The sequence below is a fragment of the Osmerus mordax genome, chromosome 1 (assembly GCF_038355195.1).
Source record: "Osmerus mordax isolate fOsmMor3 chromosome 1, fOsmMor3.pri, whole genome shotgun sequence".
Lineage (NCBI taxonomy): Eukaryota > Metazoa > Chordata > Actinopteri > Osmeriformes > Osmeridae > Osmerus > Osmerus mordax.
In genome coordinates, this window is record NC_090050.1 from 20,277,276 (window position 1) to 20,398,156 (window position 120,881).

At 45.2% G+C, this 120,881-nt stretch overlaps 2 protein-coding genes across 5 annotated transcripts in view; both read left to right on the top strand.

Moving 5' to 3' along the window:
* The window catches only part of magi1b (membrane associated guanylate kinase, WW and PDZ domain containing 1b), a 101,079-nt gene extending 99,476 nt beyond the window's left edge, over window positions 1-1,603 (top strand). For all 4 annotated transcript variants that reach the window (XM_067234923.1, XM_067234939.1, XM_067234933.1 and 1 more), the window contains one exon: window positions 1-1,603. This exon is cut by the window's left edge and continues 287 nt beyond it. In XM_067234923.1, coding sequence (XP_067091024.1) covers window positions 1-894 — 894 coding nt within the window. In that variant the 3' untranslated portion in view covers window positions 895-1,603.
* Window positions 1,604-30,986: 29,383 nt separating this feature from the next.
* On the top strand, window positions 30,987-67,810 carry adamts9 (ADAM metallopeptidase with thrombospondin type 1 motif, 9). The gene is made up of 40 exons (XM_067233856.1): window positions 30,987-31,083; window positions 31,413-31,807; window positions 32,874-33,036; window positions 34,958-35,298; window positions 35,867-35,947; window positions 36,050-36,174; window positions 36,280-36,320; window positions 36,584-36,689; window positions 37,857-38,003; window positions 38,314-38,455; window positions 38,835-38,939; window positions 40,128-40,273; window positions 40,677-40,858; window positions 41,042-41,178; window positions 41,573-41,690; window positions 41,828-41,923; window positions 42,777-42,943; window positions 43,033-43,162; window positions 43,841-43,967; window positions 44,074-44,284; window positions 44,417-44,581; window positions 44,879-45,040; window positions 46,091-46,210; window positions 48,046-48,153; window positions 48,242-48,409; window positions 49,604-49,876; window positions 50,643-50,804; window positions 51,153-51,329; window positions 56,996-57,166; window positions 58,667-58,840; window positions 61,622-61,792; window positions 61,936-62,130; window positions 62,349-62,475; window positions 62,572-62,666; window positions 63,036-63,130; window positions 63,247-63,380; window positions 63,877-63,968; window positions 65,135-65,239; window positions 65,873-65,978; window positions 66,477-67,810. Exons 1-39 carry the CDS (start codon window positions 30,987-30,989, stop codon window positions 65,960-65,962), a joined length of 5,841 nt encoding a protein of 1,946 aa, XP_067089957.1. The 3' UTR covers window positions 65,963-65,978; window positions 66,477-67,810.
* The last annotated feature ends 53,071 nt before the right edge of the window (window positions 67,811-120,881 follow it).

Below are 120,881 nucleotides of genomic sequence, written 5' to 3' on the forward strand. Positions count from 1 at the left end.
GGGAAGACGTCGAGCGGAGGCCAGCACCGCCGACACCGCTCCCCGGAGAAGGGCCGCAGTCGGGGGCGCAGCCGGGCCCGCAGCGCCGAGAACACCCTGGACAGCCGCCACGGGCAGGGGCACGGGTACGAGCGCTCCCCCGCCAGACGCCATCGTTCCCCCGGCAGACACCATCGCTCCCCTCAACGCCATCGCTCCCCTCAACGCCATCGCTCCCCTCAACGCCATCACTCTCCCCAGCGTCACCGCTCCCCCTACAGGTCTCCTCACCGTACCCGACACCAATCCCCTGCCCGGCCTCGCGCCCGCTCCTCAGACCCGTACCGCCAGCCCTCCCCGGAGCAGGGCCAGTGGAAGCCCAGCAGTGATGTGGCAGGAGCCCGGCCGCCAGGCCCCAAGCCCAGCTTCCTGTTAGAGGAGGAGAGCATTCTGCGGGAGTCCCCAGCCCTCGCCCGCCTCAACAGGGAGGTCCCACGGCTGGCTGAGCCTGGGGACAGCCGGCTTCTCAGGACCTCGTCCTTGGAGCGCTCCTACAGAGAAGACACCCTGCTGAGAGACCTGGCCCGCTCCACGAGAGATCCCTACGGAGAAAGATACCTGCCCCGGGTACACACTCCCGACTCGGACTCTGCCTACAAGCGGTACAGCTCGCTGCTGAGGGGAAGCTCGCCCACCAGGGACTCTCCCCCCGAGTCACGCTACCGAGGGCGGAGCCTGGGCAGGGACATCTCGCCAGTCGCAAGCTTGAGACGTGGCGGGGAGGAGGAGGGAGCGTCGAGGCTGAGGGAGTACTACAACACTCTGAGATCCAGTGGCGGGCGTTCGTCCAGGCCCACCCTCCCTGAGCCCCAGAGGAAGACCTACAAGGAGAGCCCCAAAGATCTGAGCATCTGATTGGACCTCCCCCAAAGATCTGAGCATCTGATTGGACCTCTGAGTCCCATACGTAATGCATCTTGGCTCATTCCATTCAGCTGGAAACACACACGGACCTTGGATTAACCTAACTTATTGATTATGACATACCTATGTTCCTTACCAGACAGCGAATATAAAACTACTTTTAACAGCTGAAGTAGGATCTATTTTTTTTCTGCTGGTTTTTATTGTTTTCGGGTTCTTTTTTGTTCCTGGGTAAAGCATTCTACACGTATCCGACTTTTACAGAAAATGTAAAACCATAAAAAAACTGATGTGCCTAACAGTTCTATTGAAGAGCGTTTTTAAGTTAAATTTTTGTTTGATAGAGGCGTTTCTCTGACACCTGATGACATGTATGTACTTTTCCACACAGAGCCCATGGAAGCACCTCAGTCACCTTGTCCTGTGACCGGTGCCAACACAGATGCTGTGCATGTCTTTACAGTTTCAATGTCTTCTATTATTTTGGGTTCTCTCTCTCTTTTTTCCTCTCTCCCCCAGTGCCACAGTTTTTTAGACATTTGACCAGACTATAGCACAAGCCTGCATTTGTTTGTATATTTTTTGACAGTTTGCAGTATGTGTACATTCAGAGGTGATCATTTTAAATAAATGAAGGGAAATTAAAAAGTTAAACTATGATGATGACAATGTTACAATAAAAAATAATATATTAAACAGATGAATTGTGAGTTTCTTGTTTATGATAAGCCATTCATGTAATTATCTTCAGGCTTTAGTCAAATAAAAAATGCTCCTTGGACCCCCCCTCATACTGTAATAAACTCATAATTATCCTATCCTATACAAAAATATACGCAGCACATTCGCCAGGAATCCTTTTTGACACAGACAATTTAGAATATTCATTATGGCCATGGGTGATCAGGAATGTCTCTATTCTCAGTCATGTCGACATCGCCAACTCCCTATCTCATCCATAACCACAACAAACAAACAAAAATAATTAATCTAAACTTGTTTTGTTTTTGTTTTTTTACTTTTATTGTTTGTTATTTCTTTTGGAAGATATTTGTTCAACTTTTCAAAGAAAAGAAAATGTAAAACCTTTTTTTTTCAAACCTTTTTTTGTCCCCCAAAAAATCTAAACCTTTTTTTCACACACTGTGAAAGGAGGAGAGAGAGATCATGCCACTAAATACAAATTAAAACTAAAGTAACGAGCCTGGCTTTAACATTTAACAAGTAGAAAGTACAGATATTTGTACTTTGATCAGGAATGTCTATATTCTCAGTCATGTCGACATCGCCAACTCCCTGTCTCATCCATAAAGCACTTCTTTAAAAAGTTTTATTCAAACATCACACAAAAATCATTTATTTTGTTTGTTTTACTTTTATCAAAAACTTTTTTAGAAAATGTTTTTTCAACCTTTTGAAACTAGCCTGACTTGAACATTTAACCCTTGTGTTATCTTCGGGTCATTGTGACCCACCGTCGTATTGCGACAACTTTCCCGCATACAAAATCAAAGTGAAGCATTTTCTTTTAACCGTTGGGCTGTCTCAGACCCCCCACATTGCAAAGGTTAAAAGAAAATTATATTTATTTGTTTTTGTATTGGGTAAAATTGGGTAAACACAACGATGGTTTTTATGAACTTATGGGTCATGTGACCCGAAGGCAGCCCAAGGGTTAAGAAGTAGAACGTACAGATATTTGTGTAAAAAATTTAAGGAATGAAAGTAAATCTGAAAAATCTACTTAAGTTCAGTAACAAAGTATTTGTACTTCATTACTTCCCATCTCTGGTCAGGTGACAGAGGAGAGGGCTAGCTGGAGTTCCTAGGTGACAGACAGGGATTCAGTCACACACAATTTTGAGGTCCAATCGTGTGATCACACTATAGACCAGGAGGTGGAACTCAAATGCTTATGAACTCAATTGGATAATCCGTGCCCTAGATGCAACCTGTATTATTCTTAATCCTGTGGGATGAACCAATGGGTCAAATAGTTTGCAGTCATATTTTTTTTAATAAATTGTAGGTCATATAGTCCACAGCGGGCGGTGGTCTGCTCCAATAAGAAGCACTACAGCAATGCAACAGTGTGGAGATAACTGACTAACTCTTCCTCTCCATCTCCCTCTCTTTTTCTCCCGGTCTCTCTACCTCCCTGTCAACAGTATCTCTCTATTAAACGTAGAATTCGAGACAGTTTTATTGCTTGCATGACCCAGTCATGATGAACAACCAATCACTGGTAAAAATATATCACCTCATCACCTAGACTGGTTCAGGTAATAAAATCATTAATAAGGACGTCACAGCTGCTTGGCGACAGACCCCCAATCAGGCATGCTTCGGCTCGGGGGCTTTCTGACCTTGAAGCCCCCTTTCTCTTGTTGTCATGGTAACACTGGAACGGGTTACATCCTGTCGACTGTAACCTGACGGGAACTGAGATGACAGCCATGTTCTTCCAGGCAGACTGCATGCTTGCCAGGAGGGCAGGGAAGTAATTTTTTTTTTTTATATATAATAGTTATTTTGGGCAAAATGTGTGTCAGCTTGCATTTCCAGTGGAGCACACACAATCAGATTATTTTCAGACACAAACAAAAAATATATAACCACTGAAATTGATATTCATGTTAAGTATTATTTCAGGTGATGATGAATGTTGAGAAGCTGCCTGGAGATTGGGATGCCAGGGCAGAACCCTCTGCCCTGCTGGCTGAGGGTGCCATGCTGGCACAGGCCAGCCAGCAGGGCAGAACCCTCTGCCCTGCTGGCTGAGGGTGCCATGCTGGCACAGGCCAGCCAGCAGGGCAGAACCCTCTGCCCTGCTGGCTGAGGGTGCCATGCTGGCACAGGCCAGCCAGCCCTCCAGGGAGGAGATACCAGGGATGGCAACAGTGTGTGAGTTTATAACCCCTGAAAGTACCTCTCTGTTAAGAGATGCTGTGTGCTCTGCTTATGAGTGCAGCTCCCTGGTTAGAGTTTTAAAAAGGGAACTCTGGTAATTAGCAGACATTCTTGGTCAGCGGAAAATAAGGGGTGTAATCAATAATACAGTCAGCACGACCAAATACTCATCAGGGTACATAGGTGTCACCTGTCTCGTTCTGTTAGTCGAAACATCTAATCTGGATCTAGATGTTATGCTATGATTTAATCCATACTAAAAACAAACTGTTCAGTAAGAATATGCCCTTGATAGATGTCCTCACCCTTCTGCCTTCATTTCACCAGAAATATTTTTTGGTTTGACGTCAAGTATAATATTGATACACGGCCTTGCTTCCAAAGGCAGAATGTTAAGTGTTAGTTTGGAACTGCACAAAGCAGAAATTGCTTTGTTTTGATTTGATGATGACAAGTTTACAGGAAAGGAAAAGCCTTCTTATGCAGTAGCCTTTTTTGCTTCAGAAATAGCTGCTGTTTTCTCTGCCATTGTCGTCTTGGGATTCCAACATCAATTAGGAATCACAGAGGGGGCTCTCTGCGTTTGGTTTAATGACAGTGCTGGGTACACTGTGGGTCCAGTTAGACCAGAGAACCAAGTATAAATTTTCTTTAGCACAACAGTGAGAAGGTACTCATCATATTATACTGTGGCAGAGAAAATTCAATTCTCAGTGGTCTGCTGCTAAAGAGTTAGAATTGAGTAGAGTTGGAAATTAAGTGCTGCAATTGATTGGATTAATACATTATATAAAATTACTGGAAGATTGACGTGTTACATTTTATCCATACTGTCTGCACAAAGTCCTCATGTGGGCACCGTGGATGCCACAGTGCCACCTTGTGGCCAGCGAAAGACAGAACAGATTCACTCTAGAGACGGCATCAATTGTTTGCCTTGAAGATTGCAAAACTGTTCTCAGTTTATGGCAGATATATGGCTTCCATCTAAGCTATATCTCCCAGCAGAAGCGAGGGGTTTGAATGATGCTTGAACAGCATCACATCTTCGTTCTCCCCCCTGTCTGTTAGAATGTGGATGGTTGCCTTGGCGTTGCCTGTTTTGACCCAAGGCCATTCCCGGGGAGTGACCCATCAGTCTATGTCACTGAGTGTCTGTGTAGAAGACACGGATCAATATCAGCTACAGGAGCTGTGTTCCTGTGAAGCCAAGGTCTAGTGCTTAGCTGCTCCTCGTTCTGGTTATTAATCCAGTCCTTCAAGACTGGAGAAAGCGCTGGGACGTGGATCAGATATGGGGGGATAGCGCCCTCTACTGTTGATGTCAGGTCGGGTTACAATCATTCAGCCGTCAAATTTGGCTGTCAGTGTGACTCACATAGTACTAGCAAACAGTGTGGCATAGATGAATTACAAGTGATTAAGGATTAAGAGCACAACATCCTTCCCATAATAGAAATATCCAGGGTTCAGTCTCTCTGGGTCCAAGGCTTACCCAGGGTTCAGTCCTTGTGCTGGTAGGAGTAGTCACATGCTACTGAAGTGTCTCTCCTTTACAGCCACTCATCCTCCAGCTCACTGCTCAGACTGTGGGTTCACTGACACCACTCTCTATCATTTAACATTGTTAAAATAACAAAAGATCTTTAGTGTTTTTCTCCCATTACCTCAGAGTGTTATCAGTGACAATGGTCTCAACCCACACTCTCAGAAGTGAACTTCAAACACCCATTTTCTCATTATGAAATATCTCTCACTGTGTTGGTGTTTGGGGAGGCCTAGTGGACTGATAAATGATTTGCAGACTGATGCATGTGTGTTGGGAGAAGAGGAGATGAGTAGAGACAAGGGGAAAGACTGTGGGAGAGGTTAGTGTTCACCACAGAAACAATATCGTTTTCTGTGTCTGTCCAGTTACATTTACTTTTTACATTTATGCATTTATCAGACACTTTTATCCAAAGTGACTTCCAAGAGAGAGCTTTACAAAAGTGCATAGGTCACTGATCATAACAACGAGGTAGCCCCAAACTTTTCAGGCAGCCAAAACATGAAGCATACATTATGAAAAATATAAAAACCAAATAACCCGGTCCAGTTCAATGAAGATTCTCCCACACCATCAAGGACCCTAGATCTGGGGAGGAACTGCACCTCTGCACTTAGCAGCACTCACACTACCAACATATATCAGCTCCAGAGAGGACCTATCCATCAACAGAGCCAGGGATATAGATAAACTGGTGGTAGACCCAATGAATCATAGAAAAGTGTGCTCTGGTAATGTGCTGAGCCAGCAGGCTGTGTATACAGTAAGCAGTGCACTTCTTGCCTCCTTATGCCTCACTGGATCAGCTCTGGTCCTTGTCTAGTTAACCAAGCTCAAGTATGTAGAGGCTGCTGGCCTTTGATTTGATATGTAGCGTTGTCAAAATGCAGTTAAAACTCCATTGTCTTAATGTACTTGTTAGTTCTCAGTTAATGACTGTGATGCCAACTCGATATTTTACTGCAAGCAGCTTTTGATTGCGTTGTTCTTGTCTAAATAGTCTAAAGGCCATGCACATAAAAGGGAGTGTTATACATTTACACACACACAAACACAGACATGGTGCCGAGTAGGCATGCTAATAAGCCTGTTGCTTGCCAAGGAAAACACACAACTTCGATATCCATCTGCTGTTTGACCTGACCGGCCGCCCTTAGCAGAAAGCAAAATAGAAATAACGAAGGATACATTTGTAATAAACATTCCGGCACAATGGCTTTTTGTACAGCGTGGTATTGTCAGCAGCTCAGATGTGGGGTGATGTCCTCTGCTGCTTTGTGTTCCCTGGAGGCTCGGCCCTGCACCAGCACCAAACAATCCTGAGACTTTCCCCCTGCTTTATATCTTAGGGCTTCTTTTTGTTGTTTCTGAACAAAGGCCCTTTGGCCTTCGGGACAAAGACAGGCACGCTTAGGGCTGACCATAGCAGCCGTAAACCTCCATCTGCCAAGCGACTGTGGAGGAGAAGCTGCTCCAGAGGAGGTGCTTCACTTTGGACTGGGCTGGCCGTGGGGCCGGCTCTAGTGGTGGAGACTCCATGTCGACTCCCGTGGCTAGTCTGCTATGACTCAGGGCCTTTCTCAGGACAACTGGCTGATGTGTGCTAACAGAGGCTAGAACAGGAGGATGTGTGTTGAAAACAAGGAGTCACATTGTACACAACGTCCCCTACCCTGTCTGTCCCTCCTGTCCACAGACCACATCTCCACTACAGGAACAAGTCCTATAGAACTCTTTCGCAACCCAGAATGCTTGATGTCTGACCTGACAACCGATCATGTATTTTATTAGGGGTTACAACGACATTCATATATCAAAACTCCTTTGTTATTCCGTTCCTTGGAAATAAAAAGTAGAAGAAAAGCGTTGTGAATCAAAACCTGTCAGCCCCTAACTGGCATGGTGAGTTCCAGATGAAGCCCTCTCAGAGAGCCTGCCAGGGGTCTCATCATGGTTGGACGTTATTACGAACTTTGTTTATGGCCTCAGATGGTGCTCTTATCTCCTCCTGTGAATCCAGACAGATGCTGGCACGGCTAAGGAGCGTACCGTACCGCAAGGAAACGCTGAGTGGGGGAAGTGAGAAACAAGGGCAAGTGGGGTAAACCAACACATTTTCAGAGGCATGGGAGAGAAGGGCCTGAGGATGGGAGGGGTGCAGATATGGACAATGCCCAGGTTAAGGGTTAGTCGTGAACACTATGACTGAATTAGAAATGCTCTCGTCCACCACAATAAAGAAACAGTGTGACAGGAGGGTGGGTCAGAGGCTCAGGATGTGAAGAGACGGGGATGGGAACATGCTAAAGAGGAGCTTCAGGAAACGATGGTGGTATGTCTTCATCTTTCCCGGATTGAAAAATGGAGGGAAGAACATGGAACTTCCTGTTACATTGTGTCTGTATCTGATGATGCCTCGAAGCACGGCTCAGCTTCTCCTCTTTGGCTCGCAGCTCCTCTCACAGAGCGTCCTGGCCAGGAGAAGGTGGTTGTGCTTTGTCACACCTTAGTATTCCCACCACCCCGATGATGCGTGTCCCTTCCTGGAATTCTTCGAGCTTCCGATCCTCGTGCTCCAGTCTCGTACGTAAACCCACGCATGAGTCCTGGAACACCTCACAGATTAATACAATGAAGGTGGAGTGAAGGCTGATTGGGGAGGGCCCCATCCTCTGGGCTCAGTCTGGGAGGCCACACAATGGAGCTAAGGCTGGGCCCACAGGCCTGGGCCATGGCGTCACACCTCACACCTTACACCAGGAAGTGTTGTGCAACGACCGATACATGGACTTCCTCCAGACTCCTTGTCAGGACGGGAAAAGACGATCTTCCTGGGAGTACGTAAGGGTGTTTTAACTGAAAGGGGCATTGAAGTACGCCGTTCCCTTCACTCACTGCTTTGAAATGGAATCGTTCCAACTGGGACAGGGGGAGTCTGTGTAGGCCAGTGGGTGGGGCATGGAGCGCTGGGTTGGCCGGGATGGAGTAACACAGGAAGTGACGGTCTCTAGGCTGTCTGTCGCAGCGTGTAGTGAGACCAGGTCACACAGCAGGGCCGTGGACGCAGAGAGACCAGCTCTGTGGGAAAAGCTCCATAAGCATGAAGTCTGTGTAGAGGCCAGTGAGGAGACCTCCAGGGAGCTAGTCCTTGCCTGCTTGGGAGAGAAAATAGAAACACACAGAATTGTTCTTTCTCTGTTCTCTCTCTCTCTTTTGCGCTCTCTCTCTCTCTTACTTTTTCTTTCTGCCCTCTCTCTTTCTCGACCTCTCTCTCCTTATTTCTCTGTCTTACTTTCTCCCTCTTTCCTTTTTCTCAATCTGTCTCTCTATATCTATCTTTCATTCTTTCAATTTCCCTCTCTCTCTCTCTCTGGCTCCCTCTCTCTTTCGCTCCCTTTCTCTCTCTCTTACAGGCATCATTAGTTTTCTCATGCCAAAGACATTACCCTTTATCACAAAATATAATATTTACAGTAGCTGGCTGAACATTTCAGCTGACCTTTATTTGTGTGGCTGTGTTTGTGTCGAGTGCAGGCGTGCGTCTGTGCACACAGGGCAGTAAGGCTGTGCTGGAACTCGACAGATTCATGGGGACTTAATCGTCCTGGTCTCTGTGCGCATGCCTGACTCAGTCCTGCCTTTCCCGCTCGTATACGATCTCTCTGACGTAGCAGAGCTGGGAAAGCTCTCTGAGCACAAGTGTCCTGACGTAGTCTATACTGTCTCTGGGAACACTCCCATAGAAACACACAGCCTCTCTGCCCTTCTACTCGCAATATCACCATTGCAATGATGTCACCGTTTTTGTTGTTGTATTGCTTGTGCTGTTATTGTTGGAGCTACTGATATGTTATGTCCTGTTCAGCTCTGAATACCAAACACAAGATATTACCAGTAAACTGTGTAAATTAATATTCTAATCATTATTATTATATAACAGCCTCTTCCCAAATGTTGAAATGGTAGATTTGAGGTATGTACCAAAGGTGTAAGATTCTGACCTCCTCTTAAACAGCCTACACCAGAGTTGTGAGTGGCTGATAAGACAGTTGTAAAAGTCATGACCTTACTATAACCATTGACCTGCCTTCTGAACTATCCCCTCCACAGATCTCTCCAAGTCCCTGACCCTGCCCTGGACGTGAAGGGCTGGAACTTCCATCTGAGTCACCCCCTCAACCTCATCATTGACTCTGCCTGGTGAGGCCTGGTGAGGTCTGCCTGACTGACGGAGGCCAACAGGGGTTATCTGACCCTTGTTATCAGTGCATACATGCTGAGACTCCCAGTCTGCAGATTCCATCACGCTACCAGCGCACAGCAGCAGACTGACACAGCAGAGCGCTTCACAGCTAGTCCCGTCGACCTCTGACCTGCCATGGTCCCTCGTGACTTCCAGACACAGGCTATTCTCCGTTATGATGAAAGATGTGTGCCCGGGAACCCTTAGATGTCGGAGCTGTTGGCGTGTGTTAAGTGGGTCAGCTGATAAACCAACAGCACTGAGGTAGGAGGCAGGGGCTTAACTGAACAGGGCTCAGGGATGTTTGCCTCTGTCAAGGCACGTCCTGGTCCAGCTTTGTAATTTCCAGGAAGAGTCTTTGAAGTATGACAACCAGACACCAGGAGACACCTTCCAGCTCTTCTACGTACCTTGCGCTCATCTTGTACCTCTCCATTTCTCGTTGTTTACGCCCAACGGCGCCCACCCATCATGCACTTTGCTTTGGCTTGTAGCGCTGAGTGAGGTTCCATCCTCCCCCTGAACAAGGAGGAGAGCAGGAGGTGGAGAGACAGAATCATCCCCGTCCATCGTTTTTATCTGGCTGTCAAGCCATTTATTAGAGAGGAGAGTGTTGTGATGAAGGCACATTCTCAGAATGCTTACACTATCAGTTGTTTCCAGCGGTGCTGAGGGTGCAAGCCACGGGGGGTGGGGGTGGGGGGGGAGTGTGTGTCTGTGTGTGTGTGTGTCTGTGTGTGTGCGCGCAGGGGGTACCAGGGGCTGGAGTGAGTGGAGACAGACACCGCAGTATGAGCCAGACAAACATGGGAAGAATGGTTGTGATCAGAGTCAAACTTTAAATTTAAACCCTCTCATACACACACACAAACGCCAACAAACACTATCCCCTCTCTCTCTCTCTCTCTCTCTCTCTCTCTCTCTCTCTCTCTCTCTCTCTCTCTCTCTCTCTCTCTCTCTCTCTCTCTCTCTCTCTCTCTCTCTCTATCTCTCTCTCTCTCTGCCTCTCTGTCTCTCTCTCTCTCTCTGTCTTCCTCTCTCTCTCTGTCTCTCTCTCTCTCTCTCTCTGTCTTCCTCTCTCTCACTGTCAAGTCATCCCCTGATCATTCTTCGTCTTGAGTGTCCCCTTTATGTCTTTTCTAACTCTCATCCCAAACTTGTGTAAAGGAGCCAATGTGACCAGGACAGAGCAGGTGAGACCAGTGTATCTGTAGATGGCACGTATTGACGCTGCATTCATCTCAGGTATTACCCTCTCTCAATATATACAGTTAGGTCCATAAGTATTTGGACATTGACACAATTTTAATCATTTTGGCTCTGTATACCACCACAATGGATTCGAAATGAAACAATCAAGATGTGCTTTAAGTGCAGACTTTCAGCTTTAATTTCAGGGTATTTACATCCAAATCAGGTGAACGGTGTAGGAATTACAATACATTTTATATGTGCCCCCCCCCCTTTTTAAGGGACCAAAAGTAATTGGACAATTGGCTGCTCAGCTGTTCCATGGCCAGGTGTATATTATTCCCTCATAAAGGGAGATTGTTATTTCATTGACAAGGAGCAGATAAAAGGTCTAGAGTTCATTTCAAGTATGGTGTTTGGAATCTGTTGCTGTCAACTCTCAATATGAAGTCCAAAGAGCTGTCACCATCAGTGAAGCAAGCCATCGTTAGGCTGAAAAATCAAAACAAACCTATCAGAGAGATAGCAAAAACATTAGGTGTGGCCAAATCAACTGTTTGGTACATTCTTAAAAAGAAAGAACGCACTGGTGAGCTCAGCAACACCAAAAGACCCGGAAGACAACGGAAAACAACTGTGGTGGATGACAGAAGAATTCTTTCCCTGGTGAAGAAAAACCCCTTGACAACAGTTGGCCAGATCAAGAACACTCTCCAGGAGGTAGGCGTATCTGTGTCAAAGTCAACAATTAAGAGAAGACTTCACCAGAGTAAATACAGAGGGTTCACCACAAGATGTAAACCATTGGTGAGTCTCAAAAACAGGAAGACCAGATTAGAGTTTGCCAAAAAACATCTAAAAGAGCCTGTACAGTTCTGGAACAACATCCTATGGACAGATGAGACCAAGATCAACTTGTACCAGAATGATGGGAAGAGAAGAGTATGGAGAAGGGAAGGAACTGCTCATGATCTAAAGCATACCACCTCATCAGTGAAGCATGGTGGAGGTAGTGTTATGGCGTGGGCATGTATGGCTGCCAATGGAACTGGTTCCCTTGTATTTATCGATGATGCGACTGCTGACAAAAGCAGTAGGATGAATTCTGAAGTGTTTCGGGCAATATTATCTGCTCAGATTCAGCCAAATGCTTCAGAACTCATAGGACGGCGCTTCACAGTGCAGATGGACCATGACCCGAAGCATACTGCGAAAGCAACCAAAGAGTTTTTTAAGGCAAAGAAGTGGAATGTTCTGCAATGGCCAAGTCAATCACCTGACCTAAATCCAATTGAGCATGCATTTCACTTGCTGAAGGGAAAATGCCCCAAGAACAAGCAGGAACTGAAGACAGTTGCAGTAGAGGCCTGGCAGAGCATCACCAGGGACGAAACCCAGCGTCTGGTGATGTCTATGGGTTCCAGACTTCAGGCTGTCATTGACTGCAAAGGATTTGCAACCAAGTATTAAAAGTGACAATTAGATTTATGATTATGTTAGTTTGTCCAATTATTTTTGGTCCCTTAAAAAGGGGGGGGCCACATATAAAATGTGTTGTAATTCCTACACCGTTCACCTGATTTGGATGTAAATACCCTGAAATTAAAGCTGAAAGTCTGCACTTAAAGCACATCTTCATTGTTTCATTTCAAATCCATTGTGGTGGTATACAGAGCCAAAATGATGAAAATCGTGTCAATGTCCAAATACTTATGGACCTAACTATCTCCTCTGCTCTCCCTCTCTCTCTCTCTCTCTCTCTCTCCCTATCTCGCTCTCTCTCACTGTCTGTCTCTCTCTCTCGGTGGCCCACTGGAGCTGATGTGTGGTAGCAGGTAGCAGCCCAGGCTGTAAAGCCCAGATTGTGTATTCGAGCCTGAGGCCTGGGCTCTGGGCTATCATCAGGCCCTCTGGCATCTGGCTCTCTTATCAGCCACATATCTCCGTCCATTAGCAGTTCTTTCATCTGCTCCTCTGTTCCCCAGCTCCACCACCAGCTTCTCTTTTTCCACCCCAAGGTATGAAGCCATCAGGGGGAAGATCTTTCAGCAAGGCCGGCCTTTGGGGTTGGGGGGGGGGGGGGGATGTTGGTGGAGGTCTGAGGATAGAAGTCATGGAGCCTTAAGAAGTTCAGGTCCATTAAGTCTAGGTGCTGGGACTGTAAGGAGCAGCACCTAGCAGCCTGCACACATCCAGTCACTTTGCAAGCAGTTCCCAGGGTGTTTGTGTAAGTCAGTACTGCTGCAGCTGGAATACAGCTACACTTCACCCACGTGTTGAGGGACCAGGGCCAGCTCTGGGGGTTCAAGGACCTGAGAGCCCAGCTGCACCTGAGAGGGGGGCCTGTAACCTAGCTTGCTCTGTCAACCCCTGCTAATTCCAGCAGTCCCAGGGAAACCCCTAAAGAATACCTCTGAATATTGGACAATACAGTTCCGGAATGCGAAATAATAACAATATGCGGTGGGAACGCAGGGTTGTGTGTGTGTATGTGTGCATGTGGGGGGTCAGAGCTTTTGTCTGTGTTTCCTGCCTATGTTGACAGCAAGTGTTGAGTTTTCTGTTCAGGTTGTGTAATTGAATAGTTTAAATTCAGGAATGGCCTCCTTGTTGTATCTAAGTGTGTGTGAGTGAGGGAGTGAGAGAAGGAGGGAAGGTTTGTAAATATTGTGAAGGAGAGGAGGAATCGTCTGCTGTCCCACTTGTGTGATGAGCCATTATGCGGCTACCCCTGTTGAAAACTGAAGGAATGCCTGACAACTGACTCCAACCACACTGCTCTCCTCGACAGGCTCTATCACCACCTGTCATCCCTGATTCCATAATCACTACTGCCAATTGCTTACCTAGCCACCACTGAACATGAGCACTGTATACACACTGTTACCTGAACAACCACTCTACAGGCCTAAGCATATCATCACCACTCATTCACAGCTGCAGAGAAGCAGGGAAATGACTGTTTGCTGGGATGTGTACTTCTTACTTGCACTAACAATCTCACGCTGAGCGGCAGGGGACTTTCCTCTCATCCTCCTCCTTCCCCTCTTCCTCCTCCCCCTTTTCCTCTTTTCCGTCGATCACCTCCCAACCCAGACTTTACTGTTCACAGACTCAGCAGAATTGCTGTTAGTTTGTTTGCGTGTGTGGCTTTTGTTCTTTGTGTGTATGTGTGTGTAACAGAGACTGTGTTTGTGTCTATGACTGAGTTTGTGGCTTACCTCCCTGCTGGGTTTCCAGAGCTTTGATGCTGAGTCTGGGGAACTGAGATGATCTCTGGTCAGCGTCTCCTTTTGCTGTCTCTAATCCTGGCCACGAGAAGCAGCTGTGCTCTGAGCTCGGACTCCTGTGATGGAAGGGCAAATAAAGATGCTCTGCTTTGCCCTTCCTCCCTCTCTCTCTCCCTCCCACCCACCCTCTCTCTCTCTTTCTCCCTCTTTCAATGTCTCTCCCTTGCCTCTATCATACTCCCTTTCTTTCTCCCTTCCTAAATCTTATCAGTCCAACTGATCCTCAGGGGACTTGTTACTCTCCCCCTCTTACAATTCTTGTTGTCCTAACGGAGAATCTACCCTTCACAGAGATGTTGACTGTTTTGCTCATCCTGCATCCACAGTACTGTATGCTACCTTTCAGTAAGGAGTATAATTTTTGCTGTGTCCCAGTGTTAGTGCTGCCGGGTGCTGAACTGCAGAGAGAGGTCGTTGAGAGTGTGTAATTACTGTAATGCTTAATGTGCCCCGGTCACCATGGTCACACCCCTTATGTAAGCTACCTAACAACAGCGCTCTTTGATGAACATGTACCTAGAAAACAAGGCCAGGATTGATGTCCGTGACTGCTCAACGGTGCCTATTGGGCCTCCCTGGAAGCCTGGAGTTAATGTGATTTTAAACGCTTGACGCCTAACTATGAAGGTTGGAGACAATCAGAATCAGAATCAGAAAGGGATTTATTCGCCATGAAAGTTTGCACAGACAAGGAATTTGCTTTGGCAGGAAGGTGCATACAATAAACATATACCTAAAATTTAAATATAAATATGTGGACTAACTATACTAAGGGTACATAAACTAGCAATACTAAGTGGGATTAGAATAGAATTAAATATACAATAAAATATAAGTGGCCGTAAATTACAATATAAAAATACAAAAATACAAATATTACAAGGAGAGATAGAGAGCGAGATAGAGAGCGAGAGACCCAGAGAAAAACAGATAGACAGAGTGTGTGCGTGTCTGTATGTGTACGTTTACAGTATGAGTCAGGGGTAATCTGAGAAGAGTGTTGTGAAGTACATTTACAAGAGCTGGCCTTAGCTTAAAGCAATGCTTTGTTTTAGCCCTGGGTAAAGATATCAGCAACAACAAAAGTCTACTGGCGGTTTATAGTCCACCTCAACACTAAGTAAATGAACAGGCTGGGGGAAGTATCTGTCCTTGAACTGTTTCTCCAGGCTTTGCCAATCACATCCACCCTCCATGAGTGAAAGCCAGGTTATGCTGACCAAAATACTTAACACAATGCACAACCGGGCCAGGAAGGAAGAATTACTAACACATTCTCTGGACCTAGCACCAGTGCAAGGCCTGATATCATTACTTGTTCAGACATCCGTTTATTCAATTATAGCTCCTTAATTCATCATTACATTTCAGACAGTCAGTGTTTTTCTGCCCTTCCTTCCTCAGCACTGTCTGTGTGTGTTTGTTCATATGATCTACCAAGAGATAGGGAGTGGATGAGCAGGATCCCCTTAAAAACATGAAAATATCACTGGAAACGTGACGAGAATTGTGAAACATTGTACATCGTCATGCTTGGAATGGTGTTTGACTCAGTAGAGGGTTGCCTTGCGGAGTGTGGCAGACAGATAATGGTTAAGGTTTGAGTTATAGTTAGCTGTGACCCTTATCACACCTCACCATATACATGTTGAAGGATGAAGGTTAGGATATTCTTTACCCTAACCCTCACCCTGTTTGTAGGGTTGGATCAGGGCTAGGGTTAGAGCTCCAGACTGCTGGGACCTTGATCGTTGGTCTGACCCTGTTACCAGACCTCCCCTGACCTGTCTTGCAGGCGCTTAAGGAGCTTAGTCATAGCCCAGCCCCAATCCCAACCCTCACCCTATATTACTGTCTATTTCTTCCTCTTTCCCCCTCTCCCTCTCTGTGAGTCTCCTGTCCCTGATTCTATCGTTTCCTGCTTATCTCTTGTTCTTTCTGTGTCTCTCTCTTTCTTTTAGGGATTTGAGGTTAAACTGTGGGTTTAGGTCACATATTTTCCTCTGAGATTCTGTGGAGGCCAAATTTGTATTCACATAATCTTTTGTGGTGGCCTCCTTTCCTCAGTCAACACATTAAGTGTTGGCTTGTTGAAGATGCTTTGATGGTAGGGACGTGGATACCCAAAGTAATTTGGGGTGGTGAAGACTTCATGGAAGCTTGTAGAATATCTTGTTCATCAAATAAAGTTCACGGAGGCTCCTTTGTTAGCTCACAGTCTGAGGCCACAAGGTGGTCTGTGGGGCCCTGCCCACAGAGATGGCATGATGTCCAACAAACACCAAGCCATCTTTGTCTCGTCTAGTAAAAAAACTCTTTGTTACCTTTTTCAACCCCATACCGTGGACTTTTGTCACAACCTTGAGCCAGTTGTGACACACCGAGGTAGAGGACATGAGGAGAAGACATTCTGAAGTGAGGGTTGTCATACAGGTGGTCTGATGGATGCAGAGGGGGGGTCACTGACCTTAAACAACACAGACACATCACAGACAGAGATATTACTCTGTATATCAAATAGAATTTTTTTATTTAGTCTATTCATCTGCCTCCCAAGGACATCTCATACCACACTCTGACTGCACCGGAGGAAACTGCTCCAGGATGTTTGCAGCTCTAATCCAGAGTTGAAGAAGAGCCAGAGGCCAGTACAAACATTGTGTATTTTCATATTGTTTGTGTAACATATTTCCCTCAATGTAAGCCCCCACGCAGACCCCCTCATCAGAGAGTCAACAAGCAGTGCATGTTTCCTCTTTGGGTCCCTACTCACCACTCCCCCTATATGACATCCCTGTGTGATGATAGCAACACAAACATCAGTGATCACATAAACATCCACCATCATGCATGTCCCTCCTAGGCTGTGGTAAAAGGCAGAATTGTGACGTCCGTGGCACAGGGAGGTAAGGAAGTTGCAAGGCCCCTGGGATCTCATATTATTTAGATTTGGGGCATCTCTGGTCTGCTGTCCTAGGGCTATCAGCAGTTCTCTGGCTTTAAAAACTTGGTTCCCCCCTCACAAAACTGGAGACAGAAACAGTGTGCGTTTGTGTGTGTGTGTGTTTGAGAGTGTGCATGTAAAAAAAAGAAGAGGATTTTACTATGCTTTTCCATGATTTTTCTTTTGAAAAGTGTGAATTCCGAGTAATTGACTTGGGTTGCATAATTTTGTGTACGTCAAGTCCAATTCCTAGAAGTGAAAAGCATTTGCTGGGGTCGGGTAGCCTATATACAGTGAGGGCATGTTGAAGGAGGTCTATGGTACTGGCAGTATGTTAATGTTTGAGCAAGCACAGCTGGTCTGAATGAGGCCTAATTGATTGTTAGTTATGTTGAAACCCTGAGTCGTGCCACTAAGGTATCACATAGGTTGACAGAGGAATTCAGACGAGTAGTAAGGTCAATGATGTCATAAGACTCTTGACCCACAGCAGTTGTTGTTTTGAGTAACCTTCTAAAAAACCTTGTCTGGAATGTCCATACATAGTCTGCCTGATTTTAGAATCTGATGGAAACGTGTGTGTCTATAAAGAACAGGATCCATCCTTTGGGGTGTGTTGTCATAACACACTGCATTAACATGACACCATATAGCTGGGGTCTTCTCGCCCATGACTTCATCTCTGACCATTCAGGGGGTCAGATGGCTGAGCGGTTAGCTAGTCGGGCTATTAATCAGAAGGTTGCCAGTTCAAATGGCGTTGTGTCCTTGGGCAAGGCACTTCAAGTTCACTTGCCTCTGGGGGAATGTCCCTGTACTTACTGTAAGTCGCTCTGGATAAGAGCGTCTGCTAAATGACTAAATGTAAATCCCACACGGCTCCCAGAAACACCAGACTAGAACATTCATTCTACCCAGCATGTCCTGCCACTCCCTATATATCTACCTCTGACTACAGATATCATGTTTAGGATTATTACACTGGTGAAGGAAGACACTCATTTCAACCTGCTTTTATCTGTCCTGAAACATAGACATTTATTTCAGTTTAAGATCCTTGGTGTACGTGTTCACCCATGGTGATGTCACAGGATGATTGTTCTGCTCAGTATTATGGACAGCTGATCCACACAAATCAGAGGGCACTATGTTGGCCCCAGGAACACCTATTTTAGTCATTTATGTTTGACCATGGTGGATGTCTGTGCTTCCTCCACTCAATCTGCACTGTGAAGTACCTACAGTAGTGAGATTATTCTGTGGTCTGTTTTGCCCTCTAAACTGCCTTCAATCACTCTGCACATCACTAGCACTTGTCTTGTGTTGTAGCTGATTGGTGTCTCCTCATCTTCTGCTTGATGCTGTAGCATCCCTGTCACAATGTATTTATACACACACTAGTGTACACTACCCACAGTAGACTACATTTAACATGTTTGTATTTCACGTTGGCCATTGCTTCACTTCAAAGTCATTGTCGTGGACTTGCAATTTGCGTATACCTCTTCCTCTCCTCAGAGACAGCGCCAGTATCCAAAACAGCTTCCCAAGAAAACAACTGTAATCATAAACAAAGGAGGTGCTGCTTCCTTGTGGTTGTGCACATCTGGACTTCCCTCAGATTAAACATCCCCTATGTGACCCGGGCTGGAAACCATTTGTTCACCGGCAGTGCTGTCACTCCTGCCAAAAAACTGAGAGGGGGGCAAAAGGGGACGGGATGGGGGTGGGGGTGGAGGTGGGGGGCCGACTCCCATGAAAGGATGCCTGGTATGGAGTTCATTTGGCTAACAGTCCTGGTTGCAGAGTAGTATGATATTTGGCAGTGTTTTTAGATGTAATCTCCCATTAGATTTTCATTCACTGAGCAGGATGGGAGGGTGCCAGTCCCCTTCTCCCCTGAGGTACCACATCCCACCCATATCAGGGTCAAGCTGGCTCTCCCATAAACACTGATTAAATGCCCTGGAAATGGCTCCCTGGCAGGACTTTACAGTGATATAAACGAGGGCACAGTTTCATGAGAAGGAGTTACATAGAGACCGAAATCATGAAGAAAAATAAAAAAGTGAAGTAAGTTGCCATTGGAACTTCTCTGTACAGTTCTGCCACAAACCGACCCACAGAAAACACACTTTTTACCTCCTAATCCTAACTTTCTGAACCTAAAATAGTTGTAATGCAATGTTCTGAAATTCGGTGATTAGATATACGATAAAATGGTCTACTCTACAACATTCTTGAAATGTGTACAGTAAATCCTTTGGAGACGGATGCCACAGGCTCTGTGGAGAAGGAGAACAGCCTGTGGAGCATGTGCTGATTTGATTTCATCAGTTGTATTACAACCAGAGAGAGAAGCTAATGTTACACAAAGCCTCCCTGGGGCCTCACTGATCACATAACAGTAAACAACATTAGCATTAACTTCATTGCATGGATCTAGGTTACAGCATGTATTCAGCATTGTTACTTCTGCTGTAGCATGTTGAAAAGGACTAGATGTAACACTTACACACCTAAAAATCACTTCAGGTTGAGAGGAGAAGCACAACTGATCAACCAAACCCAAACAACACCATCTCCTGCTGAAGATTCTTTGTGAGTGGTGTTGATTGGATGCATGAAGCCAGGTGTTGGTGGATCTCCTGGTTTGTCGCTGAACTTGAGTGGGTCAGTTGATCTTGGAGGATGCCCTGTATGTGGATGTGGAAACAACAGTAGGACCTGGGTCTTCTGTGGTAGGCAATTCTCATCAACACGAGGCCACCTCACCTAGAAACATGAAAAACAAGGAAATTTACCCCAGAGATGGTGAGCACATTTCTACAAGAGAGCATGTAGCCCACTCATGGTTCTGTAGTAGTGGCCAGCTCTTCACAGCCCCCTAGCCCTCCTGGGGAAGGAGCTCTTCAGAGATAAGCCAAGTTCACTAACAGGACAACCGACAAACCACCATTCGTAGAAGTGGAACCCTTTTGAAGGTTGATACGGGATAGCCAAGATGTCTCCTCCAATGCAAAGTACTCCACAACTCCCCGAGTATCACAGAAATGTCTAAGAATCTTTTGATTTTCTCTGGGCCACTGAGAAAAAAGCCAGTCAACATGTTTATGCTCCTGCCAGTTAAATTAGATATAATCATATGCTAGTTCATCAAACTGATTTCAACAACAGCTGAAGGATTTGGGGAGAACAGTGGAATTAAAATGTCATTGGATGGTATTCCTCTCTTTTGTGAGCTTGAATTTGTTTCCCTGCGGTTGAAACAATTTTTCATTTGAGCCCTAAGAATAACAAAATGACAGGGTGTGTAATTTTGGAACACAAACCAGATCCCAGTTCTGTGCTGCAGAGGTTTTTGATGGGAAAATAGTGGTTTTCAGTTCAAAGGGCAACTGAAAAATCATGATTGTTTTCAAAATACATAAACAATGGGGATAGGGCTGCCGCCATTGGAATATTTGAACACCAATCCTGAATGCTAGTCATCCTCACCAAACCCTACAATGCAATGGAGCCAGCTCATGTTGGAACTCGCATCACCATGGACAGTATAAATATGTAGCCTTCTAGAAACTGCATTATTTTCCTGGTTATCAGTAACACATAGCCTTTGAAAGTAGAACGTTAATGCACATGTTGGAGTCTGACACAAATGAGAACTGAAAACATAATATATGAGTCACCAGTGCCTACTAGAGTTACAAATAATATCCAGGGCAGATATAGTAACGCACAGTATTATTTTAATGTTCCTTACATCTTGCAATAAAGTCCTATGATGTCTCTAATACTATAGTGTTGAAACATATTTTTGAGGAATATGTTTTTTGTACATTTGCCAAGACCTTTAAATACATTCCATCCTTAAGTGTGGGAATCGTGTTTAGCATAAATGAAAATCCCTTTAGACCAGGGCCTTTCTCTGATGCTCTGCCAAGTAGTCTTTCTGTATGCTAAGGACAGGTCTTTGGAAGGTTATGGACATTCATTAAATATAATGGGAGCTTGAGTCATAACAAACACAGAAATCACTTGGTTGTTAAAAATGCTCTATTCACAGAACTCAGCATGTACCTGTGGAACTGTGTCAGGCAGATGGAATGAATTCAACTGTGGAACCTGCACACACAGTCCAATTTTCTGTGTACTATGCACAAACATCAATAGAAGAATTGAGCTCTGACAAATGGCCTGACAGGGACAGTGTGGGTGTGTGTGCTGCTGATCATGTCTCTCTCTCTGCTCCAGGTAGAGCTCTCTCTCTCTGCTCCAGGTAGAGCTCTCTCTCTCCCTGCTCCAGGTAGAGCTCTCTCTCCCTGCTCCAGGTAGAGCTCTCTCTCCCTGCTCCAGGTAGAGCTCTCTCTCCCTGCTCCAGGTAGAGCTCTCTCTCCCTGCTCCAGGTAGATCTCTCTCACCCTGCTCCAGGTAGAGCTCTCTCCCTGCTCCAGGTAGAGCTCTCTCTCCCTGCTCCAGGTAGAGCTCATCAGGAGGGCTCCGTGTGTGAATCCAACCGTGCTTCCAAAACACCTGGAGAGGGACAGTGTGACTCCTTTCAGTTGGGGTGAACAGATGTCAGGCTGTCATTTCCCAGATATTTCCAATTTTTAAGAGTCCCTTAACAATAGAGATCCTATGTTTTATGAAACCATTCAAATCGGGCATGTGTTTTTCTTCTATGACCCTTAAACTCTCCAGTCCAGTAATTTCATCTATTGCTGTGCACGGACTACAATAGCTTTGTGAGAAGGTTAAATGGATTTGACTGGCTTTATGCTGTTGCATCAAACTTAAAGCACCAGTTGCAATCTTTCTCCCCCTCCCTCCCTTTCTCCCTCCTTCTCCTCTCCCTTTCCATCTCTGCAGGCATGACCCTCCCTGACTGTGTGTTCTATCAGAGGGCTAGATAAGGAACACCCTGGTTGTCTATTGTACTGAGTTTGCTACTCCCAACTTGGGACCTTCTGAACGCTCAGCAGCGGTACGTAAGAAGATATAATTTTTCCTCTCTGTCCTTTATCAGCTGCTGTGACTTCCGTTGAGGTCACTTGGCTTGGCTGTCCCCAACCCTTCCTCATCCAGATCATCAGGTCATTAAGTTGGAAGAATGAAAGGATGGTTGAGGAGAAGAGCGAGGGCTGATGAGCAGTTTGAAAAAAGGGTTTGCCTTGTTCCTCTTTGATTCAAAACACACAAATTATCTTGTTTCTGGTCATGAAGATGTATTATGTCACTTCATTTGTTGCGGTGGGACTCTAAAAGATGACATGCTTGAAAATATAATACGAATCCTTTGATTTCAGAAGAGCACAATACGAACAGTCTCAGGAAACCACAGGCCCAAAAGGGAAACCTCAGAGTTTGTTGTAAACTTCAAAGTAGGCTGTGGTCAGTGCACCCTTTTTCACCAGACTAAAAAAGAAAGAGAGAGAGAAAAGGGCAGTGAGACTAAGAGTAAATTCTGAGTTATTTTTCACCGTCTGACTGTGGAAACTAATCTCTGTTGTTCATTTTTCTGGGCAATGCATTGTAGCTCTCCAGCTGTGTGGAAGCCTGACACGTCACTTGTCTCTGATTAAAGACTGGCCTATGACTGACCAGCATTGATTGTGGTATTTCTCCCTGGTCTAATCTTCGATAATCACCCATCTGATATTTTCTAAGTAGAGGTATATAGCATGTAAAGGATACTGCAGAATGTCTTATACTCTTTAACAGCCTGGGATCATTTACCTCCCGCCCAGGCAATAACTGTCAACGCTGCCTCCCACCAGTCCTACTACACTAGAATCACCTGCGCTTTCTAATGCCATGTGTTGTTATTGTATCAGATTTGACATTCCTGTAATATTAAAACATTCTTGCCAAACTGCTCCCTGTTCACCACAGGTCTGAGTGTATGGGATTAACTGTGAGGTGTCACAAAATAATAACGAATTAGATACCTTTGACTCCCCTGCATTTTAGAAAGTCTTGTAAGTATTGTATTTGGTTTAGTTCGCAGAGAAATTGAGACCTTGCACAATCAACGGAAAATCTTAAAAAGTAATCTGACAATGGATTTGTTGGGATTAACAAGCATTGTAGGTGTCAAAAAAGATATGTCACCGTTTTAAACAACTCAACATGTGTGATCCTTGGTGTTGTGTGTGAGTGTGAAAGGACAAGTTGTACCATTCTACTGAGCCTGGCTTTAATCAAACTCTGGACAGAACAGTAGGTACAACCCTATCTCTCAGCTCAAACCACCAAAACAAGTCATTCTCACCCATGTTGATACGCACGGCTCATACTGTCGAGTGTGACAGAACTGTGAAGGCCTGGTCCTAGGAGAAGGACATCTGCACCAAGGTGAACTTCTGGCCTCATCAGAGTGTCTTCTCCTTGTCTGAGGTGTTGTATGGTGACCTCACTCATGGGACCTGACTGTAAGGAGTCAGGTGGCTGAGCGGTTAAGGAATCGGGCTAGTAATCAGAAGGTTGCTGGTTCGATCCCCGGCTGATGTTGTGTCCTTGGGCAAGGCACTTCACCCTACTTGCCTCGGGGAGAATGTCCCTGTACTTACTGTAAGTCGCTCTGGATAAGAGCGTCTGCTAAATGGCTAAATGTAATGTAAATGTAACTGTCTTTGGAGAGGAACTCTGATGCGAGCGACTGCTTGTGGTGGGAGACATGACAGCCGCAGTCAGGCAGCTCTGCCTCCACCCCCTGGGCTCGTGGGATAATGTAATAAGCCGGCGTGAAGTTCCAATGGTATCAATTACTGAACCTGGACTTCCCCCAAGGCCCTGGTCACAGAAGGACTCAGCTGACAGTCCAGAGGCCGGCCGGACCTCTCAGTCGAGTCCTGTTACCCTGGTGAAACATTCACATGCCCACTCAGTGAACCTGGTATGACCCCAGTCCAGCACAGCGCTCACTCTGATGCAGTGTTGGAGGGTTGTCAGACATGGCTATCGATGAGTCTGTACTGCATCTTGTTGGTGAAACTGATTGTTAAAGTCACACTATTCTCAATGTTTTGTTATAGTTGGAAATATATTTTTCTTTTTGAGAGAAAACTTTGGTAAAAGATTGGGTTGGTGCTGAGATGCTCTGACTGGAAGCTGGGTGTCTTCTGGATATACAATCTACAGGAATCCGAGCCATTGGACATGGGGGGGATATTTCCTTTCATTCATTCCTAAACAGAAATGTCCACAGAAGAGCTGCGGTCAGAATTACTATGCCCCTGGGAACATGGTAGATAGAGGAGTTTGAGAAGGGAGAGAAATACAGAGGGAGAGAGAGTGGGAGGAAGACCCGCACGGACATTCTTCCTCCTCACACCTGTGTTTTCATCATAAATCCACTTGAGTCAAAACCTCTGCGAACGCACAGTGCTCCAACTGGCCCACTGCCTCCTTTTCGAGCATACCCATTGCACTGACCTGCAGCAGTCTTCCTTTTTCAACAAATCTTTACAGCTGAATAACTTCAGAAACACTACGGCCTTGAAAGGGAGATGTGTTACATGCTTTGTTATTGAGGGCAATGCTGTGATAATGATTTGGTTTCTCAAGGCCCTTTACAACTGAGTCTCAATTGTCTATTGGGGAGAAACACAAGCAAAGTATTGTACTTCAGAAATTCACATAGTCACATTACAGTAGCAAATTACACCAATATCACCTTTTCCCTATCATGTAGGGCTCACATGTAGTGTTATAGTATGTCACCAACTAAATCAACCTTACTGTTAAGTATTAAATATGTCAAATCAAAGCTGATGCTTAAACAATGCTGAATTTTGCATATGAGACGGTGTACCCTCTTACCATTCTCAGCCAAATCATGTAGGAAGTTCATTGTTGTTCATCTCCATCGTTTTGAAACACACTGTAAACACTGAAATATGGTGGAACCAAACAACATTCTTGAATATTTTTGTACAATCTTTCCCTGACAATGATTGCTTGTGACTACCCATCAGGACTACAGAGGGGCTCCATGTCTGGCCTGGTAATCAAGGTTGAGATTGGAGATCATCTCCTTGAATCCCTACTTTCTAACTCCTTCTTTGTCACTCTGCTGTCAGTCCCAGGCGTCACACCCACAGCAGTCCCTGGTGCTACTCACCCTGCTGGGCTGAGACTGGGATCACATGATCAATTCATCAAATATGATTTTGGGAAAAGAGAGACTTTTGTGAGTGGTAATTCACCAGATCCAAATGAGCAGGCTGAGGCTGAGACAGGGAATCCCTGCCCAGTCTGCATGGCAACATCCCCGGCCAGACACCCAGATGACACTGCTGAACTGTTTGAAGTCAACTATATGGTATTGTTTTGGTATTACCTTACTAAGCATATAGTAAATCATTACTAACATGACTGTGCTTTACAAAAACTTGTAGAGAATCCTTAGCTCACAAGTTTGGTTCCTTGTCAGTGACCCTATACGTCGCAGGAAGATCACACCAAGTCGTGTTCTTAGTCTACACGACTTCCTTTTACAGTAAGTGAACCCTCTTGGTTCAACAGAGAGGGTCACTCCTGGAGTGGGTACATTTCTGTGGAGCTTTTCCTCCTCCCATCCAACGGGGGGTCCTTTGCTCACCGCTGTGAGCCTGTCATCTGCAGTGAGCCTGGCGGGTCCTCCGGGCCCCAGTCAGCCCCTCACGCAGTGGGCCTACCAGCAGGACTTGGAGCAGTCTATTTTCCACTTCCTGACAGCCACAGAATAGAGTCCTTGACCCAGAACACTAAACTATATCTAACATGACAGAGACGGTTCAGGCAGCTGGATGAAGGGAAACTAGTTTAGCGGGGTTTGTGGGGTTGAAGAGGATCCTGTGCTTCACTAACCTCCAACTTGCTCCATGCAATGCTGAGTGAATACCATACATGAACATCTCTGCAGATTGGAGAAAGGGTTTATACATACTTTTGCAGTGTTTTGAAGCGAAGGTTAATGAAAGAGGTGATATTGTTACTCTGGTATGATGTACTTACTGTAGGCGACTTAGCATGAGTCATCGCAGTGGTTGGATCATTAATTTAAGACAAACGATTGTATGGTGTATGTGGATGAATCTGGACAACTAAAAACATCACCATTTGGCATTAAATCAAAGGATCCAAAAAGTAAATCAAATTTTTTTTTTCTCATGACATCCAACCAGGTCAAACTGAGGAATTGCAAATAAAGACTGTTTTAGTGAAAAGGGAGAGAGGGAGAACCTAACCCTTCCCTACCCCTTCTCTTCTTCTCTCCCTCGCTATTTCCAGCTGCCTCATGTCTGTATGGGAGCTCCAGGCGTACAGGGTGTTGGGACATCTTTTCAATTTCTCTCACAGCTGAGAGCGATTAGGTCATGGTGTTGTCCTTTTGTGAAGCACTCGACCACAAGTGAGAGAGGGGTACAGGCCAGGGCCGGGTGACTGCTAAGCAATGACATACAGACTCCTACAACTGATATTACTACTTTCCCATTAAATAACCTGTCACTTCTGCTGCATGTCAAGCCGTGAACTTGCGTGATTGTTTCTCAACTGTTGAGTGAGCTAACAGATCCCCACAAACCTCCACCTCCATCACCTCCATCACCCCCAGGTCCCCTGTAACCCCCATCACCCCCAGGTCCCCTGTAACCCCATCACCCCCAGGTCCCCTGTAACCCCATCACCCCCAGGTCCCCTGTAACCCCCATCACCCCCAGGTCCCCTGTAACCCCCATCACCCCCAGGTCCCCTGTAACCCCATCACCCCCAGGTCCCCTGTAACCCCCATCACCCCCAGGTCCCCTGTAACCCCCATCACCCCCAGGTCCCCTGTAACCACCATCACCCCCAGGTCCCCTGTAACCACCATCACCCCCAGGTCCCCTGTAACCCCATCACCCCCAGGTCCCCTGTAACCCCATCACCCCCAGGTCCCCTGTAACCCCATCACCCCCAGGTCCCCTCTAACCCCGTCACCCCCAGGTCCCCTGTAACCCCATCACCCCCAGATCCCCTGTTACCCATCGTGTCCATGACATGTAAGGATATTACGAACTAATGACTAGCCCCAACAAAACCTTCAAATGGGGAGCAAGACCCATGTCTTCTTTTAACATGCTGAAGACATAAACAGAGGATTTTGTAAGAGAAGGAGTCTCTTGGTGTGTGGCACATGTAATATATAGGTCAGCACAACATCTTCGACAACTTCCTCCTCTTCAACCCGGCTCTGAAACCCTGGTTTGTCTGTTCTTTGACATGTTACTATTGTTGCCATTCCATAGAGAATGGAATCTGGGAAGCGCTCAGCTTTGGGAGCGGACCCCCTGACAGCTGCACTACTACTTGGGTAGTTTCCAGACTCCTATCTCACGGCCTGCGAAAGCTCACCAAAGGCCTAATTACTCTTCAGAAGTACAGCCTTGTTTTTGGTCTGCAGTCCTCAACATAAACTTGCCTGGGACCATCCTAAAAGCCCATTAACAGACCCCTCTCTCTCCTAAAGCCCTCAGCACTCACAGTATGCGTCACCACTTGAAGAGGGAAGGCATGAGGCTAAGCATGCTATGTTTGTGTGTGGCAGTATTTGTGCATGCACGGGTGTGTGTATGTATGTGAAGATGCCTTTTGCGTGTAAGTGAGGATGTGTAACTATGCCTGCAGGTCAAAAGGAGTGTCTCGAGATGTTAACACAATTATTGGCGGAAGTGCAAATGGTCCTGTCCTGCAGGAAGTAGCACATGGAAGAAGGTTCTCAGGGCTGCAGTTATCCTCACTGTCATCTAACATATCATATCATCTGCTCATCCCCAAACGCATCTGCTCAACCCCAAACCTCATTCCTTTCTATCTTACAATTGCTCTTTCCACTGGACAAACATACTGTTTACACACGTACATGCCCTCTTAAAATACATAATCATTCCCTAGGGTCAAGTCGACTCCTCCTAGCTGTGCACAGTGAAAAGTGTGTTATGAACTGAACAAGACACTAATAAAAAAAACTTCTGTTCTTTGCAAGGTCTTTTCACAAGCAGCATTGTGGGGAAGTTCCTTCTCATTAGCCCACTGCTGGAGATAGGCCAGGCACTGTACCAGATGGTTAATATCATAGACCACAGGAGTCCGTGGATTTACTGGATCACTGTCGAGTATGGTTCACTTGAATGCTTCACTTATTTTCAGGACAAATTAAAGGTGGACGACCAACGTACCACTGCATGGTATTTCCGAGATGCATATGTTATTGAAGTCCACTTTGTTCAGCAGAACCATGAGCCAGATATTATAAGGATGTCTCTGCACAGAAAATGACATAGCCTCTCTGCTTGGTTTCCAACTCTGAATTCATTTACTACCTCACCCTTGCCAAGGAAGTCAGTCAGGGCGGGGGTAGAGGAGGGATCTTAAAAGCATGGCAATTACATTTCTCCTTTGAAATCCTAAGCCACAATTCAGACTCCATTCAAGCTTTCTGCTCCTTATCATACATCATCAGAACTGGAGAGGAAGTCAAGTTTGTCAAGACTGCTGCTGTGTGTACGTCTGCTACAGCTGCCTGCAGGGGCATCCTGGGTTCGCTGACCTCACTGACCATCCATGGAGAATACATTAGAGAAGGCGACTGTTGTTGAGAATATACACAGGGATCCGTGGCCATCCATTGAGAAAAAACATGATATTGAATGCATCCTCCAGTCAGATAAATGGGTTTAACAGGAGCTTTGAGTTAGAGGATTTAAAAATGTTTTGAGGCAGTGTGGTGTTGCCTATATGCTCTCCAAATTCAAAGCAAAAAAAATGACCCATGGCAATGTTTTTCCTGGCTGGTTATACTTGCCTGTGACCCCTGTGTTGTAAAAAGGTTTATGGAGAGTTCTGGGAAACAGACTAATTGTTAATGAGGGGTTGCATTTCAAGGGGTTCCTAGACTTGTGAGCCACAACTGTACTGGACAACTACTCAAGGAACTTAAACTGTCTGTCATCGTGGAGGGAGGATTCCAAAACAGCAAGAGGAGCTCTGGAGGATCCCAACAACTACATAAAGGCAATGTCCTTACAATTGCTGTAGATTAATGAAAACTACCAGCAAAACAACTCAACAGTTTAAGAAAGAACTAATATACATGTGTGTATTTTATGACATCATGAAATAAATCAATAAAACCCTTTAAATACCATTAGGCTTTTAGCCTGTATGCAAGACTTAAGGCCTTTGCTTGCATACTGTAGTGTAGTTACTCGTTGGCCTGTTTTCCATCGAAAGGACCCCCTATAGCTATATATCTCGCCTCCAATACCACAGGCATTTCCTATGAGGATATTGTTTTAGCTGTGCACCTGCACACTATGATAGGAGTTGCAATGTGTGATAGGACCAGGCTGGTCGTACCAAGCAAATTAGCTAGTATAATGTGCCATCTGACAACGTTTATCACCACTTCAGATCTAAAGGGCGGAGAAGATCCACTTGGATGGGTAGGTCATGTGGATCTCTGTTTTCGTGTTGATGACATCATACGAGACCCGCTCCACGCTGTGGAAGCGGCAGAGACGTCTGTGAGGCCGGCTCAGTCAAGTTTTCTTCATATCAGTCTTGGCTGGACAGAGACACATTGTCTTTTACAAAAGGTTTCCTTCACAATCACAGAACAGAGTGCCTTGCCTTTTTGCAAAGGTGTTTGTGAAAGTATGTGTTTGGTTCTGTTTGTGTGCATGTTATAAAAGAGAGAGAGTAAGAGAGAATCATAGAGATCTCACCCTTTGATCTTCAACTTAACAGCTGTGTGCTTTGAAAAGGATTCCATGTGGTATTGTTGTAATGTAGATGTATCCTAATAAAACCACACCAAACAATGCAGTTACAAGGGCCTAAGCTCTACTCGACACCTTGGATCAGTGCATCCTTAGCCATTATAGCACACCTAGCCCTTTAAGCACTCTTGAATGATGAGTTCACCTTCTCCCTTGATAATGCACTGTATTTGTAAATCTATAGCAATACGTTTCCACACTCACGTGAAACGATATGAAAACCAACGAATAGGCTACTAAACTTATGTGATCCATAATGCAATGGTGGACTGTGCTTAGTTTGACTGTGTCTGTTAAAAAATAAATAAATGAAATAACATGTACGTGTCAAGTGTCTGAGACAGTTTGTGCTGTGCTTGAGACCAAAGAGTCTCGAGGTGCCCCAAAGTGCAAAACGTGTGCTTTGCTGGAGTGAACCTAGTGTAGACCTAGCTCTAACCACGTGAATTGAATTCCTAAACCCAACTATCGCAGACTTTGAATGCCTAAACTTCACCGGCATCATCATCAAATCAAAACCGGCATTCATTTAGGCCTATACGCGCGTGCAGCAATTATAGTTGTTTGAAAGATGTAAAACTATAAAGAGAACGTTCTAAAGAGGAGAAATATGCAGTCCTACGCTAGCGAATTATAGGTGTATATTTGCTCATCTTCTTCGGTCACAGTACACTAACGTTCATTCACAATGAATTTCCACTTCAGGACAAAATAGTTTCACTACACTGCAGCTGTAATTGCTCAGCACCACTATTTTCCTCTCCGGTCCTGTCACTGTAACGGGAGTGGCTGTTTTGAGAGGCGTAACTTGCTCTAATGTAGCCTACCTTTGGGTAAACCCGCCCCTTAAAATGCTCTGTAGAGCTGCCCCGGCCCGAACAGTGAAGCCCACCACAGTTGAGTGTCTGTATAACCGACCCCTCTCTGCAGTATGCAGGTTCGCCAGGGAATACGCGTAACGCTCACAACTCAGCACACCTTACCGGCAAGAAACCATCCACTCAAGAGTCGAGGATAATACAATTGGATGTGGCAAACACACACACGCGTGCCTGAGTTGGAATACGGCGGTGAGCCGGAGTGACCGGAGCACAGCCAGTGCAGGAGGAATACTGAATTCGGGGGTTCCGCTCTCCCCATAACGTGTACAACCATGCATGTGCTGTTTTGGGGACTAGGGTTGCTTTTATTCCCTGATTTAATGAACGTAGTGGCATTCACGGGAAAAACTTTATTGAATTCAAGAAAAGGTAAAGTATGACGATTCCTCAGTTTCCACTTTTCTCCCTTGTGGACCGCTGTTTGGTTACCGGGATACTCGGAATGAATGACTTTTTTTCAGAATCAGCAAAGCACATGACTCGCAATGCTTTTATAGAAGTCTGAAGTTATTGAATGACCAAATTTTAACCAAGATCTACAGTTCACACACCCACACACATTATCTAACGCCTTTAGGCTACTACATGATTATCACATCTAGTCTAATTTCACAATATGTGATTATGATTTATAATTTTCATCGGGTTTTCCCCACACGGCTACTTATTAATCATGCTCACTGATTTTGCCTCTCCAGCAACAGTGCCAGAACAGCTTGGCACTTATGAAATTGTTACGCCGACTAGAGTGAATGAAGCCGGTGACCAGTTCCCCACAAGCCTACACTTCAGAAGGAGAAAACGTAGTGTCGATGTGAGCCTTGACAACGCTTCAGACCAGTGGGCCTCGACAAGAGTCCACTACAGAATATCTGCTTTCGGCCAGAGTTTCCACCTCAACCTTACACTAGAATCTGGATTTATTGCGCCACTGTACACGGTGACAGTACTAGGAGTACGTAATGGAGGTAATCTAACGGATTTTTCAGCCGAGGAGGAGGAAGAAGATACTGAATATCAGCACTGCTTCTATAAAGGCCATGTGAATGCCAAAACGGACCATACGGCGGTCATCAGTCTATGCTCTGGATTGGTAAGTTTTTACGCACATTTGAATATTTACTAAAATGGTGATTTATGTCTGGGTATTTTAGTTCTAACTTTGAAGCCAATGTCAACATTTAATGAAATGATAGCAAGGACATAACGTTTATACAGATTAGATACAATAACAATTGGAGTATCAGGATATTTGCGCACAGTTTATCTAAACGGAAGGTGGAGTTGTTTGTGAATGTAACTTGTAAAAGACTACCCTGCCAGGCCCAAGTGCTCTTCTACTGACATAGTAACCTCTTAAATTACGTAACTAAGAAATAATTGTTCAAACTACGGTACTGCAAGTCGAATCCATACACTCGAAGCCAATTCCTCTGCTACACATGTGCATGCATGCTCGCACTCATTTATCTCCGACAATCGGTGACGTCCTACGCACATCAGTGCAGTTGGAGCGTGAGCTGGAGTCCCTGTGGAGCTGCTGACGTAATCATCATTTGGTTCCGAGCGTAAAAACGTCAGACAGTGAATTTGAAAGAAGCACAACCATCTCAGCTTACTAATACATAACACCAGCAAAGGTCCTGTTGTTCTTCACATTTGGTCTATTTCAAATAACTACACTGGAGATATTATTAGGCATTAAATGCATTAAATGTAAATTACACCAAATACTTTTATCACTTTAGGATTTTCCCAGTTCATCAAGGCCACCATTGAATCCAAACTAGTGGCACTGGCTGTGCTGCATGAAATGTAAAAAAGTCTTCCATGAAGTCTGCCAAGAAAGAAACAAAATCACATTGTTTGCTGATAGGCATCGAAAGCTGTGTTATCCGACTTTTTCCTCCTTCACTGCATGCACACACATGTATTTCACCACATAATCGTCCATTAAATAACCACGTGTGAAAATATAACCATTGGGGGTCTAGAACAGGCCCATTTGCACTTATCTATCTAGCCCTGCTAAGTCACGCTCCAATGTTACTGTACGCTCCAATGTTACTGTACGCTCCAATGTTACTGTACGCTCCAATGTCAACAGTTACAGTTTTACAAACTAATCTACAAATTCTTTTTTTTTCTGTTCTCCATAGCTTGGCACTTTCAGGTCACCACATGGGGAGTTTTTTGTGGAGCCCCTTCACAGCTACAAAGGAGAGCACTATGAAGAAGAACACACCAAACCTCATATCGTGTACAGAAAGGATGCCCCAAAGAAAGAGGCTGGCAAGGAGGGACCCGCTTGTGACACTTCAGGTACTGGTTGTTTGGGTACTGTGATAGTTTAGTTTAGTGTATATTCAGTTGGATAAGACACTGTAGAACCAAAACAATCAAGAACACCTCCCCAACACACACACACACACCCATACTGCAGAGTCAGGTTAATTAAGTAATCCAGTCAGCTAGCTGCTGAGTGTGTCTGCTCTACTAAACCCTCACCCAGTGTCCTCCTTATGGCGCTCGACCACACTGAGCGGGGAGGATGGGAGTCCCATAGCTGCTGCTACGTGTGTAAACAAACTGGTGTGTGCCTGTGTGTGTGTGTCTGTGTGTGAGTGTGTGCCTGTGTGTGTGTTCGTGTGTTCCAGTCTCTGATAACCCTCCCCCTCGTTATTTGGCCTTTAACGGGCACCCATAGATGTATGCTAGGACAACTGTTCTTTGTGTGTGATCCTTGTATTCCAAGATATGCATACAATAGGAAGCGAGGCAGTAACAGGCAGTTAGGGTGCTATTACGAAGGTTGTAATGCTGCTATAATGCTACAGTATACACATTCTACAATCATCAAGATCATATACATTTGATATGAGAGAAACCCTATATTGCTGACTTGAGATTTGATCCAAAAGATCACTTCCTCATGTAGCCTAGTCAAACACTGCATCTCAACACAACTCAATGTGTTACTGCCTAGATTCCGCTGCCCTGTATGTAAAATGCAGCAGATACGTCACATTTCCTTGAGAAGAGTAATGCATTTATTTCAGTTTGCTATTTCCACAGTATCTACTATACCCTTTTAGCTCCTGGACAGGAAAACCCCTTTGGTCTGTAATTCTGTCTGGTATCTGCAAATCTTCGTTTACTGCTACAAGTTCCTGTTGACTCTCGTACTTCCTTTGGTCCTTTGATAAGAAAGCATGATAGGTCCACCATCATGAAGACCAGGCGTAAATTGTACAGCAAGAAATAATATTGCAGACTGGAAACATCAGTGTGCATGACTATGAAAATAAATTTGAATTGTTGTCATGTATGCACCACATGTTTCTGCATATACTTTGCCGTCTTTGAGATGGATCTTTGTAGTTTGTGAGTGTGTATAAATATACATTTAGATGTGTGGGTGTCCTCCTCTGATTCTCTCAACAGAATGTGAGTATGACTCATAACTGTGAACAAATACAGTTGGGTTGAATATGAAACAGCTTTTGCAGTTTTTACAGAAGACCTTTGTAGTTTAAGAAGTTTTGAAGTGGTTGGTTTCAGTCTGTTTACCATCATAAATCATGGATAGGAATAAGTCAGGGCTGGTGTCTGGGTCATGTTCTGTACTGCCTGAGTGGTGTTGCATTGCAGCAGGTATAGATGAAGTGGTATACAGTATAAGCAACCAAGGCGTGGTACTCCATTTGTTTTGCCTTTGGTATGGTCGTCATCAAGATTGAAATCAGACTAAGTGCACTTCCCTGCTCCCCTCAAACTGGACTGTCCAGTCATTGACTTATTTTCCTGAGACATGGGCTTTAGTCATGCCTGAGTGCCAAGTTTACCTAACATGAACCACCCATTCTTTCTTCTCCTCCTTTGCACCCCACTCCCTCGAAGCAAGACCCCAAGATCTCAGGCAGTTGTGTGCGTGTGAGAATGAGAGACTAAAAACATTTTTCACTCTTCCCACTCTAATAAACAAAGGGTGACCAGCATTACATTTGTGACGTAAGCATTCACCAGAATTCAGCTGAATACATTATCCAATATAAGGATAATGCTTAACTTTAAAGATCAAAGCAACCTTCTTGTACATGAGTTATGAAATAGTAGGTATGACATAGTAGTTATGACATGCTATTCTTACTTAGTAATCAGTGGCTTGAATCTAAAGAGAGAAACCTATAACTTTGTGTGTTGAGTACAAATTATTGACTTGAAATATGTGTCTCTTTCCCAGGCCATGAACACAGGGATATGGGGAAGAAGATTCTAACGAGGCCGGGGTCAAGGTCAGGGCCAGTAGTGTCGGACCCTATGTTTGGCAGCATGCTGAATGACCTGGACACTCTGAGTGCAGGCCTTCCTGTGGAAGCCATGCCAGGACCAGACAGCAGCGTGAGCAGCCTGACCAGCCCGTCAACTAATGACAGCAGCAACGGTGACTCAGGACCTCACAGGAGATCAAAGCGCTTTCTCTCCTATCCACGCTTTGTAGAAGTCATGGTGGTGGCAGACAACAAGATGGTGGAACACCACGGCAACAACCTCCAGCACTACATTCTCACGTTAATGTCTATCGTAAGTCCTGCTCAGTTGACTCCTTAGCTACTCAGCCTCCCTCTTTCATGGGAGTGTGTGTGTGTGTGAGGTGTGTGTGTGAGGTGGATGTGTGGCGCTGTACCTTCATGGTCATCAGAGGAGGGCCGGAAGAGGGGAAAGGGCAGTTCAGGGCAGGAGTAAACAAGAATTTCAAACGGTCAGGGGGACAGGGGGAGCATGAAGCGGATCTGTCTGACAACTTTGATGAATGGGAAAAAATAAGCTCAGGTATGTTGCATAGATGGCATACTCCTGGCCACTTCAAACAAGAGCCTTCCTTAGACCTCTGAAGCAGAGCGCCCAGGGGGGAGCTTAGCTGACCTATATTATGATCCTGGCAAAGACTACATTCTCCACAGGCTCTCTCACAGGACATTATCAGCTTCTCTATCCAATCAGCCCTTTAAAGAGACTGTTCTCTTTAAAGCTGAAAGCTGACTGCTTAATTGCACTCCAGGCTTGTTTTCAGACTTTTGGAACTTTGAAAGATATTTACGTACCAAGGTTCTACTTTTCATGAATGCCTTTATTTATTTTCATCTTTCAGGTGTCCTCCATCTACAAGGATCCCAGCATTGGAAATCTGATCAATATTGTGATTGTGAATTTGGTCATAATAAACAATGATGTAAGTTTACAACCATCCAATCTTAAATAATCCTTCTGGGAGTGAAAACAGAGACATTCTTTCATGTGTACTAGTAGTCACCCATCTCCTGTTTCCCTCTAGGATGGCCCCACCATCTCCTTCAACGCACAGACCACTCTGAAGAACTTCTGTATCTGGCAACAAGACCGTAATAGTCCTGAGGAGAATCACCACTCCCACCATGACACGGCCATTCTCATAACCAGGTAACCATCACCAAACATTGGTACTGTAGATGTACTTGACGTTACTGGAGTTGCACTGGGTGTCTCACTGGTGCTGGAAACCGCTCATCTGTCTCTTCCTCACAGACAGGACATCTGCCGGGCACGGGACAAGTGTGATACGCTAGGTGAGAGCATTTCTACAGCACTGGTAGACTGCATTAGGGTTAGCATACACCATGTGCTGTATGCTAATGACTGCCAGGTAGCAAGTTAGTCATTGTTACGACTGCAACTACTGAGTAAAATGATGAGTTGTGGGATTATAACGTGATGCTTTGAGCACTTTGAGATTTGTTTCAAATGTAAAGTGCCAAATAAAATCTATTTTAATTATTATCATGATGCTAATTGTTATGATGATGATGATAATGTTGGTGCTGGTTTTCAGGGCTTGCTGAACTGGGGACAGTGTGTGATCCATACAGAAGCTGCAGTATCAGTGAGGATAATGGGCTCAGCACAGCGTTCACCATAGCCCATGAACTCGGCCATGTGTGAGTACTTCATGCTTCTCTACTGCTTTCACGCCTTCCACACGTCACCTTCCCTTACGCTGGGGAAATACACACGTTTAGGTCTCTGTCGCAGTCGGGTACAAAAGCTCCTGACCTAGCCGCCCGGCTCCACCCCCAGGGCTTGGTCAGCTGGGTCAGGGGTGTCTGTGCTGAGCTGGGGCAGTAGCCTGCACACCCAGTCACCCTCCAGGACTAGTGTGGCTGATGACCATGCCTCTGTTGTAAGTCGTTTGTTCAAAGTCCTGAAGCAGCATGCACCAGCCTGGCCCCATAGCTTGGCCTGAGCTTGGCAGCAACGCAGGAGACTGTTACAGACTTTACCAACTCCTGTGTCTTAAACAAATGCTTTTTTTTTTTACCACACACAAAAGGTGGGATTGTTGAATTCCATTCTTATCCGTGACAAGTGGTGACAACACTGCTGGAAGTCTACTTAATGGAGCTCAGTGCAATACTGTACCTGCCATAAGGCCTGCATGGTTATGGAGAATACAGTACAGAATGCTCTCTGTCCTCGACAGCCTCAAGCACCTGTCTGCACTGCAGAGGCCTTATTAACCTAGCCCTCTGGCCCTACTGAATACATACACCACCATTACAGTAGCTTCCAGAGCAGGGTGTGAATTATACAATGACAATCGGGGGACTGAAGTGAACTGAAGTATTTACAATCCCTTCAGCAGCGATTCCCAATTTAATACAGGTTGGCCGGACAAACCAATGAAAACTAAAGTATTTGAAATTATTAAGTACCAAAATAGTTATATATACTGTTGGTAAATGATAATGAAAATTTGTACTCATTTTAAAATGACATTTTGCCTTTTATTCATCATCACCGAAACGCCAAAAGTTACATGCGCTTGGCACATTGACGATAGACCAACTGTGGCGCTAATGGACATTTTGTCCACCAAACACTGACAACCAATCAGAATCCATCCGAAAAGCGCCCGCGCATTTGAAATAGAAGACAATATTGCGAGAAGTTAACCATCGAGGTTGGTGTGGACGCAAATATACTTATCGTTATAGTTCTCGTTCTCGGCGTGAACGGGCCTTTAAGACAGTGACACTGTGTTTCAACTGTAAATGAGATCTGTTTTCAACTCTAAATGTCCGGTGTGTGGCTTTGCTCCCTGGCAGTTTCAACATGCCCCACGACGACAGTAACAAGTGTAAAGAGGATGGCGGTAAAAACCAGCAGCACGTGATGGCGCCCACTCTCAACTACTACACCAACCCCTGGATGTGGTCCAAGTGCAGCAGAAAATACATCACAGAGTTCCTCGAGTATGTGACAGCCAATGTTTTATCTTTTCAATAAGCACACGATTAGGAAATGTTTGGATAGTTAGCGCCACACTCGCAAAAATGCCTTCAAATGAGTCATTGTTGATATAGGGTTAAGGAAAGGGGTAGCCTAACCCTAATAACAAATAATAACAAAGCCTACTTCTCCATCAAGCACAATCTTGTCTCTACAGTAGTTTTCTGATTGTACAGAATTCTACCTCTCCATCTGTACTGAGTGTGTTTTCTGTCTGTTTGTGTCTCTTTTTCTGTTTTTTCTTTAAGTCATTTTATTTTTATTTCTTAATAGCACAGGATATGGCGAGTGCTTACTCAACGAACCCCTTTCTAGGCCCTACAGTCTGCCTCTGCAGCTCCCTGGACGGATATACAATGTCAATAAACAATGTGAATTGATATTTGGGCCTGGGACGCAGGTGTGCCCATATATGGTAAGGGAACACGTCGTGCAGATTCACACGTTGGTCTGTCAAAGAGGAAGGGAAGCCTCTTAGTCTGTCACTGTGCTGCTGAAGGAGAGGCCTCCTGTGTACAGCGTTATTTCATTGCATTGTGCATTTACAGCTTTATAGCTGTATCACAAACAGTTTGTAGATGTTGTAGAGTGTTTAAAGGGCACCGGGGTGCAGGTATTCTATTGCGCTGTGGATTGTTTGATATTTGTCAGTGCTTGTCTTCCACGGTTGTGTTTAAAGGGCACATGCCTTGTCAATGATGAGTGTTTAGTACAATGAGCCTGTGACGAAAGGGCTCAGCGTTGGAGAGCGAGTGTTAACTTTCTCTCTGTTTCTCTTTCTCTGTGTCCCCCAGACCCAGTGTCGTAGGCTGTGGTGCACCAGTCCGGAGGGAGCCCAGAGGGGCTGCAAGACCCAGCACATGCCCTGGGCTGATGGAACCGAATGTGATCCTGGAAAGGCAAGTAGCTAAAGAGTTTACATGAGGACCTACACACACACACACACTTTATAACAGTGTATTTGTTGTGTTTACATCTGGTGAGCTTTTACAACATGCTCCAAGGTTTCAAGCTTGCTTTAATGAATACATTGTTTAAAGATTTGTAACCATCACTTTCTTTCATGGTGTTTCAGAAGCAAAGATTGTTGAAGTGTGTTTCATCAAAATCAGAGAAGAAAACAAAACAAATGCTTGCCAACACTCTATTTCAATAAACTCCATAAACGTACTAATTGATCGTCGGTCACACACGTTGCCATTGGTTCCAGCAGTCCTACTTTTAGTTGAAACTAGGGTTTTGGACCTGAAGGAGCATGAATTTGTTTTCTGCAGAGCCAGTATTATTATGAGTAAGTAATAGGCTTAGAGCAGGCCTGTGAATGGAGGCTTGTGGAGATTTCCCTCTCTGTGACTGGTTTAGTGTAGCTTTTAATTAGGGCCCTCTCCCTAACCCTCTGCTTCCTGCCACGGCTGAGGGACATGAAAGAGCTGTGGGCCAGTCTAGCGGCAGAGGTCCCCAGACACACATGTTCCCATCCTCCTCTGTTTATACTCCGCAGTCCTGCTCTCCATCCTCCCATCCCACTGCCTCGCCCCTCCATCTCCCCTCACCCAATGAAGTGCTATATACCTATGTGTTGGGTTGGAAAGAGAATTAGAATCTGATATGATGCCTCGAACCATAAATTGTGTGTGAACTTCTTCTCCAGCTGTACTGACAGGCCAATGAAATGGCTTTTTTGGTTTCTTGTTTTCCATTTGCTGTATAATTTCTACCAGATTAGAAGCATTGAATCAAGATGTGGAGGGTTTGCAGATTGATGTGTTGCCAGTAAGCAGCTATGGTTCCTGACATTTACCCTTTTTCTCTGTCTCTCTGTCTCTCTGTCTCTCTCTCTCTCTCTCTCTCTCTCTCTCTCTCTCTCTCTCTCTCTCTCTCTCTCTGTCCCCCAAATCTCTCTCTATCTATCTTTGTCTTTCCCATCTTGTCCCTCCTTTCTTTCTTCATTCATCTCTCCATCTCTCTCCATCCTCTCCATCTATCCCTCCATCTATCCCTCCATCTATCCCTCCATCTCTCTCTTTCTCTCTCTCTCTCTCTCTCTCTCTCTCTCTCTCTCTCTCTCTCTCTCTCTCTCTCCACAGCACTGTAAGCACGGCCTGTGCATCCCCAAGGAGCACGATGCCACGCCCGTTGAGGGAGCGTGGGGCGTGTGGAGCCCGTTTGGCACCTGCTCGCGGACGTGTGGCGGGGGCATCAAGATCGCCGTGCGAGAGTGCAACCGACCCGTGTAAGCAGCGTTGCTCTCCCAAGCTCTCTAGCTTTGTAGTCGTGCACCTTCACTGGAGTGTGTCTCCTTCCCAACATCCCTGGTCAATGTTCCGTAAGATCAAGCGTCCTTGAGAGAATTCTTTCCATAGCTCACCTTCAAGCACACCAGACTTCTTTTCTTCTTTTTTTTTACCGCAGATCTAAAGGGCCCGTTTCTTGGTCAACGATAAATCTTGTTTAACTTGAAAGGCCACTTTCATCATCTGTTAATGGGATGAATGAGCATAGACTGATCAACAAGTCTGAGAGATGACGAAGTGGATGGAAGAAAAGACCAGTTTATAGATGTATAAACAGATACAGAAGATAGGATGTCAGCTGAAGGGAGGCTTGTTAAAGGATGTCCTCTGTGTGTCTGCCAGGCCCAGGAACGGGGGCAAGTACTGCGTGGGGCGCAGGATGAAGTTCCGCTCGTGTAACTCGGAGCCGTGCTCCAAGCAGAAGAAGGACTTCAGGGAGGAGCAGTGCGGGGACTTTGACGGCAGGCCCTTCAACATCAACGGCCTGTCGGACAACGTGCGCTGGGTTCCCAAGTACAGCGGAAGTAAGGACGGCTTCACTTCCTGTGATACATTAAGATTTGGGAATGTGACACAGATATCGCAGCAGTTTAGAGGTTGGCCTTTGTGCCTAGCCTTTACCCTCTCCTTAACTTGTCTGCTGTGTGTGTGCTGTATGTATGTGTGTGTGTGTGTGCCTCTGGTGCTGTGTGTGTGTGTGTATCCAGTCCTCATGAAGGACCGCTGTAAGCTGTTCTGCAGGGTGGCAGGCAGCACGGCCTACTATCAGCTCAGGGACCGGGTCATCGACGGCACACCATGTGGACCTGACACCAACGACATCTGCGTCCAGGGCCTGTGCAGGGTGAGTCCTCAGCTCCCCTCCAGCAACTTGGAACCGCTTTAACAAATCCAATGTGTTTCAGTGATACGGACATAAATGCTTCACTGGGTAATGAGATCCCTTATGCAACTATATATTGGCTCATTAGGGTTTAATCCTTTCTTGCTAGAACGGTCTTTCACAAGAAGCGTCAAGGACCACCATCTTAACGTCACTGTAGCAGTTAAGCTAAAATCCCAGCTGGATTGATGTTTTTTTTTTTATATATATACGGCTGCCATGCTAAAAAATGTTTCAAAGGTAGTGAAGTGCACATTTTCAGGTCATTCTTCCGACATATTGATCTTTCCATGTTCTATCCCCCTCTTTCCCCCCCCTTCCTTCTCTACCTCTCCTCCCCCACCCTACTGCACAGCAAGCGGGATGTGACCATGTGTTGAACTCTAAGGCGCGGAGAGATAAGTGTGGTGTGTGTGGAGGGGACAACTCGTCCTGTAAAACTATGGCAGGCACTTTCAACATAGTACGCTATGGTGAGCCCAAATCTCAACACACTACACCTGACTGTCCTGTAGGGCTAGCAACAGTGCCTGGCTGGCCTGAGGAAGTCTGTGATGTCTGATCTGAAATGACTCTGGAGTTATTGTTGTGTCTCCTCTGTGTGACGCAGGATACAATGAAGTTGTGCGTATCCCTAGCGGGGCCACAAATATAGACGTACGTCAACACAGCTACTCAGGGAAACCAGAAGATGATAACTACCTCGGTAAGATCCAAACACAAGACAGACTGCAGTTTGATGAGTCATTGTCTTCATCATACAATGAAAACATAAGGTAAAGTTAGACAGAGTTACAGATCGAGTATTGGTTAAGTTGGTGCTCGTGCCTCCTGTCTGTGGACATGTCTTTAGTGTGTTGGTAAAGCTGGTGTAGTTGCGGACTGGATCCTAAGCAGGATCTCAAGCAGCCCTCAGGATAGCATTCCATTGAAGTCACTTCTGTGTGTGTGTGTGTGAGGTTGTTTAGATGGGCAGGTGTGTCTGTGTGTGGGTGTGCATTAACTTGGGCGTGTGAGTTTGTGCATGTGTGTGTTTGTGGACGCATTCAGCTGGGCCCCAAGGAAAAAAAGAGAGACAGGGGGATTGTGGGAAGGGGGCATATCTCTGCATTACTGTGATGTGTGAAATGACGAGGAAAGTAACTCAGGAAATTAGATCCATAATCGCATTAGTATGAATGTGTGCAGCAGACTGACTGGTGAACAGGAGGCCCAAGACTCCTCCGGGAAAGTAGGATTATTTTACCCCAATTAGATTTATCTACTCTCAACGCCAGGCCTTACTTTAAATACAAACATCAGCTGTTAGGCCGCTAAGCAGGCAGCCAGTTTGTTTACATCTGGCTGAACTGTCTTTTAGCAACCAGCACATGCTCTTGAACACAACTTGGGTGTGAAAAGGGTGAAAAAGCAAAGATTTTGTGAAAAGCTTTGTCCATCCTAAAATATGTAGTTTGTTCAAGGCTAGCTGACCTAGACCTCAAAATTCACTCACTCACAAAAACACCTTTCAAAACACCTTGTGACTGACCTTCTGTGACTGATCTCTCCTCTTCCAGCTGTTTCTAACAGTCATGGGGAGTTCCTACTCAATGGAGAGTTTGTGGTCAGCATGTTCAAAAGGGAAATCAAAGTGGGCAACGCCGTCATCGAATACAGCGGATCTGACCACGTCATTGAGAGAATCAACTGCACTGACCGCATCGAGGAGGAGATGGTTGTCTTGGTAATGACTCCTGTCATCCTGGAGAGGCCGTGACTTCCTTCAGTCTGAGCTGGTAGTGACTCACCTTCTCTCTGCTGTGATGTGTGCAGGTGCTATCTGTAGGCAACCTGTACAACCCAGATGTCAGGTACTCCTACAACATCCCCATTGAGGACAAGCCCCAGCAGTTCTTCTGGGACGCCTATGGACCCTGGCAGGACTGCAGCCGCCTGTGCCAAGGTAAGGCGAGGTGTTGGCCTGGGGAGGGGAGGGGGGGAGAGGGGGGGGATTGTGACAACAGAGGACATGGGTCATTTTAACAAGAACTCGTTTGAATCATCCATCACTCAGCTCTCATTGCATTGTGTCTCCAAACCATATAGGGGCTGTGGATTATTTTTGCGTTGTAGTTGAAACACTTATTTAGTTTGTCAGCGACAACAGGAGCCTTTGAAAGGGTTTATGTAGGTCACGGTGTATTACAGCCTGACCACCACTAGATACGTCTGAGACGTGTCTGGTCATCGGGAGGAGAATGTCTAAGATGAGGTGTTTTCTAACACACCTGACTCACTTCTGAGATACACAAAGCTCCCTTAATGCCTGGTTGTTAAACATTTGAACACAGTGCAGATACAGATGTACCGGTTTCATAGCAAACTGAAATCCCCTTTTCTCAGAGCGTGTTCTCTGAGATGAGATCTTGTTGGTTGGTCGTGATTTGTAGCAGGTGTGTCCAATTCCCAGCTGGAAAGGCACACTCCTGCTAGACCTAATCTGACTTTACATTTGGGGGAGTGTGATTTAGTGTGTGTGTGTGTATGTACAGGGCTCTTATCAGATATGAAGTCAATCCCTTCTGCCTGTAGTGTGGTGGTACTGGACTGTGTTTCAGCCATGTGTGTTATGTTTCCACAGGGGAGCGTAAGAGGAAGATCCTGTGCAGCAGAGAGTCTGACAGGGTGGTGGTCTCCGACCAGCGTTGCCATGGGACAGCCAGACCTGCCATGGTCACAGAGCCTTGCAACACAGAGTGTGAACTCAGGTAACAGCATCGCTTCTGGTTCACTCCAGGAATTGCACCATTGTTGTGCAGCGATTCCTTTTCCCCAAATCTTCCTTCTCACCTTTAACTGTTGTGCTCGGTCCAGGTGGCATGTAGCCCGCAAGAGCGAGTGCACAGCACAGTGTGGGCTGGGCTACCGAACACTAGAGATCTTCTGTGCCAAACTCAGCCGCACAGAGAGCAAGACCCAGAAGGTGGACGACCGTTACTGCAGCAACCTACGCAAACCCGACGACAAAGAGAGTTGTGTTGGAGACTGTAACCCTGGGGGCTGGGACTACTCCTCCTGGTCAGAGGTGAGACTTCTTAATCCTTGGATTTCAGAATTTCAGAAGTGGAAACATAAAAGAAGAAAGGGATAGAGTGTTTCTGTGTGTGTGTGTGTGTGTGTGTGTGTGTGTGTGTGTGTGTGTGTGTGTGTGTTCCAGTGCTCCAAGACCTGTGGGGGGGGTACTCGTCGCCGAGGGGCTGTGTGTGGCAAGTCCTCCGATGGGGCAAGTGAGGACAGCAAGTGTAGCCAGAGGGAAAAACTGACCAGCCAGCCCTGCAACGAGTTCGTCTGCCCACAGTGGAAGACTGGAGACTGGTCCGAGGTCAGTCTCTGTTATCCCTTATTCCCCTACAGCCCATTATAATAATTGTCTCTATGTCATGAAAGTGGTTAATTAGATTTGTACAGTATGTTCTGTGTGGACATATGTAACGCCCAACTATACAGCATTAATGTGAGGGAGATATTTTTGCACAGTTTATTCAACAGGAAACATTGCTACTGTAAATATGTCTGAGCTGCTGTAAACTGGGTTGAATTGGACATCTTGTTGATCATAGACAGCATGGCCCATTTATTAGTAGTATAATAAACAATGAGCTTCCTTCTGTGTGGACAGTGCCTGGTGACTTGTGGGAAGGGCTACAAGCACCGGCAGACATGGTGCCAGTTTGGAGAAGACCGTCTAGATGACCGCTTTTGTGACTCGTCCAAGCCAGAGTCGGTCCAGATGTGCCAGCAGCAGGAGTGTGCCTCCTGGCAGGTCGGATCCTGGGGACAGGTGAGGCCCTGGGGTGGGGTGCTGGTGGTGGTGGAGCCTGTGGGGCCCATAGAGGGACAGGGCAGGACCCTGAGGGACAGCGGTGGTGTGTTGCCCGAAGGATCCATAGAGAGACAGGCAGGCACCCTGGAAGACAGGAGGGGTGGGGGTCATATCCTGGAGGAACCACAGGACTAGCTTTAGAAAACAAGATACAACTGCCTCTAAAGTATCTCAAGTATGAGTGCTAAGTGTTAGGGTTAGGCTAGGGGTATGCTATTATTTAGCATACTATCGATCATGAATATGATGATATTTCTCTGTGTCTCTACGGGAGACAGAGAAACACTTGTCTAGATGGATTGGAGGCTATGCAGAGGTTAACATTATAAATGTTGTTACTTCTCACATGAACTCTCCAGATGCAGAGTGCAGACAGGACAGAGATATAGCGCTTATCCACTCTGGTGTTCAACCAGAGCATTCTCTGCCAAAAGAAGCATATCCAATCTATAGACAGTGTGTATCCTAACTCGCATGTGTGTTCACCCTCTCTAATCCTCCACTTTATAACTATGAGGCGAATTGCAGTCTGAAGGCCCAAACCTAAAAAGGCAACTCTGCAACATTTCCTAAGTCAAAATGATATCTTATAACCCAGCATGTGTGTTAATAGTCCTAGGTGTGTGATGGAGATTTTTGGTGCCTGTATACCATGGGTTATGCCAGCAAGCTAAATGTATATTTGAAGCTGTGAATTGAAGCATGTGGGAATTGTAGTTGAAGTTGCTGCCACAAAAGTCTGACCTTGTTTCATTGGAGTCAGTGAGGTAGAAGAGAGTGGTGTACCCACTGACTTGGCTACAGTGGGAAGTACATGAGTTACTCATGCATTATGATCCAGAAGACTGTTATCTGCTGCCACTGCAGCTCCACACCAGACACACACCATTTTTCTTTCACTGAGTTACTCATTTTTCACCAGATTTGCAACGTTGGCTTAAATGAACCTTTCTCTCCCCCCCCCCCCCCCCCTCTCTCTCTCTCTCTCTCTCTCTCATATGAACATAGTGCACTACCTCATGTGGACCAGGTTACCAGATGCGCGCTGTGAAATGTGTGGTTGGGGCATACGGGTCTGTCATGGACGACACTGAATGTAATGCAGCTACACGTCCCACTGACGCTCAGGTAAGACCAAGATCCATTTCCTGCCCTGTTCGGCTCTCTACTGATTACTGCTTCTGCGTCTGTCTCCCTCTGTGTTGCTCTCTTTCTCTAAATCTCTCTCTGTCTCTCTCTTCATCTCTCTAGCTTTCCTTTCTCTCATCTCTTTTTAACTCCCTCTTGAATTCTGCCTTTCTCTCCATGTCTCTCTCTCATTTCTTCTCTCATTTCTTCTCTGTCTTGAGGGTCTCCCTCTCCAGTTTTGGAGCCATTTCTACAGTCAATGCCACACTGTTAGACAGGAAGGAAGCCTCCCCTCACCAGTTCATTGCCACCTGGGCTCAATAAGGCCTTGTTGTCTGCTCTGCAGTGCTCCGGCCCTGGAGGGGACTGGAGGGGGGTTACACTTGAGCATTCTACCCCAAGACAGACACACATAGCTGGGATTGTCTCCCTCAGGCAGTCGCCCTTTCATGGAGCACAGGAGGAGTGTGGAAACAGGACAATTTCTATGGCAGGCAACTCCAGGGATCGGGGGTCTGGGTGGAGGGATTTAAGGTGGGAAGAGTGCAAGACTATAAGCAAGAAAAAACATTGAAATATGTCCTCACCTTATTTGTCTGAGCCACAACCAGTCTGCCAGTGGCAGTGCCTGTCTGCCAAGAGTCTACTGTGGGACTGTGGTCTCCACTCACACCCTTACCTTACATGAACTTCACTGAAAGTGATGTATGCTAACATCTGCTCTCTACAAGTGTCACAGACTTTAAATAACCCAACTAATCTTGACACAAACAACTCTTATTCGAAGAAATGGAGTCGTTAATCAACCTTTCATGTGCATAGCTCTCACCCTGATGGTGCGTGGGCATGACAGAGCATGGTCTCAAGAAGGAGCTCTTCATTGGCCAGAGAAGGAGGTGGGGTTTAGATCTGTTGAGGCTGCGGGGCACCAAACCAAAGCTGGGACTGTGGTTGCAGAAAGACCCCCTCCCTGTGGTGCTAGCCTTGACTCCAGAGCTAGCCGTCAGGCCCACTGACCCTGAACTAGTCCCCTCACCTCACTGTGATTCCAACCAGCCATGCGTGAAGTGGGCTACCATACCGCCCAGCCCACCACTGCTCTGAGGGAGGAGGGGGGGAGGAGGAGGGGGGGAGGAGGAGGGGCACGTGAGAAAGAATAGAGCTTATGTTATGAGAGCAGGAGGGCCTACCTGAATTAACCCCAGTTATAGTTTGCTTTACGTGATTTAACACAAAGTTAGACATAGTTAAAATAGCATGCAATCATGCACACGTTTCAAAACCTGAACACACACACTCTTTCTTTCTATCTCTCTTTCTCTCTTTTATATATATATACACACACAGTATTTATCTCTTGGCTGCCACCACAGGCCATTTTTCCACCCCATTCTTCTCGTTCTTTCCACCACCAACATGTTTTTATGATGTTCTGCTTTGCTGTGTGTGTGAGGCGCTGCAGCGTGGTGCTGTGTTCTTTCTGCCAGGGTCCTGTTTGTCTCCACCACAGGGATGAGTGTGGAATGTGGAGCAGTCAAGGCCTTACTAGATATGATTTAGATCCCCACCCCTGAGCCAGGGGTCAGGGGTCAGACAGGGCACAGGAAAAGAGGAAAGAGTGGAAGGTGAGGGAGGGGCTTAGCCACTGGCCAGTGTTGTTATTGGAGACTTGGACACCACACCACTGTGACCTGTTCTGAATAGGATTCTCTCAGGTAGCTTTGATGTTCTGCCTTTAGGATCCAAGTTTGTGTGCTCAATGGAGGGTAGGAACACACTTGGTCTGGTTCGAGTGGTGTGGTTAATGTATATGGTGCTGTCTCTCCCTACTCTAGGACTGTGAGCTGGTCCAGTGTCCCAGCAACCACCCTGTTCCCCCAGGGACCAAGGTGCCCTCTCACCCTGGACACAAAACCCAGTGGAGGTTTGGATCCTGGACACAGGTTGGTCTCCATCAAAACCTGGACTGAAACGTGCACATGTTTTTGTGTTGGGTTTTTCCTTTGCTGACCACCTCAGCCTCCTCCACAGTGCAGTGCCACCTGTGGTAAAGGAACCCGGATGCGCTACGTGAGTTGTCGTGACAACCAAGGCGGGGTGGCGGAGGAGGCAGCGTGTTCCCACCTGGTCAAGCCCGCCGCCAGAGAGGTGTGCTCTGTGGTGGCCTGCGGACAGTGGAAGGTTCTAGAGTGGACTTCGGTAAGACAGACAGCACCCTTTCTCTTTGTTACGCAGTATGGACACATGTTTTGCGGACACCAGATTGTCCCCCCCAGCCCTGCATGCCGTTACAGGCATTGACAGCCTTTTAGATTAATGTCTATTTCTCAAGGCAGTTGTCCAGACAGTTCTGATGCCCTGTTTCTTCCTGTGTGTTTATTTAGCTCTCCTTTGTGTGTTTCAGAGAGTTTTGACGTGTGCGGGTTTGACGATGTGTGCATGTGTGTGGTTGGAAGGTTGGCAGGGGGTGGAATGAGACAGTGGAGGGGTGTGGGAAGGGGGGCAGGGAGGCAGTGGGGGAAGGGGGGGGGGAGTTGAGGGGCAACAGTTTTGTTTACAGATGGTTCTCATCAAACAGAGTGCTGGTGATACAACACTGCCAGACTGCAGCTCTGGACTCCATAAACACACACACACACACACACACACACACGCACTGCTTATTATTCCTGCCAGAGAGACTCAGTGACTTCTAACACAGGAAACAGGAAGTAGTTCATCCCGAGGCCAGAACTACAGAGACACATCTGAACACACAGTATCCCTCTGATGCTCGATTTGGAATGGAACCGGATACCAACACTGATGGGGAAGAGGATAGCTAAGTTATCACATGCAGCGCTACTGGTTCACTGGGTTCAGGGAAATACCAGCCTGACAGTATCCCTACCCATGTTCAGATCCCAAGCATTTCTTGGTCCTAGATAGTGTATTTTCTAGCACGGCTGTACATTATCATTTGACATCTGTTGCATAATGTTGTTTGATATGCATTATTGCAAGATATGACTCTCGTAGGGCGACCTAATTGGAACAGCATGACTGTTTGGCAGGAGCTCTTACCTAATTCATTGTTCCTTGAGTAAGATCTATTTGGTTCAAAATCATTTAAAGGGACAAAACCATGCCATGGAGATATTGAGAGGAGCTTTCAGCTGTGTTTGGCTTTCCAGAGATGATGTGAAAATGAAAACCTTGTTGATGACATTGGAGAAGACCTTCCTTGATCAGAGACCTGTTTTGTTCTGTTTAGGGACTAAAGCAAGGAACTGGGAAGTGCAAAGAGTATGTTACCTTGAACAGGCTTGGAATTCAAATGCTCACACTAACCTAAACTGGAGTAGCTTGAACATTCATTGTGTTGATTGTGTGTGTGTCTTTGTTTGGTTACAGTGTTCCGTGTCCTGTGGCCAGGGAAAGACCACACGTCAGGTGGTGTGTGTGAACTTCAGCGATCAGATTGTGGATGTGAATGAGTGCGACTCCGATGACCGTCCAGCCACAGAACAGGAGTGTGCCATGTCCCAGTGCCCTTCCCGCTCCAGTGACTCCCGACCTTTCCCCTCACCCAGTGGAGGCAGCAGGAACAACCTGCCTGTGGCCAGTGACGGGCGCAGCGGGCCCAGAGCCCAAGCCCACCAGTGGAGGACAGGACCCTGGGGAGCGGTGAGTTGTGCTCTTCCTCAGATAATAGGGCTTCTGTAATGTTTGTGTATTAAGCTGCTAAACAGTATTTGGTTTGTTGTGATGTCCTCTGAGAGACCTGGAGCTCTCTCTCAGTACTGATATGTTCCTTATACTGTGATTGTGGGTGTGGATAGCACCTCTGATAATCACAACCTCTCAAGGATACAGTAATAGTTTCTGTTGTCTTTGCCACATAATATTGCTTGCATAGATCCAAAACTGGGTAAGTACAATAACACTAAAATAACCACTATCTATGCTCTAAAATAACTTACTGTACGGTAAACTATTTAAGTTGTCATGGAAATAGCAAGTAGTATTTCTGGGCTCTCTTTCTTTCCCTTTCCTGAGGATGTGTTTTAATATAACACAGAGAGATATGTCAAGGAATCTACTCCGTTGAAGAGCTGCCAAAATGTTGTGCTGTGGGCCAGTACTCGAGTGCCTTTGTGCTCTTTCCTGTGTGTCTCTTTGTCTGATACGACAGCAAAAAAGATCGACTTTCTTGCGGATCAAATTGTTTGTGGAGACGCCTTTCTAAGCAAAGATATGTTTTAAGGGCCAAATGATATGTACATTATTGCTATGTTATATCGTGTCCTATTCATGAGGTGGGGGTGTACGTCAATATTGAAGTTCAATCGAGAAATGCAAGCATGTCCTGTTGACACAGTGGGAACCACTCGCACGCACGTGTTGATGTATTCACCCGTCTGACACGAATGTGTGTTCTCGTCATCATCAGTGCTCGAGCACGTGTGCCGGCGGGTTCCAGAGACGTGTGGTCGTGTGCCAAGACGAGAACGGCTACTCGGCCAACAACTGCGAGGAGCGCTCCAAGCCCATCGAGCAGCGCTCCTGCGAGTCTGGGCCTTGTCCGCAGTGGGTCTACGGACACTGGGGAGAGGTGAGAGAACGCTGCCTGCAGCCTCAGAACACCTCCACGTCTGAGCTGAGCTACTCCCACACATCCGTACTCATTTCAGAAATACTTAAGTGCCAAGACACTTGAGTGTCAGGTGGCTGAGCGGTTAGGGAATCAGGCTAGTAATCAGAAGGTTGCCGGTTCGATTCCCGGCCGTGCAGAATGACAGTGTACTTGGGCAAGGCGCTTCACCTTACTTGCCTCGGGGGAATGTCCCTGTACTCCATGTAAGTCGCTCTGGATAAGAGCGTCTGCTAAAATGACTAAGTGTAAGACACACCTGTTAAGTATTTACCCTGTGTGCACACGCCCCTCTCCCTCTGTCTGCAGTGCACTAAGCCGTGTGGCGGAGGGATCAAGACGCGGCTGGTGGTGTGTCAGCGGCCCAACGGTGAACGCTTTAACGATCTGAGCTGTGAGATTCTTGACAAGCCCCCGGACCGCGAGCAGTGCAATACTCAGTCGTGCCCGTCCAGCCCTCACTGGAGCACAGACCCATGGAGCTCGGTACGCTAGTAAATATATGCCGCTCCCTCTCTCTCTCCCTCATTCTCTCGCTCTCTCTCCCCTCTCTCTTTCCCTTCCTTTTTAGCCTTCTCATTTCACCACACATGGATTCTTACCACTTAACCGTTAAAACAAAACCACACAAACTGTTTTAACTTAAAGTGCAGGATGACTGTGATTATTGGAAAATCACTCCAAATATCCACCTTCACTTCTAACACCCTTTTGTCCCCTGTGACTGGTCATCTTTCTCAAGACAGTTTGGAAATGTATTTCTGTTGCATTTAGTGCAAAAATTCATTCCCACAGGCAAAATGCAAAAAGAATACAACGTGATGAAATGCTACTCAAAGCTGTGACCTATAAAAACCTGTTATCTGTTGGTCATCCTGGTTACAGTTTTCTGAAGTAGTTTATGTGAATCCAATTTAGTTTGTAAAATATTGTTTTTAAAGATAATTTATTACTTAAAAGATTTTCTTGTATATAGCATAAACCTTCAAAGTGAGTTATTTGTGTCTTAGCTCTTTGTATATGCAAATCAATCATTCAGTTTATCATTGTTCATTTGCAAATATTTGCTGGATGTATATCAGGAATTTAAGATGTCTTGCTTTTTTATTATCCAAAGAGAGAATCCAAACTCAAATGTCGGTGCTGTTTGTATTGTTTTGATTTTCCATAGTTTCAAATGGAAGAAACGGAAAATGCTAAGCAACTGTATTCCAGGCTATATACTGTAGAGAAAGAACATATATTATTCTAGTACCCACTTTTTACTGTCTAATATATCTATAAGAATTCTACTTGTCTTACGGCACATTTTTACAGACATAACTAATAGTATGACTACACTTTGTTTTGCGGTTCTTTATTTACAAAGTTTAATTGAGAATTTTAGCAGCAAACAATTGTATTGCCAGAGAATATCCAGTGAATGAACACTGAAAGGACTGTAAAACAAGGTATACTCTATTTTGTTTCAGTAATTGTTGGATATTTAGCAGTGAGGTGATTCGACCAGTTTTTAGTGTCTGATGCAGATGTTGCATAACTGATATATGAAAGGTGCAGAACCAGTTGGCCGTAAACTCACGTCTCTAATGGTTCTTGATATCAGTATATTTATATGTTTGTTTTGTAAATACTTTCTCTTAGTGTGACCCATTACCGGAGCTCATATGAAAATATGCTATGCTGAACATACAGTACCTCACTTTGAACAAAACACAACAAAACCAGCCATTCATTTATAGTTCAGTACACTACATTGGTGCTTTGACAAAACAAGGGAGACATGAGTTATATCTTTCAAATATTCTCTTTGGTATTCAAGCTTGAGGTCTAGTGTGACTGTTCATTGCGACACCTTGGGTTTTCTATAATTTTGTGTTTTGTTTATTTCCATGAAGAGCTGTTGATTGATCAAAAATGCTGGGCCCAACCATTTTGTTACATACATGTATGATAGAGAATTTGTACAACCTGAACTTAAAGCTGTTTGTATATGGTGTGTTTATATCACCTAGCATGATATATGTTGCTCAATTAGAATGGCCCTGTCATATTATTTAAAACTTGCAGCACCTGCCACAGTATTGCAGGGAAAAATATGTCTCTGGAGCTCATTGTTGAGCCAGTCACATGATTCTACCTCAGACTCTTAAGATCGCTCTGTCCTTTGAAAGGTTTTCTGATGACTAAGATTAACCATATTGTATTGTCTGGCTATCCAATGCTGTTGATGGACCTAAGCACAGATCCACGATCTGTGTCGTGTTCTACCTCATAATGGTTACGATCCAGATTGAGGTAGTGAAAGCTGATCTAGAATCTGTGATTAGGGGCAAGCTTTGCTAAAAGTCCACCCATTCTCTACATAATTAATGTCAATACTAATGTTATAGATGTTATAACAGTGTATAGCTTCTACACTACTTGAAACTCCACAGTGAACATGGAAATGCTAATGCATGTGGAACTGTCACATTAGCTGTAGAACTCGTCCAATTTAGCACCATCTGCAAAATCCATTTAGCTAAGGATAGTATAAAGATCTATTTTACTTCATGTTTTAGTTGTGGTGCACATGCAGTAGCAGTAGGAGTAATACTATTAAACTGTTTAGTGATTACAAGAGGCTCTTGAAATAAAATACATTAAATGTCTCTCATTCCAAATGGCAGTATTAGTCTGTGTTTCAAGGGCATATGTGTATATTTATGTAAGTAACTGTATTTATTTCATCTATATCATGTCAATATTTAATTTTATATGGATTTTCTGAACTTGTGCTTACTTTTAGAAAGGTTACGATTAAATTGAAATAGTGGTACTATTCAAACTGTTTCATTCATTCTGGGTATGTAAGGTTGTAGGTTACAAACTAGTGAAGTGGATGGATTCACATGCACCACTGCTAATGGATGATAATGTTGCGATAAGATCCCACTGAATGCCACTACAGTTAGCAACTAATTTACTGAACACCAACAAATGAGACAAAACATCATTCAGCATGCACTCTTGAACATGTCTGTTCAGAAGGCCAAAGTTGTTCAAAGTCACGCTTTGCTGAGTTTGCTGAGACTAAAATAGTTTATTGAAATTGCATAATTACCATGAGGAACCACTAACATTGACGAGAACACATTCATCACTACTAGGATTATATGTGCAACCTTGTCGTGCTGTAAAATAGCACATCAACATCTACACACGTCAATTACAAAAGGATCTAGATTACTAGCTTTGGTTGCATAATAATTACAGTACAAACAAGGAAGTGGAAGTATCCTGTATCATTTTGTGAATGTCACCTATTGATTAGTTTCTCAGCAAATTATATCTGCAGACAAGCATACTTCTGGAACTAGTTTATAACGCGGTTTTCTAACTGGTGCTTCTGAAAGGGCGTTTTCACTGAATGAAAATTTCACAAATCGCTGAGCAATATCTTTGTTTTCTCATGAGGTCAGGGCCCCCAATGACCTCTTTGAGCAATTATGCTCTTTCAGTGTCTGCCCCAGAGTTCAAAGCTCTCTGCATCAAGGTAAATCTTTATTCTCTGTGACACCGCCAACGTGGACCTCCCATTTAATTTAATGTGCTCATTCACTGCTAATGCCTGGTATGTTTTTTTTGTGCGTTTGGCGACGCGTGCTCTCAAACAACGTAGTCTCCCTATCTGGCCTTTTCCTGTAGCCTAATGTGGGTTCATGACATTGTTCTGATGGCAGGGGCCGGTGACAGTGACTCAGTGACTCAGTGAATGAAGGCCCGTCAGAAGGACAATGCAGGGGTGCATGGAGGGTCAGGGGTCACGTTTGATCTGAAAGGGGACCCTTCCCTGTGCATCTCATCAATATGGATGGACTTCTGGGAAATCGTAGGGATCCCAGGGGGGGGGGGGGGGGGGGGTGCAGGGAAAGACCTGCTGTCTATGGGGGTGAGGAAGGTCCCACCTCTTCCATTCCATTGAATTCCAGGAAAGTTGGCTTTGGAATGCGGTGTTTGGCATAATGCTGACAAAGGCGTTTGTTTAATTTGACTCTGTAAATAAAGGCATCTGATTTGAAGGATTCATGTTGTGTCTGAAGAAGTGATGGTATATCCTGTTTTGAATAGACACCTACATGTCTGCTCTTATGTTTAGAATATGGCTTTAGAATATGGCTTTCAATATTGTATGTATAATCGACAGTTTGAGGTGGATAAAGGGTATGTTACCCAATAAAATGTTTTATTTGATTCAACTTGTGGAACATATTATTGGATCCAAATGTATGCCATTTCCTCTTCTTACTTGGTGAATTAGTGAATATTTGGCTTATGGTTAAAATTTTACTGTGAAGGTGGGTGATCTTGCTGGCAGATCCCTACAGCCATGCCAGTCCCCTTGAGAAGTAAGGTCAGGTTAATGTGCTGTGGATACTGTAGGAATTCATGGACGGAGAGTTAAAGTGTGGTTTACTCTGACCCAGTTGTGATTGTCCTAAATGTAATTGCGGGTTATTTGAGTTGAGAAAATGTCTGGAAAACTAATTTAAAGAGTGAATAAAACTTTAAGGACTGGTCTGACATTTGCAAAGCACAACCTGGCAGCCTGCCTATTGTTGTAAAAAGTATACTTTTAATGATTTAAACCTTTTATTATAACCATTTCTTCTCAATATCCATCAGTGTCCATAGTCCTACTCTGTGTGTGTTCTGTTCACTCTGAGACTCTAACTCTCCTCTAGCATTGTATCTTGTCTAGATTGGTGTGGTATCGTATGGGAAATGGTTATGTATTGTATGTGCAATACAAATGTATCAGGAGGAATAAATCTATTGAAGCTCCAGTTATATCCAAGAAACTAGCATTACTGACACCAGTCTCTAGCGCCACCGTGGAAAACTGTTATTGTACCGCAGTGGATTGTGGGTAGAAATCATGCAACTAGGTCTACTACACTGGACTGACTGCTCATGGGCCACATTTTGTGACTAACCCCTGCTACCACAGACCTCTGTCCTCATGGTTATCTAGTCTATTGACATACAGTAGAACCAAACATAAATGATTATTTCATAACCAAATTTCTTTGGTAAATAGTTATCAAGTAATTGCACACTCCTGGCAAGTTTTGTGGTATTTCCTTTATTTTGATGGTTCAAACCAACACTTTTTGAAGCAGTTTTTAATGTTTATTTCCCCTGCTGACAGTGTAAGCTACAGCCTGGGGTGAAGGCAGCGTAATATACTCTGTGTGGCTATTCTCCAAAGAATATGACTTATCATTGTACAGTGTTATATTCATCAATTAAATGTATTTGTTTCACTTTTATTTTGCGTGGTTTAATTCACAAGAGACACCAACATACTGTTGAACGTATGCAAGTCACGTTCCTTCACAGCATTGTCAATCCATCCCTCTGTACCCTTATGGGAGGACCGTGACCCACTCTTTAGTAAATACAGAAGTCTTCCACTTTAGAAGCCTTACCTCTCCAGTCTAAATGAGGTGAGAGGTCATGGAGTGTTCCTGTCCAGCGTGGTCCCTCACTGGGCAGTGCAGCGCGCCATGCTGGGCTACGTACTCATTCAACCCTGGGCTGTCGTATCTCATCCATCCCCACACGCAGTGCCCCATTGACTACCCAGCCTGAACTGAGCAACCTCTATCTACCCCACCCCTGCTGAACTCACACTCCTGTGTGTGCCGCCGTGGGTGTGCTAGTGAGGGGTGCTGGGCTGTCACACTGAGTTACTGGAGACCTGCGCCTGCTCACTGAACCCGGAGGTGAAACAGACTGCCGCCGGTTAGCACAGAGAACAGTGCAGATTTCAGTTACGGTAGCCCTGGGATTTATTTATTTTACCTATTTCCTTTCCTTGGCTAAAATTTGGGGTGTGTCCAAAGTTTCATGTCCGTACAGTTTGTCGGTGTTATCAGGCTTGTGTAATGGGTGGAATGCTCATTTTTGTGTTGCATGTTTACTAATGTCTCTGACCTCTACAATGTACTATCATGTACGCTAAAACTGCATTGACTCTCAGTATTCCACTCCCTGTCCTCTCAAAACTGGTTTCTACCAGTTTTACTTTCTACCACCTTGAAACACACTGTACTGTACTGGTTACCCCTTCTCACCTCCTGTGTGTGCCCCTTCTCACCTTGCAGTGCTCTGCCTCCTGTGGTAAAGGCTTCAAGGAGCGTAAGGTGAGCTGTGTGACCCGGTCAGGCCGACTCGTCCCGGACGAGAACTGCCTGCACCTGCCCTCCAAGCCCAAGAAGCAGAGGAACTGCAGAGGAAGCCGCTGCTCCAAGTGGAAGCCGGGCAGCTGGGGAGAGGTACTCGCCTCTCAACCTGCAATAAAACATTCTCATTCCACCGCCGCTCTCACACTGACAGTCATGCACACATTTTTGCTCTAACCGTTGTTAATGCTTACCAGCTTGCTGATTTGTGTGTCTTTAGCACAGTTCAGCGGAGCAGCATTTCAGTGTCTGAGCAGCCTTTATACCATGCATGACCGCCGGCTGAGAGGAGTGTTCTGTTGCACATGGCGTTGTGGTCTGGGTGGTTGTAGCTCTTCCCTCGGGGTGGTTTGAGAGAGAGGAGCCCATACTGGGGCTACTTAAGTATCTGGGACAAGGGGAGGGGTCAGGGATGACTGTCTGTCTTTGATCTGAGGTTAACTGTTGCCAAATCTAAGCTTTCCTCCCTCTTCCCCTTCACTCCTTTCTCCCCTGCCCCCCTTTCTTCCCTCTCTCTCTCTTCTCCCTCTTTCACTCACTTGTCTCATTCCACGTGTCACTTCCCCTGATTTTCATGTCCTGCCCTCCTTGCCCTCCCCAACGGGAACCATGTGCCATGTCTGCACCCCTCAGAGATGATCTGACTGACTCACACCAGAAACACATCCCAACATGTCCACCTAGACTGTCTCTTTCATCCTCTCCATTATTCTCTCTACTACTTCTGACATTTGTCTCTCTCTTTCCGTTTCTCTCTCATTTCACTGTGGGGCTCAGAGGAGATGGACATCCGTTTAGAGGTTCTTTTATCAGAAAGCAGATGTTTTGTACACTGCATACATTCCACCACCAGAAGAGTACCAATGCCTTGCCATGTGACATAAATTATATTAAGAGAACTTGTATTGTGTGGAGAGGAGATTGCAGATGTACAGTCAGTACTTATTCACACATGGATTTAATTCACTAGTTTCTTACTTGTGGTAGGCATCTGAACACACACACACAAGTCGAACCAATACTAAACTTTTAGGTTTAAAACATTAAGAAAGGATTGCCTTGTATTTGTGATGAGCTGTTCCGACTAGTGCCACCAGTACTAGTACTCAACTTTTACAACGTTCTTCTTCCTCACCAGTTTGCTGCTGCTGTAGAAAATATTTATTAGCCAACTTAATCAGGTGGTGCATAAAGTTTCTTTAGACATTTAGCTCCTCTACGACACAGGTTAATCCTTAGACTGTTACACTCTTAATTAATATTTATTATATCACAGACAATCGCTAATTATTTTATTACAACTGTTAAACCGTTACTTAGATTAGTTGGAGACCTGACCTTTCGTCAAGTTAATAGTATAAGCCAACACATTATAAGACAAATAAAGCAGGGTTCCACAGGTTATTCAACTGTAAATCTTTGTCTGACTACAAATTGCGTAACACATTGTACGCTATCTATTGTACACGACGTTTTCTCAAGTGGTTATTGATGGGAATATGCTCATTACAATAAATTACATGATTTAAAGTAATTTATCAGAACTTTAGATTGTTAATTAAAAGTCATACCGTATATCCTTCGTTATCACAGTGTTCAGTATCATGCGGGAATGGAATACAGCAGCGTGAGGTCTTCTGTACGGTTGGAGATCGACGCAGAGCTGAGGACACTGACTGCCCCCAATCCCGACCGGCCTCCAGCCAGAAGTGTATTTCCTCCGACTGTCCGACTCTGAATCGGTGGAGAGAAGGAGAGTGGCAATCGGTGAGCGCAATTTAGAGTTTCTTTGGTTGGAGATATTTGTATTCGCTAAAGTGATGCTCTGTTAGGTTTTTGCTCTCCCGTGTGACTGAGGTGTGAGAGACCCGCTAACACAGAACAGACCTCGCGCTGCACTCAGACATTTGCTGTCAGCAGGCCAGGGGGAGTTTGAGAGCGCGCATATGCGCGTGTACTGTATACAGTCAAATGAATGGAGAGTCCTAGCATACAGCGTGTGCTGTATGCTAGGACTTGACCCCTGTTTTCACCAGGGGTCAAGGTTAGTTCACTATAGAATACGTTAAATTTTTCCGTGGAATGCTGAAGTCGTCCAGTTATTATTGCCGAAATAGTATGATGAACATAGTTTATATTTTTTCAGTTATTACGTTCGGTTTGACTCTGCATAATCAATTTTTTCCAGAATTTCTGAAAACTTTATGATGCATTGCATGTAGGTCAACGAAAACAGAAATCCTACCAATAGAACTAAGTCTAGAAGACCACACATTTACCGCCTAGGCACCCTCTTGCGCCAACAAGAACTGGAGGCAATTATGTCAATTCTCCTCGTGCTGTTGAAAGAGGTTTGGCGGGTCAACCATCTTTATAATCAGATCCAGAACTGTAACAAACCTCCCTTCTCCAGTTACCTGTTACCACCAGGGATTCCCTATTTTAATCGTCTAGTGAAAGAAGACCTTTAGCTCCAACTGGCAAAAACATAAAAGCTGTCCTAGCAATTTAAATAAAACAAAAAATGATATAGCCTACATCATGCTTAAGTAACTGTGAAGTCATGGGAGTTCCTTTCGTGGCAGGGACAATACGGTGTGTATTATTTTGTTGGTTGTTACCTTCTCTGTTTATCAGAGATGGCAACAGTACGCACATCCTTCACTCAAGTAGAAGTACTGATATCATGTTTTAAAAGACTCAAGTTTAAGTAAAGAAGTGTGGGCTCTGACATATAGGCTACTTTAAGTAAAAAGTTACCATTACTGTTGGATAACCTGTTTAGTGTCACGCTGGCAACTGGACCTCACCTCATATTCATACAATTTCGAACATCTCCCTCATTATGGCAATGGGTGGGACTTATACCTCACGATTCGATTCGATTTTTGATTTTTGTTCCTATTTTTTCCCCCACCCTTAGTGATCAGGAATGTATCTATTCTCAGTAATGTCCTCATCGCCAACTCCCTGTCTCATCCATAACGTAGGCTACAGTGTTTTTTTTGTTGTTTTTTTTACAGTTTTTTTTTCTTTTTACATTTTCACACAGTGAAAAGAGAGCAGAGAGAGATCTATATAGATTCAAACTTAAGTAACGAGCCCGGGTTGAACATTTAAGAAGTAGAAAGTACAGATATTTGTACTTTGATCTGGAATGTCTCTATTCTCAGTCCCCAAAAAATCAACCTTTAGAAACTTTTTGCTCCAAACTTTTTTATTTTTTTATTTCTTTTATCGAATTTATTCACTTACAATAGTGATACATGTAATACGATACAAAAATGTTTCAAGAAATCTTGTGAATTTTTTTTGGTACTTCTTTTCGTAATAATGTTTTCAACCTTATGAAACTTTTTGTATATATTTCTGAAGAAAAAAAATGAAATATTTTATTCAAACTAAAGTAATGAGCCTGGCTGGAACATTTAAGAAGTGAAAAGTACAGATATTTTTGTAAAAAATTAAGGAATGAAAGTAGAAAGTTGTCAGAAAAATAAATAATGAATTTAAGTACTGATTCCAGAAAATTCGACTTGATTACAGTAACAAAATAGTATTTGTACTTCATTACTTCCCATCACTGCTGTTTAAAGTATAAAATATAGCACCTCCTCATTGGTCTGGCTTACCTGAATGAGTGGGCCGTCAGTGTACCACAGAGTCTTGGCAGTATTTTAACAAATAAGACCCCAGTCAGTACTGTGGTCAACCGTGTACACAGGCTACTCCAGACTGAGGCCCAGGGTCTGACAGTACTGGGAATAAAGAGACAGTTGTCTGCTGTACTTTGGGACTTTAGCTGTTAGTAATAGCAATAATAACAGTTTCCTCTCAGACACATATCTTCAAGAAATGGTTGTTTTGCATAAAGACTGAAGATTCCTTCAGATGAAATACCTGCCCTGTGTAGGCAACATTCCAACTACAGTAGGACAGCTCAGCTTGCAATAACAATTCTAGGTATTTCAGCTGTTTGACAACGTAGAAGAGAGATGAAGAACAGATGGAGTATATTTGTAATAGCTAAAGTGTTTCTGACGCAAGGCAAGGCCTTCTCTAAGCCTTTCCCATAAAATCCTGACCTCAGTGCAGCTCTCCAGCACTGATCCGAACGTCAGAACACTTGAATAAGCACAGGGATCTGAATTTACAGTATGTGTTGAAGGAGACGAAAACACAACTTTGACATTTTTATAGATCACATGTGCTCACCAGGACTGTCAATAGTTTCATGTAAACAGCTTCAGCTAACAGGTTGGAAGAGGGTTTACTAACTATGTTTGGTGGAACTCTTTGGTATGCACAATGTCTTCCAACCTCCTATCTCATGAATTGACAATCTTTTTCCAATGTTTTGGTGGATCTCATTGATGGATGTGAAGATGGGATATCTTTTCTTAATGAGAGAAAGTGTTGTGTTACAGTTGAGGCATGGTCATGCTAACATTTGGAACCATGCTTTGAAAAGACTACCTCCTTCCCATGTGTCGGTTAAGTGGCTGTTTTGATCTAACCTTCTTGCTTCTCTATCTTCTGCTTCTCCAGTGTAGTAAGTCTTGTGGGTCTGGCCACAGGCGTCGAGTAGTGCTGTGTGTGGACCAGAACCAGGAGGAGGTCCATGAGATGTTTTGTGTTGACCAGAGGAAACCAGCAAACTCTGAAAGTTGCAACACTCACGTGTGCGAGTTCATCTGGATCACAGGAGAATGGACTGAGGTAATTGGGTTTTGATTCAAAGCTCCCACCTGTGTTTTTATCTTGAACATGACAGTAAAATGTGTAATTGTTTTTTAACAGCCAGGAGAATTTCAAAAGTATGCTTCAACCGTATCCTAATGTCTCTCTCTGTCCTGTCGTAGTGTTCCACCAGTTGTGGGCCAGGCTACCACAGACGCTTGGTCTCCTGCAGTGAGGTGCATGGTGGGAATGATAACTATGAGTATGGCCATCAGTCTTCGTCCAACTGCCCTGGAACCCCCCCTGAGAGCTACATGCCATGTAGTCTGGGCCCGTGCCCCCCAACTCCAGAGTGGAGAGCAGGAATTTGGGGGTCTGTAAGTAGCTTCTGCTTAAAAATTCCTGAAAAGTTTGATCATGTTGCACGGTTATTGTTATTCATTATACTCTGTGTAAACAACACAAAACATTAAAAAAAATCAGCATAAAGTCTAAATTCTCAATTCATTCTTGGGCAATACTTCCTGCAGAAACATTCCTGCTCCAGTACTTTTAGGAAACGCTTACTTGAGCTCTTCTGCTCTGTGTGCCCCAGTGTTCAGTAAGCTGTGGAGAAGGAGTTATGGAGCGGACTGTGCAGTGTACGTCTGAGGGCCGTGGCGGTCAGACGTGTCTGTCCAACACCAAACCAGAGTCTAGAAAAGTCTGCAGCAACCCTGCCTGTGAGTCAACACATCAGCCGTGTGTTTTCCGTTCTTCACAAAATTCTTTCTTTTTTTGTCTTCCTCTGTTCAGCACAATGGTTTTGTCTTTTGCAGGCCATTTGCCCACTAGCTGTAGAGACATCCAGGTCATAAGTGGCTCCCAGGCAGATGGTGAACAGTTCCTCAACATCCAAGGAAAAGCACTCAAAGTAAGATACTTGATCACTTGATTTTTGTATAGAACATTTTATAGAGGGGTCAGTCACTGATTTTACAAGTGGAAAGAGTCATGAAATGGATTAGTGCAAGTTGACATCCGAGCAGTAACACTCCATAATCCAGAGTGCAGTGCTTTGAATGGACTCACAGACAGATGCACCTCACAGACAGATGCACCTCATTACTGGGCGACACACGCTAAGGGGAAGTTATTTAGACTGTCTGCCTGTCCACTAGAAAGCTTAAACCTTGGTCAGCATAAGGGATAGCATGTGTCTTATTATTTCCATGATTTAAATTTCCTCTGGTTGGCTTCTCTCAGTTTCCTTCTCTTTCTTGTCCCTTCTCCCCCTCCTCAGGTCTACTGTGCAGGAATGCAGACAGACATGCCACAGGAGTACATTACCTTGACAACTGGCGAGGGAGAGAATTTTTCTGAGGTCTTTGGCTTCAGGTAAGTCAACTAATTAGATATTGGGATGACCAGATCCATCATAGGATTATGACCACTGTGTCGTGGGTGTGTGTGTGTGGGGGTACTTAAGGTATGTGTGTGTGTGTGTGTTTTAGACTGATTGACCCCACACAGTGCCCAGCGAATGGCACCAGGAGAGAGGACTGCCAGTGTAGGAGAGACTACACAGCCGCTGGTCTTTCCACCTTCACCAAAGTTCGCCTGGACATCAGCAAGATGCTGATCATTAGTAAGTGGACCGCAGAAAACATCTAAATACCAGTTAAAATACTTTAGGAGGAAGCACACTCACAAGGACTACACTTACACACACAGAGACTGCCAATGTGTTAATTACAGCAACGCTAATAGCAACATTTAAAATAGCTGAGTGTTTAGCCTGCTGATTTAGCCAAGTATGCTCTAAAATGAGAGCTTCCATAGCCATTTCATTAAGTCCAAGCTCAGTGAGGTTAATGGGCTCAAGATGTCTTTTAGGGTCATGTAGGAACACACAATTAAAAGGACTAAAGGGATTGGTTGAAATTGCACTAAGTAGATAGAATTAAACTAATATTGCCTTACAGTGACTCTTAAAGCATGGCTTGATTTAGCCCATGTGAAAGTGTGTTCATTACAGGGGATGGAAGCTTTTATTTATGTCTTTTATGTGAGCTGTAATGGCACTTCAGGCCGGTCATATTTACAAATATACTCTGCTGTTGTTTTGCTTTCCTGTCATGCAGCCACAGACTGGCAGTTTGCGTCCACACGCGAGGGCCACCGAGTCCCCTTCGCAACTGCAGGTGACTGCTACAGCGCAGCTCGTTGTCCACAGGTGGGAACTACAGTATGTGTGTGTGGGGAATGTGTGTGTGAGCGTTAGTGTATGGGTGTTGTGTCCGTAGGGATGGTTCACAGTCGATACACCAAGCCTTAGTTATAGTCTGTCTGAACACACTGCTCAGCCCTGGCTGCACATCCTGTTAGTCTGAGGGGAGAGGAGCAGGACACTGGCAGTGCACAGCAAACTGACAAATACTCCCCCACAAACACACACACACACCTCCCCTCCACCCTGTACAGCTGGGAACCATACTGTCAGTGCCATGTGCTGTCTCTCTCCACTCTCTCACTGACTCACATTATGTGTTTTAGACCACATCAGCCCCAGTGTCTCTCCACAGTGTTTTAATGCTGGGTCACAGCTGCTCTTTGCCTGTCTGGTACAAGGCTGTGTGTGTGCGTGTGTGTGTGTGTGTGTGTTTGTGTGTGTGTGTGTGTGTGTGTGCATATACAGTATGAGAATGAGTTGTAATCTGAAAAGAGTGACCTGCCGTTAGTTCACAAAAGATGACCCTGTTTTCTTACAAGGCTTTTATAGCAACCCTGGCGTGTTTGTGTGTGTGTGTGTGTGGGGGGGGGGGCATCTGTTTATGTGCATATTTCAGTATGTGAGTGCCACCCTTTCCCACAGTTTCCCCCACCTTCCCAATCTGCAGCACATATGACCTGAGTCTCTTACATGTTGACTTGCAGACTGCAGCCAACCACAAGGGAAAGCCAGTAAAAGTATATGAGAAGAAAGGTGTCTTTCTCAACGAAAACCTTTCACCCACTTTCTTCCCCCCTTTCCTTCCCCAGAGTCATTGGTTTCCATGAAAACTCCTAGCAATTAAAACAAGCACATATCAACACATCCAAAGTGTACATTCTGTTTACCTGATAAATGTATAGGTTCCACATAGTGGAAGTGTTTTCACCACATATCTCAGGTTTCACAAGAGATGTGTCTCTGCTTACTTAATTATTTACCACAAATAGTTTAGTTCTTTGACAAGCATGGACTATATGTAATTCATTCAAATGCACTGTACTGCCCTGGGGTACCCAAGCCCAATATTCATCAGTTGCTCACTAGTGCCCCCACCTGTAGGCCTGGTGAAAGTTCAAGTACATAACTCTTAAAAATAGATTTTTCTGCTGTTATCTCTTTCCATACAGGGTCGTTTTAGCATCAACCTCTCAGGGACAGGTTTCCAGGTGGCAGAAGACACCAAGTGGATCTCTCAAGGAACCTATGCAGTGGCAGACATACACAGGTCACAGGTATATGCCGATTTGCACATGATTAACACACCCAAACAGCCCTTCTTTATCCTTAACTTTCCAACTGTTTATTTATCTTTATGTTACCTTTTTTTTTTAACCTTTTTTTTTTCTTTCCTCAACCTATCCATTCTTTTGCATCTCTCCCTCTCCCTCCATTCCTCCTGGTCTCAGAGTGCTGTCTGGGCAAAGGCCCAAGTGCGCTACTTATCCCCGAATCCTCTGGCTCCCAGTGAGAGAGAAACCTTATTGGGCAGCTGCCCTTGGAGTGGGTCCTCTTGGTTTTGTAATGGAGATCAGGCCAGGGACACTTTTGGCAGGAGCAGAAAGGGTGGAAGGAGATGCAGGAGAGTGTTCACAGCCTGATGTCCACAATGAGAGAGCGCTCCCTGGGCAAAATTAGTTAACTAAACTTTGATTTCATTCTTTAGGTGGTTTGCAATGATTACATTGTCCAAAGACAGTGTGACTGCTACAGCATAGCAAATCTATGCCTCCATTCGCTGAGATTTCAGTTATAAATGCGTCTTTTTTTCTTCTGGTACCTCCAGGCATGGCAGGATACCAGCGCTCTAGTACAGTATCCAGGACAGTTAGCTGACTCGAAGGTTGTGTTTCCTCTGATGTCCACAGGATGGCAGCAGACTGACAGGAATGTGTGGGGGCTACTGTGGTAAATGTACTCCATCCACCGGCTCTGGCCTGTTTATTACAGTCAGATAAAGCAGTCATCAACCAGGTGTGTATAGGGTGTGTGTATATATGTTATATACCATGCACAACTGTATTGTTGCTTTATTATATCATCTGTATTACAAAAGTAGCCAACAATTTACGTTAAGGTTACATTAACTAGCATGTAACTACATAGCAATACCTATATTAAAAACACTGTAGGTAGATAGGAAAGGCTGATGTAGTATGGGGGAGTGGCTTAAGGGGAAAGTGGATATTGTGAAGGGGCAGTTCAAAGTTGTGCTACCGAAACAATCAATGTTAACATCCAGTTACTTCTGGAAAGCACAACCTCCCCCATACCAAGTTTCATCTGTAATAACTTGTACCGCTAACACAGTAATGAACTGTAATTACATTTCAGTTAAAAAGTAACAACATTGTTGTTACTATTGGCATTGCTATGTAGTCTCATGGTAGTATGTAATCTTAATGTAAAGTGTTGTCCTATTGTAAGCACCTAAATCCTTCTTACCTTCTTATCATCTCCTCTCACCTGCAGTTGTGTTCAGGTGCTTCAGAAGTCAAGACGTCCAGTGTCTCAGTGGTGCTACAACAAACAAGAACTCCGTCCTTCAATTGACCTTGATTCCCTCCAGTGTGTACATATGTAATTGTAAAAGGTGTAAGTAGTGTACATAGCATGGTAAATCAATTATTTATTGTACTCAACATTTATTTTTGTATTGTCAGATAATTTATGGTGTTTTCCAGGCCAACACACAGCATGTGTATGTAGCTATCGCTGTTTATATCTTTTTGCTATGCATTTTTGGACATAAACCCTTAACCACACTGCGCTTACTTAGTTTTTAAAAATCTGATTCTATATAACGTACTCTCCTCCAGTGATATATCTCGAATGAATTGAGAGCTATCTGATCCTTTTAAGCTGTAAGTACCAAGCTTGTTCCTCTTTGGCTAGCCCAGCAGTGTTTCTACTCAGGTTTAGAAGGTATTTAATGAATCCTACCCAGGTCTTCCTCAGAGCCAGTGTGCTGTTGGTTTTATGTAAGCAGCCAGGGGTCTGAACCTGTGACGTCTGGAGGAAGTGAGGTCAGATGTACTTTGACATATGGTTCCGTATTACGTTTTTAGAATGCAGGAGTCAAGGATGCATGGTGAAAAGTAACTATGAAATGCAGGTATAGTTTTGAGAACTGAAATACTGTTGGAGTAAGTGAGAGTAAGTGCACAAAGAGAAGAAAGTTGTATTTTTTTTGGTAGGGATGTCAATTTGAAGAGTAGAACAGAATGTGTCAGGAGGGTGAGATTCACCGCTTTTGGGACTTGGAGGCAGGCTAATGGCGCAGAGGCCGAGTTTGTCTGTATTCCGGGATAAGAAGTGGAATGCTTCAAAACATCAGAGAGACTCACTTTACACTTGTTCTTAGTTTCCCTGGTAGTGTAAAATTACAGATAGTAGCAATATTCTAGAGAGCTGCCATATTTCCATGGCTAGACAAAAATGAAAGCATGCAAAGTTCATTGACTAACTCCAGAGACAATTCTTAAACATCCAAAATGTTTAGGTGTCAAGAGTGCTTTTAATACCTCACCATTCTAAGGTTTTCACTTTTTCCCCTTTTCTATTATGCGTTGATGAATTATGTCAAATGTATCGTACAGTTGTCAACATTATCAGGGTACTTTTTTGTCTATGTACTTTTCATCTACTATGCAATTATATTATATTATTTTTATGAGATGAGTGATTATGAACTGATTTATAAAGAAATGCCATCCAAAAAACTAAGGTTTCTAGATTTCTCACCCACACAAAAGATACTTGACCCATAATTATCGTTTGTGGCTGTTTTTAGTGAGCTAGTATTACGTACACTGTATACAGTGAGGATGTATACCTTTTGTTTGTGGGGTTAATGATTGGTGGGAGTTCAAAGCCATATTCATCAGTACTTCCTGTAAGTGGTACTAAGCTTTTCTCTCAGTAGGATATAATGACCATGTACCTCTTCCACTGTCATTTTTCCTTTATAACTCTGACAAAGGGAATTAAACTATTTTAGACTTTATTTTAATTGTGCATAGTTATATTCAAATTAAAGTGGTTTAATGTTCACTATCGGAATAATTATGGTCTCTTCTGATTGTGAATGTTGTATTTCTCAGGTGCTAAAAATGAAGGGATTAGTAGGTCATAAAAATATTTATTTTCCAAATTTGCTGTTTATTTATCAGGTAAAAATATAACAAAAAAATCACTATTATCAAGATTTAATCAACATAAATAATAAATCATCATAAGAGATTATTTGTTTAAATGCAGGTATTTATTATACGTTATATGTACATACCTTTTAACTTGAATTATTCAGATTATATGCAATCATGACCAAAATTGTATCTCCCAAGTATATTTCACCGGGTAAACATTTATTTTTTATTTATGTCATGCCTGCATAAAATGTTGAAAAATGCCATTTGAATTGTATGATTTATGTATGAGATCATTTAAGGGATGTATCAGAGAGAAACCACACAACCCGTCCATGCCTATGCTCTCTGTATGCTAATAAATCATTTTCATTCCCAAGACTGGCATTGATGTACTGCCTCACTATAATGTATATTATTACAGCTATGAATAGACAATAGCAATTATATGTCCGTGTCATAAAGCTCCCCGCTTTCATAACTGTCTCCTAATCATCTTTTACACACTTTCCCCAACCATAAAAGACAGCTTTGTAACCTGCAGATGCTGTTGCTGTGGTTTAACTGCTTGTGTTTGTCTTGGCGGTCCTTCCTGATCCTCCTGTGCGTAAACACACTGAAACACCCTTTGTGGGCTCAAATTATTTGTGGATATGTAGATTATTTTGACCAAGAGATCCTGAATCTTACCTGAACTTAGTCTCAGGTGTTGTGTGTCACACAGCATATTACTAGACTACGAAAGAGAATTGATAATACATAGCTTATTCTTTGACTGTGGGGAACAATGAATATGGATTTGCTAAGCATAGCAACTCACTCCACTGTATGTAAATCTTGTAATCTACATTTCATCCTGTTTCTAAATCTTAGGTGTTATGCAGTGGAGGAAACTGGCAGATGCTTTTCGTTAGAACTGTCAAGTGGCTGTCAACAGTTCTAAGGGGATTCTTGGAATGCCAGGGTGTTATTTACAGAATCATAAAATGTAAGAATGAGAGAGGGAGTGGGAGAGAGAGAACTTTCAACAACAAGCAAGGGTTTATTAAACTCGAAGAGCCTTCAGTACTGCTTCATAAAAGCGAGATCGGTTGAGAGGAATGGATGGAAGCACTTTACCTAGCAGACGTGTTCCTAGAAATGAAATGCTGACAGGGAAATGGGTTTATTTTAGGGGTGGGAATCTTTTGGTACCTCGCGATTCGATTCTAATCGATTCTTAGGGTCACGATTCGATAAAAAATAGATTCCCGATTTTTTCGATTTCAAATTTTTTTATTATAAAAAGAAAAACGAAAAAAAGAATTTTTACATTTGTGAATTGATGTGAATCGCTACAAGACTGAATCGCAATTCAAATGTGAATCTATTTTTCCCCAACCCTAATTTATTTTACTCTCTCTAAAAAAATGTTGCATTCCTCTCCAGACAATTCATGATAAACCGTGAGCTGAGCAATAACGGGCTATTTAATATCTAGGTGAGGATTTTTGCATGTTTAAAACCGCAGGTGTGTGGCAGACTATAGTACGTAGCTCATCTGTCAGATAAGATCAAAACAGCCTACAGTCACCATACGTATGGAAATCCCTTGACCACAGATTAGATTACATATCCCACTGATCTTGTGTGTTCCAGTTTAGGAGATGGCAGATATGGGCTCTGGAATAAGTCATGGCTATTGATTCAGAACAGATATGATTATAGAGGAGGGGTATTTTTTTCTGGTGCTGTAAAATAGTCTTTATTGCTTCTTCAATGTGGTCTTCTGTGTTTGTGTAAGGTGTGTGTGTGTGTGCACGTTGTGTGTACGCGTTACTTATTGTTTACTATCTCCATGGATCCCCTTACAGGGGCGTGCTCTGGTTGAAGGAGACCTAAAGCAAACACCTAGTCCTAGTCAAGCCCTGGACGTGCTGTCAAGAGAAGAAACAAACGACTTACATTTCTACATGTAAAAGGTAGGCTGAGTTCAGTATATTCTTTCACTGGTCATCTATGCTTTACTATCTTCTCTGTTTGCACTTGTGTTTAGCACATGTATGTTTTGGAGTGGGCGCAGTAGAATCTTATGAACTATTCATAGTGTCACAGCTCTTCCCGCACATACAGTCTCCTCTGGCACTACTCAATCTGGGCCAGACTGCTGAGTGAGTGGCTTCCTGTACTGCTGTAGCTTGTTATGGAACCTGTCCAGGTAAAGTGATTAGCCCACGGTTGGTGCAGTTGAGAGGGTCCTAGTCTCCACCATGGACTCCAGTCCTCTGGTTGCCCTCCGCACTCACTGCCTACACAGTTTATAACCCACCTGAGGCTAATTCCAAGCATCTAAACGGTACCAGTTACAACCTGAGAGAAATCCCCCTGCCTCGGTTGGCACTAAAAGCACCTCAGTATGCAGTGTACAAGCTACAAAGCTTTGCCGTTGCCCCCCTCCCCTCCTTGGCAGGGCTAGGAGAGAAACCGCTGAATAATACATTACAGAAAAGTGTGTTTCCTTCAGTTAACATAGCGAGCTGTGGAGACTGCCTCTTCACAGTAATCAGGGCATGGTTAATGCCGGGAGTGGTTGGTGTCTTCTCACACTGTGAGGGTGAGGTGGACGTAACAGTGTGACATATATTTAGTGTTGAGTAATGTGCACTAAGCACTGTAGGAGGGTCATCATGAGATCTCTGGCTGTACAGGACTTATAAGGTGTAGTAATGTTTGGCCTCATATTTGTCACACTTGTAGTTTTAGAGTCTGACTCTTTCGACTAAAGTTCCAGTCTCTCTGTTTCACAAGTATTATCCCAACATCCCCGAAATTGTCAGGGCATTACGGTGAACACGGTAGTTGGTTCTCACACACGGTTTCAGACCTTCCCACACAGATTAGAGCAGTGACCTCAGTCCTTCCAGCACCTGAGGCTGGACCGTGTCCATTCCCATCACTTCCAACCTTCAAATCTATCTCTACATTTAAAAAAAACACTGTGTGGTAAAAAGTGTAACATTGGCTATGTGAGCACAATGAGCTGTATTTACACAAATAAAAGTATATCCTATTTGATTAAATTAGTGCATGTCTAATATAAAGATGTTTTCCTTTTGACGCTACTTCTACCCACGTGGATGTCCCCTCATTAATATGACATACTGTAAGTTTTAGATTTATTCCTGATCAGATCCAGGAGCCAGATAGATCCCACAGCCCGTAATATTCCTAGGGGACTTTCATGATAGCTTTGAACGTAGAGTTGATGATTAGCTTCTTGCTGTCTGTAGTTGTAGTATACCCACACAAACAATATAAACCTTTCGATGTGTATGTGTCTGTGTGCATGTGCGAGCTTCAGTGTGTGTGTGTCTGTGAGGGAGATAACAAAGGTTGGGTCAAATGTCCCATCTTTATATAAATGCACTGTAACTTCAGTCTTTTTCATTATTTATCTTTATCTTTCTTCTTAATCTTTCATTGTTTCTCTTTCTCACTTCCACCGTTTCTACCTCCAGCTGTCTATCCAGTCCGTCTTCTTCTCTCTGTGAGTATCATACCATGGCAGGGAGGTTTTGCACACTCCTATTAGGAAGTGTCTGAAGGTCACAGTTCCACCCAGGACAAAACAAAGATAACCCGACCGTTAGGCAGGTCTTGCTGTTTTTGTTCTCCCGCTCATAAAGCAACAATTCACTCTGTGACTGAAACAGTGACACATTTGTAAAAGTGGAATTCTTTAAACAGATGATAAAAATGACATTTTATATAGAATCAGAAAGTGACTGAATTCATCCAAGACTGAAGAAAACCAAAAGTGAGTTCAATGAATAGCCTTTGAAAAAGAGTACACAATACCATGTAGAGTGAAAAGAAGTCATTCTTAACATGGCTCAGTGAAGAGTAGTTCTCCTTAGAGAGGAAAGGCCTTGGGACTCAAAGCACTCTTCAGAGCATTGAGTCTGGCCTGGTACCAGTGCAAAGCCTTTTCTCTGATGATAAATGGTGAGCACTTGTGGAGAGCCAACTGTGCATTAACTCGCAGGATATTGAAATCCCTCAGCAGGAGACAGAAGTTAGACTCTTTAATGTATAAAAGGGGGTAGAATTAATCATCTGTCTCCGAATCTGATTTAACATTTAGAGTTGCCTGCATGAGAGGAACAATAAAGTGAAGTCAGTGTACACAGTTTGTGTTTTAGAATGGGGGTGTTAGGCTCTGGTAAGCCTATAGGTTACTATAGTTACTGCCTGGTGTGTTGTATGCTGAATTGGTGTGAGAACATGTACACAGCAGGAATATATTAGGAAATTGACTTTTTCCTTATTTTTAGGAATTTAATGTTTTTTGTAGGAATCTAATGTGAGGGTAACATTTATTAAAATATAAAAAAAACGCCCCCAATTCTTAGCTAAACTCTTGCTTTCCCCCCTTGAGTTTGATTGACAGTGGTTTCACAAAATAAGCCAAGGATAAAAGTTCACCCTGCCAAAGGCCGGAACAGGATTGCAGGGACATAGTTGGCTGGGAACTAGCGGGTGCTCCAAAATTTGAAATTGACATTTCATTAGCACTGAGCCATCTGTGTTGGTAACTAACTTTCAGAGGGCCTACACCATGTTTATAGGGAACAAAACGAGATTTTGTTTTACTGAAAATATCTTACCTACCTTTAAATTCTATGGTCTCTTGTCAAACCACTTGTTTCATACTCAAATAGGCCTATGATAATATTGTGTAATATGATATTATAGTTAAAAGTGGTATTGATCTATTGGATCAACGTGAGAAGTGTGATACTGCCAATATTATGTGTAGCTGTAATACCGTCTGAATTGCGATAGGGTGCAGCTGGCTTGTGAAGCACGTTCCTTCATTCATTAGTGAGGCGCTGTAATGGGATAGGACCACGAGCGCTCTCTTTGCTTGAGGAAAGTCGAGCGCTGCTGTTAGGATCTCTTTACCAATGTACGCGGACAGAACCCTCTTCAAGTGACCTTCGTGCGTTTGTTCTCTGTTGTTGCATTACTGTACTGGAACTCGTCTGACATGTTCACTCGTAGTACCAAGAGAAGAGAATCCAGCAGATCGGTGAGTGGTGCAAGTTTTTTTTTTTTTTATACTTTGTTGGTCTTTAACAATTGCATTGGTTTTTTCTCTCGAATTAATTTGCACTAGAGGTTTTGTTTTAGACCTTGTTTTTAGTCGGTGTCTGCATTGCACCGCTGCTTCGGGCACTAAGCTACAGTCTTGTTACATCTTCTCGGTTAATACAGGGCATGTACCGGTATAATTTAAAAGCTCGTTGAACAACATAGCGCTGGCAGTGTGATATAGAGAGGATTCCATTTGCCACTTAATGTTTATGTCCAATGTTTTGCTGAAGGCAACGCTTATGCTCAATTTAATATTTAACAACTCATTGAAATAGCAACTACTGCCACATATTGACCGTTGACATTAGCCTACTGTTATATTCTGCCTATGATCATGATTAATCTATTATTAATCTGTTATGCTTTTTATTCTAAAACCCAGACTACCTTTGATGTATTCATTTGTTAGTAGTAAAGTGCCATTTTTTTTTTTGACAATTTCTTGTCAAACAGTGTGCAAAACTATCATAATATATGTCTCCTTCACCAGCTGAACCACCTGGATGAGCCAGAGAGAGGCCAGGCCTGTAACACCTGTGGAGACCAGTGTCCCGGCTTCACGCTGCACACATGGAGGTACCCCATAGTCTTCCCCACTTCCTGTCCCCATCACACTCACCTTGGGCATCAAGACTTCCTGGTTCCGCTGGTCCAAAATGTTTGATATCAACATCAAGGTTTAGATGTTGGCTTGATGGTTTGTTGCTTTGTAGTATTATCGAAATCCTCTAGAACACTTGGGGGCATAGCTAAGGCCCACTGTGTGTGTAAGGTACCTAAACCCTCAAACGGCAGGGAGGAGTGCACCTGTGAGTCTGCCTGAAGCCATCGTATGGCTCTGTCAGAAAGCAGTTGAATAGGCTCAGCCATGCGGCCTGAAGTTTGGGAATGCCTTGTCCAGGTTCTGCGTGTCCTAAGATAACAGTTTACATTGTGAGAGCCATTTATGCGTCAGGAAAGATTTAAGCAGTCACTCCACACTCTCTCACTTTCAGTTTGTCTTGAATAAATAGACAAATTATAGAGTCTGTACTGTGATATATAGTGCACAGGAGTGCTGTTGTACTGCTCTGTGCTTGTCTTTCTCTCAGGTTATATATTAAATTGAGCATATGGTTTCTATTTATGTTACAAAAGGTTAGGCTCTAGTGTGTGAGAACACTCTCCTGCAAGATATACAGTACTTCATCCTCCGTAACATATCAGAAATCTACCACTCGTTATGAGTCCGGATCCTCAGCATATTGTCTTTGCACTCATTTTGTGATTCTGGTCTATTTCAATAAATATAGCTCTGAAATTTGTGATTTTTAATGTTCTTTAACTTATTATTATTTAAAAATGTTATGTTTTTGGAATCACTCACTTTTTGTGAGGAAAACACTGGAGCTCTCTGCTGAATGTCAACAATTTGAGCAGACCCAATAAAGGCCAAGCGAGTTTGTCTGTAGAGACATCTACAATAAAAGGGGGCAGGGCCTGAAAGCCAGGGATCTCCAGGCTTCTACCACTGTTAACTATTACGGGGCAACAGCCAACTTAGGAATGTGCCTTTAATTGCTCGTCTTTGCAGTGCAACAATAAAAAGTCAACCTTTTGCCGACCAACTAACTGAAGGGCTTTTTTACAGACTTGGATACCACTGCTCTGTGTGGAGAGCCAGGGGCACTTTATGGCTGCAAATATCTCTAAACGTCATTGTTCATGAAGAGAGCACTTTTAAACTCCCCAAACTCCCTCTTTTTACGAATGTCTCTCAGCCAGAAAAGCATGTTTTCATGCCGATTGATGCAGATAGGGTTGTTAGGTTGTTTTATTTGGAATGTAAACTTTAGCTGACCCTTCTTTTGGAGATTAAAGAGATATAGAGGGCATTATTGGATATCAACTGCACCATTTATCGTTAGAAAATGGCAGTTACTAAAAGTCAACACTGTGTGTTGGTCTGTGTCTGAGTGTGTGTGGGCTAGTTGTTTGAAATATCTATGTTCATGTTTAGCTTGTTTGTTGTCACAAGGAAACCAATTCTGGTCTAAATTATTTTCTCTGTATCAGGTGAAAATCTATTAAATCAGTTCCAGTTTTAAGCTGAAGTCAGCTAAAGTCAGACATGTAGTTCATTCAAGCTGTACAGCCCTTTACCGACATGCACTGTTTCAGCCTGGAGTGATGCCAACAAGAGTACTGGGGTGAACTCTCACAAAATAAATAAATTACAGCCAAAGGCACTGGCCTAAGCACAGAGACCCATATCCCCTACCATTCCCTACACTTTTAACATCTGTATGTCTTGGAATTCACTGAAATATTCATGTTTGTTTCTAAATATTCACGATGCAGGAGATACAGTACAAGGAATTGGCGAGGGGGGCAGCTTTTTCTTCTTGTCCTCTTCTGCCACGCTTCTATAGAAAGAGGCTTCCGCCACGCCGGTGTCCTGGGGCTTCATGGCTGTTGTTACACAGGGGCTTCACTGTGTGTGCTGGCTGCTCTCCTCCAGGTCCAACAGAGGCCTCAGTCAAGTACCACTCAGCTGTATCCATCAGGCCATAAGCTTATTTACATTTAGTCATTTAACAGACGCTCTTATCCAGAGTGATTTACAGCTTATATTCCACATACTGTACAGCACTGTGGCAGAATGTGCTCCTTTGCATCAAATTAGAATGATACATGTATATATATTTATATATATATATTCTGCATATATATTTGGATGGAGTTTTACTCTTATATGGAGCGGATATTAAAATAGTCGGACAATGTTAGTTTATAATGAACTGACTGGGGAAAGTCCTTAAGCGTCCAGTCCTTGGAAGGTATAGCTAACGTGTCTCCAGACAGTCGTGTGTGTCAGAGAGCCTGAGTAACTGGAAACGTGAGTTGGCTGCTTTTGGGCAGGTTAGGGATAGAGGAAGACAACAGGAGTGGATTTAGCTTTCACAACGCACTCACTTGAATTATTAATGCTTGCCGTTGGCTTGATTGATTTTCTTTGTGCTAATGAGACTCATTACCGAGCTTATTAACATGAGCTGTGTGTAAGAGCACGATATCTGATCAGCCTGATCGTGTGACCCACTTACTATATCCAGCTACCTTTACCAACTCACCTTCCAACAAATGCCGCCAAGAGATGGTTTGCATGCAGCTGTCAATGCTAATTACGGTTAAATGGTCCTACTTGTTAATGTGGGGGCAAGTTGCAGATGAATTTGACTGTGTTGAGGTTTTATTCTTGAAGGTATTCTAATTTGCACTTGCTTAATTTCTTCCTGGGTGAGGAAGGTTATTGGTGCTATTCGTGGTGCAGCCTGGGTCTGTACAAAGCCTGCTGTTGTATTCACCAGGATTTAAGCTGAAACCCAAGTTGGGTAAAAGCCATAGAGAGAGGGAAGAGGATAGGAGGGGAACAGGGCAGAAGAGGAGGGGGTTGCAGAGGGAGGGTGTGTGTTGGTTCGAGTTGAGTTTTAACCTGCTCTTATGAAGCAACCCTCTGACGTCTGTCCTCACAGTAACCTGATCTGATCTGCATAACACAGACGGGCCCTGCTATTCAGCATGTTAACAAGCCGCCCAGTCAAATAAAACTGTCAGGGTGGCTAGGCATATGAATGGCCCTCCAGAAAGCCTCCTTCTGAGCTGAGCTCTGAAGAGGCCTCTGCGCTCTGTGATTGAGGGGCTGGGGGAGAGGGAGACAGAGAGCCTGGTAGCCATGACACACAATAGGCCCAGTAGATTTACTACTGTGCCTCCTGTCTGTGTTGGTGTGGAGATCTGTATTGGCATGGAGATGCCAACCTTGAGTGCAAGCTGTGGAGAGCTTTACTGGTAATGGGACTACATCACTATCTCCTCCACTCTCCTCCCAGTGCCCCCTTTGAAGTGAAAAGCAGCAACATCTGTGCCACATGGCAACACTTATTTGGGTTGTGAGGCAAATTAGATGTTGTTGGGCATTTTTATCGCATAAATGGAATGTTGTCTCTGTTGTGTGAAGGGGATGCAATCTTTAGAAGCAGTGTTTTGGCAGGATCTAGGAATTTTTTGATAAATGCCCGATGAACAGTTATAACACAAACCCAGTGAACTATCCCACCTTGATATAAATCATAGTTTGACCTTTGAGATCATCTGACATGTTTTGGGAGCATGCCCTCTTTCATTTTCATCATCTGGCCCTCTCTCCCTCCCTCTCTTTCTCATTTTTACCCTCTCTCTGTCCCCCCATCTTCCCCCTCTCTTTTTCTCCAGAGTCTTCTGTGGACAGAAGGGTGAATTTCTCATTGGCAGTGTATATATTTTTGTAATCATAGATTAGGGATGGTGATCAGGGAAGCATTTACGGGGGGCTTGTGTATGCAGCCTGCGGGGACCCCGGGGGTCCAGGGGACTCCTGGTGAATTCCAATGTGGTGAAACATTAAAAGTCAGAGGGAGCATGTCAGCTGACTCTCTCTGACCTCCATGATGCACAGAGGTCATGATGGAATGACAATGGTTGAATGGAAACGGCCTCTTTGCTTGCTCCTTTGTTGTTCAGCTGCTTGCAATTCATACGGCATTGTGGTAAGAAGGCAGTCTTTTGAGAAATCCACTCTGTCTTGATTCATATTGTGTCCCTTAAAACATGTCGACTTTAGTTTTCATTGAAAAATATAATGTAAACAGCCGATATAGCAGCCTTTCTTAGATAACTTTAGTTCATTGTTATTTATTTTACAACGCTTCTGAGATGCCCTGCTCCAGTCTGATCCTGATAACAGTGTATCATGCTGAGTTGTTTTATGAGCTGTGTGTTTGTACACTGTATCAGGAAAGGAAATGAGCTCTAACACCTGGATCCCACCCAGCTTGTCATTACCCTGATATGAAACCTCTGTAGCAGATGCTTAACAGTGCTCGAGGAGATGAAATATCTGTGTGTGTGTATGGGATTGTATGTGCATGCGTGCATGTACACCTGTACGTGTGTGGTCTTTCAAGCTAATGATTAAATGAGTAGCGGATGTGAGCAGGGAAGATGTCTACAAGGTGCTAACGGCTTACCGTCATTGCCAAGTTACATGAAGGTGGTCTAGTTTGGCGTCCATGTTAAAAGGAGTGAAACCGTTAAGGCCACTATATCATAGTCCTGACAGTGTAACAGTACAGGTCCTCACTATTCTCATTAGGATAAGACTGTATATCTGACTGTCTGCTTAACTTAGTGGGTGTTCTGTGGGTAAGGTGTTGGCTGCCAAAAAGCCACATGATAAGGAGGTGAGGAGGGAAATATGGAAGAGACTCCCCAGTGATCAGCTGCCAGGTCGCATGTTCTCTTCACTGTCCAGAGGGCGATGATGTTGACTGCACCCTCAGTATGACCGTGACTCGAGATGTGAGAAAATGTTGTCCATGCTGGTTTCATATGGTGCTCTGCAGGTGGAAAATGTACTCTTTGTATTTGTCCTTAAGATCCAAAGCCTTTTTTCTCAGCTCCCTGTAGGAATGGTGAAACACACCAGAATGACCACAAGGAGGCAAACACACCTCATACACAAACACCTCAGTTAGAACACTTAGTACAGTTCTGGCTTTTATGAAGCTCCAAATGAAAACGCATAGGAATTAACGAGAGAGGGTACTATTTCTGGGGAAATTGTGAGGTGTGCTTGCGTCCGTTGCAGCAGGGCATTTATATTTATTACTGTATCACCTCCATACCTATTGTTAAAACTAATATCAAACATCCAAACATTTGAAGAAAGACAAATTTTCATGGGTGGTAGACTACATTTAAAGGAACTGTTGCGACCAAATCCATTGATTCACAATGCGATTGATCATTAGAAAGGGTGGGGGATGGTATTTCAACCAACTTGAAAGATGCTTTCACGGTTTACCACCTCCCAGAAAAATAAAGCTTCCACAATACAATAGCCGAGATTGGACTATTTATAATTTTTAGTCCGTAGATGTACAGTGAATAAAACGTATTCTAAATTACCTGTCTGGTTAGTTGTAGTAGATAGCCCGCCTACTTGATTTATCAAACGCTGATGAAGTATTAGCGAACTGTTTAGTAGCTAGTAGCTTACGTGTGGCTACTAGCTGGTAGCTACATCCGGTGCTTTGAAGAACTGCATGTAAGCTATTAAAGAGCACATCAAAGAATGCGTAATGTACCATTTTGCTCACCTGAAGAAGCCGGCTGTGCTGTATATTGCTCCTAGCTTCAGACCTGACCCCGGACCGGTAAGTAACGTGTATAACTGAGCTAACAAGACTAGCTCTACTGCTGTGTGGGATTGCTAGAGCTAACCAGTAACAAGGGCGAACATACAGGGTATTGATATCACAGCCTGGAAACATACTGTAGCTAGCTACATCAGATGTTATCACCCTGGCCTGTGCCTGTGGCGTGTCTGCTGCTGTCTTTTTGTAGTTTTAGCTAGCTAGCTATCTCCCAGAAGTTAGTGAAGAGCTACTTAACTGATGTTCTATTGTAGATAAATGCACGCAGGTTTGTGACGTCTGACGTTAGTGACGTTTGTGACTGTGTCTAGCTAGTTAGCTACAGTTAGCTTCACTTTTTGGCAAAAAAACTTAAATTAAGCATAAACCGATAACCTTCCAGCCTATACAAGCAACGCAATCGTTATCAAGACATCGTTTTGACACCAAGAATGTCTATATAGGATAGTGCAAAACATTGAGGGAGTAGTTAGGGTGGGAAAATAAATAATACATATATGAGAGAGAATATAGATTGTAGGCCTACCTTGCCAAAGTCAAACACTCTACTCTGATGTGAAGCCTCTGTGTAAGACAGCTGATACTGGAACTGCATGGTCATCCTGAGCCAGTCAGACTGCTGTTATCTGGCTCCGGGGTTTGAGCCAGGCTTGAGACTGGCTTAACGCTGATTCACATCTATACTCCTAGACTGTTATCAAGGTCATCATGAACAGGTGCATAAGCAGTGCAGCCATCGGACAGGAGCAGATAGGCATCAGAAAAGACCTCTGTGTCTCCGAGGCTGCCTGAGAGGCTGACTGAGATGCAGGCTGAGCCTGAGTATGATACTGGACCATGAGAGGGATTGTCTCTAGAATGAAACACATGGCCAATCACTCGACTGTTTACCATCAATATCCTGTTATATCTCCACATAATTAGAGACATTAATTAAATTGTGGGAGGTTTCAACTGCAGGAAATTAATTTAAGATTAAATGTCTGTTTCCCTGTGTGCCACTTTTCACGGTTGGGTGCTGGCCTGGTTTAGCCGGTCAAACCGTGGCTTCTGGTGGGAGTGAGAGAAGCTTTTACCATAGGAATGAAGTTCAACCAGAGTTGACGGAAAGAAGGGAGAGAGAGGGAGGTGGAGAAACAGGGATGGATGTAGGGCAAGTGAATCCCATGGCTAAAGAGGTACATGTTCATGTATTTTCCTTCCGAATGAGAGGAGACAGAAATCCCTTGTGTGATGATTTTATGGTTTTGACGGTTTCATTGTAAAGCACATTATTGATTTGAAAAGACAGAAATCCACAGAGCTCTCTCCTCCTTGGTACCACATATAAACTGTGATTGAAATCCAGAAAAATTCTGACCAACTGGTAAATGAACCATATGACTGGCCAACTTTTGTGGTTCAATAAACTACCCAAAAACGTTTCGATTTTCATCATGTTTTCTGCAATGCTCTTCCATTGAAGTAAATGGAGATCTGTACTCCTATCTTCCACTAGGTTAGTTCTAGCAGGGCTAATTCATCCTGAGTCTCCCCAGTGCTGACTCCTGGCCTAATGGTGGCTTAGCAGCAGCGTCTGCCTTTGAACTGTCAACAGGAACAAAGGGGGGAGTCTCGTAGCCCTGAGCTTCACAGTGACTTAACATTCACCGCCTCCTACATCCTACCATTCCCACCCACCCACACGCGTTAATTCGGCACGCACATTTAATTCACGTCACTTTGCATGTTCCCTCTTTTATACTCCCAACATGCAGGTTGACGCTTGGAATGTTGAGTTATGACAGTAGCTAGGCAGATATTATAGCCTAGGCTTTATTCAACTCAGCCCCACACTTCATTTCCATCCTTCCTTTCCCTATACACAAAGGAACACAAGATTCAAACATCTAACCACCGCCTTCATCCATCCATCCATCCTCTCCTCCCTCTCTCCCTCATCCATAGCCAGCTTTCTTTACTCATCAATCAATCCACCCCTCCTTTGCCCACTCAGCCTCTTACCTCCACTCTCATTTATCCAACCCATCCTCCCCTCAACCCGTCCTCCCTTCATCCCCTCACCAATCCCTCCATCTCGATATCCTTCCTTCCTGCCCTCCCCTCTGGTTCAGGGTGCTCAGACAGGCAGGGTATTGCAGTGGGAGGTGAGCTGGAGCTGTACAGCGTTTCAAAGACCCCTTTGATACTGCCCTCCTCCTTCTCCCTCTCTCTTTCCCCTCCCTGGCCACCTGTTCCAATCTGCAAAAGGTAACAAGCCATGTTAACAGTGAATGCATCAGAGCACTGAATAAATGCAGTCTGGTGGATTGGAAGATGCTTTGAGTAGTGTAAGTGTTTTGAAATGTGTTGAAGAATGTATCCCTATTGGTAGGGAGGAAAGAGTACTTTTAAATTTCAGGATTAAATCACACCTCACGTGACAAAACTGTAGGTCGATGGTATTGTAAGTTTTTAGGGAAAGATTTAGCGATGTGCTCCATAGTTACCAGCAGAGGTCAGTATTATGACAGACTGGTTGTTAAAATTTACCACTATATTCATTGCCACCCTTACGGTCAACAAAATGTTATTTTCCAGTGGTAGTATATGTATATTCATTGCCATTTTGACTCTTTTTGTAGTTTCTAGATACATGTATAAAACCAAAACTACAGTAAATCGGCCAATTTAGGCAGTGAGAAGAGAGATGAGAGAGACACAAGCTTGTCAGGTATGTTTTCCCTTTTAACTGTGATATCACCATTACCTGGCAAGACAAATATATTGATGTCTGTTTACGTCAAAAGACCTTTAGAAACTCCCTCTGGAACCAGGGGCCATTAGTTAAACCACTAAAGACCATCTTGATGACACTGCAGTGTTAATGTACCCGATTAGTTATTGATTTAATTTTCTGATTACTGGTTTTAAGTGGCATGTTAAGCTGAGAGAATTGACTTGCCTCTCAAAAGATGATTGAACGGACACATCTTTTATTGAATCAAGCCTGTGCTACAGCGAGACTTGTTCTTCTAGAATCTACATTTTGAAAGTTGCCATTGATTAAATAGCAACTATTGGGTTTGAATGCCTACTCCATTGTGATGTGATTGTGTCTGTCTATGTGCGGTGGTTGATTACTGATGTAGCAGGGGTGCACTCTCTCTTCTCTGCAACGCAGGCTCTGTGTTTAACCGTCATCTGAGGAGTGGGCGACATGTTATTTTAGTCTAGCTCACATCCACTCCTTAGATGAGTCAAAGCACACAGGCTGCGTTAGCCGTGATGCTGTTACACGTCTACGCTTTCAGTTGCACAGAGACAACCTATTTTTGCCTTGTCATCCTTCAACCTTTCAAGTTCATCTTGCTTTGTGTTCTAAAGCTGTTGTCTCATGATGACCTAGTTGTGTGGGTGTGTGTGCGTGCAGCCAGAAGCTGCCCAAGAGTACTGTACTGTATTTCATGGATGAAAGAATGTGTTGGCTGCCCTTTAGGGCTCGGCTGCCTATCAATCCATCTGAATGCAGAGGGCAGGAAGTGGGCTCCAATAGGAGCACTGAGGCACTGCCCACTTCCTGCGATCAAAGATGGAACACAGCATGGCACCTAGAAACCATAATATCTCCACAATCAGGCCAGCGCACAATATTATTTTACAGTACCTGCAATGTTTAGTGCAATTATTTTGGGTTTTATGGGATGTGTGTGTGTACTGTGTGTGTGTACTGGGTGTGTGTACTGTGTGTGTGTGTTTGTGTTAGTAAGTCATAAAAGGAAAGAGAAAAAGGAAGAGAGTTAGCAAAAGTTTCAGGAGTTTTTACGAAGTAAACCCCAGCTGTGGTTCTTTTAAAGGCTCCCCAATATCAGGCTTAATCCATCACACATATTAAACATTCCAATCTTTAGAGAAACTTGTTCACAAGATAACTTCTGCAGCATTTAAATAAGATTATTTAAATGCTCAACAATGTGCTCAACACCCCCCCACCTCTCTCTCTTTCTCTATCCTTTATTGTGTGTTCTGTGTCTATCCTACGTTTTCTGTATCTCTCTCTCTCTCAAACAACACATACACACAAACTCGTCTTTGCAAGTCTATTTGTGTAATTTGACAGGTTGCCAAGGCGATGGCTCTGACCAGTCTGCTGGTGCCTTGACAACAGGCCAGGCTAACAGAACTATTATCAGGGTGACAATGGTCAGAGAGCAAACAGGAAGGATGGATTGAACTCTACCAGATTGAGGTGATTTAAGGCACACAGGCTGAGATGGAGGGAAAGAATAGCAGTAATGTTGTTCATTGACTTGGCTCCAGGCTCCAGAGGCTTGTTTTGGCCCCAAAGTTAGTAAGAAAATGTTCAATGTTGTTGTGCCAATTCTTGTACAACAAGTTGTGAACAGTGCCGGCTGACTACTAGGTCATAGTTTTGCAGGTCCCATCAGCGGCAGCACCAGTACATGCTTCAATACTGACATGGTTATCTGTACAGTTATCTGTACAGTTATCTGTACACGGTAGTTGGTTGACATATTACAAGTCTTGGCCTTTTCTGGCTTTGTTTGAAAAGACATTGATATTTGTGTTTGAGGTCATAAGCGCATTGCAATTTTTCCTTTCAATTGGTTGACGTCAGTGCGCCCTTGTAAACATGAAAGATATGTTGAACTCTGAGAATCAAAACCAGACCCTGTGTTATCAGTGTATGATACCCTGGTATTTATGTAAATGCACATCCTGCATTTGGTCTGTGGTTTCCATTTCCCTAGACTGCATGAACTTCCATTTTCAAAAGGTTTGGGAGCTTGTGTCTCGTGAAATAAGAGAACTTTGTAACTCATGAGTAGGCCTGCTTTCATTTTAAGGCCATCAAAATATTTATTTTTCAACCTGATACCCTTGTAATTTGAGTATTGAAAGTACTGATATCACTTATTTTCAAAGATGATTGAATGATGATGAAGTATTTAAATTAGCTTTGACTATTTTAGACAACCAACACTAAGTCTCCATCTGCCTAATGCATCATAGGTTTGCACTGTCAGGTTAGTAGTGACAGGAGAAATATGGTTAGTGTGAATGTTGTCAAAAACAAAGCTGGTGACTGGGATCTCACTTGTTAATGACACAAAAATACATTTCAATCAGGAGAGACCTGGTATGAGTAAAGTGATGTTTATTACAGAATGATAATTGTACTACAATGTTTGGAGCTTAGACCCCATGGGGAATAATAGATCAGAGGGTGCCTGAAAAACACTGTTAGAACAGTGTCATCCTTCTCAAATTTGCACTTTTGTGATGTGATGTCTTCAATGTGACGTAACACTTTCCACGCATTTGGCAGTTTCATAGAAAACCAACAATCTGACAACTGTCAGTTTGGCTCCGTGTCGCTAACATCTCTGTAGAGACTTGCACTGTGGGGATTTTGCTGGCTTGGCCATGTTGATGTACAGACATAATGAGGGGGATAACATTATTTAAGTGACAGCTTGTGTATAAAACCTATACTAGGAAACAGAACAGCACTGATCCATGGAATCAGAAGGCTGTTGTGTTCGTGTCAGAGGTCAGCTTTTAACTGACAAATCCCCTTTTTTCTCCTAGTAATCCTTTGCTCAGGGGTTTCCCCACGTCGATTTCCACAAAAGCCATCTTAGACCAAGCTGAACCCTGATCTCTCTATTAGGCCATATTCCCTTTATGATCCAGATCATTATTCCTGCCTGTTGGAACTGGCCTTGCTTGCTTATGCTGCAGGTCACCAGTCAGTGGTACAGTTTCCTGGACATTCCTTCATAGTGAGGCTAGCCTGGCCTCAGTTAAACCCTTCTGTTAAAATAAGACAGACTACCATAACCTAGGAAACTAAGCACACACACACATAGGAGCACACATCTCCACAGGCTAAAGTGCTTATTCAACGCCAACATCAAAGTCTCAAATATTTATCAGTCGAGTTTGGGGTCTAATTTGTTTCTCCTTTGATTTTAATGAGAGCCGGCCTGATCTTGGCGTACTTGTTTATTTATTTCTAGGCTCTTCCTTGTCATCAAGCTCCTTCAATGTCTTTGACGACTAAACCAAATGGAAATATAATGAATTCTGCGTTTAAGTTTTGGTGGGGGAATGTAAACTAGTTTGATAAAGAGAGTGATGCGTACGGCACTGGACTTTAAGGATAGTTGGATGATCTACAGTATGGATAATCCTGCATCCTGTCCTGTTGGGGAACATGGCTCATTAACAGTGCCTTAGCCTTGGCAGGCCCCGGCAGGGAGTTTATGGTGCATTTCACTGCACAGCTGCTTTGGATCTGCTGCCATGTTTGTTTGCTTGTCCCCTAATGTGTTTTCCTAGCGAGGGAGTTTTCATCTTCTCCCCCAGTCAGCTGAGGGGGGTCCAGATGCTGGTCCCTCATACGGACCAGTACCCCCCACCCCCCCTCCTCCTCCACCACCACCAGTATGATCCAGGTCAGGTTTTGTCTCTTGACTGCAGGGACATTATGGACAGCTAATATCATTCATATCATATAGTATTTGCATTGTTGTTAAAATTGTCCTTAGGAGATTTAAGTGACCATGGTCAGTTTGCAAAGACAGGGTCATGTCCTTGACTTGATCTAATGAAAGTGACGCAGTATGGTGTGATGTGAATGTAAGGGCAATTTCTGGTTTGTTGGAAAGGCGGTGAGTGCGTTGTATATGATCATGTGTTCAATGTATTTAATGTTCTATGCTAGGCACAAAGTGAGATCAAATGTCAGCTCTTTGTCCCCTTCACAGGTGTGGTTCAGTGATGTGTGAGGGAGCAGGTGCTAGATGCCTAATCCCCCTCATCCTGTAAAAGAGGAAACACGCGTGTTTGTGTGTGTTTATGAAAGGTATAGCATGCACACGTGCCGACTCGTGCCATCCAGTGTACGAGTCAAGTTTGATAGCTTGACACTCGATCCAAAGTGACTCTCTCTCAGGTGGCGTCTGGTGATATCCTCTCCTATGGTCCTGTCCTCTGGTCCTGTCCATTGTAGTATGATGGATGGCTGAAGGAGCCCCAGACTGCAGCCCAGGGGGAGGACGTGTCTCTGTTGTGTGTAAGCTGCTCTGTGTCTTGACAAGCACACTGACCCTCCCAGTCTCTCCATCCTGACCTCTTATTATCAAATCTGACAGAAATCCATCTCAATCAGCTGATGGCCGAGACTGATCCACACAAACACATGCACAGAGTCAACATCCTTCAACCCATGCCCTCTCTCTCTCTCTCTCTCTCTCTCTCTCTCTCTCTCTCTCTCTCTCTCTCTCTCTCTCTCTCTCTCTCTCTCTCTCTCTCTCTCTCTCTCTCTCTGTCTCTGTCTCTCTCTCTCTGTCTCTCTCTCATGCTCTCGCCCTCTCATGCTCTCGCTCTATCTCATGCTCTCTCTCTCTCTCTCTCTCTCTGTCTCTCTCTCTGTCTCTCTCTGTCTCTCTCTCTCTCTCTCTCTCTCATGCTCTCGCTCTCTCATGCTCTCGCTCTATCTCATGCTCTCTCTCTCTCTCTGTCGCTCTGTCTCTCTCTGTCTCTGTCTCTCTCTCTCTCTCTCTCTCTCTCTCTGTCTCTCTCTCTCTCTCTCTCTCATGCTCTCGCTCTCTCTCATGCTCTCGCTCTATCTCATGCTCTCTTTCTTTCTCTCCCCCTCTCTCTCTCTCTCTCTCTCTCTCTCTTTCTCTCATGCTCTCTCTCTCTCTCTCTTTCATGCTCTCTCTCTCTCTCTCTCTCTCTCTCTCTCATGCTGTCTCTCTCTCATGCTCTCTCTCTCTCTCATGCTCTCTCTCTCTCTGTCTCTGTCTCTAGGTAGTAGTCGTGCATGCTCTGAATAGAAGCCGCTGCAGCAGACTGAAGGAAGCTTCTTGCTGAGTACAACCTCTACCTTCTGCCCTGTTTGAATTGTAAATGCTCAAACTCAGGCAAGCTGCTCACCTTTACAATGAATTATGAATTATTATTGAGTACAAGGGGAATGTTTGATGTGAGGAAAGGCAAGCAGACAGGAATGACAAACTCAGGTGTTGTTGTCATTGTGTCTACTGAGACAATATCTTAAGGATCAATGTTAGTCAATCAAAATGGATTTGTGTGTCAAACTCACTGGATTAGCTGCAGGGGAAAGCCGTGCATATATTAGCCCAGAGGCAATGGCCTGTGTCGGGTGATTAATGACGTGAGACAATTGAGTGGAGAGTGATCAGGCCTTGTGGCCAAGCACAATAAAGACCTCCTCCACTGCCAAACAGACCACAGCAGACCGCAGGACAGGCAAGCTCATCATGGACACACACACACACTCTGTCATCTGATCTGGGCCTGTTTAGCCAGTAGGTTACCTGGGAGGAAATGGAAGGTTCCAAAAAAAAAAAACTACAGACATGCACCCACATTCAGAAATACTCATTCTGATTCTCATACTCATAAATAATGCATCATAATAGTAATATGCATGGGTTTCTCAGGGGTACCGATTGGCAGGAAAGTGAGAATAAATGGTTTAAAGCTGTTACTGATTAACAGCATGGTCGTGTGAGTGTGTGCTTGGCTAAGACCTTATGGGGCTTAGGAGCCTCGTCTGTCTGAAAAAGGGTTATGAGCTGGCTAACAAACTACCAAGTATGCTTTTATTCCATTCTACTTATTTAAAAGAAATCTAGTTTTTTAATTATGACAAACCCATATAAGGGTTTACACACAGTCATACTACATTGTATAGATTTATCCTGATAGTATTCATCTCCCGACCAAATAAAATATCTTGCCGTGGTGGTATCAATATTCCATCATCTTACGGTTCATTTATCTCTGCCTGTTTGCTCTGAATTCAGTGGAAGTGTTTGATAGCTGAGTGCTCAGCTCCCTGGCAGGGCTGGCTCTCTGGAGTTCCTTCTCTGGCCAGCCCCGGATCCACTGCATGAGACACGATCTGTGTCAGGGTGAAATTAGCCGGCTATTTTCAGATACCCCAGTGTTTTCCCCCTTTCTCGTCTGAAATGTGTTTTTCTTCTCTTATTTCCCCTTCCACCCTCCCAGAAGTGTTAATACTCTCCAGTTGAGCGAGGGCCAAATACTGTATTTGTAATCTCCATCAAAAGCTGCAAATAGAATTATTTTCTGAAATCGCTGTGTGTGATTAACAAGGATTTGGTTTCAAAATGAGAGGTTTTACAGTTGTAGAGATCAGGATTGGCAGTCAGCAATGGTTTCATATTATATGTAACAGCATTATTTTTGCTGGTAATTTGTTAGCAAACCAAGTCATGGGTATTGGAGGAAAAAGTTCTGATAATTAGGGATCTTATGACATAAGAATCCATGATGAGGGTGTTAAATAAAGGAGTGTTCAGACAGCAGGTCTCCTGGTGTCTGTCGCTCTTCAGATGGTGCCACATCCAGAAACACACACACCCAACACACACACACTCTCTTGTAGTTCAATAATGCATGAGTGATTTTCTGATTGTTTGGCTGGAGTAGGGTTGTGTTAACTAAAACTGGGTTGTGACAGAGTTTTCTCTAATCCTTTGTCTGCCATCTGTTGTTTGACCTACTCCTGATCAACAGAAAGTAGACGAACCAGCAATGAGTGTGTGTGTGTGTGTGTGTGTGTGTTTGATTGTTTGATTGTCAGTCACTGGACTCAGACTAAGGGTGAGGTGTCATTAGTAAGCCCCTGTGCAGGTCTTGTTTTGGGTTAATAGGGTCAAGCGCTAGTCAAAGGTCCACATGTGGAACCTATTTTGGGGGAGAGGTTGTGGTGGCGTGGGGGGGTGGGGGGTTGGCTGTCCACTCCGCAGATTGGGCATCCGTCATGATCAGGTTTCACTCACATACAGGGCTGGGGCTGGGTCAGTTCCATTTCAATTCAGGAAGTTAATTGAAATTCAATACATGCATTGAAATTCCATGTTGGACAATGATCATTATCAAGTCATTCTTTGTATTGCGTTTGGTGCACTGAATGTTATTATAGTCAACTTAAATCCAATTCAGGATATATTGAGCATGAGATCTCAATAGTTCCTCATTCATAGTCCTCACAACATCCTTCAATTTGACCTAGTTGCAAGACTATTTCAGTTTCAACCACATCTTCTGTACAATCTGATATTCTATATACTTTGCTGTCCCTGACAAGTCTAGACAGCCACTAATCAATCAAAGAAGCCAGCCAATAGGCTACTGGAAGATACCATCCCTACAATTACAGTCTGGGCTATAGTAAGAATATTCATTTGGCCAGAAGGGATTAGACTGTTTAGTCACAGTAATCACCCCCCCAGTCTGATCTGTGCCTAATGTGTCCTATTCAACTCTTCTTCATCTGCAGAGGATGTGTCTGACTTGGATGGGAAAACATGAAGCAAATGACTATAAAAAGGTGCCCTGGAGCTTTCAAAGGGGGAATAGCTTTACATTTTTTGCCTTAGCTGTACAGATGACAGTTCCGTTTTTCAGAGATACAGTGCAGCAGTTCGAGCTGCGGTTTGTTGGGGTCTCAGTGGGGTTGGGGAGGTGATATGTCGTCAGTGTTGAGTCCCGTGATGCCTCTGCCAGGCTGAAGGAGCTGTGTGTGGTAAATAATCACACACAGCGATTTCAGAAAATAATTCTATTATTTACTGTGGTAAATAACCACACACAGCGGTAAATAACTCGGAGCTGCTGCTCCTGTGCCTTGTCAGCACATTTCACATTTACAGTTAGCAGTGATAAATGACTACAAGTAAATGATGATAAATACTGATAAATGAGTACAAACACAGAAAGCCTTACTTCACAGACCCAGGTTTAAAGTGTGCTTTTCAGCAGTCCTGACCCCCTCCCTTACAGAGATGGTTATGTTGCCTCAGGCCCAGCTCCTCTCCCCTAAGTGTCCATGGAGGACAGCAGAATTGGATCCCCCTCAGGTACCTCTAGGCAGTAGTCCTGCTAGCTAGCTTTACAGCTTCTCCTGACCTTTTCTACCTTCAGCACTGTTCCAATCCCAATGTCTGTGAAGCATTGAAACCCTGCTCTGCTCAACAGACCGGACTACTTTGTGATTTGTGTTGCATCTAATGTATTCCCCATATGGTGTACACACACAATGCCAGAGAAGTAGCATATGCCAACGGGGCTGCAAGCTAGCTAGTTAAACCCCCTCACATTCATACACATTCACCTTCCAAGAGCCTAATGTGAAATGATCTCCACCACATGGGCCCTGTATTTGCCCTAAGTCTGTCGATCTGAGTGTTACAGACTGGCTGTTCTTCTTCTCTAGTCTTAATCTGCTCTATTTGATTTAATGACCCGCATGGGATTCATCTGCCGTTTCCCTCTCTGAGTGAATACTCTGCAAGGGTTCCCCTCATCTTGGAACCCAAAGCTGCCTGAAGTCTCTGAAGTTCATGTGAGGAAAGGGAAGCTGGTTGGGTGCAAGGCAGATGGGGGCTTGATGGTCTGTCAGCACACTTTATGCCAAGCTGAGTGTGTTGGCGTTATTAAACGTCATCTTTGATTAAACCACCTCAGAGGAGCGCTGGTGTGTATGTCTACTAGCCGTCCGCATGGGTGGGCTTTGAAGTGAGAGAAATGGACCCTGACTGAAAGCACAAGGGAGGAGAATGTAAATCATTGTTGAATGACTGAAACGTTACAGTTTGGGAAATGTCAGCACCCTTTACGGGAGCAGCATTCCACAAGAGAAAGAAAGGCAGTAGAGAATTTAAGGTATGATTGTCTGACCTGGTTTCTCGGTAGTTTAAATAGGCTGCTTGCAGCCTGGGTATGTCTCTACAGGGGGCAGCTTTAGAGATGACCTGTTGCACCATCACCCAAAGCAGATCTCTGTCGACTAATGCTTTGAAGTTAAACCCTACAGTCCTTCTGTTTATTACTACGCCAGTCTCTGTTTTTCCAACTCTTTCTCTCTCTTTTTCTCTCTCTAATTTGCATCGTCATGTTCCTAACCTTTGTAGTGCAAAAAAAACCTAGCTTTCCCTTTTTTCATTTAATGAGGTGAAGATGTAAGATTTCATGCATTTTATGGAGTAATTTGGGACATCTGTGATTTTTTATTATTTATGGTTTCTACTTTTTGTTCAATCCCAAAAAGAACACTTTATACACAATATAAATTGACCTTATTACCAGAAAACCATGGAATGCCAAATATGCAATTATGTTTATGCTGAAATTTGCAGACAGCCATTTTAGTCAAAACACATCAACTAATAGGGCACTCTAAAAATCTCTCGCTATGACAATTTATATAAAATGAAGTATACAATTAAACAAGACCCTGAAAACCTCTTAGAAGTTGTTTTTTTAATTGTTTTTTTGAACTGCTGTTTATTTTGTCTATCAACAGAACAATAAGGACCTGCATGAGTCTGGCAGTAAGATAACAAATAATAAATGCATGATGTCTATGACTACCATAGGGCCTAAATCACCACAGCCCTTGCTGCCTGGTACTCAGTGATGCAGTCCAGGTTGGGCCTGCTGGTCTCAGTAATGCAGTCCAGGTTGGGCCTGCTGGTCTCAGTAATACAGTCCAGGTTGGGCCTGCTGGTCTCAGTGATGCAGTCCAGGTTGGGCCTGCTGGTGTCAGTTATGCAGTCCAGGTTGGGCCTGCTGGTCTCAGTAATACAGTCCAGGTTGGGCCTGCTGGTGTCAGTTATGCAGTCCAGGTTGGGCCTGCTGGTCTCAGTAATACAGTCCAGGTTGGGCCTGCTGGTCTCAGTTATGCAGTCCAGGTTGGGCCTGCTGGTGTCAGTAATGCAGTCCAGGTTGGGCCTGCTGGTCTCAGTGATGCAGTCCAGGTTGGGCCTGCTGGTCTCAGTAATGCAGTCCAGGTTGGGCCTGCTGGTGTCAGTGATGCAGTCCAGGTTGGGCCTGCTGGTCTCAGTGATGCAGTCCAGGTTGGACCTGCTGGTCTCAGTTATGCAGTCCAGGTTGGGCCTGCTGGTCTCAGTAATGCAGTCCAGGTTGGGCCTGCTGGTCTCAGTTATGCAGTCCAGGTTGGGCCTGCTGGTCTCAGTTATGCAGTCCAGGTTGGGCCTGCTGGTCTCAGTTATGCAGTCCAGGTTGGGCCTGCTGGTCTCAGTGATGGTGGCTGAGAGGTCCAGCCCAGACTAATCCTGACAAAATGTACAAAAAACACGCTTGTGTTAGCTATCACTAGTTAGCTAACTAGCCATTAATTGTAGTTAATGAAAACTTTGTGACGGTAAGAGACTCTAGTTTCTATCTCAGAGGAAGCCATTCATCCCATATTTATTCAGTTATGGAAGCTCTAACACATAGCCAAGATGTTCCAAAACTGTCCTCGACACACAAATACTAACCCATATTTCACAACCGTAACAATGACCAAGACATGAACACAATATCGTTAACACACTATCAAAAACATAAACATTGTTTCCAAAAAGTCCTTGCATCACTAGCGTGGAACTATCTAGAAACAACAAAGCGATTGCTCTGTGTATGGCAGACTATAACTTTAACAGACTCTAATTGGCCAGTGTGGCGTGGTAGACCACATATGGAATGTTTTGTCAAGGATCTTTATGCAGCTGTCCTATTTTTGAATTTTGAATGTTCTGATCAAACCATAACTGTACTTTGAAAGCATTCATTGCAGTTGATTTAGCTCCCAGGTCTGGCAGACCCAAGAGTTGGAAGCTGCCATCTCCCATGCTAAAATATACTTTTTCTCTTTACATTATAGTACATTTAATTCAATATTATTACAATTATTATTGCCATTATTTAAACTACAGTTTTATAATAATTCATGGTGACATTGGGTCACAACGTCCCTCTACGCCTTGCCACCCTACAACTACCCCCTTGCCACCCTACAACTACCCCGTTGCCACCCCAGGTGGAAATGTCTAGATCCGCCCCTGAGTTCAAGGCATTTTCATTATCCATAATCAATTGTTACTACTAAATTTCAGGGGAGGGTATTCATGTGTTTAGTCGATCATGTTTGTTTACACACTGGTTTCTGGTTATTTCTTCTTAATTAAAAAGTGTTTCAGTACAGTAAGCACCATGCTACAGTAAACTGACCTTTCCAAAGTATCGCTCTGAGAATTCCTATTTTCCACATCTCCAACTTCCGTCAGCATCAGGTCAGTAGAAGTTGCACTTTTTCTCTCTCTGTTTCTGGCGCCATAGTAGCTATCAGGGAAGGAGAATCTCTAAACCCTGTCTGTGGAGGCTTGGACATGGATGGGACACCAGGACAGAGAGAGAGACATTGTCAGAAAGAGAAATACTGTGAGAAAGTTAGTGCAGTGATATGTCCTTGAAATACACGGTACGGTGGTAAATTCTGTACAACATTTTGCCTTGATGAGAGAATTAATAATCAGCTTGTTGATTGCTGTTTACAAATACATCCCATGTCAACTAGAGGCAGTTCCACTTCTTCAGCCTGTCAAACCAGACTTATACATGCATTCACTTCCTTCAAGCTAAACTCTTAGATTTATGACATTCTGGACTGCATTTATTTATTTACTTAATGAAATTCTGCCATTTTAGTCAGCTCTTTCTTCTGTGACTGACAAGTAGAGGTTGGCACCAGCAGCTTATAATGTGCTCACCTGACAACCGCTTATTATGCCACGTTCTATTTATACATGTGAAAATGTAAGCATGACTGAAAAGCATTGCCAAAGCATTTCAGTGGCAAAGTGATTGAATTCACTGCAAATTGCTTTCGGTATTGTTTTCATGTGAAGTCTAATGGGGGGTTGAGTTTGGGTTGGGGGAGGCGTGGCTGGTGGGAAAGAAAGGATGGATGATTGTTGGATTTTGAAAAGAGTAGTGGGGGGGAGATACAGTAGCTTGGTCAAATTAGTGACCCCTCTCTTGTTGTTTTTTTATCAAACCATAATCTCCTGGGGTTTTGTGTGTGTATGAGAGAGAGGGTGTTGGTGTGAGAGAGGGTGTTAGTGTGTGTGTGCGTTAACAAGAGTGTTTGAGGTCGTGTGACCTTCTCTTCACAGACAAAGGCTGTCTTTGAACTGTTTCTTTTCCCTCTCCTTCTTCTGCCCCAAAGAATAGAGGAAAGACTGTCTCACCTCTCACTCGCTCGCTCGCCCTGCTTGCTCCACTACTGTTTGTCCTTTCTTCCTCCTCCTCCTCTCTCCTTCGGAAGGCTTTTTGGCTTTCTTGTACGGAGGTTGATATATGACATCTCTTTGTGTGGAATTGGATTTGCAACGTCCCAAGTGGCACATGGAAATGCATCTCTGGTATATTCTTGTACGTTGTGCATCTGGATGGAAGGACTGGGGGATGGAGGGGTGGGAGAGAGGCAGGGAGATTGGAGAAAGGAATTGAGCCTTTGAGGGGGATAAAAATCGCTCATGTGGAACTGGGAGAGGAGCCGACGCGGGCTACATGAAGTTTACACGTTGCTGTCAGGTAGCTTATTGTCCTGTCTCCTTCCTTGCGATCATGTCCAGCTTCCTCCAGCTTCATTTAGGACACTTTAAAACCCTTGCTTCCTGTCCAGTTAATGCTCACCAATTGACCCACAAGTTTATGAAGGCAGCTTTCTGTCATGGTTCCTGCTGTGTCTCATGTCAAGTATTCTAACCTGGTGGAACATACTCCACTGGCTTCATTCATTCATTTTCAGCCTTAAATACTTTTCGTCCCTCATCCTACCCTCTTCTTTACAAGCACTGCATTATTCATAGAGAAAAAGAGTATCATAATAAATGAAATATTCATGAGCCTATGCACAACCTCCCCCTAAGGAATGAACCATTTTGCAATGTCTGATTAGTTTAGTGGCGAGGATCAATGATATGTGTTTGTGTGTGTGTGTATTAAACAGATGACCCAAAAATGAAAAAATGGGCGTAGAGATGTGATTGAGGTGGAGAAGAGATGCAGGCATACAGAGTGAGGATGAAAGGGGGAAGATGAAGGGAGCAGCGGTGGAGGGACAGAGGGACGAGCAAGGCAGAGGAGAACAGAGGGAACGGACACAGCGGCCGTCAAGCAGAAGGCTCTACTGGAGCCTGTCAATAGATTGCAATATCTACTGATTGATTGTGTCACTGTGTCACACTGAGAGAGGGTCCCTAGTGACTGAGGGTGGGGGTCTTTGTGGACGGTGGCAGGGGGGACCTCAGCTGTCGTTGGGCTGTGGGGCCACGCGTCAGTTTGGATCCACTCCACTGAGCCTGAATGGGAGGCCACGGATACGACATCAGACAGTCGGTGTGAATCGGTAATAAAAATGTGGAATTTGTAATTTGTTGCTCCCTGACCATTTTGCTTTGGCTTTGTTTGGGCTTCTCTCGTGAAGGGGGCTGGGGGCGACTGCTTTGTAATGAGAGGGGGAGTGCATGTGTTGTCTATCATGTGAGATGAGGTCTGGACAGTTTTGTTTGGCTGAACTCAGATGTGCTTACTGGTGAGCAGGAAAGATATTCAGCTTGTTTACAGCCCCAGGATCTCTTAGGACAACAAGACACATTGTTAGGCTCTTCGCAGCTTGGAGTGCAACCACAGCTCATAACAAACCACACACACTCACACACACACAAATACACACACACACACACACACACACACATACATACACACACATCAACATACACAACCAAAAACTCTGTCTTGGGCAATCACTTTTGAAATGTTCTGGTCTTGATTCTATCATGGAAGTGCTTATGTTCCTTTTCCTACTGCATGCTGATGTGGGATCTCTCAGATGTTCTGAGCCTTTTATCATGGTTCCCTCTGGGAAAGTTCCAAAGGTGTTGCTCAGGACTACCCCACAGTGATGAGACACAAACAGTCCATTCCTGCTCACCACCCCTAATACAACACACATACACACATCAACCCCACACGCAGATAAACCAAACAGACTAACCAGAGTTCAGCCAGGTCACAGCACAATCTGTGTTCCTGGTTTGGGAGGGGTCGATTAAGAATCATTTCACCTCAGTGTGGTGGGATCTGTGTTTGAACCTTGTCAGGGAGTTGGTCTCTCTCTCTCTCAGCCCCGTAATAAAGGATGTAGCAATGATGAAGCACAGCATGGACATCAAGTAAATCTACTGCAGATGGACTGTCTGTAATCACACAGTGTGTGTGTGTGTGTGTGTGTGTGTGTGTGTGCGTGCATGTGTGTGTGTGTGTGCACTTATGCTTGTGTGATTCAGCTGTAATGGGGTACATTCTGTGGTCTGCTTGAGTCCCGCTGAGGAAGTCTTCCAGATGGGCTCTGATGCAATGGGCTGCCGGGAACCTGACTCACTTCGACAGTCTCACCCTCTCTCCGTCTCATTCCATCATCCTCCTACCTTGTCATCCTCCCATTCTCTTTCTCTCTCATCCTCTCACCTTCCAATTGTCTCATTTTCTTTCTCCTGCTAATCAGTTCCAATTATTTTACTCTCAGCCTCTAAACCTCTTTCAGTCTTATTGTCTGTCCTTTTAACCTTTTCAGTGTCTCCTTCTCACACACGTTAACCCTCTGGAGGCCTCGCCTCTCCCTCCTCACCTCTCTCCTGGGTGATCTCCCCGCTCTAGCTAAGGCTTTGATGGAGACTGTCATGCTTAAAGCTGGATTTCATGTGTAACCCTCCCCTTGAGAGACAAGGTCTCCAAGGGGTTGGATGTAGAGCAGAGATGGCCACGAAAGGGGAATGACATCTGTAGCAGTGACTTGACCCCTTGCTCTGATCCCAATCCTCTGTTTGTGGCCATTTTCAGTCTAACGGCTGAAATGTCAGAGCCTTCTAATAAAACATGTGGGTCTCGAGAAGCTGAGGACTCTGGGAGATGCATGCCACAAAGCTCACTAAGGATATGAATCCCTCGAGTGCTCCTCATGAACGCAACCAAAAGTGGAAACTGTAGTTCATCAGTCTTGTTGGTTCTCCGAGTTCAAACCATACCAATCTCTGCATGTTCTTTCCCTGCATGATCTGTCTGTCTTACGTCTTGAAGCTCCTCACACTTGGTAAAAGCCAAACCCATTCCACTGAAACTCAAGTTTGTGTGCTGCTTTAACCTTGACGTTGTCCTCATCTGACGTGTGTGTGTGTGTGTGTGTGTGTATGCGCTATACTGCTTCCAGCACCATGGAGACCACATACCCTGCCAGAGGGCCCTGGGCCAGCGTAGGAGAGGAGCACTGTCTTGCCTCTCTCTCCATCTCTGTCTTGGCTGAAGGTCAGTTTGTGGTCCTGGGCAAGCCTCTCCTCTCCAGAGAGAAAGAGGAGACATGGTAATAAGATGGTCCGCTGACATCGCTAGCCCATAATAATCCCAGGATTAGGCTGTATGTGTGGTTACCCACTGATCTGGACTCCTGTCCCCATTCTTGGCTTTGTAGGAGTTCCACAATGAAGTGTTGGGGTTCTTGTAATGTTACATTGTCAAGTAAAATGTCACCTCATGAAAAAATCTCGTACTTATTCTTGTCTCTCAACCTTTTCTTCTCTCTTTCTCTGTGGTATATATGCCAACTACCCATCTTGGTAAAAGCTTTGCATTGTGAATTTAAAGAGCATCGCCAGCTCAACAGAAGCACCTTTTTTTGATCATGATGGCTCTATTAAGTGTGTCAGATGTCAGAGCCCATTTTCAGCATGACACTGCACCTCAGAGGGATGAAATGACCGTAATAGCAGCAGTCCCCCTTAGTGCCACAGTCTTTCTTTCTTTCTTGCTCGTTCCTCAGCATGACTACCAAGTGGAAATTGATTCAGATAGGTAGGCATGGCAACTAAGCCTTTCTGTACCCTTTTCTTCATCACCCTCAATTACCTTTGCCAGCCCTCTTTACTTTAGAACACAAAGACCAGATCAAAGACAGTAGGAGAGACAGGATTGTACATCCATGACAGGCACTATGGAGAGCTAGCAGGTGTACGGGAGTCAGGTGGCTGAGCGGTTAGGGAAGCGGGCTAGTAATCCGAAGGTTGCCAGTTCGATTCCCGGTCATGCCAACTGACGTTGTGTCCTTGGGCAAGGCACTTCACCCTACTTGCCTCGGGGGAATGTCCCTGTACTTACTGTAAGTCGCTCTGGATAAGAGCGTCTGCTAAATGACTAAATGTAAATGTAATAAATGTACGGAGAAGGAGCTAACCTTCTGGACTTCTCTCAATGTCTGTCTGGGTGTCTCTTCTCCCTTCTCTCCTTTTCCCACTGTCTCTTCTCCCTTCTCTCCTTTTCCCACTGTCTCTTCTCCCTTCTCTCCTTTTCCCACTGTCTCTTCTCCCTTCTCTCCTTTTCCCACTGTCTCTTCTCCCTTCTCTCCTTTTCCCACTGTCTCTTCTCCCTTCTCTCCTTTTCCCACTGTCTCTTCTCCCTTCTCTCCTTTTCCCACTGTCTCTTCTCCCTTCTCTCCTTTTCCCACTGTCTCTTCTCCCTTCTCTCCTTTTCCCACTGTCTCTTCTCCCTTCTCTCCTTTTCCCACTGTCTCTTCTCCCTTCTCTCCTTTTCCCACTGTCTCTTCTCCCTTCTCTCCTTTTCCCACTGTCTCTTCTCCCTTCTCTCCTTTTCCCACTGTCTCTTCTCCCTTCTCTCCTTTTCCCACTGTCTCTTCTCCCTTCTCTCCTTTTCCCACTGTCTCTTCTCCCTTCTCTCCTTTTCCCACTGTCTCTTCTCCCTTCTCTCCTTTTCCCACTGTCTCTTCTCCCTTCTCTCCTTTTCCCACTGTCTCTTCTCCCTTCTCTCCTTTTCCCACTGTCTCTTCTCCCTTCTCTCCTTTTCCCACTGTCTCTTCTCCCTTCTCTCCTTTTCCCACTGTCTCTTCTCCCTTCTCTCCTTTTCCCACTGTCTCTTCTCCCTTCTCTCCTTTTCCCACTGTCTCTTCTATCTCTCCTCCTCGTGGCTCTCGCTGTCTCCTCTGTTGTACCAGGGTTCCCTCTCTCAGTGGGACTGTGGGATTGATTGATCACATAATGTAGTCCTGAATAAAGAGGGGGAGGGAGGGCTCATGTTCAACTCCCTCCGTGGACTGGGATAGAAGGGTGGAGGGGAATGAATTCATATTTCTAAAAAGCGCAACACTTAACCATACAATAAGATTAGTAATACTAGTACATGGAATTTTAGAACAACAAATCTTAGGAATTGACTCAGGCAACGCAGCTTGTGTCTAGACATACTTCTGGTGTTAGATAGCCCCCTGTACCATGGATTAATAATGATTTTGCCATGTGGTCTCCATAGTAGCAGAAATAGACTCATGAGACATTCTTGAGGGTGAGCAGCATGGCTCCATGCCTGGTCCTGCTCTCATGGATTCATGTTAAGAGGCATGCAGACAGCTTGGGAGTTATTTTAGCTGCCAAAGCTGGCATTGTTTTCCATGTGAGTGTACAGTATGCATACAGCATGTGTACTATGTGTGTGTATTGTTGTGCACATGTGTTCCTGGACTTGATGGCTTAATGTTTACGAACGACACACAGGCTCACCTTTGTCAGGGACTGTCTCTACTGTCTCTGGTCCACCACTCAGCTCCAAACAGATTTATGGGAGTGAGTCTAGCCTGCTACCATCTCTGGAACAGTAGGTGTACAGTGCAGTGCTGCTGTGGAGAGGATCAGGTTTTACCCACAACACCACAGTGGCCAGGTCCCGAAACCCCACTCTGACTGCTCTGTGATAGATTACTCCTGCCTGTTTTCACACGCTCTCCTTGATCTTCTGTTACTGTATTTATGTGACACTTGATTGACAGGGTGGGAGGAGGCTTGATGAGGATGGCGGACGCTTCTGGAATAGGATGGTGTAGGTTCAGCATCTAGAGGCCCATAGCGAGGTCACACCCCATCTAGACTGATTTAAGATGTCCCCCTCTCTCTGCAGGTAAATCAGTTACTAACAGAGTTGGTTCTGTAGGGAGTGTTCTTCCAGATGTTTTCATACAGTTCAGTACTGTGGGGAGATGGACTGAAGTTCAAAGAGGAAGATTCCTTGACGGTCCTTGAGGTTTTTGCCTCTGCAGTCATGCTCAACATTAAACTTCCTTTTGCCTCATAGATTGAACTTGGCTGTGGGTAGGAGGAAACCGAACCGTTACAAATCTAGCATAAATGTACATTTTCATAGCATAACATTTTGGCAAAAGCAGTAAAAGCCAAGCTGAACTTCAGAACACTCTGGAAAAATGTGTTATCAAGTTTGGCTATAGCCATCGTGTCTAGACCTCTAATAGTTCTAATCAGGGTTTGCTTGCTAAACTTTGATTGGCTACAGCTCAGGACTCACTACCGTTCATGGAGATGGGGTGGGTCAAATGGTGGTAGGGAGATTTTGGTTTAGGAGACTGCTCACTCAGCTCCCAGCTTGGTGATCACCCCTGATAGCTTTGCTCTGCTCAGCTACCAGCCCCCTCTCTCTCTCTCTCTCTCTCTCTCTCTCTCTCTCTCTCTCTCTCTCTCTCTCTCTCTCTCTCTCTCTCTCTCTCTCATGCTCTCACGCGCTCTCTCTCTCTCTCGCGCTCTCTCTCTCTTGCTCTCCAAAATCCCCTCACTTGGCCAAGCAGTTGCAGAGTAGAGAGACCTCAGGCTCTGTCTCAGCAACACTATCATCTACATGTCACTCTCTCTCCCTCCTCGCCAGCTCTTCAGAGAGAAGGAAACAGACCTTTTCAATTAGGGAGAGGCTGTGTTCGCCTTGGGCTGCCGTTTAGAGCCTGTTCCTCTATCCCAGATCAGTGGTGAGTAACTTTTACATACTCATTCAGCAGTGGATCCTAATTCTTTTTCCTTTTCCAAGCACTTACAGACAGACAGACCACTGGTGTTGGCCTAAAGCGTGTTGTTGGCACAGGTTCCTGAATTTGGTTTTTAACACTTATACAGATATCTGTCTGGTTATGACATTTTGGGAGATTTTACAGTGCATGGTTATGCATGTGTGTGTGTGTCTGTGTGTTTTGAAGAAAACAATGTGACATCTGAGATTGAACCTCAATCTAAATAGTGTCATTTATTTTGGTCAGTGCTCCTTTGTAGATCAACCAAGTGGGGTATCGGAGTGATTGGTTTCATCTTCGAGACATAGAGACCAAGATGACAGAGACAGACGAGAGCGAGGAAGAAAGGGGAATGAATGAAACGCATCGGAAAAACTAAGAACACGTAGAAGAGGGGGAGCCTAAGAGGGGGAGATAAAGAGAGAGAGAGAGAGAGATATGGAGGAGGGGGTATTGCTGGGCTGTCTCCTGTCATCTCAGCTGTTGTGATTTAAGTAGCCTGACAGCACACAAATCTCCCTGCATCTCACAGCTGTGTGACATGCCTGCCTCTTTATTTTTAACTCAACCACTTATATTGGGCTCCGGCAAGGGACGGGGGGGCAGGCTGTCTATTGTCTCCCCGCTATGTGAAGAGCTGTGTGTGTTAAGGGCTTCTTACACCATCTTGTACAGGAAATATCTTCTACAGGAAATATCAAGGGAGGCCAGGTATTTTTCCTTACAGCCGGTGTTGTGTGCTATACCTCAAATCATGTCAGATATGACAAGTTAAAGTACAGTTTATATCTATGAGATACAGAGCTGGCTCTGCAGAACCTTTATTGTCCGTGTGAGTGTGTCCATAAATCATGAAGAGCATTCCACATGGACGTGCCGCTCTCTGTGTTTATGGCACCCTCGTGTTAGAGGGTGGCACTGACCTAGTAGGGGAAAGAATACGGTGAGACACACAACAGGCCTTCCCCGACACACCCAGCTCTTCCTGTCCCCCGGGCTACAGCGTGTGTGCACCTGGACTATCACACTGTCCACCCACTGCAAACTCTTCCCCGAAATAACCACAGTGTTGACAGATTTTGGAGGGAGCCGTTTTTGCACAATGGAACAGGAATCTCGGCTTAGGAAAGTCACCCCAACAGTAGAACTGTTTTGGACATAGAAAGAAAGAGAATTTTGTGGCTCTCGTCTAACCTGTTCTCCAGTTCCACAGAGCTGTTGATTAAACAGAGCCAAAGCAGAGTGCCTCCCTCCCAATCCCACTTAGGGGGGAGGATATTAAATGAGGGATTTGTTCAACTCAGAGATGAAGTGATGGAGGAGAGAGGGAGGCTGAAAGGGAAAGTGAAGGATGGATGAGGTGCGCAGTGTGAATCTGTAGATGCTCCCTCTGACTGACTGCCCATTGATCTGGGGGGGGGGGGTGCAGGGGCCGAGTGGGTCTTGTGTCTCCCCCCCCCCTCCTCATCACTGATTCTGTCAAGCCTGTTTCCTGCTTTTATGTTGCAAACCAATCAATGCCCAGGAACTGGCTAGCAGCAATCAAGTGCCAAGGGTTTTGATGAGTCTGATCGATTTTAATCTCTAATTGCGTTTCCTCTCAGAGCTTCCTCAAATGGGGTTTGTATCGCACCAGTTATTCCGATATGTATCGTGTCAGACCACTATTATTGTCCCAGAAATTGTGTTCAAGAAATGTATGTTGCTTTCACTTCTGAAACACTTTTGTGTCACTTACTACTGACAGGAGTCAGTACATAGAATTGACACTCTAGTGAGCCCATGTCAAACTAATGCCTCCCCAATGATGTCATACCAAATAGTTGTAGCTCGGTGAAGATAATGGAGCTTGAAGCGTCAGCCAGCCTGCTAGCTCATATCAAACACCGTATGTCAAGGAGTTGTTTCTGTGAAGGGCATGAAAGAGATTGGAATGAGGAATAACCTTGTAGAACGACTGAAAAAAAAAATGTCCAAAACATTTTAATTAGTGTCTATTGTGTTCCCAAGGCAATCATTATAAGATAGCTTGACTATTAGCATAACACACAAACACCCACACACACCCTCACACACCCTGCCCCCTTGAGATTGCTGGAGAGGTAAAAACAAACCAGCCTGCCACTCATCAGCTCCCAAGCCTGCTCCCTGATAATCCAGTCCTGGGGTATGACTGCACTCAGGCCCTGTCCGTCAAACACGAGGGCCTGCTTCCTCTGCTCCAGAGGGAGAGGAGGTGGTGGAGGAGGAGGAAGGGAAAGAGGAAGAGACGGGAGGGCAAAGGGGAGCGAATGAGCCGGAGCTGATGACGAAGAAGAAGGGAAAATAAATGAGAATCTGTGAAACTAATGGGGGAGGGGAGAGAGACCACAAGCATGTCAGCAGTGGCAGCCGTCAGTGTTCCTCTCAGCTCAGGGCCATGGAATCTCACTGTCAGTCAGTGAGCAGAGCTGCATTCCTCCCAGCCCTCGTCCCTCCAGCCACAGATCACAGTACCCTCTCATTTACACACTGTTTACCCGCTACCACAGATTAGGTTTCATATGATTCGACACATTATCATAAAATCTCATGGAAATCACGTCAAACTGTGACAGGACAATAGCTTTCTCTGTGACCAATGACTTGTTGTTATGTAGTTGATGGCAGTTACGTAAACATTTTGTTTTTCAAAATCTCAAAATGGCACTAAACAACTCTTTTGAGGGCGGCACAGTGAACAAATTATTGTTAGCGAGGTTTTGGGCTCCAAACTGAACCAAAATGAACTTGAATGCCCTCATGCACTTCTACCTTGTTGTCGGAACTTTTGTGCTGACCAAAGTGGAAAGAGGAATGTGCCTGTGCTGTCTTTTTCTCAGTGGTGATCATGTAATTGGGTGTGACTCATTGACGTCCTTGATAGCAGACTGCAGAAGATAAACACTCACTCAGGCGCACTTCGAGGACTGATAAGTCATCAGACAGATTCCTCTCCTGTCTACATAGTTGTAAAAAGTTGGCAAAGTGTCTCAGCCTAGTTTGGCTTGAGAAAGGTTCTTCTGTCCTTACTTCATTAGACATGAAAAGATGTATTTTAGTTTCATTGGTAGGAGAGCAGCCTTAGATCTCTCTGGCAGGGTTAATTAGAGCATGGGCTGCACAACTGAGCCACCCCATCAGCATTAGCGCTAGGCTAATTGGGTTTTGCTACCCCACCATGGTTTTCCGTCATGTTTACCTCAGGAAGAGAGTGCCCTGTGGCCAGACGCACCACTTCTCCTTCTCAATTCACTCATGAGTTTACTCTGGAAAGTTTCACTATGGAAAATTTGGTTTAATGGATTCTATGATCTTGCTTAAAAGACCAGGCCTGAACCCTTCAAGGATTGTATTTTTAGCTCCAGGGGTAGGAAGTGATGTTCTGACCCTCTTCATAAAAAACTAAAAAAAAACTGGATAAGGCAGATTTATGAAAGGAATGGTGGTTCAGTTCAGTGTCAGGATATCCACTCTCACCACCATCAGTGCACTCGTAAAGGCAGCTAAGTGGAAGCAGCTCTTTACACTTCCAGAATCCAGTGTCTCTTTCCAGGTTTGTCCCAGACCTGTCTGGCTGACTGGGACGTCCTCGTGGTCCTCCATCAGTCACATGGAGTCAGGCTGTGTCGGCATAGTGCCCGCAGCACATGAGTCCAGGGTCATGTGTTAATGCTGCTGTGTCAAATGTCATGTGGTCAGGTCACAGTGTGCTGTCCCAGGGGCACGACTGCTCTCTGGTGTAGGCTGGCCTGGCCTTTTCTACGGGATGGATGGATGGGGGGGGGGTTGCCACTAGGACTATATAACTGTCAGTTTGATCAGTGTCACGGATAGGTAGTCATTCCTACCGTGTTACACACACGATGGGGTTCTTTCACAGAACATAAACTGGCTCTTTTCTGTCTTTTAGAACATCACAACCTCCATTGTGTGTTCATGGTGAGCTATTGCTTCATTGTACATGTTTTAGCCATGTATGCCGAGGAATGGTGGTTACTGTGTGTTGCAATCACCAGCCAAGCTGGGGCTGTTCTGGAGGCATGGTCTGGAAGCAAAGGTCTGGAGGCATGGTCTGGAGGCATGGTCTGGAGGCATGGTCTGGAGGCATGGTCTGGAGGCATGGTCTGGAGGCATGGTCTGGAGGCATGGTCTGGTCTCATGCCAGGAAGCACAGGGAGGGAGTCCTGCTTAAAGGTCAGGAAGGGACCACGTGACCTGCATCTCTTCTCGCCATCTAAACCATCGATGTGAAACATTGCAGATGCATTTTTTCCCACAGAGGATCAACGATCGGTTTCAAGCACCAGACTGTCATTATAGGCAAGATGGCGATGCTCTGTGGCTCCAGGGGGAGATCTGTGTGGCATTCTGCTCTGCCGCCGGGGAACATGGGAGTTTTCCTTCAGCAGCACCCCTGCCCAGGACTGGTTAGAACACATTCTTTCATCCCCTGTTTATAATGTCAAGCCACCTTTTAATACATGGGAAGAGGGAGGAGGAGGGCAGTAAACACTGTAATTACCCTGCTGCCATCCATATGTACCAGCAGGTAGAGGCCTCACCCTGTTGGTGGGCCCTCCTGATGCATCCACGACGTCAGAGAGAGGTCGTCTTTTAGACTAGAGCCTGCACGTCTCCAGGGCCCCTGCGTGCCGGCTGTAGATGGCTACAATGGGGCGTGTGACGTAACTGGGCCGCAGTGACGTGAGAGACGGGAGACTCAGGGTTCTACCCCCGAGGTTTCCATGACAACACCAGGGCACCAGGCCACCAGCCCCCCCCCCCCCCCCCCCCCCTTTCGCCCATGAAAGTCACCAGGTGCCCGCCACAACACACCTAAGGCAAGCGAGCCAGCCTTGCCTGCTTACTGCTCTCTCTCTGCTGTGCTCAAACACACACACACACAGTAACACGCACACACACATACGTATATTCACACACATACACACCTCCATGCACCAGTGCCTCCCCAGATCTCTCATTTGGCACGCAAACTCAGAGAGCGCGGGCAAGGTGCATGAAGAGCAGCAGGCACGCACTGGCAAGGAGGGCAGGAGGAACAGGGGGGGGCCGAGTCTGGGGGGGCTGAGTCTGGGGGGGCCAAGTCTGGGGGGGCCGAGTCTGGGAGGGCCGGGGGGCCGAGTCTGGGGGAGGCCGAGTCTGGGGGGGCTGGGGGGCCAAGTCTGGGGGGGGCCGAGTCTGGGGGGGCTAGGGGGGCGAGTCTGCCACACCGGTGATCGATCGATTAAAAACACAACTGAGAGAGAGATGGCCCGAGCCGACAGGCAAAACACGACCTGGGAGACTGTAGATGAGACTGTAGATGAGACTGTAGATGAGACTGTAGATGAGACTGTAGATGAGACTGTAGATGAATGAGCAGGAGACGCAGGTTAGAGGGGGAGTTGGTGCACAGAGATGAACAGATGCACAGTAAGGGAGAAAGGATTAGTATGAGGAGAGACAGCAAGAGACAAGGTTATGAGAGAGAGAGAGTTGGGGAGCGGTGCCAAGCAATCCCAAGGGTGATGATGAATGAGGCCATAATGAATCTTTGCTCGTCTGCCTCTGGCTGGAGAAAACCGCAGCCTTGGCAGAGAGAAGGCCTCTCTCCATCACGCCATGGAACAGAACACACACACACACAGAACACTCGTCTGTATGATGCGTGTCCATGATTCTCCTCCGAGAAGGGTGGATGTGTATCAGCGGGCCATTGTTCACCCTGACAGTCATGTGACAGAGGAGAGGGTGGTTTTCCTGAGGAGAACACATGTAGATTAAACAAGTCACAGCCCACTGTGGCCGTCTCGGTCACTCCGACACTGACATGTCATCCTGTTACACCTTTTAATACATGGGAAGAGGGAGGAGGAGGGCAGTAAACACTGTAATTACCCTGCTGCCATCCATATGTACCAGCAGGTAGAGGCCTCACCCTGTTGGTGGGCCCTCCTGATGCATCCACGACGTCAGAGAGAGGTCGTCTTTTAGACTAGAGCCTGCACGTCTCCAGGGCCCCTGCGTGCCGGCTGTAGATGGCTACAATGGGGCGTGTGACGTAACTGGGCCGCAGTGACGTGAGAGACGGGAGACTCAGGGTTCTACCCCCGAGGTTTCCATGACAACACCAGGGCACCAGGCCACCAGCCCCCCCCCCCCCCCCCCCCTTTCGCCCATGAAAGTCACCAGGTGCCCGCCACAACACACCTAAGGCAAGCGAGCCAGCCTTGCCTGCTTACTGCTCTCTCTCTGCTGTGCTCAAACACACACACACACAGTAACACGCACACACACATACGTATATTCACACACATACACACCTCCATGCACCAGTGCCTCCCCAGATCTCTCATTTGGCACGCAAACGTGTTGCTACTCTGTGCGAAAGGAGGGAAGAGAGGAGGGTAGAGAAAGTATGTCACTTCACTCGAGGAAGTTGCATGAGAGGTAGGTCTTGTTGGACCGTGAAAGTCAAGTCAAATAGTTGGCTCTGTATTAGAAAGTAAAGCATCAGAGCTTCACGGAGTGCAGCCAAAGCAAACCTTTGCTCACCACCTGAGCTGTGGCTGTTTCACCAGGGAAAGTGTGGTCGTTAGCAGCCAGGCCCAGAAATAGACCTCTCCTGTGAATTCCATACTCCTGTGTCAATCAGCATGTTCTGGACTGCCACCAGCAAGTAGGTGGTTGTAGGGAGGTGTGTGTGTGTTGAGACGACAGCAGGGCTAGTATGTGAGGATAAGAAGGTGTTATCCCGACCCATGTCAAGAAGCAAACCGAGCACGGAGGTGTTCTGATGAAAAGCTACCGTGTGTGTGTCAGTGACTCTGTGTACATGTGTGTGTGCACTGCATGTGTCACAGCTTGTGATCTGTCATTCAGCCTGTACGTGTGACATGATTGACACAAAGCCTCTCTCTGGAGAGGAATGATGATTGGCCGGCCCTCCCCTTGGTTCCTGTATCCCCGCCCCTGACAGGCTGATGAACTGCATTCTTATTGCCGAGAGGGCTAGGGATACCTTGTTGTCAGAGAAGCTATTAGTATTGTATGAAGGGAACAGCATTGTCAGAGTGTGGAGGGAGAAGAGCTTTCTCTAAACTGTGTCAGTTTGTGGGCTGAGCTGCAGCTGAACTGCATCTTCCTCATCCGTCCCAGCGGACGAAGGGAATCTTCACTAGAAAGTAGGACAGGGTGATTGTGTCCCTGCTTGTGTGAGTGCAACATGTGTGTAGGTATAGTGATATATGTGTAATAATATACAAGTGGGTTTTGTACAAGGGCACCTTACTTACTTATGTCTGTGTGTGTGTCTGTGTGCAGTGTTCAAGTGTCCTACATGCAGCGGTAAACTTAGTGTTGAGTGTTGGCCCGGGTGGTGCAACATTCCCACAGTGTGGTACTGATGTGAGGGCCATATGGAGCAGCATGCAGTCCCATACCCACGCACGGATGTCCAGCTGGCCGCAAGTCAGGCCCTTCCTCACCCTGGCACTTCATCAAGTCCCCTGCCACCCCCCCCCCCCCCCCATCCCCCCCCCCCTCAGGCATGCGTGCAGGGCAGGGAACGATGAAACAAGGACCCGCTCGTCATGGTAACCTACCTTGACGTGCGCATGAATCTCTCACAAATCCATGTGTTCCTTCACATGCTAGAGGTGCAAGCACACCAGTTATTTACACGATGCGATGCTATCTACTGTCTGTACAGCAGTATATGCATAATCGATTTATTGTTCCTCTGTCCATGGAGTAGAGCTGTAAGAGTTACTGATATAACCTCAGTTTCTCAATCCAGTTGGGTTTGAGTGATGTTCTGTTGGGACATGTTTATTTGACTTCAGTGATACTAAGAGGGGACTGGCCCCTATCCCCTCCCTGCATAGCGAAGACCAGCCCGGACAGAACTGGGCCACAGACAGCCTTATCAGCATAGGGGTGATGAGTGTTGTGGTTGTAGTGATGATGGGAGTATGTGTACTTTGGCTCAATGCACAGCTTAGCAACATGCAGACGAGCTCCAGCTCAAGTCTCCTTCCAACAACGCCATCTCTCCAAGAAATCAGCCTGCATACTTTTCACTCTCTCTCTCACTTTCTCTATCTCTCTCTCTCTATCCTTCTCTCTGTTTTTCTCTCTGTCCTTCTCTCTTTCTTCAGCGCTCTGTCGTTTCCAGACAGTGTATCAGCATTCTCGCTCACTCTTTCACGTTGTTCTCACTTAACTCCTCTTGTTCTCTCTTTTTCTTTCTCGTCCTCCTCTCTCCACCTCTCCTCCTCCGGGGGGAATGTAGCAGGGCCGGGGGGGTTCCAGCAAGCTGTGATCCATGTCTCCTCCTAATTGTTTTCCCAAATCTAGACTCGGTTGGTTTAGGACTGAGCATTGGAATGCAGCACTTTGTTTCCAATCACACACACACACACACACATACTGCACACACACCTCTGTGTCCCCAGCATGGCTCTTGCACTGCACATAATACCATATGGCTGTGTGCGGGTTTACTTGGCTACGGTATGATCGTTATTAGAGGAAGGCAGACGAGGGGACGAGAAGCGACGGGGAGAAGGAGAGCTGGAGTTGCGATGTGTACCGATGCGAGATCGAGAGACTGGGTCTGGGGAGCCAGGAGAGAGTCAACCTGATGGGGGGGAAACCCCTGTGGGTGCACTGTAAAGGTCAGTGTGTGTGGGGGTGTGTGAGTGTGTAAAGCTGTGGTGGGAGTCTAATTATAATGTGTGTTAGCTCCCCCTCTCAACCTCTCCTCAACTCGCCACACACTCACAACACACCCTGAGCACTCTCGTCTGACCTTGTTATACAGCCAGTGTGCACGTACTGTATATACACTTACATTTAGTCATTTAGCAGACGCTCTTCTCCAGAGCGACTTACAGGAAGTACAGGGACAAGTAGGGTGAAGTGCTTTGCCCAAGGACACAACGTCATTTGGCACGGCCTGGAATCGAACCAGCAACCTTCTGATTACCAGCCCAATTCCCTAACCGCTCATCCACCTGACTCCGTGAAGGGCAGGGGTATATACACTGGATCCTGTAGCCATCCATATTCTAACTCATGTAAAGCTGGAAAATAATTCTCTCACATTCATAACTGGCAGGATCTTTCACCAAAACCAGCCAGGGTATTAAAAGACTATTAATTATGTGAAAAGTGCTAGTGCTGTTGTTTTTGTGTGTGTGTGTGTCTAGTTTGTAGCCTTGCCTGCCCCTGTGGTATTGTTTTGCAGGGCTTGCTAAGCATTTATGAGCTAATTAAGGCGGTCCGGGTGTGTGTGGCTGGTGATAAGGGCCGTCTCCGGCCCCGCTCTGAACGTTCCACACTCCGGTGAGGCTCCAGAGCCACACAGACCTGCACCTTGGCTCGGCCTAATTGGAGGCTCTGGATCTGGTGGGGCGGGGGGGAGAATTCTGATGACTTTCAGAACGACGTGTGTGTGATGGCCGTGGTGTTTGTGTGGTCGTGGTCTAGTTTGCCATGTGCGTAACCCAGGCAGTCAAGCTTATCTCTGACCCTATCCTCCCATCACACAGGGTAGGCCTCGCTGTTAAGTATCCTGCTGTCTTCTTGTAGGTGGGCTGGGGGGCTGTGGGGGAGGGGGGGAGGCGCGGCACAGAGCATCAGACCAACCCTAAACGGTCCCACAATTAGTCTCCCCATGGAACATCGACTAGTGCTCTCTGTATATAGCGCTGTTGTACTAGTCGTGTGGGGACTCGTGCTAAAAGAAAAAGGACCTTTTCCTCGTGCTTCAGTTTTATTCCGAAGGTCCTCCACTTCGTGCAGCTCCGTCACTGAGAAATGTGGTGGTGACACAGACGTGTGAGTCTGGCCGCTGCCTTCATCACCAGCCTCAGGAAAGGAGCCCAACTGTTTGCTCTGGGTCAATGTTAGTGTGAGTGGTGAAAGTTTGCTTTTCCTCTGTCTGCCCCCCACCCCCTCCCCTCCACCCCCTGATCCTATGGAAACCATTGCCACAACGAATTCCCCCCTCCCAAAAACCCAAACCCTAAACCCTGTGGTGTCTGTCTGTGTCTGTCTCATAAAACAGCACATAAAGAGAGGCCCTGCTTTGATGCCGGACAATGACCTCCAACTTGTTGCTCTCTGAAAGAGCCGCTCCACCATTGTGACTCGCAAAACACCCAGCAGGAGACCCTTCCTGGAGGCTTCTGGGGTCTCTGACAGTAGGTGTGTGTGTGTGTGTGTGTGTGTGTGTGTGTGTGTGTGTGTGTGTGTGTGTGCGTGTGTGTGTGTGTGTGTGTGTGTGTGTGTGTGTGTGTGTGTGTGTGTGTGTGTGTGTGTGTGTGTGTGTGTGTGTGTGTGTGTGTGTGTGTGTGTGTGTGTGTGTGGGGGGGGGGGGGTTGCCTGAGGCCGGGGGTAGGGCTTGCTTTTTGGAGTTGGTTATTTAAAGTTCCTTCCTGCCTGAGCTCTGATGTCATCAGAGCAGACCTCACCCCCCACACCGCGCTGCATGCGGCTGAGAAGGTCCCGCCCACAAACACGCAGAGAAAATGGGAAACAGATTTAGCCTATTAATTAATCGCCAATTTAGATGCTCTGGTCTTGCCTTGACCGCATTACCACGCTCCCCCCTGCAGTTAAACATGCATACAGACACACACTCTGTTTTCTCTGCTCTCTCTGTTTCTCTCTTCCTCTCGCTTTCTCTGCCTGTCTCTCTCTGTTGGTTTGATGTATGAACACAGCAGAGAAATCGAACACATTTGGAACAAACAAGGCACCGTTGCTTGAACCTCCCCAGAGAATCTAGATGGAACACAGCTTAGCTTGTTTGGCGACACGTCAATATCCACTCATCACTTTTCATTTGGCTTCTCAGACATTTCTTCCCCAGGAATAAACAGCTTCCATTTGTAACCCATTAGATGTCAGGGCTGTGTGCGCTGCCTGCTGGTGTGAGGTGGGGGGTTGGTCCGCTCTAATGAAACAAACTAAGATGAAAACACGTTAACCTTATGCTGTGATGTCCAAGCCTTTGTCATGTCTTGTAATCATCTGCTCCATTCACACTCTCATACCCATTTGGGCATGCAGACTCACACGCACACACACCTCCCCAGCAGGCATACCGCCTAACCTAAATCTGTCACATTCCACATACAACACAGATGTAGCAACACTGGTCTGTTTTCAGGTGGTGTTACACAGCCAGGTATAGCTTTCCTCTTGAAAAAAATACACAAAACAAAACAACAGAAATCTCTTGTCATCCAAACACGTTGGTTATTTCCTGCCGTTGGATGTGATGCGATGTGAAACAGTTCAGACACGATTCAAGCTAGAACCCACCGCCTGCTGTTTCACACCAACGACTTGAGCGACTGGTCGTGACCATCTCTGTCCCTGTTGCTGTCACACAGATGTCCTGTCCTGTGGCTGCTGATTGGAGGACAGACGGGACACAGAAATGAGTCACGTCAGCTCTGTGTTAATGTCATCTTCAGGCAATTAGCCATCCCTGTCAGTGATCCACAGGCCAACGATGAAGGGATTGAGGGATAAAGCTATGCCTAATGACCCTCTCCTAACCATCCATCTAGCCAGCTCTACATCCTACCAGCCTGTTTCATTACAGGCACGATGGGCTCCTTATCATAATCTGCCCATTTGATTCTTTTTTTCCTGGCCTATTTGCTTGGCTGTTACCATACATTTGGGGTGATTTACAGCCCAGGGCAGCCCTGTGGAGTCAGTAAACCGCCTTCTGCGGAGGTTGAGGGTGAGAGAGGCTGCTCTCAAGGACACAGCAGAAATACCTCACCTTGATGTGTGTGCCAGATGAGCTGGTCCCATCCCTCAGACCCACTTCTCAACTTGCTGGCTGCCTACACTCTTCCTCCTCTCAGCCCACAACTAAGGCCTTCTTATTTACTTCCTTGGTCGGAGAGGATGTCATTTACCGTAGATTCTTCGTTGCTGAGAGCAGCAAATCTGCTCAAAAGCCAGTCTTTGTGTAAGAGCCCTGTACTACCCCCCCACCCCCCCCCCCCCCCCACCCCTCCCACACACATCACCAGACACACACACCATGGCCTGCTCTCCCTCTTCATTCACACTCTGGGGTTAGTGTGTGTGACCGGCAGAGCTGAGGTCTGGCTGCTCCTGGGGCCTGGTTGTGTCTGGCTGACCGCACCCACCCCAGATGTGGAGCGCTGGAGCTCAGAGGCCAGCAAGTGGCTGCTGGGTCACACGAGCTGCCGCTCAGCCTACAGCAGGAACACATGGGACATGGTGTCTGCCACAGGAGCGGTGACACCAAAGATGGACTGCTTCCAAGATAAGTGCTTTGATTAAGACGCCCTGTCACCCCAGCCCTCCTCGGTCTCCCTTGCTTTTGTCTGTTATTCCTCAGCACAGTAGCATGCTTTACAATCAAGGGGATGGCAGGAAACCGAGAGGTTAAATGCCTCGGACTTGGCTGTGACTGTTCCAGTTAAAGTACTGCATGTTCAGTGCAGGACAGTGAGTCACCGTACGCTGGTCCACTACGTGGGTCTGGGACGCGCTCCCCCAAGTTGAAGTGCTGTGTTTGTGGGCCGACACAGGATCTCTACAGTTTACCCAGCCCGCTGGCCAGGGGGTGCTGAATTTCACCCCTGCACTCTAAAACAGTCATTTGCAGCTGAGAATGTTAGGAGTGTGAAGGAACTTGTTGGAGGAACTCCTCTAGGCTGGTTTTTATTCAGTCCTTTTTGTTCTCCATTTCTCTCTTGGTTCGTTATTCCCTTCCCTCCCTCTATTCATCTTTGTGACACTTTTTAATAATCTCTCTCTCTTTTCCAATCTCTTTGTCTAGTGAGAACATCCAGTACTTTGCTTGCAGAAACCCAGCTAGAATAAGACTTGCATATGTATGCCAAACACATCCCAGATGCTAGAGTTCATGTGTTGTTCATGCGTTTCTCTGCCTAACCCTCAGTCGAGCTGTGTCTTCACAAACCATTCTCTCTCATACTCCATCTTCACTTCCATTTTTGTCCACTTTGCGTGACTGACTGAAAAAGCTGGACTTTTCCTGAACAATCAACCAACTCCCCAGACCCAAGAAACCCTCTCAGACTGCGTTTGTATGGGTCATCAATACGCCTTTGTGTGTGATGAAACTGTGTGTTGATCGGCTAGTACGGTCTGGCCTTCAGGGATCACAGAGGAAACAGGCATGGTCAGACCCAGCGGCTGAATGCTAAAATATTGTGATCAATAGCCACAACAATGGCAGGTAGGCAGCCTATCAGGGGAGTGATCATAGGCAGCACAGCCTATCAGGGGAGTGATCAGAGGCAGCACAGCCTCTCAGGAGGCTGTATTGACTGAGGAGAGCTGATGTACCGATGGCCACAGGCACCACTGCACCAGATGATAGGCAGCAAGCCCATCCGAGATGCTTGAGTTCTTGTATGATAGGAATACACCGTCTTTGATCAGCAGCGATCTCACAGGTCTTTATATAAAACACTGATATGACGAATATGTAGGACAGAAAAGCAGTGGGGAAAAAAAGTTCTTCAATCCAAAGGGAGATATGTTTCACATACTAGCCTTTTCTCTTTCTCTCCATCTTCCATTGTTAGATTTCTTTCTTTCCCCCTCTCCGCTTCTCACCCTCTGTTTTTCTCCTTTCACCTCTGCATTCCTCCATTCCCCTGCTCGCTCTACCAGCTGAGGCTGTGTTGTCTCTGACCTCCATCTCCTCCTTCAGGGTGGCTAGGCAAGCTGAGGGGGATTCAAGTGGACGCCAGCGTCAGTCTTCTGGCAGCCAGCTCCGTGGCACGCACATTCTCTCTGCCCAGATCATAACAGCAGGCTCCACTCTGCCCACTGGTACACTGGCCTAGATACCAGAGGGAGAGTGGGCAGGCACCGATCACGATTCCAATTCTTCTCAGTGAAATTGATACAATTTGACATGGGGGATATTTTCAAGCTATAATGGATTGACTAGGGATTTTTCCTATTAGAATGCCGTGGCAAATTTCAATCCAAGAAGGGTTTGGATCTGTTTTTGGAATGAATTAGACTGACACTGATACACGGACTTACACTCTTACACTGGGATCATTCCACTCAGAGGATATGGGTCATACTGCATACCTGGCACTGAATGTTTAGCCAGGGTGTTTGATAATGAAAGATTTGGCTTTCTGTTCCTTTTTTCACTCTAAGTTAGTGTATGTGTTTGAATTGTCTGTGTGAAGGACTGCTGCAGGCCACAGATGCAGTGCATAGCAACAGAGGAAAGAGGGATAATGCTCTGATATTACCCTTTCCTCCTGCAAGTGAGAGGGTTCAACATTTTTCTCATGAATAAACAGCAAGTCTCTAAGTCAACGTGCCTTTAGGGGGGACTCTCAAATGGATTGGAATCTTCTGAAGGAAAGTGGGGGCTCTGATTATGTGTTTGACTCGACACTTAACAGACCTCGACGGCTTTACTGGTGCTATGCACTTTCGCCGTGATGGATTAGCATACGAAATGTCTGATGTCTAGCAGATTTGATTCATTGGCATAACTTTGTTCTATGTAACTGCTCATGCCAGGATGAATTAAACAGAATCAAAATGAATGCTGTTTTTTTTTTACTTCTGACGTGTGGTGCCATTACCAAGCCAACCACTCTTAGACGGAGAGTGGTTTGCTGCTGGATTACAGCCCTCTGGTCCTTCAGAAAATGTCAGTGGAAGTACATTTGGGCTATTTCTGAACATTCACCCCGTCAAGTAGTCCCGCATATGGACAGATATATTGTTTGCGTGTTTTTGGTTTTATGCGCTCTTATGTTATCTAGAAGTATTACACTCTTACTTGGTTGGTCTTCTGTTTTAGTGACTGTTGGTTGAAAACAGTGGGTTCATTGATGATGTTATGCCTCCCCACCTAACCCAGACACTGTTACAAGTCCAGTCCCAAATTCACCCCCCCCCTCTCCCTCTTTACAAGCAATGCTACGAATAATCTCCATACATAATCAGTATCATTGTGTTTGTAGGGACTCTGGATCCGACCAATGGCTACTAACTGTGTCAGGATGAATGAGGGTCTTCCATATGTGGGTCAGAGAGCCCTGCCTTGTGTCTGGATCTCCAGGAGGGCGAGAGGGTGTGTTTCTCCTGCCCATGCCTTCTCGGGGCAGCCCTGGCTGGGCTACACAGAGGCTCGTCTGTGCCTGGAGAACCAAAGGAACTCCGGGAGCCCGCGGGGAAGATAAACGTGCTGTGAAGAGCGTGCGAAGAGCGTGGAGGGTGTGAAAGGAGGCAAGACACAGGATTTCTTCAGAGGAGGCACATTTTCTCCCCCTGGTCTCTCCGACAGACATAGAAACACTAACAAACAGGCATAGACACATTCACATACACAGTGTGGTTCACAGTTCAAATAAACAGAGTCGAATGGCAGGCTGGTCTAGTATAAACAGCCGTGGGCCTGGGTCATTTAGTTCCTCTCATGGTGTTGCTCTCTCAGTGATTACTAATGGCCCACAGTCTCACAAGAAGAACGAAGAGGAAGAAACGGCAGCAAAACTGTGGAGCAAAACCCATTTAAATCTAGGAATAGTGAGCATTTGTTTTCAGTGTTACTACCTGGTGCAATGCAAACCTGCTGAAATACCTAAGACTTGAATACATTTTTCTGTGTGTGAGTTACTCAAACAGGAAAAGGGAAGGTTTTAGGCTATAATACTTGGCTCAGTAGAGAATACGTGCACGTGTGTGTGAGCGTGCGTGCGTGCATGCGCGCGTGCCTGATGACAGTTCACAGGTTGGATGAGTCACTAGTCCTTCAGCCAGTGATCTCTCTTCTGTCCTTGTGGTGCCAATAACCTCAGTCCCATCTCAGCCCACAGTCAATGCAGTTCATTGATACTGAAACCCACAGCTCTCTCAAGCCCAGAGTAATGGCAGTTTGTCAACAATCCATAATAGCCCCAGACCTTGTGGAAGGAATCACTGTGGCTATATCGACTGTGTGTGTGTGTGTGTTTGTTTGTTTGTGTGTGTGTGTGTGTGTGTGTGTGTGCGCGTGCCTTATGCTCATAATTGATCCCTGTTTGTTGGATGAAATTAAGTAATAAGGTAGCGTTGAGGAGCAATGTATTGCCTGAGCGCCTGACAGACCGTTGGAGGTGAACGAATGGATGCTTGCATCACTTCAGGTTTGGTTGAGATGAAATGCTGTTGATTGGATGATAGACCCTCCTCTCAGGAGCTCAACATTGTGATAAGCCACCCTGCATGCTTTTTTTTCTGTCATCAGCTTGTCTTCTATTCAACAAACTCCTAAATCCGATTTTTAATGCCTGTTGTATGTCTATTTTCACTGTAATTGTTGCATAATGGAATATAATTGTTCCTTGTTGTACAAAGCAAATGAAAGTGATTTTTATCCAATCAGCTCATTTTAGAGTAGCCTGCAGTGCTCCAACCTGCTTCCCACAGTGAGATAGATATCTAAATGAAACAATTTAGGCTGAATTATTGAGGTGAAAGGGGACAAATGGGCTTGTGATTAAGGCGGCTAGTTCTTCCACACGATCAATCCTGGTTGCTTTGGCATTAAATATAGATAAGACAGACTTCATACGAGTACTGAAATGCAATATGGTCTGTTATATGATTTACTAACCTCCGATAACGGAATGGATCTTCCCCTGCAGTAAGGGATTTGTTGCTTGTATCAGAGTGAAAAAATTGTGATTAGATTTTAGGGTTGTGTTGGCTGTTGTAAATCTTAGAGGTATTTCGATATTCAGCCAAAAGTTATATTCCACCTCAGATAAATGAAAGTGTGTCCTGGCCTTCTAGCCTCTCTCTCTCTCTGTCTCCCCTCTCACTCTCTCTCCTGTAACAGGAAACTACAGCAGTTCATCCTGGGCTCAGATCCACACCCTGCCTGACTTTCTATGCTGATTCATTTGCCAGACATTTGTGTGTGTGTGTGTGTGTGTCCATGATATGGGTGCAAAAGGAAGTTAAAATGATGTGCCCCTCTCCAGACCCACTTTACATTATAGCTTCTTGGAAGGCTGACACATGAATCACTCCTGGTTCCCTTTTGGAGGTATCGTTTGAAGGTGGAAGTGGCACAAATGAGCTCAAATATATTTTAATTGCATTTTAACAAACATAATCAGTATGACTGACAGGTTCTGAAATGTTATCCTTCTTTAGTTATTTGCCCCCCCCCCAAAAAAAAAAAAAAAAAACACACGCTGCCTGATGTAGCTAGAGGAGGAGAAGTGGAAGCTGGGAAGATATTCTGCTGTCGGTTAGAATTGTGTTGATAACAAATTGCAGATCAAACTAAGCTCTTTGTCCACATAAGCATTGTGCTGTGAACTCTGGCTCTTCCTGAACTTGAATGGACAGAAGCCCTTAGGCCTGGCTCTTTCTGAAAGATCCCTCTCTCTCCTTCCAGAAGTCTTCCCATCTCACCCAAACTAAATATTTAAGCATGGCATACTTGAGCGTTGAGTTTATTTAACTAAAAGTTTGGGCTTAAACCATTACAAGAGTGCTCTGGAGAAAGTGGAGCGCCACCCAGGTCACTGGCTCCAGCAGGAGGGGTTGATCACTCTGGACATGTTGACTGCTGGGGGCTCCAGACCGAGAGGAAGCCTCTTACATGTACGTGCTCCTCTCAACAGTTTTCTAGCGGCCTGTCTAAACCTTTAAAAAAGTATCAATTCTATGTATGATTTTCTTTCGCAGAAGTTCAAGCAAATCGGGTTTGTAGTTCCACTCTCGTTTTACATCCAGGGAATATTTTTCAAGAGGTATTTTCAACGTGTAGTTTTTCTTGTCTACGATCTATCGTTCCTCGCCTGGTAATGCTCATGTTCTTTTAATGCTCCAGAAAAGTAGTATGAGCATCGAGGGTCACCTACCACAATGGCTTATTGTGTTGTCCTGCGTATTCTGACAGAATGAGCTAATATCATGTATCACGCTGCAGTGTTGTTTCCCTGCTGTGGCCAGGCTAATGAGGATTCTAATATCCATTATTAATGGAACATCTGGTCACTCCGGATGACAGCCGTGGCGACTGCAGGTAGAGGGCTGCTGCGGTCTGAGAGGCTGTGGAAAGTTCTAGAGTGAAGCTCCCACTCACCACAGATGCCTAATCATTCTCAGTGGGAGAGATCCGGCCCTTGGAGCTGCAGAGGTACTGACACACACACTGGAGGTCCTGAGGACTCTGGATCATTGAAATAGAAATACATTTACATTTAGTCATTTAGCAGACGCTCTCATCCAGAGCGACTTACAGTAAGTACAGGGACATTCCCCCCGAGGCAAGTAGGGTGAAGTGCCTTGCCCAAGGACACAACGTCATTTGACACGGCCGGGAATCGAACTGGCAACCTTCTGATTACTAGCCCGCTTCCCTAACCGCTCAGCCACCTGACTCCCTCAAATAAATGTATCATGTCGTGTCAGTGGTATGTTATAGTGTTTATGAGTCATTGTGGTACGTATGAACAGTTGGGTCATGAAAGCCAGGATACTGATGGGAAATAGTAATAATACTGTCACAACTGCCATTTCATATATTTCATTCCACAATTCCCCATATTGTACATTTACTACAGCATAACCTCTTCACTTCCTCTAAAAGCTCCTCCCATCCGCTCCACAGGCCAATGTGACCCAGTTATGTTTTGAATCAGAATCCACATGTAGAGCTAGGAATGCTCACGTAGAAACAGCCCTGTGCAGCGCAGGTTCCCAAACGTGCTCTGTAGCCCCAGAGACCTGCTGTCCAAGGTAGAGATGGATGGTCTGATGGATGGTTGGTTGGTTGGTTGGTAGGGGGGGGGGGGGGAGCTCGCCTCTCCACTGAAGAGCCCTTGAAGAAGTGTGCCAGAAGGGGCTGAAATAACCCCCCCCCCCCCCCCCCCCCCCCCCCCCCTCGAGTCATTTCACAAGGTCAGTCTCAGAGGCTCGGCTCGGGCCCTCCCTGCAGGGAGAGCCCTCTCTGTGGCCTAATGGCTTCCACAGCCTGCTGGACGCCTCCACACCCCAGAGACTGACTGACTGACGGACAGAGAGAGAGAGGAGGGAAGGACTGGTTGACAAATCCAAAGCTGATTCAAAATGTTGCCAAAATGGCTTTTTGGTTCTTTCCTCCCTTTTTCTCTTCAGTGCCTAATACAATGTCACCACTCGGCCCGTGTACAATTAATCCATTTAAGGTTCAACATGGACTGTGTAATAGACACTTATCTGCTCTGGGAACACTGTTACAGAAGGGCTGTTGAGTATCCTCTGCCCCAGTCTCGCCTCTCTAAATCCAGTTTATGGACAAAGTATATGGGATTGGCTGATAGAAGAGAATTGTGGGGTGGGGTGGCAGAGATTTTTGGAATTACTCCAATCCCCCCACTCCCCCTACCCTAAGTTGGCAGAGAGGTTGTGAGAGAGGAAGTGAGTCCCAACTACTTTTTGGTGCAAACCTTGCCCTGCTTCCAAAGAGGAATGTGGGTGATTATTTCATCGAAGAGTCACACCAGATAATTCTCTTTCATTTCTT

Bases quoted from the DNA above. Each gene is read 5' to 3' on its own strand.
- adamts9 (XM_067233856.1), top strand. From the start codon at position 30,987: ATGCATGTGCTGTTTTGGGGACTAGGGTTGCTTTTATTCCCTGATTTA. The intron at 46,211-48,045 runs GTAAGACCAAGA...TCCCTACTCTAG, and splicing joins CACGTCCCACTGACGCTCAG to GACTGTGAGCTGGTCCAGTG. The intron at 48,410-49,603 runs GTAAGACAGACA...GTTTGGTTACAG, and splicing joins AGGTTCTAGAGTGGACTTCG to TGTTCCGTGTCCTGTGGCCA.